The following is a 144,179-nucleotide window of genomic DNA, read 5'->3' as shown; positions in this document are numbered from 1 at the left end:
ACAGGACAAAAGCGCGACGGACAAAGCTGTGCCAATAATAGAGAGCAGACAAATGTACGCAAGATTCCAGCACACCGCCGTAAAAGTTTATTTTAAAGGGCTCCGACGGAGGGTGTGGGGGGAACCCCATTTTACTTAATTGTGTTTGCGCTGCCATTTGCGCTGCCGTTGGGAGGGTGTGGGGGTGTAACCCCCCACATTATACAGAAAACATACATCATGCAAACATAGACAATTACAATGCAATAACATCTCACACAACCAATAATTCTAAAATCAGTTTCAAACATAAAACCGAGCAATACCTCATATTCATCATTCCCATTTGCATGAGTAATGTCATTCAAGCAATACTGTTTTGATCAATTTCCAAAAATTTAATAAAGGTGATGCCTCTTTGACTTCAAGCGGCATGGCGTTTCACCACTGAGTGCACTGGTTTTTATGTGGTTTTCTTTGTATCTGTGTATGATTGCTGGATAAGTCATTTCTATCATGATATTGGAGTCCCTTGTTTTTTATGGTTACCATTTTTGATTGTAAACCACCTTGTTCCTTCTTTGGTTTAGGCCAGTGTCTCACAAACTTTGTCAAACCACGGCACACTAAACGTAATAGCTGCGACTCAAGGCATTCTAAAAGTTCGTGGACATCGAATGATGATGGCACGCACATGCATGACATCATGACGTCGACGTCCGCACGTGTGCAAAGGCCCTCCGGGTGGGTGAGCTGCCAGTGGGAGGGGGAGGTGCTGGAAGGGAAAACGTGCAGAGAGGCACTGGCACCGGCTGATTGCCTCCAGGATGTGCCTCTCGCAGCAAGAGGCACGTCCTGGAGGCAGTCAGCCAGCGCCAGTAATGTATCTTGGAAGTGGATCGATCGCTCGGCCAGAATCGGTCAGAGAATCAGCCAACAGTGATCCAGTCAGTATTACCGACTGACTTTAGTGCATCTAGCCTTAACAGAATAGGGCATAGGGTTGATCCACCTATAACTGCTCATTACTGCCAAGTAAGTGCTCGTTAACGCCAATGAATGTTTGTTAGCTCCTAATTGACCATTTAGCTTACATGCGGATCTGAGCTCCGTACCCAAATTTGGGGTAAGTGCTGCAGAATATCCCCTCTTTAGGTGCTCGTTGCAGTATAATGTGGAAGAGCATGTCTTGCCCCCTTAAATCATTTTGAATATTGAGCCCGTTCTCTTTAAACCCTCGCTTCCTTCTGTCCCTGGCTGCTCAGGGGAATATCTTTGAAAGTTTGTTAAAAATAGGAGATGGAGGAACCGTTTGGCTAGATATATGATTAGCTGCTGGAATTCAAAAGCATTATACTGTAAATATTCAGAGATCTTGAGGCATTTCTTATGACAGTTTTCCTTGTTATTGCAAATTACTTTCCATTTAAAACAAGAATGTGTGTTTTGAGCAGAATGCCTGTCACAGATCATCATCCTGCCATATGATGCGTTAAAATACATGATCTGCCAGAGAAAACAAGAAAACAGTTGTGACACCAAAACATTTCAACCAAGGTACATTAGGTTTGGATACGTTGCTTTTTTTCCGTGAGGCAAACCTTGCTAAAAGATATCATATGCTTGAAATATTCTTTTTCACTGAACTAAGTTAAAGTATATCTTACAAACAAACTTAGGAAGCAAAGATGACTTCAGAGTTGCTTTCTGAATGACCTTTTTAAATTATTTTCTGAAAGAATAGTTGGTGAGAGACCGAGTCAGGGCAAGAACGGTGGATATCCTAGGCAAGCCTTACACCCCCCCCTTCAATTAAATTTCAGGTCCCCAGCTTCAGACCCCTTCTCCCCCACCCCACCCCAGATTTTAAGAAATAAACCAAGCAGTCATGACTTTCACACAAAAATGTTATGTTATCCTAATAAAATGTAGGTTAAAGTATTTGCTGATGATTCTTTAAATTTATGTGATTTTCAAGACATATTGTTTACCATCCCCAAGAGCAGACCTGCCAAATCTCCTGCTTTCAGAGGGAGATTCCTGCTTTTGCAGCTCATCTCTCGCTAAGAAGTCTCTCCTTCCAGTGGCAACAGGAGAGGTCTTCCTAAGATATCTCCTGCTGTCATTGGTCATTTGAGGAAGGTCTCTATTGCTGTTGTGATGGGTGGAGCTGGAAGAAGTTGCGAGCGGGCTGAGAAGTGTTGTGAGCGGAGTTAGGCAGAATTGTGGGCGGGACTAGGTAGAGTTATAAGTGGGACTGGGCACGATGGTGGCAGGCCCTAAAATTCCTGCCTAGGGGTCAGCCCACTTGCAACTCTGCAAGAAGCTACTGCCCTATGTGACTGCCTAGTCTTACCTAATGGATGGGCTGGACTGGAGAGACCCTAGATAAGAAACCATCTTCGTGTCAATGATGTAATGATTGAGCAGTACAAAGACTGGTTTTAGGGGGAGAAAGGAAATTCTCTACTGCCTGAGGTACAAAGACTGTACGTCCTCCAAGGACAAGCAATACCTCCTGCACCGGAATATAACATGCCTTGAGCTACAACTGAAATTGGAGTGAGTTAAAATCCAAAATTCCTTTCCTTTCTATGATGTCTGACAAATATTCAGCCAGAAGAAGACAACAGAAGATATTTCCCTCAGCCCTGAGTGATGAGCCTGCAGCACGGATGCAGAGAAGACAGGGCTTCTTGTAACAGTATCGACCTATTGCTTCAGTGATGTATCATCCATTGGCCTTGCTTGTAGGGTACTGCTGTGCCATTTATCACGCATGTGAGCATCTCTGTAACACTGGATATATAGTTTGGGTAGAAAGCAATCTGTTGTTCTACTAGGAAACGTAATGGCTCACGTAGATGTTAGAAAATGCTATGGTATTAAAAGGGTCTTTTACTCATACTAAAGATTAGTGCATGCTGTCTGCCCTAGGATTATTCCCATCATCCCTGATGCAGATAATATGCACTAGTCTTCAGTAAAATGAACTCTTCTATGGTCTGTGTCCAAAACTGGCAGGCAGAGCCAGAGATTAATACCAGCATTTAATCATGAAGAAGAGGAACCTATGCAGAGTGCCAGCTTCTGGCAACCTTGTTGGGCAGACTGGATGGACCATGCAGCTTTTTAGCTGCCGACATTTACTATAGTACTATGTAACTACCTAAAAGACTTCTTCAGTTACAAAATACATATTAAATAGGTCAAAGTACAACACTACAGTACACTACGAGTTCCTTTTTTATGAGAAATTCTATTCCATGTCAGATTTCCCTTGTGGCAAAGTAAGTGCCTGCCTAAAGGTTCTTGTGTCCAGAGGGTGCACTTAAGGAGGGAGGGGGGTGTCTAATTATAAGGAGAATGAAGGCTTCCATTGATTGTAAAACAAAAAAAGAAACAAAACAAGAAGATGACTATTTGGTGCTCAATCTCCTTTATTAGATAATATACCACTGACTCGACACAATCGTGTTTTGGCCCCAAAGGCCTGCCTCAAGAGTCTGATTTTGTGATTTGAGGAGAAAGATATCTATGGGTTCACAAATGTGTGACATCCCTTTTAGTCTTGAAAAAGACTGTTTATTCATCTGTCATCGAAAATGAACAATATAATTATGTGAAATAAAACAAGGTATTCGTGTCTAACTTGTGACCCACATACAGTGGCTGCAATCCCTTTTGGAACCTTCTTGTTGGTCTTTTTGCCTTCCACGTCCCAGGACAGGGAGAATATCCTGTTTCTTCTGAACTGTTCCATTGATTGTGTCACATCTTTGGAAGGGGCTCAGATTATTGATCTGATGCTGCAGCGGGACTTCATCGCTCCACTCTTGAAATTTCAAAGGGGACATCCCCTTCCAATTCCAGTACATGCCAAAAAGTAATTCTGCCCCCACTTCTTTTGCAATGCATGAGTACAGTGATGGGAAGAATCAATAAGGCATGTCATAATATTTGGAAACCATGATCTTGCAAGAAAGTCCTAATGCTTCCAAAATTACATGACCAATTAAAAGGGAACTAGAGGACTGTCAAGGCCAGCCTTTTTGTAACTTTCTAACGAGGTAAGTATGTACAATAATAGAATGTAAAAGTTCAAATTGGCCATGATCAGAATTATGAGAACAAGACAGAACTGATAAATTGAGGTAAGAGGGATGCAAAGACTGAACTATATAAAGCGCCTGCCAGGATCAGCTTATTAGGGAGGGGGTGTATGATGATAACTTTCTTATGCACACCAAATTTTCAGGGCATATCAAGGAATATGCAAGGGTATTTGGAAGAGATCCACATATTCCATGAGAAGATTTTTGCAACTGTGCCACTTAAAAACTTCTAAGCTTTATATAGAATCTAGGGATGTGCCCAACGGACTTTGTTTTTTCCATTCTAGGGTTTTTCTGGGCTTTTTATTTTTGGTATCACGTTCAGTTTTAGCACTTGCTATATTCAAAGAGTGCAGTACACTAAAAAGAGTACACTAAAATAAATAAATAAATAATCAAAATAAAATACAGAAAAAAACTAGTTGCATTTTTTTTTTTGTTTCAAAACCTGCTTCATGTATTTTTCATTTTATTTTAAAAAAAAATGTACATTCCCTATAAAATCCACAATGAATTTTCCAGAAATGTGGAGATCAGGGAGGGCCAAGAGGAGTCAGAAATGGGACCTTGCTAACTAGAATTTATGGTATCCATTCATTCTTTATAAAAGTCATCCATTTAGATTTCAAAAACCTAAGCAATTTCTTTTATTTTCAAGTTCAAATGTATTTGATATACCACCAATCGATTAAGAATCTAAGCTGTTTACAAATTCCCTTTAGATCTGAGTGGAGCCTGATCAAATAGAGACTCAGAAAGAAAACTGGTTTTGTAGAAGATTTATGTGTATGGCAGTCCCAGAAATGTATTTAATTTCCTTTATTAAAACTGACCTATGCTCTAATTCTGCCTTTGTCAGTTCTAGTCCAGTGCTTCTCAACTCGGTCCCGGAGTACCCCCTTGCCAGTCAGGTTTTCAGGATATCCACATTGAATTTGCATAAACATGATTTGCATACACTGCTTCCATTATATGCAAATGTCTTTCATGCATATTCATTGTGGATATCTTGAAAACCTGATTGGCAAGGGGGTACTCCGGGACCGAGTTGAGAAACACTGTTCTAGTCAAAGTAATCTATTTCCAGGCTGGAGATTTTGGGGCTTTCCAGGATTTCTGACCACCACATCCTGGTACATGATGGAATGTGCTGCACTGATTTCAATGGGCAGAAGCAGGCACGCCAATATAAGTTCAAAACCAGAACTGACCCTTTCCTCTGCAATTCTCAGCTGCTGGATACTTTGGAAGTGACTGATATCCGTATTGACAAACGACCGCTGCTATTGGTTGACTGTTTGCCATGCCCGTCTGCTGGTAGACAGCTTTCCAGAGCCATCTGCCACTTTGCATACTCTGCCCTTGCTCTACCTCCAAAGCCTCTTCTGCACATTCACAGATGGCACGGCAGGTTTTGCTTGTTTTGTGAGACATACAGGAGATTGAGGCAGATTGAGCACTCCATTCTGTTATTGAACAGGGCTATATTAGCTTTTCCCTCGAGGCCCAAGTACTACTACTATTTATCATTTCTATCGTGTGATAAGCATAGCAAGATTCTCATGTGGTTTGTTTTTTTAATTCTTTATTGATTTTTCAGACTACAAATGCGCAATAAATGATTCACATATTTGCACCTTACATAATAAGTGCAACAAAACTTAGAAATATTGCTGCACAATGAAATTTCCCCCACCCTCCCAACTAATAAACAAATATAATAAAACCTTCATGAAACTATTCATAAAATCTTTGAATCAATTCCACCCCCCCAGGATTTGTATGTTTACTTGTCTATAAAATTAAATTAATTATTCCTCTTTACAGTATTTAACAAATGGCTCCCAAACACCCATAAAATTCTTAAAGCGTCCCTGTTGTATGGCCATGCAATGCTCGATTTTATAAGTATAACACAGGGATTCCCACCAGAATGTGTAGTTCAACCTATCCCAGTTTTTCCAATTTCTCAAAATAAGCTGCATGGCAACTCCTGTCATTACAAAAAGTAGTTTGTTATTTCTCACAGATAATTGACTTTGTGTTGATTTTTAGAGGAGATGGTGTATATATTTCCACTTGGAAAATTAGACACCTACAATACACATTTGTACTCGTATAAGCGATATTGCTGAAGGGCTGTCAGGTAAGATTTGCCTCTTTGCGGATGATACCAAAATCTGCAATAGAGTAGGCACCCCTAAAGGTGTGAAAAGCACGAAGGAAGACCTGGCGAAGCTTGAAGAATTGTCTGAAACCTGGCAGCTAAAATTTAATGCTAAGAAATGTAAGGTCATGCATTTGGGCTGAAAAATTCCCAAGGAATGGTACAGTTTAAGGGGCGAAGAATTTATGTGCATGGCAGAGGGCTTACTAAATAGGGAGGGAGGGCCTGTTTCCCTAAGTCAGTGTATTGCAAACTGTGTGCCAAGGTGAGATTCCGGGTGTGTCATGAGATGCCAGTGAGGAGGAGAAGTACCAGCGCTGGCTGACTGCCTACAGGACCTGCCTCTCTTGGCGAGAGGCAAGTCCTGTAGGCAGTCAGCCAGCACCGAACCTCTTCTCTTCTCGGTGTCTCTCCTGCTCCAGCACCCCCCACTGGCAGCTCAGGGCCCCATCTGGAGGGCCTTTGCACATGCATTGACGTGATGATGTCACGCATGTACATGATGTCATCACATCGACGCCCACACATTTCCTGGTGCCCTCCAGCCACAGCCTGGAGTTTACTGTGCCAAGTAAAAAAGCTTGCGGGACACTGCCCTAAGTAATGGCTTTGAGAAGTTTGTCCTTGCTAAATTTTTCAGCTTCTATTTCAACAAGTAGAATAGCTGTTTAGTGGTGGCCCGACTTTCACCTCATACGTTGTGGCAATTGGTTTAAGTCTGCCCCTGGAAGCACGAGTTTTGTTTAAATTTTTTTGCCTTTGTTATAAATCAATATTTGGCCTGGCCCCTATGTACCTGGTTTCTCAATTTAATCTGGGCTGTGCCATTAGGCCCACACGCAGAATTCACATGTTCACCTATCCATCATTAAAGGACTGTCGCTACAAAAGATTCCTGGACAGAACTCTTGCCTCCCAGGCAGGTAAATGGAACGACTGACTGGGTAACATTATCATGCATTCCTCATCCTACTTCAATTTTAGAAAATCAATTAAAACAAATTTGTTTAATCAACTGTAACCCAAGAATTTTATAGTGTTTCACTACTCCCATCCTGTACCTTATATTCGATGACTTTGTAATGTAACCAATTCGCTGATTGTCCAGCATCTCTTATTGTAAACCGCCTGAAACTATTATGGCTTTGGCGGTATATAAAAAAATTAATTATTATTATTTAAACATGTTGGGTTCATTAAACTGCACAATCCATTCAGCTTGGGTAGAAAACTCTCCTGCAGGGGGGAAGCTGGCTGACAGGCAATCTCATGCAAAACCCGTTAACCTCATCAAACTACATACTTCACTCCAGCTTTCTTTTGGTGCCAGATTATTTCCACTCATCGGTGAATTATTGGACTCATCCCATGCAACAGTAAGGTTATCCATAGGCTCAGGAAGCAAAGACAAGGATTTTGTAAGGAGATCGGTTGTTCTTAAGGACATAAAACAAAGACCTGGATCTGGGTACGGAGTGATAAATGGAAAGTATTACTCCTTAAATTGAGTGTTCAAAGAAGATAAGACCAGACAGTTCATCAGCTGTTCATGGCATGCACCACATTATCCCCCCAAAAGCATAAAAGTATAAAACTTAACAAAATTTATTTTGAAAAAATCTTACGTCCATTATGCAAAGTGATTTGAATGACCCAGAGAGGCTCCTGGCTGTTTAAGTTGTTTGTCTAGGGCAGGGGTGTCCAATGTCGGTCCTTGAGAGCCGCAATCCAGTCGGGTTTTCAGGATTTCCCCAATGAATATGGATTGAAAGCAGTGCATGCAAATAGATCTCATGCATATTCATTGGGGAAATCCTGAAAACCCGACTGGATTGCGGCCCTCGAGGACCGACATTGGACACCCCTGGTCTAGGGCTACCCACAAATATTCAATGCCATGTAACTGGTTAGTTTCACTGAATATTCACAGTTATGCCTATATTCTATATATGGCGACTAAGGTTGCCATATATAGAAGGTTTGGCCATCTCGCCAAATTGCATGTGCAACTTAATTGTTTGATGAGCCAATCAGTGCTAATAATAGGCCACTAGTTAAGTGCCAATATTCTATTCTATTCAAGTTCTTTATATGCCGCCTTAAACATAAAGTTTAAGAGTGGTTTACAGTCTAATATAGGGGTGTCAAAGTCCCTCCTCGAGGGCCGCAATCCAGTCAGGTTTTCAGGATTTCCCTAATGAATATGCATGAGATCTATTAGCATACAATGAAAGCAGTGCATGCAAATAGATCTCATGCATATTCATTGGGGAAATCCTGAAAACCCGACTGGATTGCGGCCCTCAGGGAGGGACTTTGACACCTCTGCCGTAATACAAAACAATGTAAAAATTCAATAACAATATAAATTCAAGAAAGCATGTAAAAAAAAAAAACAATATTAACTGCATAGCTATATAAATGGGGTCACATGAAAAGCAGTCCTGGGGTTCATGGTTTAGGGCCGGATATAGCTCTTAACCAAATCATAAGTTTTAGCCAGCAACATACAACTGGATATTCAATGCCAGCACCTGGATGTGGTCCAGCGTTGAATATCCAGGAACACGGGCAACAACGGACATACAAATGCTGGCTGCTGCTGCCTGAATACCAGTCAGATCATGATCCGACATTAATTCATGTTCTGCTGCTTTTTTTTTTGCTTTTTTTTGTTAACATGACACTTTTGATACACACTACAGTTATTAGTTGAAAGGGAAAACCCCCCATGGTTGAGTGGACTGATGATATCCATATAGGTAAGCACAAAGTTTGTGTTGGCCTGTTTTCTTTTATGGTTCTGTGGTTTGTTTCATTGTTAAACATGCGTAGCATATAACCACTCGATTATATGCACTCGGTAGCATAAAGCAACAAAGAACTGTGATTATTAGGTTTCTACATCACCCCAATCAACCTAAAACCAGGCCTGGTTTTACACTATTGCATGCATAAGGAAATCTAAAATTCATGCATGGAAAGGAGACAAAATCAGGAAAGAATACAATTAAGTGTCTTCAAGTTGATCTGGGTGAAGTGGCAATCGTACAAAACATTTCTCTAGTGCTACTATGCACTCATAGCCTTATCAGTAGGATTTGTATTGAAGTATATACCACTCTTGTTTAGCACTTGCTCGATATAAAGGGGTTTATCAGATCAATGTGTGTGTTAGTGCTCTTTCTGATAATTCCTTAACAAGGATGACTGTATGAGTTTTGACAAGTCTGATTCCAAATGCCTGTGTGGTTAATAACATAAGCGCCTAGGGACAGACAGGCATAATAGCAAAAATGCATCTCTCTCTCTCTCAGTACCTCTGTGCAGTCTACTGGCTTGCAGATTGAGAAGGAATGGACTAGTTACAAGGTCAGTTCTAGATGCCATGATCTAAGTGCTTACATGTCAACGAGGAATCTTCGTTCCTCTTCTCAGCATTTGTTAACTGTACCATCATTTCAACAAATGTTCCTTGATGCCAACAGCGAGTCAAGTTTCTCAGTGATGGCTCCAAGCCTTTGGAACTCATTACCACTTAATCTGAGATTGGAAAAATCTCTTAAAAGTCGTCAAGTTACAGTTGAAGGCTTGTATCTTCTTCAGAAAATCTTTGAAGCGGTAGCCCTTTTTCAATAGTTTCCCCATATACAGCGGTAACACAAAACAGGGCCTTGTTGGGAAATCTATTTTGAGATATCTATTGTCCTTCCAAGAGTTGGGCAATTTACTGCCGGGATTACTACCAAAGCCAGAGAAGAGAACGCTCTTACAAGATAAGGTCCAGTTTCCTATTTTTGCAAGAGAAAGTATTTGAATTTGCACGATAAGCTTTTAGCTTCGAAAAATTTAAATACAATATGGAGTTTTTCTAGACCGGGGATGGTTTTCCTATGGCAGCTGTGTAGTTGTCATAGAGTTTTCCAGATGACAATTATCCCTGGAAATACTGCGGTCTTGTCTCCATTATCATTTTTAATTTTTCATTTGGAGACTATCTGTCGATTAATCTCTGGTATTGACCACCTTATGAATATATTTTTGGTGGCTATGTATCCTCTATAATAAATCCCTTACCCACACATGGACTGTTGAAACAGCGTGATCCCTGCTGCCGTGATTTCTGCTTCCGTGCTGTGTTCCATTTGCGACGTGCGGCGGCTTGCAGCGCATGTGGCAGTGAGAGCAACGGCAGGAGGGTGTCTTTCGAGGTGCTGCAAGGCGTCCAGCTGCTACTGCTTCACAGGGAAGTGGAGGGGGAGAGGGAAAAGGGGCTGCTTTGGAGGAGTAGGCAGAAATATTGGTTTGCTCGGGAAGGCCAGAAAGAGAGAGAGACAGACAGAAAGAAAGACAAACAGACAGGGGGCCAGAGAGACAGACAGACAGCGGCCAAGGAGCGAGAAAGAAAGAAGGAAAGACAGACATGGGAGACACAGATAGAAAGAATTACAGACAGATAGACAGACAGCGGCCAAAGAGAGAAAGAGACAGACAGACAGACAGACAGAAAGCGGCCAAGGAGAGAGAGAGACAGAAAGAAAGAAAGACAGACAGCGGCCAAAGAGAGAAAGAGAGAGACAGAAAGACAGACAGAAAGCGGCCACGGAGAGAGAGAGACAGAAAGAAAGAAAGACAGGCAGCGGCTAAAGAGACAGAAAGACAGACAGACATATACATCTATTCTAGCACGGGCTTAAAGACTAGTATATATATCGATATAGATATATAGAGTGAGATATTCAGCTTGCGTATATTTGTATTTGTACTGTATATGTAAACCACTTTGAATGTGTAACCACAAAAAGACAGTATACAAGTCCCATCCTTTTCCCCTCTGACTGCAAAAGATAGCGGTGTCAGGTCAAAAGCGCGCCGGGACAAAGGCATGCCCAATTGAGCGCAGCGCGGAGGCGTGCGTCACTCAAAATTACTGTTTTTAGGGCTCCGACGGGGGTGTGTGGGGGGGAACCCCCCCACTTTACTTAATAGACATCGCGCCGCGTTGTGGGGGGTTTGGGGGGTTGTAACCCCCCACATTTTACTGAAAACTTTACTTTTTCCCTGTTTTTAGGGAAAAAGTTAAGTTTACAGTAAAATGTGGAGGGTTACAACCCCCCAAACCCCCCACAACGCCGGCGCAATGTCTATTAAGTAAAGTGGGGGGGTTCCCCAACAAAACCCCCCATCGGAGCCCCTAAAAACAGTAATTTTGAGCAGTGTGCGCCTCCACGCTGCGCTCAATTGTCTGGGCGCGCCTTTGTCTTTCGCGCCGTTGTCTATGAACCAAAGATAGCATTGTTTAGTCTGCATAGCTATACCCAGTACTAGTCAATATTTGATACAGAGCTGAAGGAGTGAAACATTCCCTAACCAATTTTGAAGTAGTAGGTGGTAAAAGTTGAGTATCCAAGACCTTGTAACTGTCAGAAATGTGTTCTGTTCTGATCAAATCCCTATTAGCAACCTGTCTTTTCCTTCCTGCCTTCCCTGTTATTTCAGGGGTAATGCCTAAGGGAAAAGGTAAAGAAGAACCCTGAAGGTCTTAAAAAACAAAAACAAAAAAAACAATCCCACACACATATTGCAATGTATTTCATTCAATCATTGCTGTTCTGTGTTGATATGTACAGTATATGTGGACCTCAATGGAACCACTTAACAAAAGAGATTTCTCATCTACATCTTGGAGCTAGCTGCTAATTTAAGAATGGACAGAAGAGGTTAACATTTTCTTTGCGGAGAAGCGTTCTATAGATCTATATTACTATACATCAATTCTCAAGCAAAGTTTTGGGCATCATTATTGACTCTACACTTTCCTTTAATGATCATCTCAACTCTCTGGTAAAAAAAAAACATGTTTTTTTAGTCTTCACATGTTGAGGAAAGTGAGATCCTGCTTCCGCCAACAACATTTTGCTGTCCTTGTACAATCAATCATTCTTTCCAGACTGAACTATTGTAATTCCATCTAAGTCCAACCAAGAAAACTCTTCAAAGACTTCAGCGGATCCAGAACACTGCGGCTAGGTTGATCTTTGCAAAAAGCAAATTCGATCATGTTTCCCCTCTTCTGTCAAAACTTCACTGGCTTCCAGTGATTTCTAGGATTCACTTTAAATGTACCTGCCTAACATTCAAGATCCTACATGGCATTCTTCCTCTCCTAATTCCACTATCCTGGAATTCTTCGAGACATGACAATACCAGATCCACCCACAAACTTAAACTATCTTTCCCCTCGTTAAAAGGCGTCGTATATGCAGGTAAATTAGGGCAATCCCTTTTCTTTAAATTCACTGAGCTTTGGAATAACCTTCCTGCCCCGCTGCGGAATCTGGGCTCATTCCAATTATTCCGAAAGCATCTGAAAACCTGGCTTTTCTCCAAAATGTAAAACTACCTATTTAAAATGTAAAGCTATCTATCCTCTTTAAAACCACTAATTTCTTATTGTGTCTTTCCCTCATTTATTGAATTACCTGTAAACCGTGCCGAGCTCTGTCTTTATGGAGAGGATCTGGTATACAAACTTAAAGTTTAGTTTAGTTTAGAATCTTTTAACTCAGACTCCAATTTTCCTATGTTGAAAGTGAATGTGGGATAACTGTCACTTCATGCACTAAAAAGTTGGAAAGGAAGAGGTTCATAAATTAATGGAAAAATAACACACATTTCCATTATCACCGCCTTGAGCTACCTACTGAAAATGTGTGAACCAAATCTCTCCTACAAAATGCCTACTGGGCTCTTTATTGGAGGCCCCAGTATTTTTAGGTCTGTGCTTTGTATCCCAAGCTGCCTTAACTGTGCTCACAAAAGTGGCATCCACACATGTAGCCCACTGAATGAAAAAGTACTAAATGTGGGCTATGTGACTTACTGTCTCTTTTACAAAGCCGTGCTAGCAGCTGCCACGCGGCAAGGGCCCCTTAAATCTCTAAGGGCCATTAGCGCAGAGCAGCTCTGAATAAGAGGCCATTAGTTTAACCATAAGAAATAGGGATATCAACTGCATAATCCTGCAAAATTTCAGCTTCAGGTATGGACTAATTACATCCTTTAAAAAATGAGAAATGCTTCTTAATAAAGAAAAGTAATTAACCGAGGAAATCACATAGCCCACATTAGGTATCTGCAGTTTTTAGGTTGTAAAAACAACAAAAACAAAACCCATCAACATTGTAAAAAGAAATTGCATAGTCCCATTCCACTTACCCTATAGTCAAAACTTTCAAAAATGAAGTTGCCCCTCTAAATTCTTATAGGCTTTAGCTCTGTTTTTTTGTAACCCCAGCTTTGGTAACTTTTTGCTTGGTGGGTCACATATTGTTAAAGAAATTAACACCTGAGGTGGCTAATGTTATGGAGATGTCTACGGTTCAGTCCCTGAATGTAGGTGTTCGGTCATGTGGCTCTGATCAGGGATGCTGTATAACCACAGTGTTCACAGCCTCTGGGAGGAGAAAGAGGGAATCGGTTGCTGTGCAATGGTGACATCCAGTGGTTGGATTTAGAGTCAATGCTTACAGGACTGTCAAACATAAGAACATAAGAATTGCCGCTGCTGGGTCCATCGTGGCTAGCAGTCCGTCACAGAGAGGGTGAACAACCTGTCTTTATCTACTAAGTCTATTCCCTTCATTATCCTGAATGTTTGGATCATGTCCCCTCTCAGTCTCCTGATAGTCAGCCTGTGGCTGTAAGTAGTTTTAAAATGGTTAACAGCCACAGGCTGAATTACACTCAGATATTCCAATGCCAGGCCTAATATTCAAATTCTACTGTCTACTATTTAAGACTTTATATGGAGACAGTCCAAGCTACCTGAACAATCGCCTCATCCACAACACCTCAACCAGACATAGGAAAACTCATACCCCCCCAATTAAGGAAATCAAACGAAAAAAAACTATATGATGGCCTACTAGCCACTCAAGCAGCCAAACTAGACAACCAAATCGCCAATCTATTGACGGCATCCCTCGACTACAAGACTTTTAGAAAAGAAATAAAGACCATACTCTTCAAGAAAGCCCTGAAAAAAGAAATAACACCACAAGTTTCAAACACCACCTCTCGCTAAAGCCAACTACCCCCAAACAAATAACCATACTCATTTCTTAAATTCTTGTTGTAATACTTCCTTGATAATTCTTTTGTAATCCGCCTTGAACTGCAAGGTAATGGCGGAATAGAAATCCCTAATGTAATGTAATATGGGCTCTGGCATTGAATGGCTGGGTTTGTGCAGCTGCCAGCAGCTATCCAAGTGCTGGTTGATGTGGCCTAGTGGTTAAAGCTGCTGCCTCAGTACCCTGATGTTGTATGCTCAATCCCAGCCTGCTCCCTGTGACTCGGGGCAAGTCACTTAAGCCTCTATTACCTCAGGTACCACAATCCGATTGTGAGCCTGCTGGATCGGGGACAGATAGGGAAAATACTTAAAGAGTACCTGACAATAAACTGAATGCATGTGGTATGGACCCTAAAGTGACAAACTGGGTTAAAAGCTGGTTAAGAGGAAGGAGACAAAGGATAGTGGTAAATGGAGGAAAAAGATGTTGTTAGAGGAGTGCCGCAGGGATCTGTCCTTGGGCCGGCTCTTGTTAACATCTTTGTGAGTAATATTGTGGAAGAACTGTCTGGCAAAGCTTGCCTTTTTGAGAATGATACCAAGCTCTGTAATAGGGTAGACACCCCAGAGGGTGTGTATAACATGAGGCGGGATCTGGCGAAGCTCGAAGAATGGTCTGGTAATTGGTAACTAAGATTTAATGCTAAAAAGTGCAGGGTCATGTACTTGGGCTGCAAAACTCCTGAAGAACAGTATAGTGTAGGAGGTGAATAATTTCTGTGCATGGAAAAGCAGGATTTGGGGGTGAATGTGTCTGATTATCTCAGGGTGGCAAAACATGTAGAAAAGATGATGGTCAAAGCCAGGAAGATGCTTGGGTACATAAGGAGAGGAAGGGACAGTAGGTAAAGGGAGATGATAATGCCGTCGTACAAGTCTCTGATGAGGCCCCATTTGGAATACTGTGTGCAGTTTTGGAGACCACATCTTCAAAAAGATATAATTGTTTGAAATTACGGAATGCTTGGGTGAGAGATTTGAATATGGAATTCTCTGAGGAAGTAATTTTGAAGGCTATTAAAAAATTGCCTTTGTATAGTAAATATGCTATTTTTTGGGAACAACACTTCAAATTGACTCTTCGTCTATATTTTTCCCCACGGAGAGCTTTTTTGGCGGGTCTCTGTTTGACTGCAGACTGCCGGCATTGTGGCACTCCAGATGCTGGTCTTGGCCACATGTTTTGGTCCTGTTCATCCATACAAACCTTTTGGGATGCTATTTTTACTTTTGTGGATGACATCTGGAACATTACAATTCAGAGATCAGCCTTGTTGTTATTTGGAGCCTCTTTGCATTTTCATCCTCGTAGACTTGGAGCCTCTGCATTTCTTCGCTGGATGGCTGTGGTTGCTATAAAGTGTATTTTGCTTAAGCGGAGGCTCCTGACTATTTCCTTTGGCGTAGTCATATGATTACGTTGCTTTCTTGGGAACGGAGAGGTGTTCAAGACATTTCTTCATTGCCTGGACGGGCCTTCCAACGAATTTGGGAGCCTTTTTGGTCTACATTATCTCCGGTGGCTCGTAGCCGCCTTTTGAACTGCTAGGGTATTCTTTTATTTACCTCATTTTGTTCAGCATCAGTGAGGGGGGGGGATGGGTAGGGCAGGTTTGATGGTTTTTGTATTAAATTTTGAGCTATTTTGTTGTTCTTTATTTTTGATTGTATTTGCTCAATAAAATATATTTAATGATAAATAGGATGGAGTCAGTCCAAAGGGCTACTATAAAACTATAAAGCACATTAACTTACAGGATTTGATGACAGAAAATTATCCCCCCCCCCCACCCTTCCCTCAGTTAATCAAAGAATAAGTAAATATCTATAAACACTTTAATAATCCCCCCAAAATCATTTTAAATAATACCCCCTCCTCCCTCCCTAGATGTGTATAATTTACCCATCAAAAAAAAAATCAATCTTTACAATATTTAGTTAATGGTTCCCAAACATCCATGAATTTTTTGTAATTTCCCATCTGAATGGCCATAAACCTTTCCATTTTAAAGACATAGCATAGGGACTCCCACCAAAATGAATAATTTAATCTGTCCCAATTTTCCCCATTTTTTAAAATGAGCTGTAGGGCAACCCCTGTCATAATAAAAAGAAGTTTATTTTTCACCAATATTTGACTCTGCTCTCATAAAAATTCCAAGCAAAATGGTATCATATGATAACGCCACTGGATTCTCTAATAACTTATTTATTTGATCCCAAATATATCTCCAAAATTGCTGTATCAAGGGACAATAGTATAATAAATGATCCAACGTCCCAGCTTCATTTGATATTTTAAGTCTTGTTCTCTATGTTTTATGCCAAAGACCATTGATCATTTTACTAACCATCCTCTGGAAAAACTTCATCTGTTATATCTTGTGAATCTGTTTCCTTCTCTGCTGGCTTCAAACTTAACCTTGAAGCAAGCTCAGATTACTAATTTAAGTAACTGCATAATTCTCAATATAACCACAGGAAAACTCTATTTGAACAGTGTATATCTGTAATGTCATAACTTTATGCGGATGGAGTGTAATCATAAATCATGCAACTAGTTCTATAAACTCTCAAATACGTTTTATTCTGATGCAATACTGTTGGGAAAGAGAGAAGTACCCTGCAGATTTGAAAGGGCTATTTTCTTACCTTTTTATATCAAAACCGACATCGAGTATCAGGAATTTGCTCAGGTGGTGTCCATGCAGAACAACCATACTGACTACACATGGCAGTCAAAATATTTAATGTTAACATCTAGTTCTATTCTTAGAGTTAGCAGTGGCATTCTGAAATACACTTTCAACGTGGGTTTATTTTTGGGCAGGAACACCTGTAATTCAGGTAGAATTGTTGCCTTTAAAATGTTCTGGTAAGTTGTGCTCCCTCCTCGATTTATCTTTTTACTTCTTATGTTGTTTTCTGAAGCAGCTGTATAAGATAAATCATTAAGACTGCCTCTCGCCATGAAAGATTTGCCCATCCTATTCTGTGTTTTCATAAGAGTAGGATATAGTACCGAATACTCACTGGAGTTCTTGTCCTCCCTTTGTGTAGAATGTGGCACTTATGCAAAAACATTCCACTCAGCACTGGGTCAGTGGCCGTGGCAGGTCAGGCTGTATTCTAACTCCAGATTTTTGTATGGTGGGTCAAATCGTGGCCAGTCAATGGCTTATCACTGCTGCACACTGTGCACAAGTAAGTGTGACCATTACATGCTACTTACAGTATAACGTATGAGGGGGGGTCATACATAGGTCGATGTTGTCTTAACGTGGCCTATTTCCTTGTAATTCACAGGTCACGCCAGGTGTCTGACTTGCTGGTTGTTGCAGGAATTGGTACACACTCTGCACCGAACCATGTTCTAGTTTTGCTCTTGAGCTAATTACTTACCAGCAGAATTATGATTTAAAAAGCCATGGTTATGATATTGCTCTCGTGAAGCTGAAAAGCCCTTTACGTTTCTCTGGTAAGAAGAATCCAGGGCAAGGGCGAAGCGCCAAAGTTTAAAATGGTCAGATAAGAAGATTTCTGTTTTGAAATGTTTTATATTATCTTTTCCCTAGAAAAGCATGCAAAGCGTGTGCAAAGCATGCAATGTTGGATCACTGGATGGGGATACACAAAAGAAACCAGTACGCCTTCCTTCCTTGTTTCATGTGACAAAGTAGAAAGGGGACAAGTGAAAAATACCAGTTCACTAGAGAATGACATAGTGACTGTTAGCCATGGGTAACCTGCAAAAGGGGGGGAGGGGGGAAATCAACTGGTTGTCACGGGTACAGAGACAAAGCCACTCAGAGTGGTGAATGGTCTTGCCCTCACAGTAAAGAATCTGCCGTAAGTTGTCTCCCTTCCTATCAGCAGTCCCCACTCTCCCTTCCCACCCCTTCCAGTCAGCAGCCCCCTCTCTCCCTATCGCAGGTCCAACAGTCCCCCACCCTCGCACCCTCCAATCGTTGGCGGTAAAAAAACAAACACACCCAAAACAAACCTGTGACGCTCCTGGGTCTGCCCCTTCACACCTCCTAGCGTGGGCCTACCAGCCTCTTAGAAGCTTCCTGTACACAGGGCTGTTCCAACCGGAACCTTCTTGCCGCCGAGTCCCTTCCTTCCGATGTGACTTCCGACTGGTGCTCTAGGAAGTAAGTGGTGGTCCACTTGTGTGCCAAACTGGACACACATGGCACTTGATTGGCCTGGTGAATTGGGATAATGGAGAGCCTAACCATCCTGGAGTATACACAAAGGTGTGAGCATTTCTGGACAGGATTTATCGCACCATAACTGTAAGAGTCCTTCTTCCACAAATCCATGCTTTTAGCTTTTGGATATTATAAGGCAGTAGTGACACCTGCTGTTCTATAAGGGGAAAAAAAAACATCAAGTGTCATTTATTGATAGGATTGCCAATTAAAGTACTTTTTCCCCCTTTTTTAATAGAAATATTAGAAGAAAACTAAGAAGATTTATTTATTTAAAAAATTTACAAACAGCTTACAATCGAAGCGATGTACAAAATAACATATTTAATGACAAACCTTAAGAACTTCAAACAAAAGAACATCTACTTAGCAGGACAGTGAAGTTAAAACTCTTACTTATCTCTCAACATCCCTTCATTAACCCATTGAGACAATATGATGCTAACTTATAGCAACATACAAGTTATATAAATGCATCAACAAAGAATTGAGCTTTCAGTTGTTTCCTGAAACATACCCAATCTTTACACAGTCTCTTGACTGTACAATGTATAATAAGGCATTATATATTTTTATTATTATTATAAAGGACTCTGTGACCCATTTCTGGTCCTACAGCAGTCTACTTTCAATTCCACTTTAAAGGCAATCTAAGTAAGGCAGGACTACAAAGATCACGAGATCCAACAAATATTATTTATACGCATTTAACCTAGTAAATGACATCAGGTAGACCTGCACGGTCCATCGGATCTGCCCCACAAAGCAACCAGAGCCGCACTTGATACTCGATGCAGGTTACGCAGGCATAAATACCTCAGCAGCATGCCAGTAAGCTGAAGAACGGTTTTATTATAGAGATCTTGTGCTTGGCCCACGCTACCTTGAAACCAAGATGGTCTTCATTTCCACCACCTCCACCCTTTCCGTTTAAGAAGTATTTTCTTAAGATTACTCCCGAGTCATAAGAACATAAGAATTGCTGCTGCTGAGTCAGACCCATCGTGCCCAGTAGGCGGCTCCCAGGTTCCAGTTTAGCAGGAACTTGTCCAACTTTGTCTTGAATCCCTGGAGGGTGTTTTCCCCTATAACAGACTCCGGAAGAGCGCTCCAGTTTTCTACCACTCTAGGCGAAGAAGAACTTCCTTCCATTTGTACGGAATCTATCCCCTTTCAACTGTCTCCTTTTGCCTTTATTCTATGTCTATGTTTATTTGTATTAATCTATGGCTCTTCGTTAAAACATCAGTGCGGTTTACAACAATTTAAAAGAAAAGAACGCCAACCCATAGAGAATTTTATAAAGCAGCACATCTTAAAATTTTACTCTAGTCTCACTTATAAGCCATTGAGATTTCAAGTACAAAAGAAATCCTATTCAGTCAGAGAGTATATGAAGCAAATGGCCGTGTTCAAGATTCAAGTTTATTTTTGATTTGATAAATTGCTTATTCAAATTTACTAAGTGAGTTACAATAAAATAATAATAAACATACAACTGGACATAATATTTATAATTGTCTAACTTTATTTAATCTGGAGCAACCCAAACATTACAGTAGACCAGTTTTGACAATACTAAGGACTGAACAGTCAGCTTAAATCTGTCCTCCTGTATAAACTTCCAAGTTTCCACAACATCCAAAAGCATTTTTTCACTCCTGAATCTACCTGAAGATGAAGATGTGAATGATGAATTATACAGTACTACTTCCTTAATGCAGATGATAATGACAGTGATGATAAAGTATTCTTTGCTATACAAAGTGTTTCAAATAGAAATTCCTTTAATTAACACTTGCAGACCCTGTCAGAAGACATCAGCTTTTCAGCCTAATCCGATTTGTAGGAACTTTTTTTTTTTTTTAAATCAGACTGAACACTCTACTTCTTGCTAGTGCAGTGGTTGAACACTTTTCCAGCTGTGCAAGATGAATGACTCACAAATGCACTCACACGAGTGACAGCCACTTTCAAAATGTAGTTTTACTAAAAGCAAAGTGGATTGAATTGTAGAGAAAAATGTTAACTATAGTTGCATTCATTGCCGTTATGGTGCTTTTACTTCATACTCAAAAAGTATTATATTAGGCAATAAAGTTTTTTTATTTTCATTTAAGTAAATTAATGTGTTCTTCACTATACTTTCTACTTAAGTATTAAAATACACATTAATTTTTACTTTTACTTAAATAACTCGGCCTACTTCTTTGAACATCAACCAGGAACATGTGGAAACATATCCTAGCATACTGAAAGAGGTTCTGGAAGGTCCTCTAAAGGCTGTATTTAACAGGTCCTTGGAGACCAGAGAGGATCCCAAGGATTGGAGAAGGGCTGATGTGGTCCATTTTCATAAAAGTGGTTAACGGAGAACTACAGATTTGATGAGGTTACAGGGAATTACTTTTAAAATCAATAGGAGGAAATATTTTTTCACTCAGAGAATAGTTAAGCTCTGGAACACGTTGCCAGAGGATGTGGTAAGAGTGGTTAACGTAGCTGGTTTTAAGAAAGGCTTGGACAAGTTTCTGAAGGAAAAGTCCATAGTCTGTTATTGAGACACAGATGGGGAAAGCCACTGCTTGCCCTGGATTGGTAGAATGGAATGTTGCTACCATTTGGGTTTTTGTCAGGTACTAGTGACCTGGATTGGCCATTGTGAGGACGGGCTATTGGGCTAGATGGGCCATTGGTCTGACCCAGTAAGGCTAGTCTTATGTTCTGATGTTTTGTAGACAAAATCTTGAACTATTTCCTGACGTAAAGGAGTAGCTGTATGGTTACTGCAGTGGACTGTGATCCTAAGGAACTGGGTTCAATCCCCACTGCAGCTCCTTGTGGCCCTGGTCACTTAGCCTCCATTACCCCAAATGCAAAAGTTAATTATGAATCCACTAGGGACAGAGAAAGTTCCTACATATAATGTGTATAGTGTTGCATTCTAGTAGTGCTTTAGAAATGAGTAATCGTAATAGTATATGGCAGGGGTGCCCAATAGGTCGATCGCGATCGACCGGTAGCTCGCCAAGGCAAAGTGAGTCGATCCCAGGACTCACTTTGCCTTTGCGATCTATCGAGCCGATCAATCTTCCTCTCCCCGATGTCAATTCTGCTGTCGGAGAGGAAGTTCCGCCCAGCCAGGCAGCGATTGGCTGGCCCAAACTTCCTCTCCGATGGCAGAATTGACGTCGGGGAGGGGAAGATTGATCGGCCGAAGCAGAGAGAGCATGGTGTGGCGTCGACATCGGGGCCTGTTATCCATTGATGGTGTTTGGGTCCCGTTCCCCGATGGCAGCGGCAGTGGCAGTGGCTTGGGGAAGGGCAGGCAGAAAGAAAGAAAGGGGGCAGGCAGGGAGACAGAAGGAAAGAAGAGAAACAGAAAAAAAGAAAGGGGGCATGAAGAGAGAAAGAAAGAAAGGTCAGGGAGAGAGGAAGAAAAAGTTGGGGGAGGGAATGAGGTGTGGAGGAGAGGAAGCATACAGGCTGAAGGAAAGATTGGATGCACAGTCAGAAGAAGAAAGTGCAACCAGAGACTCATGAAATCACCAGACAAGGTAGGAAAAATGATTTTATTTTAAATTTAGTGATCAAAATGTGTCTGAATTTATATCTGCTGTCTATATTTTACAATATGGTCCCCTTTTACTAAACCGCAATAGTGGTTTTTAGCGCAGGGAGCCTATGTGCGTCCAGAGCAGCGCTGGGCATTCAGCGCAGCTCCCTGTGCTAAAAACTGCTATTGTGGTTTAGTAAAAAGGGAGGGGGTGGGTATTTGTCTACTTTTGTATGGTTGTTACTGAGGTGACAGTGCATAGAGTCATCTGCTTTGACCTCTTTGAAAAACCCCCGGAATAGGAATAATTAACAATTCTATGCGTACAGCGTGCGTTGTGTTTTTTTTTTATTTTATTGTTGGTAGATCATTTTGACTTGGTCATTTTAAAAGTAGCTCGCGAGTCAAAAAAGTGTGGGCACCCCTGGTATATGGTTTATGCTATTCAATTGCACCATGCTTCTTCAGTTCAGCTTTGGGAGATTTTTTTCAGTTCACATGCAAGAGCATAATTTAAAAAATAAATAAATTATATTTTATTTGCTCCTGTACAACTTCAAAAACATAAGAACATAAGAATTGCCATCTCCAGATCAGACCCTAGGTCCATCAAGTCCGGTGATCCGCACACGCGGAGGCCCCGCCAGGTGTGCCCTGGCATGGATTAAGTCCCCCATATCACTGTATGCTTCTCAAGGGAGATGTGCATCTAATTTATCCTTACCCGTATCACTCTGTGCCACTCTTAAGGAGATGTGCATCTAGTTTACCCTTAAATCCTAGAACGGTGGATTCTGCAATTACTTCCTCTGGGAGAGTAGTCCAGGTGTCCACCACTCGCTGCGTGAAACAGAACTTCCTGTTATTCGTCCTGGACCTGTCCCCCCATAGCTTCAGTCTATGTCCTCTTGTCCGTGTCCCTGCTCCATTTTGTCGAATCCTTTCAGTATTTTGAAAGTCTCGATCAGATCCCCTCGCAGTCTCCTCTTCTCAAGGGAGAACAACCCCAGTCTCCTAAGTCATTCCTCGTAGTCCAGGTTCTCCATACCTTTCACTAGCTTCGTTGCTCGTCTCTGCACCCTCTCTAGCAGTTTTATATCCTTCATTAGGTATGGAGACCAATGCTGGATGCAGTATTCCAGGTGCGGTCTGACCATGGCACTGTAGTGTCTTATTGACTGAGAGAATAGCTTTTGGTAAAAGGAGGAAGTGTTATGTGGGAGGAGAAAAAACGAGGCAGTGGAGACACCAGAATTTCCCTATAGTCCATCCCCATCAGTTTGGCTAGCTTCTTATAAACACAAGTCTTCTGAAAATCATTCAGGGTCTACCTTACTTCCAGGCCTATGTGTTTGTTTTCTGCAATCCTACTTCCAATTGTTAAAGCAATTTTTTATTTTATCCTACATAGTCCTTCATCCTCAAGGCTCACAATGCAGCTTTTGCACTCATTGTCACCAAACCATCTAACAAGACTTTCTCTCCCACCCCTATTATCTTTGTCTTTCTGCAGTCTCTTGTAATTTATGTTTCAATCATGTTTATTAGAAATGAGAACAGCAATAATGATCAACAAGAGGGCTTATTACAGCTAGTAACAGAACAAGAAACCTCTTATAATTTATAGACTAACTTTTTTTTCCTTTCCCTTTCTGCTTCTTCTTTTGAGAACCATCGTGTCCGCCTTTTCCTCTATTTCCTAATAATCTCGTCTGTTGCTTTTCTATTTCCCTCAGATGTTCCTCTCCTCCTAAGGACTCTTAAGTACTCGTATTTCCTCCATCTTGGCAAAGTTGAATGAACCCTCTCCGTGCCTGTGTTGGTACCAACCCCTTATCATTGGATGCCAGATGACTACCTGTTCCCTTTGTAAAGAGCAAGTGCAGCATGGCACCTTCCTGCTTATGTTCTATTAGCAGATGCAAAAGCAAATAATAGATATATATATGCAGAATGTTAACCCCCCAGGTACAATATGTGTGGAAGAGAACATGAGTGTCAGGGAACGAGGGGAGGGGGGATTCTAATCAATGCTCAGCCACTAATCAGAATTCCTTATGCTAAACAAAGCAACCAAGTTACTCCTAAGTAAAACCCACAGATATTAAATTAAGGCAGGCAGGATTGTGAGCTCTGTAGATATGTATCCATTTCTCAAATCTCCTTCCTTGTATTCCACCTACTGCTGACGCCCAAACCCAGGATTCCCTCCATGGCCAAATCCCATCTTCCCCATTCTCCTCCCTCAGTGCTTTTAGAGCTAGACCCAGGGGTCTTCATCCTGCAGCACTGCCTCCACCTGAAAAAATTCAGTTAACAGCCAGCCCCTCTCCCCTCCACTCGTGTGCCTCACACACTGACTTTCAACATCCTCCTGCATTGCCTTTTATAATACCCTCTATCCAACTGCCAGTAGGAATTTGCAGTACCTCTTCAGGCCCTGCATCCCGCGTCTTTTTTGATCACCAAACTACAAATCCCAGCAAGCAACAGTGCATAGGCATGGCTAAGGTGGTGAACACCTGCTCCAAGGTCTCTGCCTGGTGAGGGAGGGGGTTGGTGAGAGGCGCTTCCTCCACAAAGAGATGGTTACAGAAATTATTATTATAGGAGTTAAAATGCATGGATAGTATACAATTTATATCAGAACTTGTTAAATCACCAACTCATCCCCATTTTCTCCCCTTCCCCCAACCATTTTTTCTTTGGAACACCTCCTCAGCAGTATGGGAATAATAAAAAGATACCTAGAGAAGAGTGTACGTTTTCCAGAACATACCAACTCAACAGATTAGACACATTCATTCATTCATGTTTAGATACAAATACCAATCATCTTCAGTAAATTCAAGCTGTGTCTGCCCTTGCTCCTATCAGTGAAGCAGAAATGCTATATTAAAACAAATGTGACCGTCTCTGGGAAGACATGGTCTCGTTTAATAAGTTTAGTCATGTTTTCCTAGAGAAGGGCAAAAAACAAAAGAAAAACTGCAGACTAATATGTACAAGGCTATATTTATTGTACCAGATATTAATGCAGTTACTGATATCACCTTATTACAAACCAAGGGACCCAACACGGTCCGTGTTTCGGAGAACACACCTTCTTCAGGGGTCCATGGTTGATAAGGTTTAGAATTAACCGCAATAAAAATGGTATGAAGCAAATGCCTGTGTAGACATAATCACGAGCCAGCGCAATAAATAAAAGTCAAAAAGAGAGAGGGAGGTCACATATGGTGGTAGAAATGTGTCAAAATCCTGAGGCAGAACCCCCATCTGCCAACTAAAAAATACATATTCCTGCATATGTGGTAGATAAGGTTGGCTAAGTCCAGGGCCTGTTCAAATGATTAGGCAGATTAGGGGCATTCACCCAGGGCTAGGGTTACCAGATGTCTGGGAAACCCCAAACATGTCCCCAAAACCCAGCAGATTGTCTGGGTTTTGGAAAGCCCCAATGAGCTTAAGTCCCATCTGGAGGGCCTGTGCACATGACATCACACACATCTGCGCTTGCTCCAGGCCCTCCAGATGCGGTCAGAGCTTATCAGGGAAGAAGAGAGGTGTGTGGGGGCGGGGCTGGAGGATGGACTGGGAGGGACTGGGGCAGAGCTGAAGGCAGAACTGGGCAGGGCCAGGGCAGAACAGGGCGGGTCTGGAGGCAGAACAGGGCAGGGTCATGTGTCCGAGGTTTTGCGGCCTGAAATATAGTAACCCTATCCAGGGTTGTAGGGTGCTGGCAGAAAGGGAAAGGGATTGGGATTTGTATACTGCCTTTAGTAGTTTTACAACCACACTTAAAGTAGTTTACATATACTGTAGGTACTTCAAGCATGTTCCCTATCTGTCCTGGTGGGCTCACAGTCCACCTGGGGCAGTGGATTAGGTAACTCCAGACTCCGCCCTTTCTGCCTTGCTGTGCTACATGCTTGGAACAAGCTGCCCAAATCCCTACGGCGGGCTCCGTCTCTGGCAGTGTTCAAGGCCCAGTTAAAAGCCCACCTCTTTAAGAGTACTTTCGATGCCTCCTCTCACCTTGGGTTCTGCATCCCCAACCCAATACGTCATGTCTGTCTGTCCAAGTTAGGTTGTAAGCTCTTCTGAGCAGGGACCGTCTATAAATGTTAAAATGTATAGCGCTGTGCATGCCTTTCAGTGCTATAAAAGTGATAAGTCGTAGTAATAGTAGTAGTGACTTGCCCAGGGTCACAATGAGCAGTGTGGGGTTTGAACCCACAACCTCAGGGTACTGAGGCTGTTGCTTTAACCACTAGCCACACTCTCCTCCTCCTGTCAGCTATGCTAATGCATCCATCTGCAAGCGCAGCTCTGGCACCTGTCTGGCAGACTTAATGGACTGGGTGGGTCTTTATCTGCTGCCATTTACTGTTACTATGTAATATAAGTTGAACACGTCTCTGTATCCCCCCCTCCCAAATGAGCCATTCTCTCCTAGAAATAACAAACCTGTATCCATGCACAGTCTGGTCCTAAAGGTAGTAGGATCCTTGTGCCTCTACCCTGAGTGGTAGTGTTCTAAATGTGACAGGGCTCATACCACTGCCTCTTTCCCATGAGCTATGCCATCTTAGAGATGACAGGTTTCAAGTTTCAAGTTTATTTATTATTTGATTTGATTAATCGCCTATTCCAAATTCTAAGCGATGTACAAATTGGTAAAATAAATTGTCTAAAATATACATAAAATAGACCATATAATTAACAAGGGGATAAGTCACAAAACAAACTAATTAAGATAAGACAAGAATACAACAGGACAGGTGGGATAGAAATACAATCTTAGATAGGAAAGAAAGGTAAAACACAACAGGAATCGAAGGACAAATAAATAGGTAAAATAAAAGTAGACAAAAGAGCAATTAACGAAAGAGCAAATTAACATTTCAATTAAGTATTGAACGCATCTTTAAAAAGAAAGCTCTTAAGTTGGCTCTTAAATTTTTCCAAATTCTTCTTCTCTCTTAAGTATAGCGGGAGTGTTCCTAGTAACAATTCCCTTTTACCTTTCTCTCTTTCAAGTTACTCTTTACCCCAGATGGCCCAAAGCCAAGGTAGAGTCACTCACAATTTGCAATATGCCAACAGTTAATCTTTTTTTTTGCCACTGCTAAGAACGAAGAGTTAAGCCACTGTAAATAATTTGCGCCAGCTGCTGTGTGTGCCCCACTGGGTAAACTGCTGCCACTTGTAGGAAGAAAAATTGGTCATTAGTGCAATGCTGTATCTTTCACCTAACGCATGCATGAGAAGTCCCCATCAGCAGCTGAAGGGATGCGCTGGCTTCTCCTTTAAGGAAGCAGGGCAAGGAGAGGAGTGTATTAAAACATTTGTATCCAAAATGTCCTACTAGAGTCCTAGGGGCATGATGCATTTTATTTCCTCATATGCCTAAGTAATCTTATGAGCTAAGTTATAGTAAGAACTGGAAAAACTTTGATCGCTTTAATTTTCGTTTTTGGTGGCACTCATTATACCTTTGTTATAGGATGAAAAAAATGATAAATGATCAAAGGGGAAATACTTTCAACTAACATGGGGTCCGTTGACTAACTTTATTAATAATAAATTATTGATTTATTAATACACTTCTGAGTACAATTTACACATCCAAAGGGTGAGCGGAAGGGTTGGGGATATCTTAGATTTTTATAGATGTTAAATTGGGAAAGGTTATTGAAGGAATTTTTACATATAAATTAATGTTATCTTGCCTAGTCATTTGGATGGGGGGGGGGGAGGGGGGAGTGGTTGTTTATGTTTTTCTGAAAGATGAATGTGCTTTTTCTTGATTTATTATATGTACCTTTAACTGTTAATTGCACTGTTGCTGGTTTGGAAAATCAATAAAGATTATATATATTAAAAATAAATAAACAGCAAGAACTACACAAGGTACATCTTTCAAAGTGGAAGCAGGCACACATTTCCACTTGGAAGCTTGGTGCAAAATCTGCAGTTAAAAGTATCCACCGATGTGGCTCCCATGTGGACAGTTTGAAGATTGCTCACAAGTTCTCTGCTCATGCTGGGGAAGAGGATTTGCCAAAGGATACGCGAATAAGACTAAAACCAAGTACTGACAACTGTTATGTTCAGTGTTAGCCATTACAATAATGTAGATGATTATACTGAGTTTTACACGGAGGTGCTAGCACAGGAGTTGGAAACCTTGGTTGGGCTTTCAGGATTTGCCCAATGGATATGCATGAGAGCTAAGAACATAAGAATTGCTGCTGCTGGGTCAGACCAGTGGTCCATCCTGCTCACGCGGCGTCCCCCAGGTCAAAGACCAGTGCTCTAAATGAGTCCAGCCTCACCTGCGTACGTCCCAGTTTAGCAGGAACTTGTCCAGCTTAGTCTTGAAACCCTGGAGGGTGTTTTCCCCTACAACAGACTCTGGAAGAGCGTTGCAGCTCTCCACCACTCTCTGGGTGAAGAAGGACTTCCTTACGTTTGTATGGAATCTATCCCCTTTCAACTTTGCAGCGCCTCCATTGTATGCAAATTGAACTCAAGCATATCCATTGGGGAAACCCTGAAAACCCAATGGGTTGCAGTCCTCAAGGACCAAAACTACTGGCCCATGTGCTATTAGTTGATCATAGCAGGGTCCCTCATAGTAGATATTTGTATTTTAGATTTGTATAGTTGATTAACTGACCCCCTTATCCCCACTTCTCCATTTGTTTTTTTACCCTTTTTTCTCTTTTCTTTACAAATTGCAGTTTTCTTTTTTACACACTCCTCATGTCAAGTTTGCTTAGTCTGTTTATGTCGTTATTTGATGTTAAGTACCCTGTTTTATATTTTAATGTACAACTCTTTGAATTTTATGATTAGCGTTTAATCAAATTTTAATGAACTATGAAACTATGAAGCTGTCATGTTTTTCTGTGCCCTGTAGTTTGGTCTAATGGAGTGGTGTCAAACTCAAACCCTTTGCAGGGCCACATTTTGGATTTGTAGGTACTTGGAGGGCCGCAGAAAGAATAGTTAATTTCTTATTAAAGAAATGACAATTTTGCATGAGGTAAAACTCTTTATAGTTTATAAATCTTTCCTTTTGGCTAAGTCTTAATAATAATATTGCAATTTATAGGTAAAGAGACATATGATCAAAACGGTTTTATTTTACTTTTGTGATTATGATAAATATACCGAGGGCCTCAAAATAGGACCTGGCGGGCTGCATGTGGCCCCCGAGCCGCGAGTTTGAGATCACTGGTCTGTGAAAGGAGTGCACTTCAGAAGTTGTGAGTTTTGTAAGTTGAAGGGTTGCTTTTTTTTTTTTTTAATTGCTCTGAATTATTTGATTTTGAGCTGACTTAATAGTTTTATGTTCTGTTTTTCTAGTTCATCCATTTTCCTGAAGCAACGAAGCAAAATGCTAGCCACGGCAGGACATGGATGTTTTTGAAATTGAAACCAGAGCTACTATTAGAGATTAGTTGAAACTCCATTTTTTTGTTTAAATTAAAAACTGAAGTTTAAAAATATTTCTCTATAAAAACATCATATTAAAAAGCAGAATATGATTTGTACTACACCGATGAAGCAACATTATTGACTACTGACATTTGAATCATTGAGGATTTTAACTACTCGTCTGCTCAGTGTGTTTAAATATCATTAAACTACTAAGTAGATTTATTCCTGGTATGTTGATGTGTCTGTTATTGCCAAGTTATTTTATAAATCTGAACCACCAAATTTTGTGGGACAATGTCAAACATCACAGTTTACAAACAGCAAATGGAATGCAACAATGAAAAAACGATTTTATAACAATGGGGAAGGGGGGGGGGGGGGAAGAGGCATGATGCCTAGGGGAAAAACAAAAGGAATTGACCCCAAAATATCCACAAAGAAGAAAATCCAGAGAAAACAAAAAAAAAACTCTGTGGAGTGACGATGTTCATAAATGGACTTTATTTGAAAGTGCCAAAGTTCCAAAGGTACACTGAAACCATCCACATAAAATAATTTCATCCACATAAAAATAAATCATCCACATAAAAACCTTAAAGGACCTAGTCTGCTAGGGATACAGGACCCAACACGGTCCGCATTTCAACAAAAAGTCTTCTTCAGGGGTCCTATAAAGGTGAGTACGTGGGAAACAAAATTGTGTAGTGAGCCGGACGTGAGACACTACTTACACTTCCGGCTCACCACACAATTATTTCACACGTATTCACCTTTATAGGACCCCCAGGGACCCTTGAAGATGACTTTTTGTCGAAACGCGGACCATGTTGGGTCCTGTATCCCTAGCGGACTAGGTCCTTTAAGGCTTTTATGTGGATGAAATTATTTTATGTGGATGATTTCAGTGCACCTTTGGAACTTTGACACTTTCAAATAAAGTCCATTTAGGAACATCATCACTCCAGATGATGCCTAGGGGAGCATAGTTGTATAGCCTGATCTTCCTGGTGAGAGAACTCTTTGGGGAAAATTCATCAAGAAAGAGGAAGCAAAGCAGCTGCTCTGTGGTTACAGAAGCCAGAGTTCAGATTCTGCTAACATTCCCTCGTGGTCCTAGGAGAGTCACTTCATCTTTGGTTGCTTCAGGAACTGATTCATAAGAACATAAGAACATAAGCAGTGCCTCCGCTGGGTCAGACCAGAGGTCCATCGTGCCCAGCAGTCCGCACACGCGGTGGCCCAACAGGTCCAGGACCTGGACTGTAATCCTCTATCTATACCCCTCTATCCCCTTTTCCAACAGGAAATTGTCCAATCCTTTCTTGAACCCCAGTACCGTACTCTGCCCTATTACGTCCTCTGGAAGCGCATTCCAGGTGTCCACCACACGTTGGGTAAAGAAGAACTTCCTAGCATTCGTTCTGAATCTGTCCCCTTTCAACTTTTCCGAGTGCCCTCTTGTTCTTTTATTTTTTGAAAGTTTGAAGAATCTGTCCCTCTCTACTCTCTCTATGCTCCTCATGATCTTGTAAGTCTCTATCATATCCCCTCTAAGTCTCCTCTTCTCCAGGGAAAAGAGTCCCAGTTTTTCTAATTTCTCAGCGTATGAAAGGTTTTCTATCCCTTTTATTAGACGTGTCGCTCTTCTCTATAAGATTTCTGGGGACAGGGAATAGAAATGTCCTCGAGCGAGCTACTAATAAAGAGATGCTAATAAAGGTCTCCTTTTGCAAAGGTGCGCTAGCGTTTTTAACGCACGCACAGGATTAGTGAGCACTAGCCGAAAATCTACCGCCTGCTCAATAGGAGGCGGTAGCGGCTAGCGTGCGCTATTCCACGCGTTAAGACTCTAGCATGGCTTTGTAAAAGGAGCCCTAAATCTAACATTTTAAAAGTACATATTGTCCTTTCACTATCACTCCAAAGGTACAGTACAGCAAGGAACTTTTTTAGGATATCAGACTATCAACCATCCTATTTACTAATGCTGTACTGAATATTTGTATTTGATTTGGCCCCCACAACGCGGCACGATGTCTATTAAGTAAAGTGGGGGGGTTCCCCCCCACACACACCCCCCGTCGAAGCCCTAAAAACAGTAATTTGCATTCGGCTGAATAGTGATTTTGCTAAATAATTTAGCCAAATAATAATTTTCATTATGAATAGTAAAATGTTATTCACTTCAGCTCTACTATTTGCACATTCTTTGTTCACAAGACTCCTGAAAGTGTCACCTCTTTCTTGATGCCTTCGAGACCTAAATGTCCTATTCAGGGCAACATAGCTTGATTTTATTTTTAGCTACCCTTCCTTTTGTTCCCTATATGTTTTCTTTCTACTTAATTATTATAGTTCTTGCCCTTTTACCTTTTGTTCCCGTTTGTCTTTGTTTTAAATGTTTGTTTGTTTTTTAAATTATCATTATTTTTAATGATGTTTTTGTCATCTTAAATATGTATGTTAGTCAAAGTATGTTTTTATGACTTTGTACACCACCTAGAAGGTTGATTGGGCGGTATAAGAAATTTTAAATAAACTTGAACCTGCATATAGTAAACAGCAATTCAACTAAGTTTTAATAAAAGCCATAAAGAAGGTTTAGAACAGCATCCATGCCCTTGAGTTGGTACTTGTGCTTTCTGTGCAGGTTCGGTAGATACACTGTACACACTTTCACCACTAGATGTCCCTCTACCATCAAACCAGGTAGCCATAAACAAAATATCAGCTCCAGAAAGGGCTATTAAAATATGCTAATATAAACAACTGGGTATGTTTCAAAACAAATGTTCCTGAAGGGTTATAACTATTAACACATAAAGGAACAAAAAACCACTTCAAACGTCTTTTAACTTTCAATGGTGCTCAGATTCCAAGATGGAGGTTTAAAGTACTCAATAAGGGCATACAGCCCGTGAGAAACTTTATATGGTATCAATCATTGCACCTAGTTGTAAAAGATGTTTCAAAGTCCTTGATCAATAACAATTTATAATACTTGAAAGTCCAAAAAGTGAAAGCACTGATAATCCGAATTTTAAACTGTGTATATAGAAAACTTTCAAAGTAAATCACTTAGCTGAAACATAAAGAATGCTGGTGAAATAGCTGGGTCCTGACGCGTTTCGCCACACAGGCTTCCTCAGAGAACCCGCTTGCAATTCCTTACATTCAAACTGTATTTACATAAATACAGTTTGAATGTAAGGAATTGCAAGCGGGTTCTCTGAGGAAGCCTGTGTGGCGAAACGCGTCAGGACCCAGCTATTTCACCAGCATTCTTTATGTTTCAGCTAAGTGATTTACTTTGAAAGTTTTCTATATACACAGTTTAAAATTCGGATTATCAGTGCTTTCACTTTTTGGACTTTCAAGTATTATAAATTGTTATTGATCAAGGACTTTGAAACATCTTTTACAACTAGGTGCAATGATTGATACCATATAAAGTTTCTCACGGGCTGTATGCCCTTATTGAGTACTTTAAACCTCCATCTTGGAATCTGAGCACCATTGAAAGTTAAAAGACGTTTGAAGTGGTTTTTTGTTCCTTTATGTGTTAATAGTATTAAAATATGCTGACATCTTTCCCTGGGTTGCCAACCTATTTAGGGAATAAATGGGGGGAAAAAACACCAAAAAACCAACTTTGCATTTTCTAACTGGTCTAAATTTGAAGAGCAATTTCATTTTTGTTCTTTGTCTTCATCATGATACACATGCAATGGGTATTTAGTAAACAATCGGAGAACCACCGTATAATAAAAAGATCTCCACAGCACGCTGAAATAAATACTTTTATTGTGCATTTAAAAATAACTGCAAAGTAACAAGGAACAATTTGTCATTCATTCCTAAAGTGTTTGGCTTCAGCAGTTCAGCCTCGTTTCTAATTGCTCACACAAAACTCATCTGGCCCTTGAAAATCCCAAAGTGAGCTGTCTCTTCCTTTTTTGCCAAAATATGGTTCTATAAAGGGATACAAAGTGTCATTCCCCCCCCCCCCATTAATTCTGAACAACTGGTTTTGGCAGCAGCACCCTGATATTACAATCCACAATCAGCAAAGGAAGAAACATATCTACTTTCGAAGCAAAACCTTTTGTCAAGTTTCCCCCTCCTAGGCCAGCCAAGCAGGGGAAGTATAATTACAATGTCATAATGCACAGAAGCTTTAAATCCCCGTTGTTCTTTCAAACTTAGCTCTAATTGTTCTGACTTTCTATTTTTTGCTATACATAGCACAGGCTAAACTGTTCTCTCGCTCTTCTCCCCCCCCTCCCCACTCGCAATGCCGATGCCAACAGAAACGGTGGCCAATTCTGCAGCCGACTTTCTGCTGAGGCAGAATCACGCAGCTGCATGCACGACAGTCAAGAAAAACACACCCCCACAGGCTATAAATTCTCTCCATTACCAATTCAATCTTTTGTCAAACCTTTGGCAAGGGCTGCTACAGATAATCCTTTCCACAGCACAATTATGAAGGGCATTTTTTTTTTGTTTGTTTCGGGTGCAGGGGATGTTGCTTTTCAGTGGAGATGAAGAGCCCAGGTGATGCCATCTCTCAGAGTGCTTAAGCGAGTGGATATAACCAGGAGCCTTCAGTCCTAAACTTCAAATTGTGCTTGGAGGTTATACGTATGTGCAATACGCAAGCACCACCACCTCCTGATTCTGGCATGCACCTAACACATTTCATTAGGAGGGTGCAGCTGCATATACACTTAGCTCACTGATTATCACTGACTGACAGATGAGCAAAAATGATGAGAAACTGGAGCATGGTGCCATAAACAGCATGCTTACCATATCTATTCCAAGTCACTTAGGCCCATGTCCAGAGCAGCACTTCCATGCAGTCAAGGCAGAGTTCAAGCCAATGTTTAGAACACAGGGGACTACGATAATATCCAGCCACCACAAACAATTTCCTATAGAAGACCAATACTGGACTTGAGTCCTGCCTCAGGAGAACTGATTAAGCTATTAGGCCTGAGCTAGATGGAAATGGGGTGAGGACCGAAAATGAGGCAAATAGCAGATAACCCTGAATGAAGGCCTCTTGTGCCACAGCTGAAGCAGATCCCGATTAGCTAGAAATTTAAAGGGACAGGACGCTTCAGGGCAAAAAGAAAATGAACAGAATTGTAGCCATATTTCTTGGGTGAAGGGGAAAAAAAAAGGCTATACCTTTTACCTTATCACCAGCTGTAACACAATGGTTTGGGTAAATGAATACAATGATCCATTTCCAACCCAATAATCAAATAAGTTGTTGTAGGTTTGAATCCTTCTTCCCATTGGGAACCAGTTTCTTTTAGACTGGTTTCTTCTCTGAAGCTCCATTTCCCGAATTTCACTCTGACCAGATTCCTGTAAATTTAAGGTCAGACGTTCATTCAGTAACCTACAAGTGCATGTCCAAGGTCAGTGGGTTGCGCTGCTCCAGCTGAAGCAGTTACTCTTCCCTGCACGTTCGCTTACAGTGCGGAAGACAAGCACAACAATGTCCGAACTTTGGAACCTGCTCCAAAGAATGTGTATTTTTATCTTGAAAACACTAGTTAAATGAGAACTACAAGGAAGGCTATTTTCATGGTATGGCTCAAATGGAAAATCAGTAACCAGGAAGCATAATCTCCTCAACTGGAATTTAAGCAGGGTTGCGACCAGGGCAGCAAAATTTAGGGTGGCAAAGTTCAGAGAAGCCAAATGTAGCGACAGATCTGGCTGCTGCACCCTTTCACTTGTCTCATTAGATGGTGTAGTTCTATTCTTTCCTTGAGAGAAAGAGTTTTATTGCAATCCCAGGTTTGTTTGAGGCCAGGTTCATCTTTTGAGTTCGAGACACAAGGGCTGGGCTGCTGAAATGATCTTGGGATCCTGCCCTGAAGTCCTCTCCAACCTTCCTGTGAAGATGGAGGAATGGAAGCAGTAACAATGCATGGGGGGGTGATTTAAAACCATTGCCTGAATATAAGAGCAGTGTTAAGTTCACTGGCTGAATTGCACTTTAATGCCTTTTTGTAATTGCTACTGTTCAGTAGTTCCTATAAATAAAAGCCACCTGTTCATACAAAACACTAAGCAATTTTACTGGCCACTGGTGGTCATCTTTGGCACTTTTGCAAAGCACAGTTAAGTAGCACCTTTGGATAGACTGGCCACAAGGGGGCAGCATCCATTTACTAAATAGCAAACAAATATGCCAGGAATCCAAGAAAACTGTACTGCCCAAAAACATTATAGAATGACTTGTTAACTCTTGTTCATGTTATCATCCTTCCTCCACCTGTTCAACTAGCCCTTAGTTGCTCCTGAGAAGGCTTTATAAAAATGACAGTAATTTTTATACATGACACACTGGAGTTTCAAGTTTTGCCCTTTCAATATGAGTGGTTCTCGCCCTTTGTAGCAAAATGGCTTTCACAATGTTTAAAGTGCAGCACTGCTATTCATCTTCTGTACAGAAATGTGAGTATTTTTGCTTTTTCACAGAGATGAAGGCAGAAAAATCAGGGCAAAGTTTCTCCAGGGCTCATTTTACAGTAACAGCAGAAGCTCCATGAATTGACTCCATAATGGCTGCAAAACGACTGCAAAGGTCATAGGGAGAGTTGGGCCGGATCCTGGGAGGTTCCTTCAGAACGATGATCTCTGCCGAGCAATCCAAAAGTCGTGGCAGGAACTGCCCCAGCTTAAGCCGCAGATTTTCTAAGAAGGGAAAAAGTGTAATAAAATTACACACATCAATCTATGAATAACAAACCAAACCAAATCAACCAACCAGCAAGCAGGAATAAACCATGCAAAGGAGTTGCATAATGTTTTAATAGTATTTATAAATTAATAAACATGGTGTGCATCCTTGGCATGCATAATGAGAATAATTATGAAGTGATGTTATTTCTTGCACACAGTGCTAAACAACTCCACACCAACCTATAGGCCCATGACTATAGGAGAAGTGTTGCCACACCTCTTCAAAGCATGGGATTTTGGGTAGAGATGGCCAACTGTGGATGGAGGAAGACTCAAGCTAATCCCAGCAACAATAGCTAGCTCTCTATTTCAGTTGTTGGGCACCAATACTATCAGCATACCTTGCACAGATTCTTTCGCCTGCTACAATAAAATAAAAGAGCTTTGCAGCTCAGTACACAGATGGGTTTTTCTCTCTGCATAAGAACAAAATGTGTGAACTGGCTCTTTCACCCGGTACGTGATCCATTATTACAGATTGAAACTGAGCTGCAAATTATTGCATGAAATCCCCAAACCCCATCTATCCATTCAGTGCTAGAATAGGAACGTCTTCATTGTGTAATGACTATTCCTCATTGCTAATTTGCATCTCATCCAGCGCCAGCAGAAAGCCTTTGTGTGCGTTTCATTGCTCTGTGTACCAGCTTTCCTGACAGCTCATTAATCTGGGGGTTCTCAGGCTCTCTGGGACAACGTGTATTCTAATGTGCCATAAACTGAAATCGTAATGTTTTAATCTTCAGAAGAGGGAAAAAATTGCAGTCTATAAATATGCAGAAATGTTCAAACTGACAAGGCTTATTAATGCATCAATGACCCATGCAGCATAAACTAGAAGGGAAAGGAAAATATGTGAAAGTCAAACAGAAGAAAAAAAAAAAAATTCAGCCTGGGTAAGTTTTCGTTCTAGCAATTTTTACTCATTTGGAATCCAGGACTGTTCATATTTAGAACAGAACCAGGGATAAGATCTTTGCTTCAAGTATAAGGGGAGTCCTTAGTATGGAATATCAACCACTAACTGTATTGCAACAGACAAAAATTATGTCCCTAATGCTTTGTATATTTCGATAACGCCAAGTTATACAGAAAGATGACAATCACTTTTCTTTCTCAGTTTCTAATTCATGTGTGGAACTGAGGAGACATCTAAAAACACATTTGCTCTTGAAATATTTGGGTAATTAGCTTGTATGGATAATGTAAGCTTTGCAATCTATTTAGACCCATATAATCTTATTTCTAATCATTTTATCTCTATTTTTATTCAATTGTATTTTTTAATCTTTTGTAAACCGCACAGAACTTCAAGATACTGCTGTATATAAGTTGTTTATTATTTTTATTATGTTTATTATTCATTCATTCAATTTTTTTAGCCCATTCTTCCAAAGGAGCTCAGAATGGGTTACAAATCAGGTACTCAAGCATTTTCCCTATCTGTCCCATTGGGCTCAGTCTATCTAATGAACCTGGGACAGTGGAGTGACTTGCCCAGGGTCACAAGGAGCAGCGCGGGGTTTGAACCCACAACCTCAGGGTGCTGAGGCTGTAGCACTAACCACCACACTCTCCTCTTGTGATCTAATATGGATTTAACTGGTCATAATTTAAGCTCAATATCGGCAGAACTGTCATTAGACTTTAAATCACCTCAATGTTAAAAGGAACTAGTTGTGTAGTAAAGGGAGAATGCCATCATATTTTTGAGACCTATGAGCAGGAAGCTTGTGACTGATGGTTGCCATATTTATGAGATGACTGTTGTGAACCACCTAGAATTTGGATATATAAACTATGTAATAAAGAAAATAAAAATATTGTTCCCTTTCTGTTTAGCTGATTTGTCACTTCCCTTTTGATGAGCTCATTCAGGTCTAATGGGACTCCACTTTGTCAACCCACAAAGAATAAACTGTGTCCAAATCAAACAATGCTTGCATAGAGCTGCCATGTTTACTGAGCTAAGGGATCATTAGACTTGCCAGATTTTGAGGCAATGTTCAGCTACTGAAAGTAGACTATTTCTTATTCTGAGAAGCATAATCCAGCAGGGGATAACGGTGAGCACAAGGAGACGCCGGGGCCGCACCGAAACCAGTGGCTGGCAGCAGAAGTAGCGGCGGAGACTTAAGAGCACAGCTCCGCCCCTCCCCCGATCCAGAAGGGGCTAATCGGTTGAGCACGAAGAGACACCGGGGCCATACTGAAACCAGTGGCAGGCAGCAGAATCAGCAGTAGGGACTTAAGAGCACAGCTCCGCTCCTCCCCTGATCCAGCAGGGGATAACGATGAGCATAAGGAGACGCCGGGGCTGCACCGAAAAGAGCGGCAGGCAGCAGAAGCAGCGGCGGGGACTTAAGAGCACAGCTCCGCCCCTCCCCCGATCCAGCAGGGGCTAATGGTTAAGCACAAGGAGACGCTGGGGCCGCAACGAAACCAGCGGCAGACAGCAGAATCAGCAGCAGGGACTTAATGAGCACAGCTCCGCCCCTCCCCGATCCAGCACGGGATAACGGTGAGCACATGGAGACGCCGGGGCCACACCGAAACCAGCGGCAGGCAGCAGAAGCAGAGACTTAAGAGCACAGCTCCGCCCCTCCCCCGATCCAGCAGGGTTCTATACCATACTAGATATCAGATCTGAGAATGTGGCAGTTGACCGTTTAATGCAGCTGATGCACCGAGATGATAGTGGCGGTTGTCTGGCTGTTGCAGAGATCATCTGATCCAAATGACATGCCTGCATTTTAGCATTGCATTGACTCTGATCCAAATGAGTAGCCTGCATTTTGGCACTCATTACTACTTCCTAGGAAACCTCATGGCTGAAATATTGTGTTTGGCTAGGATTCATATGTCAGGGCTTAAGGAGCATACCAGCTTTCGCTCCTTGGCATATCGTCTTTATGAACTTCTAGCATCAGATCCTATTGTCTGACTGGAATTTACTTTATTTCATTTATTTTATTTTTATTTATTGTTTTCTCGGGTACTTTAGCTAGAGCCTTCGGGACAGCTAGGGAAATCCAAAGTACCATTTTTATTTATTTTATTTTAATGTATTTTTAATTTATCTTCATTGTAAACCGCTTTGAACCTCACGGTATAGCGGTATATAAGAAATCAAATCAAATCATACAGATGGAAGATGAGAGTCATCTTTTCTTTGTTATACTATTGCCAGATACTTGCCTAATACCTTTCACCAGGCTCACAAAATGCTGTTATTTGCTTTGGTTTCAAGCAGCGTTCGTCACTTCACATATCAGTTTCTCCACGCATTTTATCATCATAGGACTCTCAGGGACCCCTGAAGAAGACATCTTGTCGAAATGCGGACCGTGTTGGGTCCTGCGCTACTAGCAGACTAGGTCCTTATGATTTGTATGTGGATTATTTACTATTTTTTATGTGGAGCAATTTACTGTATAATTGGACCTTTGACCCTATATTAAAGTCCATTTCAGGATCATCGTTATTCCATACTGTTTTTTTTTGCTTTGGTTGGATTCTTCTCTCTGTGGATTCTTTGGGGTCAATTCTCTTTGGTTTGAGTATCATTTCTCTCCCCAGTTATTTTTTTCCCACCCAGTGCATAATTAGGACGTGGAACATGTCACCGGAAGACAAGATCAAAGATGTTTGAGAGGTTTGGGCAAGTTCCTGCAGGAAAAATCCTTAAAAACTTAGCAACTGGATAGATTTAGGAGAGCCACTACTTAGCCCCAGAAATGGGCTATGAAAAATCAATCTATGTTTTTGAATGACAGCTAATTTTTACCAAAACTGGCCACTGCAGGAGATAGGATGCTGGGTTTCATAGACTATGGTCTGACTTAGCATGGCTTTTATGTTCTTAACAAGGAAACCAGTCACCAATTTTGTTCTCCTATCTATGAGATGAAACACAAAAAGAGTGGCAAAGATGGCAGTTTCAAATCAACTTCTACAAGTTTTATCACAAATTTTAAAACCCCCCACCCACATCTTACTTTGCTCTCATCATGCCAAAATGTGTCAAATTCATCCTTCACTTTATAAAAAAAACATCCATTTATTTAATTCTCCTACCACAGAACAAGTGCAGGTGCTCCACTGGATGACTTTTGCCAGGCTGCCTGTCATCTGAGTGATTGGCATTTGCCAAGCCTTCAAAACTGATCCACCAGCACTTGGTGAGCTGGCTGAAGCACCACAAAGCATGTGCCATCAGAGGCTCCAAGTCACTCACCATCAATATCTTGCCCCAGGTAGGAGCACCAGCAGCTACGAATAACCTCAATTGCTTCCAGGTCCTCCTTGGAGATATCATTGTTGATAATGAGGTGCATGCAAGGGATAACCAGTTCATTCATGATGTTGACCCCCTCTGCCACGCTGGTTTCTTGGATGCTTTCAAACAAAGATGCTGCAGTATCATTTAGCTCCTGAGTGCAACCAATAGGAAGAAATGTTAACAAGAAAACATTAATGTAAACCAAAGACCCTCCTGGGCTCTATTCGCTAAGGATTCTTCCCCTGCTGACATAAAACAGGAGAAAACCTTTTAGTGAATGGGCCCACAGGGGGTTCTGTCACATTCTGCATCTATGAAACATCTATAGTGACAAGACCAGAGCTATGGGGGGAGGGAAGGGGCTCTGAAACATACAGATTACTATAATAGCAGCTCTGGAACTGCCCTGGCACTGAATCTGTTTGCCCAAACAACTGCTCTCTATCCAGTGGATTCCTCTAAGGTGCACAATACCAAGGATCTCAGAAAACATTTATCCATGACTGCATATAACCACAATATTTCTAAAATGATATATAACAAACTTCCTAGTGGCAATGCTATTTGAAAGTCTGCTGAGAGTAAGACAGCAGTGGGAGCAGCTATGGTTTTGAAAGACCTATTAAATACAAACCAAAAGGCATTTTCTTCTGTACAATGCAATCAGAGACTCCTCCACACCTCTGCTCACACCTTTCACCAGCAGAGCGGTGTTATTCTGGTAAGCATAAACCAGGTAAGTGAGAGCTTCCTGGCACCTTTAATGAGAACAAAACAAATTTTATCATTCAGAAACGCCACTACACATCTGATAAAGAAAGTACAAGTCTTTCCCTTCCCCCTATGCCCCCCAAAAATTATGTTGAAAGTTACAGACAGCAATGTTAAAAACATTCAGAATTTTTGCTAAGAAATATATTCATAGCCTCTTAAAAAGTTTTGAAGCATAAAAGGAAAGTGAAGTTCTCTTTAAAGAATGTATAAAATCTGGCTCTTGTTGGTGCCTTGATGGATGTGGGGATGTTCTGTTATTTGTGATTAAAAAAAAAAAAAGTCAATATTATTGAACTAGAAAAATAATGGATATTCTACATCACTGGGGGAAAAAAAAAATCTTTCCAAAGTCCCATTAAAAGAGAGTAAATGAAAAGGAATAAAACACAGAACACATTCAAATTTATTGGGAAGTACCACAGAAATCAAAGGGAAACTGTGAGAATATTATAATCATGTTAATCATCTTTCGCATGTCTTCGGATGGTTCTTTTGTTCAGGTTCTTTCTTGATTCTAAAGCACTACTGCATGCTCTGCTGTTAAAACCACTCTGATTACTATAGTTCTTTGTTAGCTGGTATCCCTCTCTCCAGTCAGTGATTACAGCTTCTCCAGAACACTGCCATAAAATTGTTATCAAGGTGAAATGTTTACACTAGGTTTGTCCAAGTTCAGTCCTCAAGAGCTGCAAACAGGCCAGTTTTCAGTATATCCCTAATGAATATGCGTGACAAAGGTTTGCCTGGCCATTATATGCCTTGCATGCAGACCTCTCTCATGCATATTCAGTAGGGATAGCCTGAAAACCTTATCAAGTTCCAGCCATCAAGGACTGAACTTGGACAAGTCTAGTTTAAACTATACTGCAACTTTGCTCCTTATACAAAACGGGTTTCCTGTCTCTTGCAGAGTATAATTTTGGCTCATTGGGTTTTCTGCTTGGTGAAACCACTCTATTTGAACTCTTTGGTTGTCTCTATTGCTCTCACTATATACTAAGATCCTCCCAAGAAAAATCTTCTGGTCATCCCTCTCCGATCAGCCTTTAGTTTTCTTCCCCATTTTCTGATGATCTCCCTTCCCTATTGGAGGTCATAATGGAAAGTTCACTTCATAAAGTCAAAGGAGTTGGCAAAGCATGGTCATTTCATAGAGCATTCCCCAAGTCCTAGCATAACCCAACTGGTCTCTTGATATTGTGGATCTTTCTTATGGTTTTTGAACGGCTGTCTTACTTGCTACTCCTTTTCCCCACACGTCCATCTTTCCATAGCCAGTTTTGTCTCTATTGTATTGTAACACACCCTTATGGCACTGTTCTTACAAATTACAGTATACCAAATGCCTAAATAAAGAGTGTGTGGTGCAGTGGTTAGAGCTACAGCCTCGGCACCCTGAGGTTGCAAGTTCGAATCCCGCATTGCTCCTTGTGACCCTGTGTGTTAAGTGAATGAGTGGGTCTTTGTATGAGTGCAGTGGGTAGACCTGGTAGTGTCTAGGTAGGTCCCTCCTAAGGTTTCCAATAGGGCATAACTTATTAGTTTTAGGAGTTTTGTATGTTCTTCCTGAGATTTTTTGGGCAAGTCACTTAATCCCCATTGCCCCAGGTACATTAGATAGAGTAGGAGCCTGCCGGGACAGTTAGGGAATAATGCTTGAGAACCTGAATAATTTGTAATCTGCATAGAATTGTAGGATATGCAGAATATAAATTATAAAAACAAAACAAAAAACTCTCATCTAATTCATTCCACTCTAAAACACAGAGTGCACAGAGGGCATTCAGAAAAATTGAAAGGAGACAGATTCAGAACAAATGCTAGGAAGTTCTTCTTCACTCAGAGGGTGGAAGACACCTGGAATGCGTTTCCAGAAGAGGTGATAGGACAGAGTACAATATTGGGTTTCAAAAAGGGATTGGATGACTTCCTGAAGGTGAAGGGGATTGAAGGATACAGATAGAGGGTAACTTTACAGGACACTAAATGAATAGGGGATACATGTTTTAGGTAAAGGATCACTTACAGCTCATGGACCTGGGGGGCGCCGCAGGAGCGGACTGCCGGGCACGATGGACCTCCTGGTCTGAACCGGCAGAGGCAATGCTTATGTTCTTATGTTCACACAAACAGTAAACACAGTTTCTGAGAATGATTTGACTAGTTCCTTCTTTAGTAAAGCTTTGATTATAAAATTTAATTAAAGCATAGAATTTTGAAAAAATGCAGTTGCTCCCTTCCATCTTGAGGCATGCAAGTAGGGACCTATTTCTTCAGCAGCATTCTTATTGTTATAATAATGCACTAGCTGAGCTGAACAGTTGCATGAACACATATTATGCCAAATGTTATGATCTGATTCAAACCTATTTGTGAGAGAGCTGATTTTGAAAGCACTGCAGACAGAGCAGAAGTACAGAGACTGCTGTAAGGGAGCTCTTTAAGCTGACACAGAAATATCACTCTAGTCCACTGTGGGCCTTACATTATGGTCTCATGTCATATGAGAAAGCAAGTACCGTATTTTCACGTAGATAACGCGCACCCGTGTATAGTGCGCGGGGAACACAAATCTATGTAAAAAAAATTTAATATAGTGCGCACACGCGTATACCGCGCATGCTAAAACCTCCTCCCGCCTCTCCGAACCGGTATCCTCCCCCCCGCTCGCTTACCCGCGTTTTACAACTTTTTTTTTTCAATCTGATCCGGCAACCCCCTACTAACCGGCATCCTCCCCCCCCGCTCACGTCACCCCCCCCCTCCCCCGCGATCCTACATCCCCCCCAGCACCGCAAAACATGTCTTACCCGATTGGGCACCGGCACCGGCACCAGCACCAATGCACAGGATGTGCCAGTGCCAGTGCCCGAAGATCCTCCCTCGTTGGTTTGGGTTGGTTTGGGCTGGGCTGGGCTGGGCGGTGCAGTGCAGGAGAGATCCTCCTTCTTCCTGCGCCGGGCTGGACTAGGCTTTGAGCATTTGCGCATTATCGGAGAAAGCGAGACCAGAAGGCTTTGAGCATGCGCAAATGCTCAAAGCCTAGTCCAGCCTGGCGCAGGAAGAAGGAGGATCTCTCCTGCACCGCACCGCCCGGCCCAGCCCAGCCCAAACCAACCCAAACCAACGAGGGAGGATCTTCGGGCACTGGCACATCCTGTGCATTGGTGCTGGTGCCGGTGCCCAATCGGGTAAGACATGTTTTGCGGTGCTGGGGGGATGTAGGATCGCGGGGGAGGGGGGGTGACGCGAGCGGGGGGGAGGATGCCGGTTCGCAGGGGGGATGCTGATCGGATTGAAAAAAAAAAGTTGTAAAACGCGCTCACACGTATAACGCGCACGGTTATGCACGGTTTGTAAAATCGTGTATAATGCGCACGTTATATGCGTGAAAATACGGTAGATAGCAGGCAAAAAAAAAAAAAAACTGAACTTATTGCCAGCACCTCCCATCGCTCTCTACGAGACCTTAAGGCAAGAGTGAATTAATGGGATAGATCAAAATTAGGCCAGGATGCAAAACACTCTTGGTAGAATAACAAACAAAAAAAATATAAGAAATTTAGGTTTAACTCTCACATACTTGCCATTCTGGTAGAGTTCAAGTCCAGTGAGAAGATACACAGACACTTTTCGAAACAGGCTGTAGTCTTCATGCCATTTCTGTTTTCAGTAGAAGAAGAAAAAAAAAAAAAAAGCATTCCCAAGCATGCTGGTTACTGAAAATTACAGCACATTGATTAGCCTTGCGACTTGGTGGCATTAAAGGTGGCACTTCTCCACTCCATCACCTCTTTGCTTTTGGCCCTGATCTGTGCATCAGACATCAGCATAGGCCTCCTCTATTGCTAGGGGCCTAGTCTCCTTCTAAATAAGGATCTCTGCTGAGCTTCCAGCTCAAGAAGAAATGTATTTTAAGGACCACTATATTTTACAGAAACTTAGATGGATCCTCATATTCTGTTTAATTACAAAAGTGAATGCTGGAGAGGGGTATACAAAGGCTACATGCAATGTTTAGGCAAAAGATGTAGTTTGGGTTAGCAACTATGTCCTTAGCATACAGTTTTTCCTATATACAGACGACTTGTGAAATATGGTACCACTTGTTCATAGAAAAACTAAAATAAAGGAAGCAATACTGCTCTACCTCTCCTTTCTTCTAGGGAGCTATGTGTGATCAAAACCCCTAACCCAGTGTTTAAACCATCCCTGGCATATCTCCCCTAGCCACTTCCGGTCCCAAAAGAGTACCAATTAGTCAGAATTTCAGGATATTCTTAATGAATATGCAGCTCTTTCATATGCACCCTGATCTATGGCAGCCCTTAAGGACTGGGATTGAATATCACTCCTCTAGCCAGTCTAGATGTCACAATAACCTCAAAGAATACCCATAAAATAGATTTGCATGCAGTGGTGGCGGGGCATACAAATCTCTTGTATTACATATATATATTTTATTTTTTCAAATATAGCAAAGGGTTATGCTAGGAGCAGCTTGAGAAACACTCCCCTAGCTTATGAATTTGTTTTCAACTTAACAGACTATATATGAGAGTTGAAAATGAGGAAGACGATGTAAGTTCAAGCTGAAGATTAACTTAAGAATATTTTTTTATCTGGTCAGAATAACTTAAACATCTCCTTTAGAAATCTCTTATTAGGAACAAAAATAAATGTCCTAAGTCTCATTTTGAGCAGGAGCCTGTTACCCGTCACCTTGTACTCCTCCATGTCCATGTCATCTGGGCCAATCTCTCGTAGCTTTGCCTGAGCCACCTTCATAATGCTGATTGACCTGTTAATGCAAGAACAAGCATAGAGTCAATTGCACCATATTAAGGGGCATGGATACACAATTTCTCATGGATAGCCTTCCTAGCCCCATTGCACTGAAGGCAGCATGCTGAGTAGGACAAGATCTGCCACACTTTGAATGAAATAAGTCTTTGTTCTCATACAGATCTGAGGCTCTGGGTCATGTTTAATTATGTTACAAAGCAGTGGGTCCATTACTAAATATAGCAAGCCTTCAATAAACAGTGTTATTCAACTATCGTAAAGTGGGGGACAAGCCTCAGTCAGCCTTGTGAAGAAATCCTTTGGTTCCCAGCAGCCATGAACATATCCAGTTTACCCTTATAAACCTCTGATGGCAAAATAAGTTCAGGAGCATATCTAATCTAATCTAATCTAATCCTTAGGTTTGTATACCGCATCATCTCCATGTTTGTAGAGCTCGACGCGGTTTACAGTAGGAGAAATAGGAAGGAACTACAACAGAGGGTTAGAGGTAGAAGTGTGAAGAAAATTTAGAGGACTTGGGATGCCAAGATATAAGAGTTTCCTTGATTCCTAAGTTGGAGGGAGACTTACATTTTTTTGAGAAAAGCCAGGTTTTCCGATGTTTGCAGAAAACTTGGAGAGAGCTCAAGTTCCGAAGAGGGGAGGTAAGGTTGTTCCAGAGCTCAGTGATTTTGAAGTGGAGGGAGGTTCCTAGCTTTTCTGTGTGGGAAATGCCTTTTAGCGAGGGGAAGGATAGTTTTAATTTGTGGGAGGATCTGGTGGTATTAGGGTTTGAGGAATTCCAAGAAAGAGGGATAAAGGGAGGGAAGATACCATATAGGATTTTGAAAGTTAAACAGGCGCATTTATAGTGGACCCTGGCGATTATCGGAAGCCAGTGGAGCTTGGCCAGGAGCGGGGAGACATGGTCAAATTTACTTTTAGCGAAGATGAGCTTGGCCGCGGCATTCGGAATCCGTTGGAGTCTGTGGAGGTTTTTCTTAGTTAGGCTTAAGTAGATAGAGTTGCAATAGTCCAATCTGGAGAAGATGATGGATTGGATATAAGAAATAAATTACATTACATTACATTACATTGGACAAGGAGGGTAAAATGTTTTTGATGGAAGCAGGATCTAACTTTCCTCAGCATATCCTCTCTATGATAGGTACTTCCAAAAGAGTTTTACGAGTGTATTTATCCAGAATGAGATTCATGTTATGCCATTCGAATCAGGACTGAAAACTTAATACAGGAACAAAAAGAAGCAAGCCAGCAGGCTGCAGAGAATATAGTTGCGCAGCCCATTTGGTGTAGGCTGAAGCAGAATACAATTGGATCACAAATCGTGGTGCAATCTAAATGAAACTGAGATTGTAAGAACTCACCTTTCATCATAGCTGAGGTTTCTATCTGCAAACTGCTCCAGCAGCGTGCGCTCAATCACTCGCTCGTGAGCCTTGTTTTGAAAGAAATACACCAAGACATGCTGTAGTCGTGGATCACTATGCGGTGTGGGCTCCTCTTGAGACAGTGAACGCAGTCGCGAGTACTCTTCGTGGAACGCCTACCATAGTAGAAATAGACATTTGAATTGCCTGAAACGTACTTATTCAATTAGGCATTTGGTCTATGAGAAACAATTATTTAGTGACCTCCCCACCCCATCCTGGCCTTTTCTTTTTTTTCAAACTCAGATAATGAAAAGGATTTTGTGTGCGATGATGGGGGAGAGTTGTATTGTCTCTCCTGCAAACATTACCCACACACACCAACTGTAAGGATTGGAATCTGGTTAGAACATAAGAACAGTCATACTGGGTCAGATCAATGGTTCATCTAGCCCAGCTTCCTGTTTCCAGGAGTGGCCAACACAGGTCACAGTACCCGGTTTCTTGCCAAAGTGTAGTGAAAAAAAAAAATGAACTTAGCATATGTAAGGTAGTGGAAGTGCAAACTAGTCACATAATACTGATGTCAGTGAGAAACCATGCAAGCACATTATCAGAGATGAACTCATTTTTATGAGCTGAAAAGCAAAATGTTTTCCAATGTGCAGTGGCATGAACAAAGGTGTTAACGCGCCTAGATTCTAAACATTTTGACTTTACAGAGAGACCTGGTACATGGGTACAGAACTTTAGACTAGCACTACTACTTTTAAATCAAAATCTAGCATCCCATTTTCCAAAACAATCAGACCCCCAAGTCCAGTTCCAACAGCCTAGTGTCATATTAAAGTGTTAAGCAAAAACCTCTCTTCTGGCAATATGAATGAATAAAAGCCTCATGGAATTATTTTGTAGAAAACCCTTTCCCCCTTACCTGTATAATAATTTTATAATGTTCATTTTATGTGTATGGACTGTCTCGTTACACCACATCTTCAGAAGCAAGACAGACTGATCCAGGTTAATGCAAAAGCTGCCTATATAGAAACACTCTGGGCAGAAATTGTTACAGTACAGTCTGAATTATCTGATCTTTGCTAATCTGAATATCCATTAGATCCCCCCCCCCCCCAATGATGTCGTCATGTCACTGTTAAGAAGCACAGCTCATCTTTCCATTTTTCAGCGTTGCACAGAGGGAAGTTATTGCACCTCAGACAATTTTGGACACAGGACCCTGCTTTTACTGCAAAACAGCACCATTGTGACCTGGGATCCTGTTTTTACTGCCTTTGCTTATGCATTGCTTGAGGGGGTTACCGTTGTTTTTCCCTATTATCTGACTTTTCACTTATCTGACAACAGGTCAGTCCCTTTTACATCTGATAATTGAGACTGTACTGTACTATGAAGAGTTATAATCCAGTAGTGAGCTGTTAACGAGTCTTTTTAATATTCGGATGTACTGTTTATCTCCATTTATTCAAATTTCAAACTTTATGTCAGAAAATACTTCAGTGGTGACTTTACAGATCGGCCAAAAACAGTTTCTAAATTTCAGTGAAGAATCTGTTACTGGCGGAAGGCAAAAAAAAGTTAATTTTAACAAAAATTTACATATCACAGGCATTTGTACGTGCTACTTTTACAGCAAAAATAGAAATTCAATGAGCTGAAAAATAAATTAGCATATTTTTGCATGCTGAACAATACTGGAGCCTGTCACTGGTATAAACAGTGTTTTAACAGCTCAGCACTGGATTATAACTTCATAGTAACAGCGTCTGTTTGGAGCCCACAGCTGTGCTGACTCAGCAATATTTGGCTCTCTTTCTTGCCAACGTGGGCTTGGCTGTAAAAGGTGTTACAACAGACACTCATCCAGTTTGCCTAGGAGTTTTCACCAAGAAATCTAGCAAGGTCGAATCAAGCAGCTCATACAGATCAATTAAAACTGCCCTTCATCTGCCAAAACAGCAGTAGAGTGAAGCAGAACGGTAGGTTGACTACTGGGTCTCGACTTTGTCAACGTTACTATAGTTAACAAAACACCCATGCATAAGCTAACTTTTTCTTTTTTGTTGCATTTGCTAGCAACTTCTAGTTCGTGACAATATTCAAGTTCTTTAAACAAGATTAGTTCAGACACAAGAGGCGACTCATAGAAAGAGATTCATGATTCGTTTACTTATTTTTGGGTGGCAAAGCATAGAAACATACAAAAATGAAGGCAGATAAAGACCAGATGGCTATATAGTCTGCCTAACCATGCAGTCTTTTATCCCTTCCTCTCTCTTATAAATCCAATAAACTTGTCCCAAGTTTTCTTGAATTCAGATACACACCTTTTGTCTCCACTAGGAGGTCGCTGCATGCATTCACCACCCTTTCAGTAAAAAAGTATTTTCTGAGGTTACTTCTGAGCCTATTTTCCTTTCACCTTCATCCTATGCCCCCTCATTTCAGAGTTTCCTCTCAATTAAGAGAGACTCAACTCATGCACATTTATGCCATGTAGACATTTACCCATTCAGTCATTGTGGGGATAGAAATATTCCCCGATTCATTCTCATACAGGTATTAATCAGTTCGGTCCTGCATTGCTCTGAGAAACTGAATATGTTTTTATTTATTTGATCTTGTGCCATGTTATTGATAAATCACTGTCACTCTATTATTTGGCTATCATATATTATTGCACTATCATTGATCACCTAAAAATATTTTAGAAGTCTCAAAATATATTCAATACATGAATATAACTTATACAAAGTGAACACTCAGACCCACAACTTTATCCCAGTGAACAAAGATCACGGAGTAGCTGTGCAGAGAGACCATCATGGTGGTTCACAGTCTCACCCACCAGAACCACTACAGAGCATACAATAAAACAAATCTGTATAGAAAAAAACTGTAATAACTTATCTTGGTTTATGGTGGGAAACAAACAACAGCTGCTCCGGGCACCTCCTTAAAGTTACAACAACATGCACACAGATTCACCGACCCCCCCCCCCCCCCCCCATAGTGCATATATTACATATCACCTTTGATAATTTGATTACCCTCGTTTTTTTGACTATCATATATTATTAACTTCAGACCACATATAAGATGTAATAGGGTACACAGCTTAAAGCAATAAACGGATCTTCAGGAATCTTCAGAATACCAGCCAGGTAGCTGGGGCAATTGTCATTGATTCTGCTTTATATTTATGAAGTCTTAAACCAAAGCATAGTAAACAATTTCCTTCTTAGTATTTGAAATTACTTTAGCTTTAAAGGCTACTTAGCTTTGTAACTGCACCCACTCCATAGATATTTAAACATCTCTATCATATCTCCCCTCTCCCACATTTCCTCTTTATGACTAAAATCACTGACCATTTTAGTAGCTATTTTCTGGACCAACTCCATCCTGTTTATATCTTTTTGAAGGTGCGGTCTCCAGAACTGTACAATATTCTAAATGGGGTCTCCTTATACAGGGGTATCATTACCTCCTTTTTTTCTACTGGCCATTCCTCTCCCTAGGCACCCAGTTTTTGCTGTCACCTTTTCAACCTATTTAGCCATATTAAAATCATCACATACTATCACACCCAAATCCTGCTCCTCTTTCATGCACAAAAATTCTTTCACCCGCTACACCAGTGTTTCTCAACTTCTTCAAACCAATTATCCTCTATCAAACATCAACCAAGTACCCCGGTTCAAGCTCCGCCCCAAGACCCAACCAAGGTCTTCCCGAAGATCCCATCCCTATAATAGCAGTACTAATTGTAATGCAATTTCTTCCATTCATTTTTCACATACACACAATATAATCTTATTAACAATACATAATGGGAACCACATAATTAAACTACAAAAAGCACACTACACAGAGAAAAAACTTTAATCATCATTTATATTTTGCCTTTACCTTTTTCAAAAAAACAGATAACTTTAAAATATGCAATGTCACCTCAGTACCTGCTACAGAAAAATAGACAAATATACTGGAAAATATAGACAGCAGATATAAATTTTCAAAACTGACATTTTGATCACTAAATTGAAAATAAAATCATTTTCCCTACCTTTGTTGTCTGGTGACTTTTTTTTCCTAATCATCCTTTCACAGTCCCTGGTTGCATTTCCTTCTGTCTGTGCTCTTAACTGCGTTTCCAGGGCCTTCTTATCCATTGGCTATTTTCCCCTTCTTCACTTTCTGCCCTACTTCCATCTTTGGCATTAACTTTTTAACATTCAACTTTTTTCAGTTTTTCTGCTTTCTTCTCAAAATCTACTTTTCCACGTCTTCCCTTCCTATCTCTCTCCTCTTTCATGGTCTGGCATATCCCTCTCCTTCCCTCCCCCTTTCTGTGACAGACATCTCTCTCCTTCCCTCCTTCCAATAGCCCAACATCTATCTCCTTCCCACAATATGACATCTCTGTCTCCCCTATGACATCGGAGGGAAGGCTCCCGGATTGGCTTTGGCAGTGTACTGGGAGCGTGCATGCAGTTTTGTGGAGGAGGGCATGCGGCTGGAGGGCAGGAAGGAGGCCTGCAGAGTTAAGCACATGGGATCCCCAGTGGTGGTGACGACTGATAATAGTGGTTCCACCTTGAGGAGAAGGGGGCGGGAGGATCCACACACGGTACCACGGGGTACACTTACCATGTATTGAGAACCTCTGCCCTAAACTGTACTGTTCCCTTGGGATTTTGCAGCCCAAATGCATGACTTTGAATTCCTTAGCATTAATCTTAGCTGCCAAATTCCAAACCATTCTTCAAACTTCACTAGGTCCTTCTTCACATTCTCCACACCATGGAGCAATGAGAAAGAAGTGGGAGTTTTCTTCCTCATCAATAATTACAGTGTGGGCAAAACTCTTGCTGAAGTTTTAGAGGTAATATGGATAGGAAACTGGCTGAAAACCAGGAAGTAGTATGACTACCGTATTTTCGCGGATATAACGCGCACCCGTGTAAAACGCGCACACGGGTATAGCGCGCAGAAACCACACTTGTATGTACGGAAACTTTTGTATACAGCGCTCATGGGTATACCGCGCATGCTGCCCGACTCTCCTCTGGCCACCCCGACTCTCCTTTCGCCCTCCCCGACTCTCCTCTGGTTGCCCCGACTCACCGTTCACCCGCCCTGACTTTCGGTGCACTGCCCCGCCTCTCCGTGCGCTGTCCCGACTCTCCGTTCACCTGCCCTGACTTTCCGTGCACTGCCCCGCCTCTCCGTGCGCTGTCCCGACTCTCCGTTCACCTGCCCTGACTTTCCGTGCACTGCCCCGCCTCTCCGTGCGCTGTCCCGACTCTCCGTTCACCTGCCCTGACTTTCCGCGCACTGCCCCGCCTGTCCCCCTTGAAGGTCTGCCTGTCCCCCTTGAAGTCCTGTCCCCCCTTGAAGGTCTGTCCCCATCCTGAAAGCCTGATGCCCCCCCTCGACGTCCGATTCTTCTCCACCCTCGGCAGGACCACTCGCACCCCCACCCCGAAGGACCGCCGACTCCCCGACAATATCGGGCCAGGAGGGAGCCCAAATCCTCCTGGCCACGGCGACCCCCTAACCCCACCCCGCACTACATTACGGGCAGGAGGGATCCCAGGCCCTCCTGCCCTCGACGCAAACCCCCCTCCCCCCCAACGACCGCCCCCCCCAAGAACCACCGACCGCCCCCCCAGCCGACCCGCGATCCCCCTGGCGACCCCCACGACCCCCCCACCCCCCTTCCCCGTACCTTTGGTAGTTGGCCGGACAGACGGGAGCCAAACCCACCTGTCCGGCAGGCAGCCAACGAAGGAATGAGGCCGGATTGGCCCATCCATCCTAAAGCTCCGCCTACTGGTGGGGCCTAAGGCGCGTGGGCCAATCAGAATAGGCCCTGGAGCCTTAGGTCCCACCTGGGGGCGTGGCCTGAGGCACATGGTCGGGTTGGGCTCTAGAAAAAGATATTTCAATTTGCTTATGAGGGTTCTAGCACTTTCACTGAGTGGACTCCCTGGCCCTCTGGGACTTGTCAACTCTTGCTGGTGTGGTCTAAAGTGATCATCTCCTTGACTCCTCCAGAAATCGATATATTGATAGACCAACCACATCTCAGAAATTCTGCAAACATCTCAAAGATGACCTACATCACCCAATTTCCTTAGTGTTAGAAGAAAGCCTGATTTTGGCAGATGTGCAACTATAGCTTCAAAACACAGAATACTGGGTGCAGAGATACTCTTTTCTTTAAAATAATCAAGGGCCAGAAAAAAGAGATAACCTCTGCCACAAGAATTTTATATAAGGCTTTCCTATGAGGCTCAAGAGAAAGAAGGCAGAACCTAACCGGCCTGTTGATCTACAATGAGAAGAGCACCCCTCCCCCCAATCCAACTCCACCAGTGGATAAGAAGCTGCTCCTTTTTGGGGGGAAGGAAATGAGTAGTTGCTGTCACTCCAGGCCCTCCCCATAGATGTTGGTAACATATATATCCCTGTCGCATACCTTGGAAAACAAGTCCAACATAATATATATATGTATCACCTCAAAAACAACAACGCAATGATGGGTGGCCAGCATTGCATAGGTGCAGTCTTCCTCCACCCCCAGAGATGAAGAAATGGTCATCTAGGTGAATAGCCTAAATTGACCTGCCACAGGTAGGCATGGCTAGGTAGGTTTGCCTTATCTCAGCCTCACACTTGTTCACAGAAGCCATTACAGAAGTAGGCTTTTCTTTTTTTAAAAAAAGATAGAGATCTCAAACAGGGACCAACAATCTCTACCCTCTTTTTTTCTTAAAGGAAGAAAGGGTGGAGGAATAGACAAAAAGGGAGAGAAGGGACTACTTATCTGTATTAATGGACCCCTGAGCCCTAAAGAAGCTCAACCCCAAGAATATGAATATATATATATATATGTGTGTGTGTGTGTGTGTGTGTGTGTGTATATATATATATATATATTTTTTTTTTTTTATTTTTTTTTTTCATATTTTTGGGGTTGAGCTTCTTTAGGGCTCAGTGGTCCATTAATACAGATATATATATATATATATATATATATATATATATATATATATATACACACACACATATACCAGTACATTGCTAGTATTTTAGAACAGGATCTACTGACTTATAGCCTGTTCTAAAATGCATGAGAAATGGATGTCCATGTGCTGGTGCCATGTAGCATGAGAATCCATTTTACAAACTGGAATGTCCAAAGTATGACAAAGGACATGGATGCACAATCTACTGGAGGCAGAGAAATACTAGAAGGTTCTGGTTGCACCACTCCTTATAGTGATGGTATTCTTGGAAGTTTGCTGCCTGTATCTGTTGGTGAGGGAATATAACTCAAGGTCTGGACTGATCTAACAGGATGTAAAGGAATGGATATTTTTTAACTACACATAACTTCATACAATCTATCTCAGTATATAAATTGTTCTGCTTCAGTGTGCAGCATTAAGACAAAAAAGAATACCTTAACAAGCCCTGCTTCGGGCCCATCTCGATCAAAGGCTTGGCGAGCCTTAACCACAGCCAGAATTACACCCTGCATGGCCGGGCTGAGCATCACCTACCATAGAATAAACAAACAAAAAAGACACAAAAAGCAGGAGAAAAGAAAGTGAGGAAAGACAGAAAAGTCACAGTGAAAATTAAAGGTAGATAATATGAGCCAGAGTTGCCTCCCTAAATCCTTCACTAAAATTATGTGCATTTTTGTACAGCTAAACCTTTTCTAAGGCTGTAGCAGGCCTGTTAGGTGAAGGATTGATCAAGTGTCAACCACATTCAACCACCTTCAGTTGCCCTGGTGGCAGGACCTTAGTGGCAATGCAGAGAAAGTAAAAAGTAACAGCATCACAGCCAGTTTTGACTTTCAGTGACTGTTCAAAGAGAAAAAAGGGTGGAGAATAAAGTTAACAAACCAATCATATTCAGGCAAAGTTTATACAGCATCACTATAGAAAGGGGATGGAAATGCAAAGCCTTGAGTAACATAAATGGGTCATGAGGTCAAGATATTCAAATAGAACCCACTTGCATATAGGAGTGTGAAATGGGCTTAATCTGAATAAGCCTCAGCAAGCTCACAATTTATAATGAATGTCTCACAAATCTTGAATCAAGAGGTCAGGTTCTTCCTATCTCCACAAGTTGTTATTTTTCTAATAATAAGCTTTCTAGAGAGGGCCAAGCAAAATTAAATCACCTTCAAGACTCAACCAAGAGTTCTACTACTACCTACCATTACATTTCAACAATGCTTAGCAGTAAAATGTAGGTATCTTTTTACTCAAATTTCCCAAAATGTTGCAGAGAAAATCTTGTAGGCACTGATGCAGTGGCTGTGCAGCAGAGCTTTGGGGAACATTGACTTGACCCAAAAAACCTTCAAAACCAGTATTCCTTTAATCATAAATCTTGAAAGTTAAGGAGAGAGGTATGCATTTCCAGTACCTCTGAATACCCTACCTTTGATGAACACTTAGCTAGATACAGTACTTAACCGCTACATGCATGGTTCTTTCTGTGAAGGTACCATTATCTGCATATAGTACATGCATCATAAGTTCCAATAAAAACAAACCTAAAAACAAGCCTGCAAGCAAATCTGAGATAACTAGCACCTGTATTCAGGGCTGTACCTCCTCATTATATCCGTCTGCATCCGATCTAACCAGAATTTTTCCCACACTGGGAATCTCCACTTCAGAGATCTGGGAACTGGCTTGGTACTCAGATTCTCTATTGCTTGCTCCCTGCTGATGCTCAGCTTCTACTGGCAGCTCAGACTTAGGCTGCTGGGCTTTCTCTGCATTTGGTTCTGTTGGCTGCAGCAGCAAAAAAGAAGGGAAAAATGAAACTAAGAGCATAAAGAAGGGAAAAAAAAGATTTGTAAAAAGGCAGCACAGAATTATAGACAAGCAATGACACAGGAAGCAATGGCAAGATAAGAAGATGTTCCAAAGTATGGACTGTTAATTTTTACCACCAGAGTCATAGTTCCCAAAAGTGATGATACACTGTAATGCAATTTCTCTTTCCTGGACACCTTTCACATATTAAAAGAATAAATTATGTCTCTGCACTCATTCAGACTTCAGCTCAAGCACAGGCTACATCAGGGGTACCAAACTGCAATCCTGGAGGACTACATACCTTGCTTTTCAGATATTCCTAACAAATGTACAAGAGACATTTGTATAGTGCACGCAAACCCCTCTCATACATATTAATTACACCCCTGGGCTAGATACAACCATTGAATGATTTCAGAGAATATATGGGACCAATATCAATAGGTATCAGAAACAGAGAACAACTGCTGTTAATTACACAAATGCACACAATACACATGCAACATCTCATTTGGAGATTCACCATATTATAGCATTCAGCCTCTCCGAAAAGATACACCAGCCGATATTCAAAGTGAGTTAACTAGCTAGGAACATCCACCAACCAGTTAACTCGCTTGTATGTGGCTTGTTGGTCATTTTCAGTGCTACTTTAACTGAAGAGGAAGCCGACAACACCAGGGGTATTCCAGGGCATGAGCCCAGTTAGCTCCTAATATTCAGAGCTAACTGGCCATGTTTAGTGCATAAATAGCTGTTCTATCTTTATGCAGTAGTCCTTGGCAAGTTAAGTCTGAATAGCGACTTAACCGAGCAAATGCTAGTCAGTTTTTAAAAACCAGAAATTCAAAGTGGAAGCCTGCACAAGGCCCCGCACTGAATTTCTGGTTTTAGCACCGACAGCGGACAAAAACATGCTGTCCGCCACTGGCTGAATTTTGTCGGCCAGTCAAAAATCAAGGGTAGTTCAAGAAAATGAGATGGATAAAAATATGCAAAGTTTTTAGATAAAAGGACTTCACCTCCTTCAGAGCTGCCTCCACCCCGTTCTTTTCAAAGGAATCAGCAGTATTTGCAATAGCCTGGGCAGTCTGCTCCTTTGCAATTAAGGCATGCTCAGACGATAAGGATCGCTCATTATGTGCACTGCCAGGAGACAAATCTAGGAAGCAAAATCTCAGAATCATCAACAGCATTGTAGCTAAAGATTCCCCCATATAACTGGAAACCTTCAGAACAATTCTACAACTTAGCGCCTCAATTTTGGCATCATAATGGGGCAAGCTGAATGTCAATTCTACAATGGTACCTGGGTGCCCCAAGCTCCTTTGGAACACTGACTTTTAGGCATGACCACTTATGCCAACTCAATGGCTAATATACATGCAATATAAAGGTTCTTACCTAGGAGTGGAGCAGTGGCCTAGTGGTTAGGGTTGCAGATTCAAGCCCAGAGCTGCTCCTTGTGACCCTAGGTAAGTCATTTAATACTCCATTGCCCCAGGTACATTAGTCAGATTGTGAGCCCACCGGGACAGATAGGGAGAAATACTTGAGTACCTGAATGGAAACCACTTAGGCTATTAAGTGGTCTATAAATACTAAAAACAAACAATATATTTTCCACTAGATAGGAATGGTATGCTGTACTATAGAGTTGTCTATTTGTGCTTGCGAGCATACTGTAGAAGATATCAATCACAGCTTTTCAACTACTCCTACTCCACAATTTCTGCTGCCCCCTTCAGTTTGTACCAAAGATGGCAACCACCTTATAGAAGACGACAGGAGGAGGAGAATACGGGGAAATACCCAAAACTAGATGTCTGATCTGCTCAGATGAATTTAAAACAAATCACTTAATGAACAGTAATAGAAACATAGAAACATGATGGCAGATAAAGACAAATAGTCCATCCAGTCTGCCCATCCACAGCATCCACTATCTCCTCCTCTCCATAAGAGATCTAGCGTGCCTGACCCACACTTTCTTGAATTCAGACACAGTCTTTGTCTCAACCACTTCTACCAGGAGACAATTTCAAGCATCTACCACCTTTTCTGTGAAAAAGTATCACCTCTTAACTTCATCATATACCCTCTCATTCCAGAGCTTCCTTTCACATGAAAGACTCACCTCATGTGCATTTATGCCATATAGGTATTTAAAAGTCTTTATCATATCTTCCCTCTCCCGCCTTTCCTGCGTCTTTAAAGTGCTCATTGCGAACCACTAAAAAGAGAAAGTAAAACTGTCGGTTAACAATTAAATGCAATAAAAGCTAATTTAAGTTTCCTTTCAGACCAGAACTGCTTCAGGATGTAGTTTTTTGGGGGGGATTTTAGTATAAACTTTAGCTAACAAATGAGCAGACCCTATTTGCTCTCAAGGCTATATGCCTTGAATGAACTGTGGCAAGGCTTTCAGCTGAGGCACCTCTAAACCCAAAAATTTGGGGAGGTGGGGGAAATGAATAGAGGGACTCAACCAATCAAGTGTGGTACCTCTGAGGTCAGACGGATCCCCGAAAGGGTCCCCAAAGCTCAATCCGGCACCTACAAACAAGGACAAAAAGGTCACTAATCATATCCAACAGGTCCTAACTAACCAAAGAAAAGACTGCACAGGCTTACCACCTCCACCTGCTGGAGTCTGAGAACAGACTGATTGTAGATGGGACTGCACAGCCCACTTGTACAACAGCCAAAAGTCAATGTCTCAGTCACCACCTGCTGGCAGAGGAGCATTCTGTGCCAGTCTGGAGGGATGCTAAAGAAAATAGTTTTCAAGACACCCCCCCTTTCCCCATAGGCTGTCACAGTCTATACTCACAGACCTTGTGCTGGGGAAATGGTGCTAAAGCCTGCTTCAGCTCCTTCAAAGTGTAGCTAAATCTAAAGGGGTTCTCTGCCTCAAGCTGCTAGTCAGCTACCATGCCAAGATCTTTGAGCTGAAAGTCAGACCTTAGTTGGACTGATCCTCTACCCCCCCCTGGCCCCGATGGACACAGAAATGAGGGGGGGGGGGGGCCGAAGCTGCCACCAAAACCCTGAGTGCCCCGAAATATACCATTGATGCCTAACAGTTTGCACTCAAGCTCTTGACCAAGTCAAGGAAGCAAGTGGCAAGTGCTGAGGGCCTGGAACCCTGAGCGCCACAAATCTTCAGCAGGCTGGCTGTACAGTTCCCTAAAGCATAGTTCTTCAACCGCCGGTCCGCAGGAAATTTTTGCCGGTCCGCGCAGGACCGGCAAGATTGACTCATTTCAACTTCCTGCCGGTCCGCGCAGGACCGGCAAGATCAGCATCGGAAGCGTGCGCTGGGCCGGAGAGATCTTGGGGAGCCTCCGACAGTGGCTTTCTCCCCTCTCTTCAGCTCTCCTTTACCTCCCAGCACAGCGATTCACGAAGGCAGCCTCGGGGCTTTTGCTGAGTCGCGGCTGCCTCTGATGATGCAACTTCCTCTTTCCTCAGAGGCGGCACGACCCAACAAAGGACCCGAGGCTGCCTTCGTGAATCGCTGCACTGGGAAGTAAGAAGAGCTGCTGGGAGGGGAGAAAACCACTATCAGAGTCTGGGAAGCTGCTGGGCAGGGGAAAAAAGGGACAGTTGTTACTGGAAAGGGAGAAGGAGAGATGCTTCTGGGAGGGGAGGAGGGAAAGGAATCTGGGAAGCTGCTGGGCCAGGAAAAAAAAAGGGACAGCTGCTACTGGAGAGGGAGAAGGAGAAGGAGAGATGCTTCTGGGAGGGGAGGAGGGAAAGGAATCTGGGAAGCTGCTGGGCCAGGAAAAAAAAGGACAGCTGCTACTGGAGAGGGAGAAGGAGAGATGCTTCTGGGAGGGGAGGAGGGAAAGGAATCTGGGAAGCTGCTGGGCAAGGAAAAAAAAGGGACAGCTGCTACTGGAGAGGGAGAAGGAGAAGGAGAGATGCTTCTGGGAGGGGAGGAGGGAAAGGAATCTGGGAAGCTGCTGGGCAAGGAAAAAAAAGGGACAGCAGCTACTGGAGAGGGAGAAGAAGGAGAGATACTTCTGGGAGGGGAGGAGGGAAAGGAATCTGGGAAGCTGCTGGGCTAGGAAAAAAAGGGACAGCTGCTACTGGAGAGGGAGACGGAGAGATGCTGCTGGGAGGGGAGGAAGGGAAGAGAGTTACTGCTGGACAGGAGGAGGAGGGAAGGGAGAATGAAAAAAGGAAGGAAACAGCTGGCAGAGAGATTAGAGGAGGGGAAGGGGAGACACAGGCATGAGAAAGTAGAGAGATTGATGATAGGAAGGGGTCAGCAGAAAAATAAGCAGAGGGACAATGATGATAGATCTGGTGTAGGAGAGATAAAAATGAAGAGAGCAGTGAAGATGGAATGAATCATGTAAAAAGGAGAGAGGGACATAGAAAGAAGACAGATACCATATGGAAGGGGCAGATGCTGGATTGAAGAGACAGAGAGAGCATACGCTGGAAGGAAGAGAGTGAAAAAAAGATTGAAAGCAGAAACCAGAGACGACAAAAGGTAGAAAAAAATAATTTTATTTCTATTTTGTGATTAGAATATATCAGATTTGAAATATATATCCTGCTAGAGCTGGTGTTAGACATAACTGGGGACTGCAAAACCCAGGCAGTGCTTCTTTAGCTTCCAGCTGGCTTAGGGCGCTCTCTAACCAGGGGGCAGTTGCCCTAGTTGCACTCCCCTAAAACTATTCCTGTCATGTGTTACTTCAGTATTCTGTTAGCATGATATTTCTGTGTAGCATTCTGTAATAATTTGGCTTGTTCAGTTTTCTTGATAGTAGAGGGGATATATGTTAAGGGGAGGGGAGACAGGAGTTTTGTTGATCCTTGCTCTGAATTATTTGTATTTATAAAATGACAATTCTACAGAATATTGTTTCTTTTTATACTTTAATAAAATACATTCAATATAAAATCATAACTGAGGCTTGTGTGGATGGGATCAGATGATTTGTGGGGACCGAGCTTGCGGAGATGGGGCGGAAACGGGGTTTTTAAATTTTAGTCCTAGTAGTTTGCCGGTCCACAAAATAATTCTTTTTTTTCTGCCGATCCACGGGTGTAAAAAGGTTGAAGAACACTGCCCTAAAGGATACACCTGCCAGCTGCAGACCAAATGTCTGCTCCTCTCCAAGAAGGTAAAGCAGTCTCTTTAAGCAACATTAAAAAAAAAAGGCAAACAAATCAAAAAAGATACCGCAAAACAATAAAGAAATAAACGGAGCAGATCATAAAGACACCTTCGTGCTTGCCTGCAGAAGGAAGAACTTAAGCGGGCAACAGAGACCGTGGAGAAGGAGGAGTTCAAAAGCTGTGATTAACATCGTCTGCAGTATGCTCGCGAACACAGATGGACAACTCTGGTTCAGCATACCATCCCTATTGCACTGGAAATGTAATTGACAGTATTCTAAAAGTTGAACACATCACAGAGCAACACGCCCATGGTCTACCCGTGTTCCACCCACATGAACACCCCTAAATATAGAATCGCCCCGTTTGTTTCCTATGAACATCGGAAGCAAAACATTAGCGCTCTGCATGGTAATTGAACATTTCAAGTTCTGACTTGGAGAAAAATTATCCAGAATGTGTTTGACAGACTGCACTTACCTGCACCATCACTTTCAGCGGAGAAGTCAGCAGATTGAAGAGATACCGCAGGTTCCAATGGAGGGATCTTGCATGAATGTTGCTCTTCCCATTCATCTACCTCCTGATCAAAGTGCTGATTTTCCTCCCTTACATAACGTTTCAGCCCCGGAGGCATAGCTTCCACCTCATTCCACCCTTGACCGGCTTCCATATTAACCTTTCCTAAAGGAAGGGAATTGTTGTGACTCAAAGTACTGTGAAAGATGGCAGTAGCCCTGGCCTCACTGAAACACACAAACATGCGTCCTTTAGCAGAATCTTTCCTCTTGTTAGAAATAATTAGGGCTCTTCCAGATCTTCGTAATCAATTTGATTCGGCCCTAAATACATTATTCATATTTGGATGAATAACGGTTTAAATTCAAATACAAATAATCCAGGGCTACTGTGCTAAATTCTACTGGAAAATAAACACTTGATCTATAATTTCAAGTTGCTTCTTTTATTATTTGTTATGTTAAAATTCAATGCCCATTATTCGTATTCAGGTGAATATTATTTTTAATTATTTATATTTGGTCAAACACTAAAATATACTATTCGATATAGCCCTAGTTAGAATGCTTTCAATTTTGAAAATCACCGTCTTCATGCCTATTTTAAACTAGAAAAAAATATCCATCTGCATTGTTGTCATGTACGAGAAAGTAAGAGAAAGCAGGACTGTGAACTGCAATGGAAAAAAGCAGCCTAATCCTACAGTGTTCCAAAGTGGGAGACGAGAGAAGTGACAGTGGCATTACAGGAGCAGTGAGGCAGTGGAAATTACAATCCTAATTTGACTTTTTTGCTTAATTACAAAATTGTTAAACTGATTAACAGCCCTTATGAGCTGTGTCACAGTTGAGAGTAGCAAGACTGTTGATGACAAGTCAGTGGGCATTTACTACTACTAATCATTTCTATTTCACTACTAGACATATGCAGCATTGTATATCAAAACACCAATTTTGCACATCAAAAAAAGGAATTTGATGCTGTGTACATCTCTTTGGAATAGTATTCCATCTGAGATTCATCACTACAAAAATACTTAGTATGTTAGAAAAAAATAAATAAACCTTCTAAGCAGATAAGTGTTCAAATATTTTTTGGAATTTTGGTGTAGAACTGTGATCATTTTAACATTTAAGGGCAAGTGAAATTTTTTTTTTTTTTTAAATGCTGTTTGGATGGTGAGTTTTCCCCTGTCGTGGTCCTCCAGGTCTCCGAGTATATTATTTTCCTATTGAATTTCTTTTTGAAACAGTAAATATCTGCCAAGTGTGAGGAAGAATAAATAGGGGAGTTTTTTTTATGTATATATCGAGAAAAAAAAAATAAAGGCTTAGGTGCCAAAGTATATTTGTAAAAAAATGAAGAGATTTTATAGATTAGTCATATGCTGCTTTCATTTTGTTTATACCACTGGTATATAAAGCACAGTTACTTACCTGTAACAAGTGCTATCCAGGGACAGCGTGTAGATATTCTCACAGATGGGCGACATCATCCACGGAGCCTGGTACGGACAGTGAAAAGTGTACTGTCACTTTAAGCTTCAACAAAGCTTCGCGACTGCCCGAACTGCACATGCCCAAGTGCCTTCCCACCTGATGCTGGCTTGTGAGATTGTCAGTTCTATGCCCATGTGAAGAAGCCAACTAGGGGAGGTGGGCAGGCTGTGAGACTATCTGCCTGCTGTCCTTGGATAACACCTGTTAACAGGTAAGTAACTGTGCTTTATCCAAGGACAAGTAGGTAACATATTCTCACAGATGGAAAGGGATGGAGGGAGAGTTGGCCCCTAAATAAAGAATAAATGGTGCAGTCCAATAAATAAACTCAGACATACTATCTGACATAAGTATGCAAAAGTAATGGAAGGAGGGCCTGGAGGGGCGTGGCTTGGAAGCGCAGCTGGATGGTTGAGTGCTGAGTGAGCTCTGATATCACAAGCTTTCTGAAGGAAATAATAAGTCACTAATTTAGTTTTATTTTAGTGATTTTGAGTGATTTCAAGTCTGGTTATGGCTACAAATAAACAGATGAAGAATGAAGGAGCTAGCACAAGTGGAGGAGGTGCTAAAAGATCAAAGCTGGATCCTGCGAAAGTACCGTTGCCAAAAGAGGATAATGGTGACATTTCTGCTCAACTGAAACTAATAACTGAGATTGTTTCTGACAATGCTAAAATTCTGAAGGAGGTGAAAGAAGAAATGAAAAGTCTCACAGCAAGAATGGAAAGATTTGAACTAAAAATGGACCAGATGGAAAAAAGGATGTCAGCAAATGAAGCTGAGTTAAAGAAATGTAAAATGTATAAAGAAAAAGTGGAATTTCTCTCTAAAGAAATGGAAGATATTATTAACAGGGAAAAACGGAATAATTTGAGAATTATTGATCTCCCTGAAGGTGTTGAAAATAATGATGCCATTACCTTTCTTGAACAGTTTCTTCCTAAGATTTTACCACTCAAATTAAAATTTCCTTTAGAGTTTGAAAGAGCTCACAGGATTCCTGTTAGAAGAGTTGGCAAGGATTTAAGACCACGTCCTTTGATTTTTAAGCTGTTAAGGCACCAACAGGTGATGGAAATCATAAAGCTTGCAAAGGAAAATAAGAACTTAAAATGTCAGGATGCAAAAATTCACATCTGTGCGAATAAATTCATTTCTATCTTTAAAAAAAAAAAAAAATCAAATTTTTACTGACATTGAAGCAAGAGAGAAAGATACGTTATCAATGGAATAAAAATGGAATTAAATAACAATCTAATAACTTTTAACCATTTTCTTGGAAATTACAAAATAAAAAAATATTTTATTGGCCGAGCTTTCTTGGATTGCACAGAGTAAAATGCCTTCCAAGTTTAGGACAGCACAAAGAAAAATCACAGGATCAAGGGCCTCCTCTAGCAACATATATTTTAATCTTAATGTTCTATATATGGAACAATGTTAGCACACTTTAGAAGAATGTAATAACCTTCCAGTTTTAAACTAAACTAAACTAATTATACCGCACCATCTCCATAGTCGTGGAGCTCGGCACGGTCTACAGGAATTGTAATGAGAAAGGAACTCCAAGGAAAGGGCTAGATGAAGATCGGAGGAAAGAAGAATGTTAGAGGGCTAGGATGTCAGATGAGGAGGGAGTGTTAGATTTTTGAGAAAAGCCAGGTTTTCAGATGTTTACGGAAGGGTTGGAGAGCACTCAGGTTCCGAAGAGGGGAGGTAAGGTTGTTCCAGAGCTCGGTGAATCTGAAGGGGAAGGAAGTCCCCAGTTTTCCTGGGTGGGAAATGCCTTTTAATGAGGGGAAGGATAATTTTGATTTTTGGGTAGGTCTGGTGGTATTAAGATTTGAGGAGCTCCAAGAAAGTGGAATTAATGGAGGAAGGATGCCGTGGAGGATCTTGAAAGTTAGGCAGATGCATTTGAAGTGGACTCTCGAAATCTTGAGTTTTAATCTTGAGTCTCTGCATTCCATTCCCAGCCTCAATATATTACATTACATTACTGGCTTATATTCCGCCTGTACCTTGCAGTTCTAAGCGGATTACATCAGAAAGATAGCTGGACATTTCCAGGAAGAGAATTACAATATATTTTGCATATGCCCAACCATTCCCATCAGCATGCCTTTTTTTAGCAGGAGAGGCAACTCATATTTTACCTGCCGTGAAGTGTGGGAGTTTGTCATCGATGTACATCAAGCAGTAGGCACTGGCATTTCTCAGTCCACCATAAGAGTCTCTCTCCAGCTCTTCCCAACTGGACTCAGTGACAGAGATATCATTGTACTTCAGCCACAGTTTTCTACTGTGGCTATAGATATAGGCCCAATAGTGTCCCGAGTTGGCCTGCCCTTCATGAACTAGGACAGCATGTAAGCAGTAGGGAACCTATGCGCAAGACAAACAGAGCTTAAACTTCAAGATTTAATTTTAAAAATATAGACATCACCTGGTATGTAAAAGTGACAAAGAATCAAAGTACCATCCACATTCTCAGTTGACTGAACAAGACAAGCATAACTCATTCATACTTTTTGGTGCTTACTAATATTTTCTGCTTATTAAGTTCCACTGAACCAATTATCTATTTGCATGATTTTAACATGGCAACCTTGGTCTCACTAAGCAAAAAACTAAAATGGTCAATTATACCAGCAGAGTGTTTCATATTTACAAATAAAACTCCAGGGCTGCTATCACAGTGAAAGCTAGTGATAGCACTACATTAAAGCTACATTAAAGCACTGAAACTATCCCTTGCAATGATAGATTAGGTTTCTATCTACGATAACCTTCTTTCTGTTAGTCCCTGGAGGATTCCATACACTAGGTGTTCAATCACAACCCACAGTCCGGGTATTGCAGGAATTCACATTTTTTCAGAATACATGGTGCACTTCCCCTAGTGGTAAAATCAGTTCAGTCCCAAAGCCAAAAACATATCTGTAAATCCAGGACAAAGGGGGTATAGGGGAGAACCCCCATCAACAAAAGTAAGTCACGAACTGGTATGCTCTGCAAAATATCCACAAGTAATAAACAGGCAAAAAAGGCAACTTAGAAAAAAAACCCACTGATGAACAATGTAGAATAACCTGCTATGTGCAATGAGCACCCGAAGAAAAAGCCTTCAGCAATGTGCATACTCACTGAAAATTCCCCACAGGATCCGGCAACTGGGTGAAAAATCCAAATGGAGCTCTTACAGAACACCAGCCGTAAAGAAGCGGACAGAAGCACGCTGAAAATACAAAAAAGGATCAGAACCTCCAAATCCGGACGCTCAAGGAGGCCAAGAAGACTAGTCTCAGCAAAGGCAGCAGCTGGATCCAAATTAAATGCAGTGGCAGGAGACAGAAGAAACAGAAAAACAGCATGGCAACTACTGCAATCGAAATCTGACACAGCCAGCAAGAGAGCTCCCAAAAGAAAGATTTGCTACAGATGTCATAGACCACAAGAGCCCCGATGCGCCCGCCAATTACGTCAAACGAGCAGGGTCTAAGGAAACGCTGTTCAGAGGAGCTGAATAAAATCCAGTGAAAAGGCCCACTCTGCAACCATGGGAGGGCACTGTTGAGGTACATGCTGTGCACCAAGAGTCTCCAGACTTGGAACGCAGGTGAACTGCGCCTGGGCGAGATTTTTTTCAGAAGGCATGGACCCAGGCCAGCTCCCCAGCCTAAGAGGACACGGAGGAGGTAAAGTCTGAAGCTCCTGCCCCTCCCCCATTGCGCTACGGCATGCGTTTCAAATTCGCTGATCCAGTACCCATCCGGTACAATCAATGTCTAAATCCAATAGATTAGGGGCTAGGGAATCCATCCTAATTGATTTTCAGTGAAATTGAGGGGGTTTTGAAGCAGAATTTATAGTTAGAAAAAAAGGATCAATTTTAACATCCAAGATGGCCGCCATCATGAATTCACGCCAAAAATGGCAAAATAACAAACATTCAAAAATTTAAAAAAATAGTGATTTGGGGTCTGAGGAGATAGGGGACCTGAACTCTACCCACAGAAACTGAAAAAGTGGTTTTAAATTTTTTTCAAAACCACTCCCAAATTTCCCATAGGAAACAATGGAGTTCCTCATAGACTCTATGGTGCATTCTGCCTGTCAGTGCTTTTCAGCAGCTGAATGGAGAAAAGGACTTTTCTGCCATAGAACAGCCCCAAATGCCTAGAAATGGAGATCTTCGGACTGCCAGCTGGCCAAAGACTGACTCCAACCTCCGCCCCCACGGATCCTCTGTCACGCGGTCGGGGTGGGAAAGGCAGCCTGTGCCCTGAAACCCTGGTGAGTTTCTGTCCAGACGCACTCAGCCTGCGCTAGAAACCTGTGACTGTGGGGCCCCCAGCCAGCAAACTCCACAGAAAGGACCCCGGGTACTTCCAGAAGGTGGCACACAGCAGGCTGGTTTCACAGATCCACCAGTTTCTCTGTGAAGCTGCAGTCTGGCTCCACAGGACTGCATTCTTTTCTCCGACAGAGGACCACCAGGAAGGGATCTTAAGGCAACAAAGCCATCGAGAAATGAAGTTTAAGTGAACTTTAATTGAAAAAAATAAGAAATAGAAGCAGAGCAACAGCAAAATACTTCTGCCCAGACTGCTTGCAGAAACTGAAAACTGGTTTTATCACTAGGGGGAGCGTACCATGTGTTCCGAGAAGATGTGAATCCCTGCAATACCTGGACTGTGGGTTGGGATTGAACCCCTAGCATATGGAATCTGAAAGGGACGCAACAGAAAGTTGTATTCTGCTATATGCTACAGGACAGCACTACAGTATTCTGCCTACTTCCTCAGGCAGAAACCATGAGAAATATGCTGTAGACTGCATCTGATAGGTATTTATGGAAACTGGATAAAAGGAAACCGATTATGTACTGTACACACATAACTATGTCTGAGAGCCACAAAAGACATTTCAGGTAGAGCTATATTTAAATTTCAACAAATTTTATTGATGATTTCACAACAATACAACAGGAAAGAAAGTAACACAATACAATTTTGTGTAAAGTAAAATACATCTCACCCTCCTCCCTCAGAGTGATATAGATCAGTGATTCCCAACCCTGTCCTGGAGGAACACCAGGCCAATCGGGTTTTCAGGCTAGCCCTAATGAATATGCATGAGAGAGATTTGCATATGATGGAAGTGATAGGCATGCAAATTTGCTTCATGCCTGAAAACCCAATTGGCCTGGTGTTCCTCCAGGACAGGGTTGGGAACCACTGATATAGATAATTGATTTGTAAAAATAAACAAAGAAAAATTAGCAAGTAATAACACAGAGGCTCATTTATATAGAATTACAATAAGGAACGGAAAAACACCCCCCCCCCCAATGCAACAATCAATATCACACATCCCTGAAAGTGAAAGGGGCATTGTAACCAAGAAACCAGCGCTAACATAGCAGACCCAAACTAAACGAAGCTTCAAAATATTCAGCTGTAACACCAATAACCCACCCACCTACCAAATTGAAGATTCAGGAAATACAACTGAGAAAAATTTGGTGAAACTAAAATATCTAAGTGGGATCTCAATGCAGAAGGGAGAAAGAAAAATACTAAGAGGATCATAAAGGGAGAGGAAAGAAACCATAACATTTGCCCTCTAATGTGAGGGATCCCCCTTCTATTCATTATCTGACCCTGGGCCCTATGGGAAAGTGATTGCAAATAAGGCTCCCAGGTGAATAAAAAGGACTTCTTTCGCTTATAAGTTGTTTGAGCATCTCGTACTTCCCAGAGGATCAGTTGTGAAACATGGGCTCTCCAAGCCCAATAGTAGGGTGGCTGTGAAGAGGTCCAGACCTGTAAGATGGTTTTATATCCAAGTAAGCTAAGTTTCCAAATCCATTGCAGGGTCCTCCCTCTCTTTGAGGCCACAAGGTTTGAATAAGCCCAATAGAAGCACCCCAATAGCAGTACTACTTAGCCCAATATCCTGCACAAACATGCACACAACCTTTTCCAGAAAAGATGCACACTCAGGTCCAGAAAGCATGAATAAAAGCACTTTCCAAAGAGCATTTTAAACACAAGGTTCTAGGTACAGCTATATTTAAAAATGCCATGCTTGTCAACTTTCCCTAGCCCTTATTACATACACTGTTATCAAGGTTAGGATTATTTTGAATGAAAAATTGGAATTATTTTTATAATCATACTCTGGTCATACTCTGGTCAGCAGAAACATATAAAGTCCAAAAAGCAGCTTAATGTGCACAGCTCCTACCTTACTAAGTGAAGAATCCATATATATTTCATCAATGGACTGGGAAGATCTGGCAATGCAATTCTTTAGGTCTGTGGGAAAGAATACATAACATACTATATCAGCATCAGAAACCGCATAGCTAGCCCTATGTTCCTTTAAAGCAGTGTTTCTCAACTCAGTCCTGGAGTACCCCCTCTTGCCAGTCAGGTTTTCAGGATATCCACAATGAATATACATGAGATAGATCTGCATACATACATCTCATTGTGGGTATCCTGAAAATCTGAACTGCTGCTCTGTATTCCCTGTGTCCTAGTTCAAAACACTGCTGGTCTTAATTTGATTTTCCTGGTCAACAAAGGAAACTTTTAATTAAAAATACAGTAATTTAATAATTGCGTGAACTGAGAATTGGGGGGATGGAAAGGAGTGTTCTATGTTATCTCTCGTATTGGATGATTCAGGGAATGAAGACAGAGATGCAAAGCCCATCATTTCTAGGACTGGAAGTAGAGTTCAGGGGCTTTTGCTTTTATTATGATGAAATAGCTGGCAATTTCATGAACACAATAATATAATAATCTACATCACTGTTCTTCAACCACCGGTCTGCGGACCAGTGCCGGTCCGCAGGAAATGTCTGCCTGTCCGCACAAGGCTGGCAAGATTAGGGTGACCATAGGTCCCGTTTTCAGACCTCCTGTCCCGTTGTCCCCAAACACAGCTTCGGGACAGCGTACCGAAGCTGTGCTCGGGGACAACGGGACAGGCGATCATTTCCTGTCCCTACCTGACGCACAAAAAAAAAAAAAAAAAGCCTCCCTCCTTCCTTTCCCCACGGTCCCCTGCTCTTACCGCCCTGCTGCTGCTGCTAAAGCCGACAAGAAGTCTTCTTTCCGACATCAATTCTGACGTCGGAGAGGACGTTCTGGGCCAGCCAATCGCTGCCTGGCTGGCCCAGAACGTCCTCTCCGACGTCAGAATTGACGTCGGAAAGACGACTTCCTGTCGGCTTTAGCAGCAGCAGCAGGGCGGTAAGAGCAGGGGACCAGGGGGAAAGGAAGGAGGGGGGGGGCTTTTTTTTTTTTTTTTTTTGCACGGCAGGCAGGGAAGGAGGTAGGCAGGCAAGCAGGCTGGCTTTGGCCAGGGAGGGAGGGAGAGAGGTAGACAGGCAGGCAGGCTGGCTTCGGGGAGGGGGGGGACAAAGTGTGGAAGGCAGTGAGAGGGACATAGGAAGGAGGCACTAAAGAGATAGGAAGGAGGCACTGGGGGCACTAAAGGCATGGGAAGGAGGCACTGGGGGCACTAAAGACAGGAAGGGGCACTAAGGACATGGGAAGGAGGCACTGGGGGCACTAAAGACATAGGAAGGAAAGAGGGAGGGAACAGAAAGGGACAATTCTTGGGCCTGAGTGCAGAAAGAAAGAAATGAAAGAAAGGATACATAGACAGAAGGAAACGCAACCAGAGACTCATGAAATTACCAGACAGCAAAGGTAGGAAAAATGATTTTATTTTCAATTTAGTGATCAAAACGTGTCAGTTTTGAGAATTTATATCTGCTGTCTATATTTTGCACTATATTTTCTATTTTTCTATAGTTACTGAGGTGACCGAGCTCGTGGAGATGGGGCAGAAACGGGGTTTTTAAATTTTAGTCCTAGTAGTTTGCCGGTCCACAAAATAATTCTTTTATTTCTGCCGGTCCACGGGTGTAAAAAACGCTGATCTACATTACATAACTCAGCAGAAGCTGCTAAGGCAGCAATAAGGCTGAAACAATCACCATGGCTATTTTTAATCTGAAAATTAAATGGTGATATATTAAAAGGATGAATGGCAGGGTAGAAATAGAAAATATATATATATAGAAATGCACAAATAGGTTTGGCTGTAAATACACACATAAGAGCCAGTTGAAAAAAAAAATGCACCATCTAGCAAATATTATTTTTTTTTAAAAAAAAAAAGCTTTCCCTTAGCATGCAGCTAGGTTTCACTGGATATGTAAATGAGTTTTCGGTGTTGTTGGTCTTGTGTAGAACTTTTGACCACAATAATTTTTACCACAGCCAAAATTATTGCTCTCATATTCTGCTGGCACTAAAAGAACAATTCACCCCACAGACTGCATGTGCCGGTTCTCAGCAGGGCCAGTGCCTGATCGCACCTGTGCAGCTGGTGTAGTTCTCAAGAGCAGCCAGGGTCCTTGAACAGAAGGGAGATGTGAGCTGCTCCAGGCAATGCCTATGAGGGAAGATGGTTTTCAGGAAGTCTGTTCTGCCCTCCCTCCCCCCATTCTATCCACTGAGGATAGTTGCTGTTCTGACACCAACAGAATTTATGGGAGCAATAATTTTGGTCATATCCGAAACTCCAGCATGGCCAGAATTCAATCAACCTTGTATATCTTGCTCCACTTCCATTCTCCACCGCTGTAGGCAGGTCACAACATAATGCAGCTCCTCCTTGCTCACTGTGCGTGGTGCAGGACGCTCAGCTGTTTCTAGAAGAGGTTCCTGTACCACAACATAGGCTGCTGCTGCTGCAGAAAGACTTGTGGGAGAAATCACTCCTTCAATATTCTCATTGCTGTCTTCTTCCTCTAGGCTGGTAAAGAGAAAGCAAGAGGCAGAAAAGGAAAAAGAAAATACATGCTAGTGAGAAAGAGTCAAGAGTAGCTAGGTTAAAACAAAAAGGCTACAGTTCTATACATAAATTACCAGCCTCATGGGGTGATTACATGGCTGGTGTAACCAACAAACAAGTACTGCTGGAAGTATCAAATAAATTCACTAGATACAAAATTACTTCCTACTGGTTATGCAACAACTTAGCCGTGCCTCAGTGACCGTGTCATCCAGTACAATTCCACTGTGAATTTATTGCAAGTCAACGGTCTGCTATCACATTCTATATGGAAAAAAAAATCAATTTTGTTAATTTTACCCATTTTGCTCTGGTGTTATCTCAGAAGCACCAGGTTCCAACGCAGGTGATGACTGAGTTGATGCAAGACTAGTTATACCATGAACTGTAACCTTTGTGCTGGCAAACTCTAGCACACACTGTAGCAAGTCAGGCAGTGGCACATGATTAGGACCAGAACCATACTTCATGTACCTAGAATTAAAAAGCACAAAAGTCATCAATTTGTCACAGCCTTGGGAGCACACTATAGCACCCAGCTGTTCTGTTCACTCCCTCCAGTACAGAATTTTGTTTTGTAAATGGAACAGCTAACCTGGCTGCACCTTTGAGGCGCTTCCATATCATGCCTAAAATGTTCATATGATGGAATGGCCTTTTTTTAGCAACTGGACCACTGCAGCTATTTTTATAATTAAAAATGTTATCTTATGAAGCTGTAGGTTGTTGTTGTTTTTTAACTGTTCTTTAAAGTTACCACTATTCTTTACAGTTTAACTTGTATTTCTATGAGTCAGTCTCTGAATTACTGAGTTTTTTCATTCATCACCCATATCAAAGGCACAACAGTTTGGTTTCATGTCACATTTTTATTGTCCAAGAGATAGATATTAGAAGGCACAAAAAAATTCCCATAAGTTGTTTCTCAAGCTCTTTCTGAAGTACCTTCCAGTTAGGTCCGGTTTTCAGAATATCAACAATGAATGTGAATGAGAGATTTGCATGCAGTACCTCCACTGCATGCAAATGTCATTCTTATTTATTTTTAAAATGTATAAACTACCTATACCTAGGTAGGTTACAGAAAAAAACATACATAAATTATTAATACATAAAACAATCTAAAAATTCAAATCCACATTCATCTATATTAAATCACAATAATATGAACGATGAAACCTTCGTCTTAAACATTCACTGCTTGGCAACTTATTCTGCATTCTTATAATATTTCTGCTTTGATCAGTTAATTTAGCATAAAAAAGCCTGTACAAATAAATGAGTTTTAAGAAATGTACGAATTTTCTTACACAATCGTATTTTGTGGATATCCTGAAAAGCCGACTGGCAAGAAGGTTGTGCAAGAAATGACTTGAGAAATATTTGTGGAGCATGGTAGTGTTATCAAGATCACCTTCACAATATTGTGTAGAAGACTCAGCATTCTAGCAGCTGGCCTCAAAAAATGATTTGGAATTGGGAAGGAGGAATTAAAACTTGGCTATATGGGCCACATGCTGTGGAAATTTTGCAGTTCCACTTGCTTATCCCGAACAGTGGCTGCCATACCTTTCCAGTTTCTGTTGCAGGGCTGCTACATGTGCCTTCAGCTTTTGGATTTTCACTCTCTTTCTCCGGACAAGTTCTCTGTTTCTGTACAGGTACCTAGGCATTAACATCCAACTATTTCAGTCATTATTTTACATTTACAACTATGTAAATACATGTGCAAAGGGCAATTTTCACAAGTAAAAAAGAAAGTTCCCTTGCTGCAAACTGAATACATACTTTTTTCCCTGTGGGATAAATGGGCAGTACTGGGGGCAAGCCAGCAGAAGTATATCTAAGGATTTTGCTTTAACGCTTGTATTGGGAAAGCACCCACCCAAGGCACTGAGACAACAGCAAATTTTAAAAGGAAAACTCCTCGGAAGGTTTCCTCTTTCAAAGTCTGCTTGGAAGCCCATAGGTATGAGCTAAACATAGGCTTACAAATTTAGAGGAAGAACCAGGGCTGTGGAGTCAGTACACAAAACCTTCCACTCTGACTCCTTAATTTATACCTCAGACTCTGACTCCAACTCCTCTATGTGTAATTAGACGAATTAAAGATTTCCAGTACTAATTGAAAGCACACAACCTACAAGGCATTTCATCACTGCCAACATAAATCATCAGGTGACTTTGTAGCACCCTAACAGATTAAAAGTTTGGGTTTAAAGGCTATAGCTTTGTCATCATGGCTTTTTTATATTATTTTAAATTATTTCCTGGAAAAAAAATAGATTAATTGAATTAGTATCTGTGAAATTGGAATTAATGCATTACCATTTCCATTTAGTCAGAGTTGGAGTGGTACATTTTTTTATTTTTTTTCGAATCCTGCTCCAATAATCCTACAATTGCTTCCAACTCCACGACTTAAGACTCCACAGTGCTGGGGAGAACAGGAGTTTAAAAGTGGCAAAGAGGGAAATGTATCTGAGCAGAGCATATAAAAATTTACCTAAGGGGCTGTTCAAGATGCAAGCAGGGGACATGCATTTCTGCCGGTTCCACATAATCTTTACAAATGGAAGGATGATATTTTAGAACATAGCAGTTCTAGGGAAGTTATCAGAGCTGGCTCACCTGTCCATGTAAATAACCTGAGGGAATTCCAGTTTACTGTGGATCTTCTCTGGCTGCCCTAAGGATTGATTGAACTCAAACCTGGAAAGCTCGAATGTCAATACTGGAGGTAATTTTGTAAACCAACGCTGTAATGCAAGTAGAAGGTATTGTGGATATTATTACAAGATCCAACAGAAGAACTACAAATCACAGACATAATTTAAAAGTAAAATAACTGAATGACTTCAGCAGTACTATTAAGCATGAAGCTTCAAGGTATTGCCTAGCACACTGGTCTCCAACACACAGACCTCAAAGTCCTCCATTGTGGACCTCAAACAGTTGGCTGAAATGTTCTTCAAATCCTGTAAATGTGTTAATTTCAATCTTACCCCCTTGATATAGTAACTGCAAACAATCTCATAAGTGTGTTACTCAGGTGTCTTATTTATGGAATTTACTATTGTTCACAATGCAAAATAAAGTGAGTTCTTAAAAATATATTTTTTAAGTGTTGTAGAATCAATAATAGTATTAATTTTTAATGTTTAATACCCAGTCTAAGCAAGAAGTCAAGACGGTTTACAAATCTATTAATATGTATTGAAATATTTTGATGGTCCTCAGACTCTCTCGAATTCACACTGAGGCCCTTTATTTGAAAAAAGTTGGAGACCACTGGCCTAGCATAGTTTGTCATTTCTACTCTATACTACTTGGTACCAACCTCTTGTCCATACTGAACTGACTGGTGACTCTGCTGTGCTTCAATCTCTCCCTCTATCATGGCACCTTCAAGGCACTCATTCAGGTTCTGAAACCCATTGACCTGAAGAGGATACTGGCCAAAGGTTTCAATATTGGAAAAAGTCTTTCCTGATAGATGGAAGATGAAATGTAAACACAGGGCTTAATGGCAAACTTCTCTCTCCAAACACTTTAAAATGAAGCGTTCTAGCAAGACAAAAAGTGTAGATAAAATACAATTACTTACCTGTAAACAAGAGTTATCCATGGACAGCAGGAAGATATTCTCACAGATGGGTGACATCATCCACAGAGCCCTGGTATGGATAGTGCAAAAGTGTACTGTCACGAGACTGCCTGTACCCCACATGCGCCAGTGCCTTCCCACCCATCAGCTCGCGGGACCATCAGTTCAGTAAAAAAGCTAAGAAACCAAATCTGGGAGAGTTGTGAAAATATCTGCCTGCTGTCTTTGGATAACATCTGTTTACAGGTAAGTAACTGTGCTTTATCCTAGGACAAGCAGGCAATATATTTTCACAGACTAATATGGAAAGGATGGAGGGAAGCTGGCATCTAAACAGAGAATACATTTTGTAGAACTGCTTGGCCGAACTGACTATCCCTTCTGAAATGATTATCCAGGCAGTAGTGGGATGTGAATTGAGGACCAGGTTGCTGCTTTATAAATATTCTCAATGGGAGTGGAACTTAGATAAGCTACTGAAGTTCCCATTACTCTAACTTTATGTGCTGTGACACGACCTTCCATCGGCAGCCCAACCTGAGCATAGCATAAAGAGATGCAGTCCTCTAACAACATAGAGACTGTTCTCTTGATTACCAGAGTTTCCAGCCTATTAGAATCGAAGAACAGGAATAGTTGAGTGGAAGTTCTATGAGGCTTGGGCCAATCCAGGTAGTAAAGCACATTTACAGTTCAATGTGTGTAATGCAGCTTCACTAGGATGAGAATGTGGTCTTGAGAAGACAGGGAGAATTATAGACTGACCGAGATGAAATTCTGAGACTACTTTTGGTAGGAATTTGGGATGAATGTGAAGGACAACTATCAAAATAGAATGTTGTTTAGGGCAGATCTGAGATAAGTGCTTGAAATTCACTAACTCGGCATGCAGAAGTGTTGGGTTCCTATCCAAAAGTGAAGATAAGTACTGTGGGCTGGAAGGATTAGAATGTGCGTATGCATATCTGATAATAAATTAAAATTACTAAGAATTTTGATCAATTTGGCTATTAAAATCATACTGCAACACTGGAAGGATACTTCTAGAATGGAATACATAACTTGGTAGAATACTGTGTATATAACTGTCAAGAGAGATTTAATGCTCTAAAAAAATTTACTAAAATATGGAAGCCATTGGAGTCTTATAGACATGCACCTATTAAACCATAAAGATTTGTTTGTTTGATTAAGGTGTACATCCATACTGTCCTTTTTTATATATCTATGAAAGCATCAATGACCATTAATAACTTTAAATGTTAGTCTACTGTTATTTTGTTATGTCTGTTTTGGTCATTGTTATCTTTTGTGCATATGTATGATCTATATTATATTGTATGGTATTGTATTTGCAATATGTATGATTTCTTAAAATACCAATAAAAATTATTGAAATTTCAAAAAAGAATTACATTACATTACGGATTTCTATTCCGCCTATACCTTGCAGTTCAAGGCAGATTACAAAAGATTTGACTGGACATTTTCCAGTGAAGATACAATTTTTTTTTTTTTTTTTTTGACAGAGGAGAGATAGCTGGATAGATTCCTAAGGGGATTTAGGGGTTGGATAGTAAAATGACAGTGCCGAACTGTGTGATATGGACAAAGAGAATATAGTTAGAGTAGGTAAGATTACCATCTAATTTTTGGGGTCTGTTTGCTTGGAAGGTGTTTAGGTGGGTTATTTGGGGAAGTAATATCTTGAGGTAGGTGAAGAATGGTTAAGATATTTGGATGAATTTTTTGAAAAGCAGGGTTTTGATTTCTTTTCGGAATGTTTTGAAGTCGTCCGATGTTGTCAGCAGATTGGAGATGGAATGTGCGTATGCTTCTTCAAGATCTAGAGAGCAAAGCCAGTCATTCTTCTCCAACAGTGGAAAAAGGGTTCCCAGAGAGACTGATATTTTTCTTTGACCGAATATTTGTTGAGGGCACAAAGATCCAGAATTGGACATAGACCTCCAGTCTTTTTTAGTATGAGGAAATATTTAGAGTCGAACCCCTGGCCTTTCTGCAGAAGAGGTACTGGTTCAATGGCACTGATCTGCAGAAGAGCCAAGAGTTCTTGATGAACAGAAAGACGACTATTTTGGAGGAATGTTTGGGGGTATACTTCACAGGTGAAGAGTGTAGCCCTGTCTCACAATTTGTAGGACCCAACTGTCTGATATAATGAGCGTCCAACATTGGTGGAAATGGGTGAGATGTCCCCCAATGGGACGAGTGTGAGGTAGAGAAAGTAAGATACTGGCTAAGTTCTCTAGAAGCAGGTCAAAAAGCTTGCTGAGATTTTTTGTTGTGGTTGAGACTGGGTCTTTTGAGACTTCTGCTGTCTTAGATACTTCTGTTTAGGTGTTCTGGATGTTGTGGAAGATGGTATGTATCTCCTTCTAGTTTACAAGGAAGAAGTGTGTCTGGGAGGCTGAGCTTTGGTGTATGTGGAAGCAGAGTGTGTTGACATGGACTGCTCATGCCTAGTGATTTTTTGCGTGGCCTCAATATTTTTCCAAAAAGCTCATCTCCCATACATGGAATGTTGGCCAACTTATTCTGTACATTTTAGTCCAGATCTGAAACCCACAACCAAGCCTGTCTCCTCATGACTACAGAGAGGGTGGATGATCTAGAAGTCATATCAAAGGCATCAATAACTGACCTAGCCATAAACTTCCTAGTCTACAATAGATTAGTTGTAATGTGTTGGAAATTGGAGAATTGTGCATCAGGGATATATTTCTTATATTGGGACAATTGCTGGACCAAGGACTTGAAATAGGTCATGTAAAAATTGTAACTTAGTATGCAGCTGGTAAGCATCGAATTTTGGAATAAATGGCGTCCAAACTTGTCCAAAGTTCTTCCCTTTCATCCTGAAGTTCTAGAGCTGCTAGCCTTTTTTAGAGCAGACTCCACCAAAACAGACTGGTGTTGTAAGTGAGGCTTGTCAAACCCTGGACATGATTGTACTCTGTATAGGACATCCAATTTCCAAGGAGCCACAGGAACCAGAAATGGGGTTTCCAAATTTATGAACATGGCATCATTCATTAAGTTATGAAATGAAAGCTTTAGGCACTCCTTGGTGTCTATTCATAGTTCAAGGCATCGAATAGTTCTCTCTAGGTTCAGACTGATTCCATTTTTATTGGAAGATCTTGACCCATTTGTCGTATGAATTTTGAGAATGAAAAACTCTCTGGAGGTGATTTCCTGTATGATGGTGGTGGAGATGGGTCAGAAGAAAGGCCATATGATTCTTCTGCAGAGGTCTGGGCCCTCAGAATAGGTGTGGTGGGATAAATCTGATTCAAAGTCCTCAGTACTTTGTGGAGCGTTAAAGATCCTCTAGATGATCAGTGCTGGAATGAGCGTTGATGTGAAGAGGAACATCAGCTGTGTCGATGGTGTGAGCATCTAGAAGCACTCCTAAAGCGTCGATGGTGCCAGTCCAACGTCGAATGGAAAGATAAGCTTAGATGCCTCAATGCTACGGTTGTTGATCAGCGTTGGTGGGGAGTGCATGACCTGGTCCTTGAGACCCTTGAGGAGCAATGATCAGGCTGGGTGAGAACCAGTGGTATTACAGTAGTGGCATGAGCTGCCTCTGTCTGTAGCATAAAAGCCAACTCCCTCTGCACTGGTACCATGGTATCGACGGCACTGGTACCATGGTAGTCATCAGAACAGTAGGTGCTGGAGAGTGTCTAGGCATTGGTGACCTTGAAGAGGCACACCTTTGCAGGGACATCACTTGAAGGAAAGGAGAGCGAGGCCAGTCAAAAAAGTACTTCTTCGCTCCGCAGAAAATGAAGAACTGAGGTGCCGCGAATGGGCGTTGGGCAGGAAGGCATTCATGCATACACGATGCAGGCAGTCACAAAGTTTCTCTAAACTTAAAGTGACAGTATACTTTTATACTCTCCGTAATGGGCTCCATGGATGACGTCACCCCACATGTGAAAATATGCTGCCTGCTTGTCCTAGGTTATCAAATTTAGACTAGTACAAGCACAAAAAGAAAACCATTGAAAGGAAAAAGTACAATTCTGAAATAGGAAAGCAAAGAGAAGAAAAGAGGGTGAGGAGAAAGGCCCACCTTCTAGTAAAAAGGAGTCTTTCCTGAAATGCCAATAAAGGATCAGACACATGGGATAAATGGTGAGAAGGAGCAGGAAAGGCAAGGGAAAAAATAAGCAGCTTCAAGTTGCGATTTAAAAAGAGTTTTTAACTCTTAAGTAAAAATACCATCACTTTAAACAAAGATATTTCTCTTCTCTAACACTGTTTATATTTTAAGATAGTTAAAGATTCTTAAAAGCTGTTCTTATGTTTTCTATTTTTTTTAAGTTAAGTCTGGGATTTGAGAACTCCTTATGTGCAACCATAGAAGTGTTCTAGGTGGTCACCTTAGGCAAATGTTTTGGTTTTGATTTTTTTAAATCAATTTTCTAATTTCACACCTGAAGTTCTACTAGTAATTGATTGTTCCTATAGCATATGGCTCTGTATTATTTTATTCTCATAATATTTATTTTTCTACAAATTCCTTAAGACATTGATGTCCACATTTCTGTTGCATTTTATAGGTAACACTAGTCTTTAAGCCCGTTACATTAACGGGTGCTAGAACATATGTGTGTGTGTCTGTCTTTTTTTCTCTCTCTCTCCTTAGCCGCTTTCTTTCTTTCTGCCTTTCTTTTTCCTTGGCTGTCCATCACCACCCCTTGCCTGCTCCCCCTGTCCATTTTCCCTTCCTTTTACCTCCACTGTGTCCACCACCACCCCTTTACTGCTCTCCTTATGCAGCAGCAGCCCTTCTCCCTTTGTTTTACCTCCCCCCTGTCCAGCAGCACCTCTTTCCTTCTCCCCCTGTCCAACATTAGTCCTCCGTTGTTTTTTCTTCACCTCCCCTGTCCATCAGCATCTCTTTCCTTCTCCCCCTGTCCAGCAGTAGGCATCCCTTCCTTTTTTATCCTCCCTCCTCCTTCTTATCCCTATGATACTCTTACCTTGCTCTGCCCCTGATCAGAGGTTCCCGACAGCTGCCCAGTTGCACCCATTGGAAAAGTTCCCACTGCCGCATCCCGCACCCCTCCTGACGCGGCTCCCGCTGTCCTTTCTGTCTGTCTCTGTCCCTGGCCCCCTTTGCCTGTCTGTCTTTCTGTGTATCTCCCTGACCCTGTGTCTTTCTTCTTTCCTTTCTGTCTCCCTTCCTCCCTCTGTCTGTCTGTCCAAAGCAGCATTCCATCCCCCTCCCCCCACACCAGTTCCCTGTGCACCTGCCCCTGTGTCTTTCTTATTTTCTTTGTGTTTCCCTTCCTCTCTCTGTCTGTCCAAAGCAGCATTCCATCCCCCTCCATTTCCCTCCCCCCACACCAGTTCCCTGAGCACCTGCCCCTGTGTATTTCTTATTTTCTTTGTGTTTCCCTTCCTCTCTCTGTCTGTCCAAAGCAGCATTCCATCCCCCTCCATTTCCCTCCCCCCACACCAGTTCCCTGAGCACCTGCCCCTGTGTATTTCTTATTTTCTTTGTGTTTCCCTTCCTCTCTCTGTCTGTCCAAAGCAGCATTCCATCCCCCTCCATTTCCCTCCCCCCACACCAGTTCCCTGAGCACCTGCCCCTGTGTATTTCTTATTTTCTTTGTGTTTCCCTTCCTCTCTCTGTCTGTCTGTCCGTCCAAAGCAGCATTCCCTTCCCCTCCATTTCCCTCCCCCCCCCCACCATCATCAGAGACGCGGCAGAGCAAATCAGGGCAGAAGGGCCCGAAGCAGCGTGTGGAGACTGATGTACACGCTGCTGGAATCGCCATTCGGGCCCGCGTGAAGAGAAGGGGGTGGGCGGCAAAGGCGAAACGGAGATCGGCGGCGGCGACAGGAGAAACGGAGAACGTCGTCTGGCTGCGGTCCGGCTTGTGGAGGCGATCGGGTGGTGACGTATTCGCGCGCATGCGCACTCCTTCGGCCACAGACCTACAGCGCACGGAACACGCAAATAGAACTGCGCATGCGCGAGTTTGCCTTTTATTATATAGGATTACTGTCTACTACTATTAAAAAAAAACCAAAAACACCTGCCCCTGAAGTAGGCACTGAGATGTTAAAACATGTTGGACATAATCTAATTAGATTTATAGATTCTACTTGTATCTATGGTTGATTTTATTAGAGCTTAAGTCAATCATGACTAGTAGTCTGTGTAGCAGCTCTGTATTATATCCATATTCTGTGTGCAGATATTTCCAACCTCTGTTATTTTGGTTTCTTACAAGTCCCAGGCTCTTCCCTCATGTGCTTAAGGAACATGATCAGAAAATTTAGGGAGGAAAAGCATAAAGTAATTTCTTCATATCTATCTCAGATTGGTTCAGAAACGCATCACCACTCATGTCTAGAATTTTCAGTGTTCAATCAAAATGTACTTTACTTTAAAAAAAGGCACCTCAAAATAGTCACAATTATCACATTTAATAAATATTGTTTTAATACTTACCTTCATGAATGCCTTCTGTTAAGAAAGTTCCATAAAAAAGTTGCACCATTGGGTTTTCAGATTTGTCCATTGGATTGCTGATTTCAGGGAAAACAGTTTATTATACCACACTGTAATATACCAATTATTTCATCTCTCCCTTCTCCACTATTGCTGCCAGTTTAAATATTTACAAGCTGTAGAGGCTGCAAAATATTGTTAGAGTAGGGACTAGTAAGCCTTGTAATGCAAGGGCAAGTATAATGCTCCTTCAACTACACTGGCTTCTGGTTCTGGTAGGGGTTAAATTAAGCTCTAGACATTAACCAGAATTATCTATGCCTTGCAGAAGGTAAAAACAAGACAATTTTTTTCTGTTGATATATCCAGTGGCAAACCATTATAAAGCTGGCATTAGTACTGAGGAAACTCAAGCTCTATATTGAGCCAAATTTCACAGAGAACGAAATTTTAGGAGAGCATCTTGACAAGAGCTACATTATCCATCAGGCATGCACCATTCTAGTTTCTTTGCTAAGAGAGTCAAGGTCTTAAACCAGTGGTTCCCAAACCTGTCCTGGAGGACCCCCAGGCCAGTCGGGTTTTCAGGATAACCCTAATGAATATGCATGGAGCAGATTTGCATGCCTGGCACCTCCATTATATGCAGATCGCTCTCATGCATATTCATTAGGGTTATCCTGAAAACCCGACTGGCCTGGGGGTCCTCCAGGACAGGTTTGGGAACCACTGCCTTAAACCATAGTTCTTTGAATTTAATCAAGGTACAGTCAAGGCTGCAATGTGGAAGAATAAAAGGCTTTGGTGTTGATAGGTTATAGAGTTTTGTAACCTGCTTCGTTTTAGTGAACTGAAATTTGTAATGGAAGGGTCTATATCAGGGATCTCAAAGTCCCTCCTTGAGGGCCGCAATCCAGTCGGGTTTTCAGGATTTCCCCAATGAATATGCATGAGAAAATTACATATACAAAACCACACTTGCCATCCTAATACTTTCACTACTCATTTCCAACTGGCAAACCACAGGATATCACCTATCACCCATCCCAATTCTGACAACAACCTACAGACAACCACAACCACCCAGAAAAATCCACACCACGAGAACCCTAACATCCTGCCCACTGACCAGCCAAGACCACATTCCCACCACCTGGGGAAAAAGACCTCCACCAAAGCACAAGACTACTACTCAAAAACAACTCACACCACCAAAAAATATCCTCTACCTTAATTGCAATCCTAATTCCAACACAAAATATACCTCGTTAACCTGTGCCTACATGAATATAAGATCAATTAGCCCAAAAGCAAACCTAATTAAAGACTGGCTGACTGAAGAACAACTAAGCTGTCTCTTCCTAGCCGAAACCTGGCTAACATCCAATTCGGACCCATGCATAACCGAATTCTGCCCCAAAGGGTACAAATTAGAGCTGGTTTGTCGAGAAAACAAACGAGGGGGAGGACTAGCTATTCTAGTACAAAACAACCTCAACCTAAAAGTTCTACACAAACACTCAACCCCTCACTTAGACCTTCTTGCATGCCAACTCTCCGATAATACACTCACAGACACCTTGAACTGTCTATTATGCTACATCACTCCAGGAAAATGGAACACTTCAAAACTTGAACTCGAAGAATTCATATTCCAGAACTCTCTAACCTCCACATACAATTTGCTCCTAGGAGACATCAATCTCCACCTCGAGGACCACACATCCAAACAAGTAGACGATATACTCTCATACCTCGACGCCCTATCCTACCAGATCCTCAATCCTGAACCCACGCACGAAAAAGGCCACCAACTTGATATAGCAGCATTCACGTCTCATAACCTCCACACCCCAAAAATTCATATCACCAATGGTACCTGGCATCCCTCTCTTTGGTCAGACCACCACAAATACACTTTCACCATCAACTGGCCTCAAAATAACACAAAACCCAAGCCACAAAAAACAACCTTCAAATCTAGACAGAAAATTGAGCCTGCCACATTCTGGGATAAAGTTGATCCTATAATCGCCCCCATCGACCCAACTGACTTCGTAAATCACTGGCGCATCCTAAGTGAAACAACCTTGAACGAGCTAGCCCCTGAAAAAACCAAACATAGAACCTGCAGATCCTCAGACAAGTGGTTCGACTCCGAACTCCTCCTACAAAAAAGGCATTGCAGACAACTTGAAAGATCTTGGAGAAAAAAGAAAAATGATCAAACCAAATCCGCTTGGAGAACCCAAATCAAACTATACAACATCAAACTTAAAGAAAAGCGCAAAACATACTACTCTAAACTAATTGGCACAAACACCTCTGACACAAAAACACTCTTCAACTTAGTAAAAAAACTTACGGACACAAACCCATTCCTTGCCACTCAAGGCAATAAACCACCAACAGCTTCTCAACTAGCAGACCACTTCAAACACAAGATCACTACAATCTGAAATACCTTCAACAACTCAACCACCAAACTCTACGAGATAATAACCCCCACAACGGAAGAAGCCATATCTGCAGACAGAACATGGACCACATTCCCAACCCTACAATGGTCTGATTTGAACCGACTATACAAAAAATACAGCCACTCCTCATGCGACTTGAACTACTGCCCATCGTATCTGCTTACAAATGCCTCCCTTAAATTCAAAACCAACCTCATGCAATGGATTCAAAGCACTCTCATAGAAGGTCAATTCCCACAAGATCTTGGAGAGATCATAATCACACCCCTACTGAAAGATCAAAAAGGCCCTATAGACGCTCCTACCAACTACAGACCTATCGCTTCGATCCCATTATATGTCAAACTGATTGAAGGACTTGTGGCTCAATACCTCACCAACTACCTATTTGACCATAATATACTTCACTCCTCTCAATCAGGATTTAGATCTCACCACAGCACGGAAACACTACTAGCAACACTACTAGACATAGCCTGACAACACCTCAGTAAAGGACACAGGATCCTAATTATCCAACTAGATCTTTCCGCCGCCTTCGATCTAGTCGATCACACCATATTACTCCAGATACTTGATGCAATCGGGATCTCAGGGGTGGTTTACAATTGGTTCCAAGGATTCCTTAAAACAAGAACGTACAGAGTTAAGACAAACAACACGAAATCTAACCCATGGTCAAATCCATGCGGAGTCCCGCAGGGGTCACCACTATCGCCCATTCTATTCAATCTCTTCATCTCCTCCCTCGGCACCACTTTAGACAACCTAAATGTAACATCATTCAGCTACGCAGATGACATAACTATTCTCCTCCCCTTTGAAATCCAAGACCACACCTCAACAGGACACCTGGAAATAATTCTGGAAGAAGTAGAAAAATGGATGACAAACCACAAACTGAAACTAAACTCGGACAAAACCAAATTCCTAATGCTTGAAACGGACAAAAACCCATCCATAACAGACCTAGAAATTAAAGCAACCAAATACCCAATCCAGACCTCACTCAGAATCTTGGGAGTGCTGATAGACAGATGCTGCACTATGCAGACCCAAATCAACAAAACTACCCAAAAAGCATTCTTCACAATGCGCAACTTAAGAAAAATAAGGAAATTCTTTGACAAAGAACACTACAGGATAATTGTACAATCCCTGGTACTAGGTCTCGTGGACTACTGCAATATCCTTTATCTACCATGCCCCACAAACATGATCAAAAAACTTCAAACTGTTCAGAACACAGCCCTTAGACTAATTTACTCACTCGGAAAATTTGACCACATCACCAATGCCTACCTAGACTCACACTGGCTACCGATTCGAGCCAGAATTCAATTCAAACTATACTGTCTACTCTTCAAAGTAATTAACGGTACTGCACCCACCTACCTAAATGACCGCCTAAACCGTAACCTTCCAACCAGAACAAGAAGAACACTGACATCATTCACATACCCACCACTCAAGGGTACTCACCGCAAAAAGCTTTATGATAGCCTCCTGGCAACACATGCTGCAAAACTCGAACCTTCCATCACCAGATTGTTAACCACAACATCAGACCTCAAGACATTCCGTAAAGAAATCAAAACACTGCTGTTCAAAAAGCATATACAATCTACCTAACCTCCCTCACCCCATCCCCTAAGAAACCAAAACACTCCTCATCTCCTGTAAGCCAGAAATCCCCCCCCACATTGTATGCTGTTACGGGGGGGGGAGGGTAGGGGGGGTGGTTTCCGGGGGGGGGGGTTGCTACTCTGTTGATTGACTGATTGTTCTGTTTTGGCACAGTACTGCTGTGATGTTGTGCATTTCTTTGTTATAAATAAACAATTACAAAAAAAAAAAAAAAAAGAAACCAAAACACTGCCGTCCAAAACATCTTCCGATGTTATTAAGTCTTTACTATCATTCTGTTATTAAGTCTCTATCCTCAAACTGTATTCTCTATTGTCATGTACCATCCTGGAAATGTCCAGTTCTCTTCTTATGTAATCCGCTTTGAACCGCAAGGTACAAGCGGAATAAAAATCACTAATGTAAGTAAGTAATGTAAGCTCTATGTGCATGCACTGCTTTCAATGCATATTCATTGGGGAAATCCTGAAAACCCGACTGGATTGCGGCCCTCAAGGAGGGACTTTGAGATCCCTGGTCTAGATGGACAGTAAGATGGAATTCCAACAGTGGAGGGAAAGTAGCTTGCCATCTCTAGCTTTGATACAAGGACAGAAAATTTTATTGATAATTTTTGTTGGTGTTATTACAGTTTTCTTATTGTATAAGTTTGGGGCCCATTATTTGTCAAATTATTAGATTAATTGCCAATAGCATTAATTATTTGACAACAATGCCACTCTATGTGGAACATTTCAATGTAGCACACATTAAATAGATGCAAAGCATGCAAATGCATGTAAAGCAGCTCATTATTATTCAAATTAAACAATAGCTTGCATTACGAGGTGCTACCCAAAAGTTTGGGGAATGTGATCTGGATATAGTATGCCCTTCCACCGCTAGAGGTGTCTAGCAGTATGCTTTGTTCTGTACAATTTTATAAGGTTGTGTTTTAGTGACTCAGCGGATTTCGATATGACTGATTTTACTGAGTAAAAAATCTGCATAAAATTTTGTTTTAAACTTAAAAATCCGCTGTAGAAACCCATAGTATGCTCCAGGAAACCTTTGGAGATAATGCCATGTGCCAAAGCAAAACCTTTCTTTGGTACAAATGCTTCAAAGATGGATGAACATCTCTCCACGACGATGACCGTTCCGGACGATCGTCAACAAGCACAACACCGTCAACAAGCATGAAACCATACCAAATGATCATGAGATTATCCTTGCAGATCGTAGGCAAACTATCCACGATGTTTGTGAGATAGTTGGACAGTCACACTGTGAGGTTTTGAAGCGGTTGAGCGAGAGCATTCGGCACAAATGCCCAGACCCACTCACATATCACTCATTGTTTGACAATTCCTGACTTTCAGAAACATTGCAGTGATTACGCACCCTCCCTATGCACCTGACCTTGCCCCCTGTGATTTTTTTCCTATTCCCCAAAATGAAATTACGACTAAAAGGTGGCTGTTTTAACACGATTGAAGAGATCCAGGCAGAATCGCAGGAGGTCCTCAAGGCACTTGCCCAAGATGACTTCCATAGATGCATGAACTCATGGGAAAAATGCTGGGATCGCTGTATACATTCTCAAAGGGACTACTTCAAAGGAGACAGTGGAAATAGGAGTTTCGGTAAGCAATTTTTTTTTTTTACAATTGAATTCTCTGAACTTTTGGGTAGCACCTCGTATACCTCAAAAAAGTGCTCTCTTTTTTTCATGAGGTGCTCTTTTTCTTCCCTGAAGCATTAGGTTGCTAAAACATGGCCTAATGCTCCAACAAGCAACATATAGAGTCCAGTGCTTTCAAAAAGTAATTTCTTTCCCCAAACACACACAACACTTACTCTACATTTACAGCCAGTTGAAAAGCATCTTCCAGCCAATCAAGGAGTTTGTGTGTAAACTCGCTCACATCTTGCTAAAAATAAAATGGGTGGAGAAGTGTGATTTTAACAGAATTTTATTGAGAATATGACTCAAGCAACACTACTTTATGCTTTCAAAAAATTATGGAGTAACTTGCATGAGATGTGATTAAAACCCTAAGTAGCAGTAATTCAACAGGCTCAGTCATCCAAGAAAACAACAGGATATTCTAGATAGTGGCAGTTATATAACCATAAATTGGACTCCTACGAAGCCTAAAGCCTACTCAAGTATCTGGGAGTACTTTTAGATAATTGTTTATCTTTTGATGACCATGTTTCATCTATGGTTAAATGCTGTTTTTTGCCCACTATCAATTTAGATCAGTATGTAGTTTGTTACATTATTTCAGCTCAATGTACAATCCTTTGTGCATTTGTACTTTCCAGACTTGGACTATTGTAATTCAGTGATGGTGGGTTTATGTTCAAGCTAGCATTAAACAGTTGCAAGCTGCTCAGAATACATAAATCAGGCTGCTTTGTCAAGTACAAAAATTTGATCATGTGATCATTTCACTCATTCAGCACCATTGATTACTTGTACAGTAACACTATCATTTTAAAATTCTTGTATTGGTTCACAGTGCCTCTCTCCATATATATCCTCCTAAATTGTGCACAGGTTAACTTATAATTTTTAAGTTCTGGACATCTGAGGTCTTTTCCTCATCTGACAAACGGGTGTATATTATTAAAGAAGAGAGATTGTTAGCAAACCATTTCTGCACTTTGCACTGTAAAAAAAGATTAGGTTCTTACCTTGCTAATATCTTTTCTAGTAGCTAGATGTTTCATTCTGGACTGACTGGTAATATCCCAGTGCTCACGAGCCGTGGAGAAGGAATCCACTCCAGCTTTTGAATCTCTTCTCTTTCACTAGAGGGGGCTCTGCTGCCCCCTTCAGTTTGTACCAAAGCAGGTGATAGTCCCATACAGAAAATGCATGAAAGGAGGGGTACGGGGAAACTCCCCAACTACAACTCTGTTCTGCTCTGAATCCTTTCAATATAATGACATTACGTTTATAGGACTTTTTATACATGTGTTTCTGTATTTATTTTGAGTTTATAGAAATAAAATATTGTTTGACTCAAGGTTGATGTGTTCTATCCCACTCCCCACTTGTTCTTTCTTTGCTGAAAATATAACAAACATGTTAAATAGTGCCATTGAACAATCAAAACAGCGAAACAATCATGCCAAACAGAAACATTTATGGAGCTCAAATAATACCCCAATGTGTTATATCAATAACTGATTCTTCATACCCTTAAATTTCAGTCCAAACTGACATTCAAATTTGCGGACATCTCTCCTGCTACAAGGGCTGGTTGCGGTGGGGATTTTAGGGCAGCAGGAGAGAGGGGGTATCACCGCCTGGAGTGGAGAGGGGATATTGTGTTCGCTCTCACTGCAAGGAAGGAATGCTGTTATATAACAAAGTGAATGGGCCTCTCTCCTGCTGCATCACAACACAGGGGCTTTCTAGCAGTCTCTGACACTAACTGGCACCCCTGGACCAGTCATTTATTTTTGTCACCAAAAGCCGATATCGCTTTTTGAAAATGGCTCTGCATTTTTAAAGAATCCACTGGAGGGCTCATTTCAATGCTGAAGAGCCCATTTGCATGGTAGTGTCTGAGACTGCTAGAAACCTTGCTAAAGACAGAGATAATCCCTTTTGATAATCTGCATACAGGCTAAACCGCCGGAAAACAGTTTAGCGACGGCATTAAAGTTTTGAAAACCTAGGCCTCAGTAGCAATTGTGTTCCTTGTTTGAACAAGTATTATGGTAATATAGCGCAGTTCCTCTAAGTCTAGGGTGTATATTAATTATTTTAACTTCTAAATTTACACACAAAAGCCACAATAAAATAAGAATGTAAGAGTTGCCATACTGGGACAGACCGAAGGTCCAACAAGCCCAGTATCCTGTTGGTCTCAAGTACCTTGCAAGATCCCAAACAGTTACAAGTACCTTGCAAGATCCCAAACAGTAAAACAGATTTTACTTGAATACTTAAAGTCCATAACCACTTTTACCTGTTGGGCTTCGGCTGACCGGAATGCATCTTTTAAAAGCTCCAGTGCTGCAGATGGGTCCACAAATTTACGATTTGACCCAACCAGCAATGCAAAAAGGTACTGAAGTTCTTGCATAAATGCAACATTCCTCTTCTCCTATATAACCCAAAATCAACAAAAGAGCTATTCAGTACACTGGCCCAAAAAACAAAACTCAAACACATCAACCAACCCAGGTACTAGGAAAGGGGTTTCTTACTCTATATGAACATCTTTATTTATTTGGATTTACCTAACACAAAATTTACATTCATGTACATGCTACTGTGAAGTACAGACAGTAGTAGGGGTGGAGAGTTCCTTCAGATCATCTGATGCAAATTTGCTGCATTTCACCTTTTTTTACAGCTGGTCCTAGTCTATGGAATACATTGCCTCAGGCTTTGAGATCTATCTTTTGCCTGACTAAAGGGTGGGTACTTGACAAAACAATAAAAACTCTTCTGTATGTATAATGCTGTTTTTTTCCAGTGTAAATAGCTTTGAAAATTTCTCTTAAAGTGTAGAAACGTATCCCCCCTTCTACGAAACTGCGATAGCAGTTTCTAGCGCAGAGAGCCGCTAAATGGCCCTGAGTTCCTATGAGCGTCGGGAGCAGCGCGGGCAATTCAGTGCAGCTCCCCGTGCTAGGAACTGCTATCGCAGTTTTGTAGAAGAGGGGGTTAGTGTTTTTTACACTTTATCTGTATCATATTTTAATTGCATTTCTTAGATCCCCCTGTTTTTAAATTATTATGTAAACTGCTGAGGATGGTTAAGCGGTATATCAAGCTTAAATAAACTTGAAACTATTATGCCTGTTACATAATTCAAGCAGGATCTAAAAATTCAGCTTTTTTTTAAGCATATGGGGCCTCTTTTACAAAGCTGAGGTAGCGAGTCCCACGTGACAAATGTGACACAGCCCAATCAATTCCTATAGGGTGCATTGCATTTGCTGTGCCAGGACTTGCTATCGCGGCCTTATAAAAGGGGCTAGTGATGAGCAAATGTTACTCCACTGAAGGGATTATATTCTGAATAGGTACGTTTGTTTGTTTGTAATGCAATGGATATGTAATGAGTAAGAGCTGGAGTATTACTCAATTTCTTTTGTACTAAGATTTTATTATGAATATTATTGTTTGGAAGATGTGGGTAACAAGTACAATACAATATAATATAGTGTCTTATATACTGCAATTCTCTACAAGGAATCTATGAAGTTTACAATAAGAATTAAATCAAGTTCTTGACGTTACATTTTTAAGCCCGATTTTATGGTTGTTTGAGGGAAACAGTGAAGGATAGGAGGTTGGCTATTGAGAAAGGAGATATGTCTTAAGTTTCTATCAGAATTCAAGATAAGTGGTGGGTTGTCCTAGGTGTGTTGACAGTTTTTCCAGAAAAGAGGTCCTTGGTATTCAAAGGTAGCCCCAAATATCTTCTTCCGTCACACTTGTTGAGGTGATGGGAAGGATAGTTTGAAGTGTTTCGATACTTATGACTTGAAAAAAGTGTGGGACTTAATATCATAGGTTAGTCCATCCGAGTTTTCTCCACAGATTGCTTTGTAAACCATGCAGGCCATCTTGAATTGGATTCACTTTTTTCAATCACCAGCCAGTGTAACTGTACTTACTGTATAGCAAACTTACTCTCTCATACCGATTCATTTTGAAAATTAGTCTGGCAGCAGTGTTTTGTATTTTTAAATAAATAAATGTACGTGGAAGTGGGAGAAGAACATGGAGATACTAGGCAACCACAAAAGTCAGATGAACTTAAACACTAAATTGTTTTGTTCTTTATGACAAAAATTGTTCTTATTTTAAGAGAACCTGATTGGTTACCTGTTTTTGAGTTTTGAAAGGATCAAGTAGGCCTCATTGTATAAAGGTTATGTATTTCTAGGCAAAATATTTTTGTATTGTAATTCATGGAAGGAAATAGCAAGAAAACATAGGTTTGAGTTGTCTTTAGCAATTCAGTGGGCTCTTGAAAAATATAAAAAAGTCTCCAAAGCAATGGTCCATCTAAGCTGTGCATCTTTGAGCAGGGGGGCCACACAGCCATTCATCAGTCCCACCACACAGTCGGTGAAGTCAGGACCAGCACCCCTCCAGTATCAATCTTCCATCTTGTGCCACTGTTGCTGCTTTCCTGAAGCAGCAGCTGCAAACTTAACCAAACCGGCTGTGGGACCTTCCCATACATACCCAAGGCTGCCGGTTTGCTTTCTCAGACGTCACTTCTTCTTCCGGGGCAAAGCCGGCAGCTGCAGATATGTATGGGACGCCAGTTTGTTTCAGTTTGTCGTCGCTTCTGCTTCTTCAGGAAAGCAACAACAGCAGATGGGATGTTAGGAAGCAGATGCTAGTGGAAGAGGGGAGAGAGAGGGGGTAGACACTGGTAGAAGCAGGGTGGGAGGAGAGAGGGAGCAGAAGCTGCTAGAAATGGTTTCGGGTGGGGGAAAGAGGAGATAGATTTTGTACAGAAGTAGGTAGATTCTAGATAGAACAGGGGAGACGGCAAATGTTGGGGGTGAGATACAGAGAGGAGGGAGATGATGAAACAGAGGAAGTGAAAGAGGAAAGGTACAAAGAGGATGGAAATAATTGATGGAAGGGGAAAGAGAGGAGATGCTGGATGGAAAAGGGGGGGAGGATAAGCTATATAGAAGGAGGAAATCAGAAGCCTTGATGGAAGAGGGGAAAGAAAGGAGGGAGATGATGGAAGGGGAGAGAGGGGGCAGACTGTATGGAAGGAAAAAAAGACAGAGAAGGGAGATACTGATGGAAGGGAAAAGAGAGTGTGGGGATGCAGGATGGAAAAGGAAGAGAGAAGGCAGATGCTGGATAGAAGAGTGAAGATAAATAAGCAGATATTTGTGTGTGGGGGGAGATAATGATGGAATGGGAAAGAAAGGGCAGATATAGGGGGCACACACTGTATAGAAGGGGGAGAGAAAGATGGCAGATTTAGTGAAATACTGGGAATAAGGAGAACCAGGGCGAGAGAAAGAAATAGAAAGATGCCGGTAGACTGTAAAAAAAAAAGAAAAAAAAAAAGAGGGAACTTGAAGATTAGATAGAAAGAATGAGTTAAATCTTGACATATAGGTAGAAAAATAAACTGAAGAAAGCCAAAAGGAAAAGGAGGAATGAAAAGTCCTGATATGAGTCTTAAGATGGAGGAAAGCAGAAAACAGAGAAGTGAATGGCCAGAAAACAAAAATAGAAGAAATAATTTTATTTTTAATTCAGGATAAAGTAGCATGGTGCCCATGTTTATAAAGTTTAATAAATAGAAATAGAAAATAGAATTAAGATGATATCTTTTCATTGAACTAATTTTAATACAATTTTGACCAGCTGTTTAAGAGACCAAAACCTCCTTTCTCAAGTCAAGACAGCTTACTGTCTTGACCTGAGAAAGGAGGTGTTGGCCTCCAAGAACTAACTAAAAAATGTTTTATGTCTTTTCAATAAAACATCATCTTATTTTTCATTTTTAAAAAATTTATATTTCTTAATTTGTAATGTACAGTGTGTAATAGCATCAGGGTAACATTGGAAAATTTTTGCTCACATCAACTCAGTCATTACAGCCCCATTTTAGAAACAACGAAGAAATCAAAGTTGAGATGTCCCAGTAAGGACATCTCAAGTTTCACTAATATTTTAGAACAGAATTTGACAATGTAGAGGTTGTTCTGTAATATAGGAAAAATAGACACTAATGAAATGAGTACTTTCATATTTTTAAAAATGTTGAAAATCAACACATAAACATGTATGTGTAGACACATGCACATTTGCTGGCAAGTACACATTTATTTTAGCCAGTTTGGAAATATAAATAAGCATTTTTTTTATGCTATCAGAGTCTGGTATCCCTTGCTAGTTTAGTTTGTTTGTTTTTTTGGGGGGCACAAATTCCACTGGAAAAATAAGAGGACAACCTCCCCTAACCCCTCTATCAGGGCAGTTTGCCAAAACCTAAAGGTGCTTGGTAACAGGTGTAAATCCTGACATCAAATCTGTTAGTGAGGAGTGGCCTAGTGGTAGAGCTGCTGCCTCACACCCTGGGGTTGTGGGACTGAATACCAGCACTGCTCCTTGTGACCTTGGCCAAGTCACCTAATCCTCCATTGCCCCAGGTACAAAATAAGTACCTGTATTTATGTAAATTGTTTTGAATGTGTAACCACAAAAAGGCGGTGTACAAGTCCCATTCCCTTTCCTTTCCCTTCTGAAATGGAGAAAAAAGGTATATCTTCTAGACATGTCCTGCCCAAAATACGTCCAAACCTCGTCCCCTTCAGATTTTGATGTGCATATCTCGGCTTTGTAAAATAGTTTGTAAAATAGAAATAGACATTTACATCAGTTAAATATTTAAGTACTGGTTTATACACATCTGAAACATGAATAACACTTCTAAAAATGACTGTTCTAACTCTTATAAATGATGCACAACTTTGTATGTGCTAAATCACCTAATTTTTCAGAACAAATTTTAAAATAGACATAGAAAAATGAAGGCAGATAAATACCTTATGGCCTATCTAGTCTGCCTATCCATGCTATGTACTATCTCTTCCTCTCCCTTAGAAATCCACTGTACTTATCCCACGCTTTCTTGAATTCAAATACATTATGTTTCCATCACCTCCACCAGGAAGCCATTTCACACATTCACAACCCTTTCCATGAAAAAGTATTTTCTGAGGTTACTTCTGAGTCTGTTCCCTTTCACCTTCATCCTATGTCCCCTCATTCCATAGCTTCCTTTCAACTGAAAGACACTTCCCTCATGTACGTTTCTTCATATCTCCTCTATCCTGCCTTTCCTCTAAATTATATATACGAGTTGAAATATTTAAGCTTGTGCTCATATGCTTTATGACAAAGACCACTGACCATTAGGGTTGTCCAGAAAAAAAAACCTAAAAGTTGGAAAAACTGCAATTTGAAGTTTTTCTATGAATTAGGTTGTGCTTGATCAGAAAATAATTAAAAACAAATTTTTAAAGCTCATCCTGGGGGGGGTCTCTCAAAGCCACTGATTACATAAAGTTTCATTTGACTTAAAATTTGCTATTATTTTTGCTTAATGGAGCAAATTTCTTTGCATTATAACTATAGCTTTTATGTTTTCACACTCAGCAATGATACATTGATAAGACTTTTCATGTCATGTCTACTTTATTGAAAAACAATAAATCAGTACAAAAAACACTAGAGTCTCCATTATGCTTATTACAAACAAATGGGGTTGGATTCCTTAGAACCCTACTAATACAGTGTTACTACCACAAAAGAATAGGAAAACATTCTCCTGTCATCAAATAATGATAAAAAGACATTTTATACAAAAAATCTAGCAGTTTATTAAATAAACCTTCAATATCTGCACTTTATTGTGGACAATAACAGAAATTTATCATACTTCGCTAATAGCTAAACACTTACACTTTGGTGTAGTCATCTACCAATGGCATTCCAAACACTCAAGCATTCAACGTCTTCTTGAGATAGTCAGGATAAATCCTGCAATGCTGTTCAACTCCTTGCAACAAGGCCTCATGCTGCTCGCCCTCTATCCAACATTAAAAAGGTAATACAGAGATCTTCTAATGGAGGGGGTTCTTATTAGAAAGAAAAAAATGCAGGGAGTTCCAAAAGGAAGATGGCTTCTTTATTTGCCACTTATGATAACAAAGAAATGCATACTTGCCAAACTGACACATTATGACCTCCCCTTTCTCTTAAATTAACACGTGGCAAATGCAGATGACACTTTATGCAAATAGAGAAAACCTCAGCATAGGGGTGCCCAAGAAAAGAGGAATGAAGATTATACTAAAAAAAATTGTAGGATGCGATAGTGAGTTTATTATCTTAAATGAGAAGTTCAAGGAGAAGTTAGGTTCTTATCTGCTAATTTTCTTTCTTTTAGTCCCTCCAGACCAGCACAGAATGGGTGGATTTATGCTCCTTTGCCAGCAGGTGGAAACATTGACTTTTGGCTGTAGTACAAATGGGCTGTGCAGTCCCATCTACATTCAGTCTGATGAATAGCCAAGCAGGAACTAATTAATAACTTAAGAACTGTGAACTATGAAACACCAACTGCACTCCCAGAAGGAGAATATCAAGTAAATGTCCAGACTGGACAGGGAAAATACTGTTGGATACTAATTAGACTAAGAACCTTCAAAAATGTCCCCACAGCTCACCAACTAAGCCAGATGAATCAAACTCTGCTGCTCTTATTGAACTCCCTAATAACCCAGACAAAAAGATACCGCAGAAAAAAAATAGTATTTTTTGTGAAAAGACACCGAATAAAAATGATAGGGTGGGTTGAGGGGAGTCAATATTATTGTCATCTCCATTTTGAACAGGCCTTTTTAACTCCTTATCATTATGCCTCCATCCTACAGGCTCCAGTGAGCCTCCATCCTCCTATCTTAAATCTAGTTGGGTAGTGCAGTCTTGTACATGGTTAAAACAAAATCAGGGACAAACACCCCCGGCGGCAAAGAAGAACTCACTGCAGAAGCAGGAGAAACACTTAGGACCTATTCCTGTCTCTCTAAGACAGGAGTGAGGTCACCTGAGGCCACAGGCAAAATGGTGGAGCTTCCTGCCAAAACTGAGGAAAAGCCTGCCAAAAAAATCTCCCCCCGAGGCCTGTAGCGGCAAAGAGGCCTGCACAGACCCAGCCGCTAATGTAGGACTGCAGACAGCAGCTGATGTAGCGAAAAGGGAGTCCCCAGCACTATCAGCAGTAAGGAAAACCTTATTTCCCTGACCATCGGCGGCTGGGTAAATCCCTGTATGGGCAGTAGGGAAGCCCGGGCTTCCCTACTGCCTGCAGCCGACGAGTGGTACACACGCAAAGGGGAACCCTGCTCGCCAGCACCCAAAGCTGACGAGGATTCCCCCTCGCAGCAGCTGGAGCACTTCGTGTACACGCTGGCCGCATTCACAGCTCGTCGGGTGCATAATGAGCACTTTTTTCCCTTCAAAGTGCTCATCGAAAATCACTACAAAAGAAAAACGAAACCGCTGGTTGGCAATTAACTTCAATTAAAGTTAATTAAAAATTTCCGTTCAGACCAGCACTGCGTCGGGATTTTTTTTTTCAAGCACAACTTTAACAAAATGAGCAGACCCCACAGGCTCTCAAAGATATATGTCTTGCCTGAACTTTGGCAAGGTTTATAGCTGAGACACCTCTAAGCCAAAGGGAGGTGGGGGAAAATGGGGGGAGGGACATGATCAATCAAGTGTGACACCCCCAGGGTCGGACGGACCCCCGAAAGGGTCCCCCAAGCTCTATCCGGCACCCACAAACACAAAAACGGCCACTAATCACATCCAACAGGCCCTAACTAACCAAAGGAAAGACTGCACAAGCTTACCACCCCTCCATCTGCTGGAGACTCAGAACAGACTGATTGTAGATGGGACTGCACAGCCCACTTGTACTACAGCCAAAAGTCAATGTCTCAGTCTCCATCTGCTGGCAGAGGAGCGTAAACCCATCCATTTTGTGCCAGTCTGGAGAGACACTAAAGAATTCGGAAGTTTCTTTGTGATACCTTCTGAATTAAGACAATGGCAATAAGATACAGGGAAATGTTGAACACAGATTACATAGAAAATCTGTTTTCCTTATAAATGAGAAAGTTCATTGATAAAGCACTGTAGAAAGACTATTGGATGGGGGGGGGTTAATATAGTAAAAGCAGCAACCAATCCAGTAACTTACATGCCGACTTTGACAATTTTCAAGGACACTTTGTGGTGAACTGTAGTTCAGGACCAACCTTCGAAATTCCGGCAATTGAAAGAGGGACTGGAAGGGAACATATAAGAGGTATGACTTGAAAACCTAGCTGACTTTAACTTTTCCTGTCCTTGAAACAAATAGCCCTCACAACAAATTCTCATTTAGATCTGCTGAGCATTTTCTACACTTTGTCATTTCTGCTGATTATCTGAACATTCTTCACAAAGGATTCAAGGGAAGATGGAGAAAACATTTAGCAATTTAGACTCTAAGCTACTATTTGTTCACAGCTGAAACCACTAACAGTAACATCAGTCCATGACTTGATTCTAGTATCTGGTATGCCCATCGTTATGCTTGCAGCCTGTGTTAGAAATATTCTGACATCCACATCCTAACTCACTGCATGTAACTGTAGAGAAAGCAAAGATACTTACCTATATCAGGTGTTCTCCAAGGACATGTGGGTGATGTCATCCACAGAACCCGGTATGAACACTGCCAAGTGCCCTATCATTTTAAATCTTTAGGCAGTGCCCATACCATGTACCGTATTTTCACGCATATAACGCACGCGTTATACACAATTTTACAAACCATGTATAACCATGCGCGTTATATTCGTGAGCGCGTTATCCCCTTTTTTTTTACATAGTTCCCCCCCCCAACGTCCGATTCACCCCCCCCCCCCGCAGGACCGCTCGCACCCGCACCCCGAAGGACCGCTCGCGCTCGAACACGCACCCGCACCCCCACCCCGAAGGACCGCTCGCACCCCCACAGCCTCCCCACCCCCCACCCCCATCATGTAGAAGTTTCCTATCGTCGTCCTGCTGCTTCCTCTGCCGGCGGTCCTGCCCCTTCTCTTAGCCCTGCGTCTACGTCAGAGAAAGGGCGGGACCGCCAGAAGAGGAAGCAGCGTAGACTCAGGGGTAAGAGAAGGGGCAAGACCGCCGGCAGAGGAAGCAGCAGGACGACGGTAGGAAATTTCTACATGATGGGGGGGGTGGGGAGGCTGTGGGGGTGCGAGCGGTCCTTCGGGGTGGGGGTACGGGTGCTGGTGCGTGTTCGAGCGCGAGCGGTCCTTCGGGGTGGGGGTGCGAGCGGTCCTGCGGGGGGGTGAATGAGACATCGGGGGGGGGGCATCAGGCTTTCAGGGTGGGGACAGGACTTCAAGGGGGAGTGGAGAGTCGGGGCGGGCTAAAGGAGAGTGGGCTGGCCAGAGGAGAGTCGGGGCGGGCTAAAGGAGAGTCGGGCTGGCCAGAGGAGAGTCGGGGCGGGCTAAAGGAGAGTCGGGCTGGCCAGAGGAGAGTCGGGGCAGGCGAAAGGAGAGTCGGGGCGGGCGAAAGGAGAGTCAGGCAGCAACGGGAGAGTCGGGGCAGCATGCGCGGTATACAGGTGTGCGCGGTATATAAAAATTTATTTACATAAATTACAGTTCCCCGCACGCTATACCCGTGTGCGCGTTTTACACGGGTGCGCGGTATACGAGTGAAAATACGGTACTTAACGGTGCCTTCATAGTAACAGAGCTAAGAAGCCAACTAGAGAAAGTGTATGAGTTGGTGGGCAATTCTGTATAGGTTACCAAACTTGGAGACCAAAATGCAGGTGAAATACTAGGTGCTAAGCTATATTCTAAATGGCATCAATGTGGCCACATTCCATTATAGAATACTAATGTTAAGTACTCATTTATATGATAATATTAAGGTGCGCCAATTGATTGAATGAGAAAGACTTGGCAGTTCAAAAAGCAATTCTGAACTTACAGGGGTGATGTGTTCATCATCGGTCTTGATTTCACATGCACACTGATTGTGTCAATTATTTAATTTACAGGCTCAAAATTGGTAGGATGCTTATTGTTTAATAAAGGAAAAGCAGTTATCTTTTTGCCCGACGGCTGCCCAACCGTTTCACTCTACAGTTTCTTCAGGGGTTGTGCTTCTTCAAATATTCACATAATAGCCAAATTTTATACTCTTTATTTTGGCTCATTTCCTCGATTGAAATAACATGCACAAAAACCATCACTGATGATGTCATCAGCGATGCGGCAAAGGGAAGGCCCTGGCAGAAGAAGGCTGCAAAACAGCCTGTTTAGAATGCTGCAGTTTGGCGGAAGGTATGTCAGTCTCGCAGCGATGCGGCAGAGGGCAGGACCCAGCGGGAGAAGACGGCGAAGCAGACTATTTAAACTTCTGGCAACACTGCTGTTTGGAGGGAGGTACGTCGGTCTCGCGGTGGGAGGGTCAGCGTGGTTCTGTTGCGCGGGGGGAATGGGAGGGAGGGATGGAAAGATGCTGCACATATGGAGAAGAGAAAGGAAAGAGGATTGGGGTGGAAGAGAGGAAGGGAGAGATGATCACTGTACATGAAAAAATAAGACATCCCCCGAAAATAGGTCCTAGTACATTTTTTGGACCCAAAATTAATATAAGACACTGTCTTATTTTCAGGGAAACACGGTATTTATTGTTAGAATCCAACTAACGTACAAAACAAACATGACATTATTATATAAAGACCTCATAGCAAGTACGGGGCTTCAAAGCTGATCACCAGATGCTCCAACTAGTTGGCTATATGGCCAGCCCTTCTTTAACCTTTAACAATAAAGTGAACAGCAGATTTGCTTTACTGCAACACACCTGTATAACAGCACTAAACCAGCATGTATTGCCTATGTTCTTCAGTCCAACTGGCCAATCGTCCACTCTCCTCCACTCGCTGGGATTAGGATGGTCCAACCATACCTCGCATCGTTTTCTTTTGGAACGATTTTTGTTTTCTAAAATAGTCATCTCGGGAACCCTGCTAAGACCAGATAAGATCAGTTCATTAAATCATTGTCAGTTATTTCCTCCATTTGTTGAGAACAAGATGGGGCATAAGAAGTCCTATCTCAGTGACGAAACAGGGAGGGAAACGGTGCCAGGGACAAGTGTACCTTGCTACCATATAAAAAGCAGCCCAGACTTTTGTTGTAACTACTGTTGCACACCTTTTGCAATTCAGGGAGCTCTATTTATTATTTTAGTATCCATACTAAACACTACTTTACCTACTTTACTGTTTATACTAAATAGTTCACTTTACCTGTTTGAATCCTGTGCTTCTGCTGTTTTTGGAGACTCCTGTAAGCTGAGAGAGATGGCTGCTTTCAGGTCATCGTTGCCCTTGAATGTTAAGTCAATCATGTCTAGAAAGAGGTGAGACCTGGTATGAGCAATCTGCCTTTTGCATTCTGAACAAAACCGAAATATAGTAAGATTATTTCAGTTTCAGATTTTCATTTTCAGTCCTTTTCCATTTCAGTTCTTTTACAAGTATTACCGTGTTTTCCCAAAAATAAGCCCTAGCACGATTTTCGGGGTAGGTTTTAATCTAAGCCCTATCCCAAAAATAAGCCCTAGTCCCTGGATTCGCTGGTAGCAGCGCTTCCCCCCCGCCAAAATCCTGCTAACCCTCCATCCTTCCCTTCCATCTGAACCTTATCGACCACGAGCCCAACATACCCCCTTCCAGAGCAACGTTGGGCCGGCAGCACTCTAAACAGGCTGCTTCTCGGCCATCTCCTGTGGCCTTACGTGTGCCGCGTTACTGATCACATCATCAGTGATGCAACAGAGGGAATTCCCCAACGACTGGGAGAAGGCCGCGAAGCAGCCTGTTTAGAGTGCTGTCAGCCCGGAGGGAGGTATGTAGGGCTCGCGGTTGGCGGGGTTTGGATGGGAGGGAAGGATGGAGGGTAAACGGTAGTTCAGCTGCACGGCGGGGGCAGCGAGGGTTGCTCAAGGGTTCTGCTGCACAAGGGATGGGAGGGAAGGATAGAAGCTAGGCAAGGGTTCTGCTGCACAGGGGGATGGGAGGGAGGGAAAGATTCTGCATATGTGGGGAAGAGAAAGGAAAGAGGAAGAATTGGAGTGAAGGAAAGGAAGGGAGAGATGATCATGTACATGAAAAAAAATAAGCCCTACCCCAAAAATAAGACCTAGTGCGTTTTTTGCGCCTAAAATTAATATAAGACACTGTCTTATTTTCGGGGAAACAAGGTAGTTGTAAAAAAAAAAATTTCACTTTTTAAGCCATAACTACACAACACCAGAAATAAGACGAACTGGTCCACCCCATGCTGACAAGACACAACAAATTAAGGGGTCCTTTTACTAAGGCGTGCTAGCTGTTTTAGCGTGCACTAAACACTAATGCATCCATTATATCCTATGGACGTATTAGCGTTTCGCACGCGTTAAAACGGCTAGTGTGCCTTAGTAAAAGGACCCCTAAATCAGCAAAACTTCAGTTCAACAGAACAATTTTGTGTCTCTGCATCTAATCCTAAAGTGATACGTTCTAGGAAAATGTTTTGAACAATAGTTTTCTGTAAGCAAACTTTTTTTAAAGTGTTTTTGGGGTTTTTTTTTTAAATGAAAAATTGGTTTACTCTAGCAACAGTCAACTGCTTTATCAATTAATTCTAACTTCACCAATATTACCACATTTGATAATGCTATTTATTCACATGCAGATGAAAAATTAGTCCAAATTAGAGTCTGTTAAAGGTTTGCTATTATATCTTTGCTCTGCTAACGGGTATGGCCTTGCTGAATCATCCTGATTGTTTACTGTTACCATTCCTGGACTGTTTGCAATGTTTTAGTATAACTTTGTATTACAACTCTTTTGTTTCTTGCTGTGATTTTAGCTGCTTTATCAATAAAAATCATTTACAAAAAAACAACTACCTATGATAGTTGATTATATTTTATTATTTGTAGCCCACCCTTATCCAGAGCAGAGAACAATCATACATACATAATTAAAATGACATAAAACAAAACTTATTGAGTAGACAACTAATGCTTCATCGTGCTTTCTTATAATGATCCAACATAGTTTCCATAAATCAAACATCAGTTATTAACTGAGCAAAGGCCTCATGCAGCAAGAACTGCCATAATTGTTTCTTAAACATAAAAAAAGACAGACAAAATTATCAAAGGCCACAGGAAGTTTGTTCCACTCATAAGGACCAGCTATTGAGAAGGTGCCAGTCCATTTAATCTCCAGTGATGGTATTAAGCAATCATTACCGTATTTTCACACATATAACGCGTGCATTATACACGATTTTTACAAACCTTGCATAACCTTGCGCGTTTTACGTTTTTTTACATAGTTCCCCCCCCCGACGTCCGATTCACCCTGCAGGACCGCTCACCCCCCCCCCCCGCAGGACTGCTCGCACCCCCACCCCGAAGGACCGCTCGCACCCCCACCCCACCCCATCATGGAGAAGCTCCTACCGTTCTCCTGCTGCTTCCTCTGCCGGCGGTCCCGGGCCTTCTGTGAGCCCTGCTCTGAAATGCTTCCTCTTCCGGCGGTCCCGGCCCTTCTATGAGCCCTGCGTCTGCGCTGCTTCCTCTTCCGGTGGTTCCGCCCTTTCTCTGACGTCAGAGAAAGGGCGGGACCGCCAGAAGAGGAAGCAGCACAGACGCAGGGCTCACAGAAAGGCCGGGACCGCCGGAAGAGGAAGGGGGTGGGGGGGCGGGGAGGCTGTGGGGGTGCGAGCGGTCCTGCGGGGGGGGGGGGTGAATCAGACGTCGGGGGTGTGTGAGCGGTCCTGCGGGGTGAATCGGACGTCGGGGGGGCATCAGGCTTTCAGGGTGGGGACATGACTTCAAGGGGGAGAGGAGAGTCGGGGCGGGCGAAAGGAGAGTCGGGCGGCGACGGGAGAGTCGGGGCGGCATTCGAGGTATACGGGTGTGCGCGGTATATAAAAATTTCTTTACATCAATTACAGTTTCCCGCGCGCTATACCCGTATGCGCGTTTTACACGGGTGTGCGGTATATGAGTGAAAATACGGTAAGTCCACAGCTGCTTCTGAGCACAATGTATGTACGCCCTGGAAGGTAATGTTTCAGATTTCATTTCAAATAATTTTCAGTGTCCTGATATAGTCCACAATGTACCAACATCAATAATTTAAAATGGATGCAGAAAACAACGGGCAACCATTTCAATTGTGGAGTCTCGTGTTCTATTTTCTTCAAACCAAATTCTGCACAACTTGCAAAGAGTGGCCAAACCTAAGTACATCATGTTACAGCAGCATTTGCTACCATTCTGTGGCAATCTCATTTTTTGTACAGTTTTAGTTTCGTCTCATTTCCTGTTACATTGCTATGAAGCGAATCGCTAATATATTTTGTTTTCATTGCTAGCTATCCTTACTATCATTATGTCCTTTCTTTTGCTGGGGATGGTCTGCAAGTGATCTACTTAGGCCATCTCTACCTTCTAGTTTAAATGCCTAGAAACATATTGCCTGTTGGAAATTGATCAGGGGACAAATAAATTGTATGTTAGAGAATCATGTGGCCCTGTCATATGACACAGTTTTGTTTGGGATGTCTATGAGGGCCAAAAGTCAAATCTCCTCGAATAAATAATAAGCTGTTAATGATTTTAACAGGAGTTGCCATCCAACAAATAACATACAATTGGAAAGACTACAGGGGGTTGAATTACTGTTTCTGGTGGAGTTCGGTGTGTCATGTGTATGAAATGGAAAAAACATTGGCGATTAAGAGAGGATATTATAAGAAATTTAAAGATGTGTGGGGACCATTAATTGATTACTATAATAAATAATTGAATTTATCCCCATTTAGTATGTATAGGGTGGGAGGGTGGATGGGTGGGTTTTATGACATTAGGATGAGTAGTTACAAAAATATTTGGAAAGGGAGGGAGGGGAGGTAATTTATGGTATAAGATGATTGTAAAGTTTCAAGTGAAGAATGTATAGTATGACTTGATTTATTGTACACTTGTTTGTATAATGTAAAAAGGAATAAAGATATTAAAAAAAAAAAAGAAACATATTGCCTGAATTTCTCAACTAGGATTCTTTTTCCTTCCATACATAGTAAGGTGCAGCCTACCATTTGGGTGGAGGAAAGGAAAGAATCCTCAGTAGTTTGTTTGGTAAGCGATAGTTGGCAGGCCTATTCCAATTTTCTCTCCCTTTCCTATTTTAAATGGAATTCTGTTGATTTTCTATTTTATCATTAAGTCTGTGAAGAGATTTGATGTTTGTTGGCAAAAAGTGGTATATCAAGAAACAAACAAATATAAAACAAACATCACCATTCACCTACTTGTTGATGCTTCTTTACCCACGGCACTTCCCTCCACATCAGATGGTTCGGCTGCTGCAACCTCCTGCCCAGGTTTGATTGCTTGCTCATCAGTGAGCAGGCTTACCGCCTGTGTTATATCACCATGACTGGCCTAGTGAGAAGAACACAAAATAAATAAATCTAGGGCAATTACATAGTTCCAAAAAAAAAAAAAAAAAAAACAGAAAAGTGTGAAATACTAGACAACTAACTCTTTAGCATCTTCAATTCATATCCATGACAAAAGTCCAAGGTCACCCTACAGTTTAGTTGTTTCAAAGTTATAAGGGAGGAAAGGCACAGCCAGGTTTGCACTATGTACATGCTGGAGATCTACTGTGCAGTCACATACTTCAAGAGAATATTTGGCCTAGAGTCCAGTAAATGAAATGGTCCAGGAACTAGGATATGGGAACCTGCTGGACCAATCCTAAAGCAGGAGACAGACTAGAAACAAAGCATGGAACCTAAGTGAAAAGCTGTACAATCACAAGTAGACGACAGAGTATATTAGTTCTGTTGCCAAAACTATTTTTAGAATAATTTCTAAGGAAATTAGTTAGATTTCCCAGTCAGACGGAACTCTTAAAAATAGGATGGAAGTTCTCTTCTTTTTCTGTTTTCTTGGAGCCATTTAGAAATTCATTAACTGCCTTTCCAAACTCAAGTTTAAGATGCATTTTAATCAGGTACAGTAGATATTTCCCTTCTCAGGGGGGATTATGACCTTCAGTTAAACTCTGGAATTCGTTGACGGAGAATGTGGTGAAATCAGTTAGCTTATCAGGGTTTAAAAAAAGGTTTGGATAATTTCAAAAACAAAAGTCCATAAGCCATTATTAAGTTGGCTTGGGGAAATTCACTGCTTATTTCTAGGATAAGCAGCATAAAATCTGCTTTTTTCCTTAGGATCTTGTCAGGTACTGGTGACCCTGGTTAGCCACTGTTAGAAACAGGCTACTGGGTTTGATGGAGTAAGGACAACTCTTATATAGGTTATTTTTCTGGTCAAAAATTGCGACCCACTGAGCAAAAAGGTACCAAAGTGAGGTATGTAACATCCCTCTATCATGTAGTATAAATATCAACCTATATCCACATAGCACAACCTCAAGAGTATAGGATAACAAGTCCAAGTGTTACTCTTAACCCTTTCAGGACCAAGGGACATATTTGTCCCATAACTTTAAAATCCTATCAATTTTGATTGGGATAGTCTACAGTTCTAAATTTGATATGTACGGATTCCATATGATACTGCCTTTATGTAAACAAACTGGTTCCGACATTCATTCATTAGCGTCGTTGCCAGATTGACGAGAAGATTCACTTGCCACACTGTCCATAAGCCAGAAGTGTGATTTTTTTAAATAAAAATAATGATATTTCACAAAAAAAATCAATTTTTTGGCATCTGCAAGCCCTTTTTACCATAAAAATGTCGTCAAAACCACAAAAATTGGCCTACGATCCTTATGGTCCTGAAAGGGTTAAGGGAGAAAAGACCTCAGTGTCTAATAGGGAAAATCAAAGCAACCCATATAGACAGGCTAGTTGCAAATATCACTTGCAGCCAGCAGACACATCCTCGGTCAAAAACTCCCAAAAAGTTGAGGACACAATTTCACAGTGAATTTCAACAGTCTTAATTCTAAGTCTCAAAAAGTTTTCAAAAAAGCACTTATCTGAAAATTGTTGTCTTCTCAATCAAATTGCAAACACAAGAACTTGATCCTGGAGCTTGGAAGCAGGAGAAAATCACTAAGTGATCACCAAGCTCCAGGATCAAGTTCTTGTGTTTGCAATTTGATTGAGAAGACAACAGTTTTCAGATAAGTGTTTTTTTGAAAACTTTTTGAGACTTAGAATTAAGACTGTTGAAATTCACTGTGAAATTGTGTCCTCAACTTTTTGGGAGTTTTTGACCGAGGATGTGTCTGCTGGCTGCAAGTGATATTTGCAACTAGCCTGTCTATATGGGTTGCTTTGATTTTCCCTATTAGACACTGAGGTCTTTTCTCCCTTAAGAGTAACACTTGGACTTGTTATCCTATACTCTTGAGGTTGTGCTATGTGGATATAGATTTATTTAACAGCCTCTCTTGGTTCTATTTATTTTTTGTATAAATATCAACTGCATAATCCCACAAAATTTCAGTCTCAGACATGGATTAATTTATCAATGAAAAAAGAATCATTATCAAAAATTTAATGTGAAAACAGTAAAGATATTATAGCAGTACCTTTCCTGCCGCAGAAAGACCACATAGATAAGAAATTGCTCAAAACAGCCTCAAAGGTGCAACAAGCATAAAAACAGCCATAGCTGTCTAGAGAAACTATGCTATTCTAGAGCTCAGAATCATATCATTGGCTATTACCAGAAAAAAGAGCACTGAAACAAACAAACAAAAAATATCTTAAAGTGCTCCAATATGGAGACGGAAAGCAGTGGTTCTTCTTTGGGCCGTTTTTGCCATCAGACACTGGAAAGGACACCCACCTGACATTGGGGTCCTCCCCACAGGAGTGAAAAATGTAGACACTCCTGTGGCGTGTAGCCACAGGGCATGACCAAAGGGGTATGCCCCTAAGGGACACGCTAGGCCCCTGGGAGCCACGAGGAGCTGAGAGGAGCCATGACACATCATAAGTACTCTTAATAATTTTGAGAAGTTTTCCTTATTATGTTTCTATAAGCTTGGTTTTGGGGAAAACGCAAGGGTAAGATGCGCATATCCACCCCAGTTACTTCAGGATCAATGGATTGCCATTGGCACCATTTGAGTTGCCTTTACCTCAAGTGAATAGAGTGAAGTCAATACCAGGAGTTTCGTTTAGCTCTACTGATCGTACTCCTCCTCTCTCTCCTGAGCTTCCTGAAAAGTTAGGATCTGAAGTAGGTACTAAATTAGCTTCCTCAGAATCTCAGGCTACTTCTCTTATATCATATTTGAAAATGCCGCATGTATTTACTAATGGGTTAAGTGGTACAGAGATCATAGAAAAAGCACCCGAGGAAGTTTGGGGATGGAGAGAATGCTGAAATCAGTTGTTAACCAGATACACATTTTCCTCTAAGGAAATGGTTGAGAAACTTGAGAATGTAGATTTTAATGTACAAAATCTTGATAATCATTTGGTTTCAGTGGAAAAAAAAAAAGATTCCTAATTTGTAGCAATTTTCAACATCCACACTTAAAAATTCTCATTCTATCCTTCTGAGATTGGAGATGATGGAAAATTGCAAAGCTAGAAATCTGCATTTGATAATCTCTGAGATTCTTTTTAGAAAGTATCTCAGAGAGATATTGGGAATACAAAATGCTGAAGCTTTATTGATTTCTGCTCGATATTATATTCATCAAAAAAAATTGATGGTGGAACAGGGAGAAGACCAGCTTGAAACAACACAGGTTTCTTGAAGATTCACAAGATGTCATACAGGCTAGGTCTACCCTTTTAATTACATGTGTAAATGAATCTGATAGAGCATTATTTAAAAAATAAACAGGCAAAATTTTGTGGGGATAAAATTTTGATATTTCCCAATGTGGCCCACTGCACACAGCTCAGGAGAAAAGCCTTTTTGGGATAGGAGCCACTTTTTTCTTAAAATTCCCATGCACGTGTTTGATTTTTTTCGCTGGAGAAGTGGAGACTTAGAGGGCATATGATAGAGATTTACAAGATCACAAAGAGCATAGAGAAAGTGGAGAGGGACAGATTCTTTAAACTTTCAACAACTACAAGAACGAGAGGGCATTTGGAAAAATTAAAAGGGAACAGATTCAGAACCAATGCTAGGAAGTTCTTCTTCACCCAACGGGTGGTGGACACCTGGAACGCGCTTCCAGAGGGCGTGATAGGGCAGAGTACGGTATTGGAGTTCAAGAAGGAATTGGACAAGAAGGAAAAGGGGATAGAAGGGTATAGATAGAGGGCTACTATACAGGTCCTGGACCTGATGGGCCGCCGCATGAGCAGACTGCTGGGCATGATGGACCTTTGGTCTGACCCAGCAGAGGCAAGGCTTATGTTCTTATGATTCAATTCAGCTTGAACAGTTTCTAAAAGCCCATGAGAAATAGGGTTTGTGTTATTTTTCTGATTAGGTAAAAGGAGTTAACAATAGAATTTAATTATACCCATATAGCTAGGAATTTGATCCTATATTTTTTTCTTATATTTTGTTTGTGAATAAGAATGGGGCACTTTCCTCTCATTAATGTGGGCTAGATGGAATTTAATTTGTAATAATATAGTAACATAAGTAGACCTGTGAAGGTTTGTTTTCTTTACATCGTAAATGGTGAAGTATTTCCATTTTCCTTATTTTGTGTTAATACAAATGTCAATAAAGAAAAAAAGTACTCCAAAAAACTGGTAATATAGAAAATCAAACAAAAAATGTTCTCACAGTAGGAAATGGAACTAATTAACTTTGAAGTGGTTTTTTTTTTTACCGCATAGCCACAAGTTCAATGCGGTTAACAAAAGATTATGCTATGAATAAATACAAGAAATGATATGAAGTACAGAGGGATCTAACTGGTCAGAAATTTACCCCCTGTTTTACTAAGGTGCGCTAAGTGTTTTAGTATGCATTTAGCGCGTGCTAAATCTACACGCACACTAAACACAGCCATAGACTAACATGCAAGCGATAGCGTTTAGTGCTTGCTAATATTTAGTGTGCGCTAAAACGTTTAGCACACCTTAGTAAAAAAGAGCCCTTAGAGAAGAGAGGTTTTCAGCAATTTACTAAAATGTTCATAAGACGTAGATCTAAATCAGTGGTCTCAAACTCAAACCCTTTACAGGACCAGGTTTTGAATTTGTAGGTACTTGGAGGGCCTCAGAAAAAAATAGTTAATGTCTTATTAAAGAAATGACAATTTTGCATGAGGTAAAACTCTTTATAGTTTATAAATCTTTCCTTTTGGCTAAGTCTTAATAATAATATTGTAATTTATAGCTAAAGAGACATATAATAAAGAAACTGTTTTATTTCACTTTTGAGATTATGATAAACATACCGAGGGCCTCAAAATAGTACCCGGCGGGCCGCATATGGCCCCCGGGTTGCGAGTTTGAGACCACTGATCTAAATAGTAATAATCGGAAATCTTTACCACAGTAAGCAGCTTAATAGGAAAGACAATGCCCATGATATTTTGTTTTTTTAAGTGCTCTTTTTTCTGGTAATGTCAGCCAATAATATGATCCTGAGCTTAAGTATAGCATAGTTTTTCTAGACAGCTATGGCTGTTTTGTATGCTCTTTTGAGCCACATTTTCTTATCTATGTGGTGTTTCTGTGGCAGGAAATGTACCACTATATCTTTACTATTATCATACTAAATTTTTGAGAATTTATTTGTGATCCCCTTTCTAAAAGCATTGTTCAATCTTGCTCTAAGGCCCTTTTTATATTCATTGCATATTATGTGCCACAAGGCCCACAAAATAGACAAAGTAGACTAATACTGCCATTATCAAGTATCAAGAATTAGTATATAGGGGTTTAAGTCCTCTATATCCTTACTTCACCCCATTTTCCTCTTACCCCTCCTGTAAAATCTGACAAAACATCAGTTATATGATACAACACGGTGGACAGTGAGGCTTCCACTACCTTGAATTAAGGACATTTACTAACCTTTAGTGCTTCATGAAGGAAGGAAGCATCCTGGATACCAGTTATTTCTCTTAACTGATTCAGCACTATTTGACAATTCTGTTGAACAAGAAAGCACAGTTACTTACCGTAACAGGTGTTATCCAGGGACAGCAGGCATATATTCTCACATGTGGGTGACGTCATCTACGGAGCCCCAGCGCGGACAGCTTTTCAAGCAAACTTGATTGAAGTTTCAAGTTTGCACACTGCACCACGCATGTGCTAGCCTTCTTGCCCACTAGAGGGCGCATCCCCACCTCATGGTCCTCAGTTCCATATCATAGCAAAGAAGCCATCCCCGGGGAGGTGGGCGGGTTGTGAGAATATATGCCTGCTGTCCCTGGATAACACCTGTTACGGTAAGTAACTGTGCTTTATCCCAGGACAAGCAGGCATGATATTCTCACATGTGGGTGACCTCCAAGCCAACCAAAAAAGGGTAGGTGGGAGGATGGCAATTTATGAAAACAGGTTACGTAACACCGACTGGCCAAACCGGCCGTCGCTTCTGGACAAAGTGTCCAGACAGTAGTGGGAGGTGAACGTATGAACCGAAGACCAAGTGGCAGCTTTACAAATGTCCTCCATAGGTGTAGATCGGAGGAAAGCTACAGAAGCTGCCATCGCTCGGACTTTATGACCCGTAACACGACCCGCAAGCGGGAGACCAGCCTGAGCGTAGCAAAAAGAAATACAAGCAGCTAACCAGTTTGACAAGGTGCGCTTTGAAACCGGGTGTCCCAAACGATTAGGATCAAAGGACAAAAATAATTGAGGAACCTTCCGATAAGACTTGGAGCGTTGGAGATAAAAGGCCAACGCCCTCTTACAGTCAAGGGTATGAAGCGCCGCCTCACCAGGATGAGAATGGGGCTTCGGAAAAAACACCGGAAGGACAATAGACTGATTGAGGTGGAAATCAGACACAACTTTAGGTAAAAATTTTGGATGGGTGCGAAGAACCACCTTATCATGATGAAACACCGTGAAAGGAGGATCCGCCACCAAGGACTGTAGTTCACTGATCCGACGAGCAGACGTGAGTGCAATCAAAAAGACTACTTTCCAAGTAAGAAACTTAAGATGCGACTTGTCGATGGGCTCAAAGGGAGGCTTCATCAGTTGAGCCAAGACCACATTAAGATCCCACACCACCGGAGGAGGTTTCAGAGGAGGATGGATATTCACTAACCCCTTCATGAAACGAGTCACCAGAGGATGAAGAGAGAGAGAACGACCCTCAAGATGCCGATGGAATGCTGCAATGGCACTGAGATGCATCCGAATGGAAGTCGTTTTCAGGCCAGACTCAGACAAATGCAAAAGATACTCCAGAACCGAAGCCACAGGCACCGAATCCGGTTCCAGACGATTCAAAGAACACCAGGATGTAAACCTGGTCCATTTCTGAGCATAGCAAAGCCGAGTCGAGACCTTACGAGAGGCCTCTAAGATGTCCCTCACGGCCCGAGACACCGGAATCGAAGTCAGGGGGAGAGGAACCAAGCAGTCAGATGTAAAGACTGAAGATTGGGATGCAACAGCGAACCCCGACTCTGAGACAGCAGAGAGGGAAACACCGGCAGAAGCAGAGGTTCCCTGGTACTGAGTTGAAGAAGTAGGGAGAACCAGGGCTGCCTGGCCCAACGAGGCGCAATGAGGATCATGGAGGCTCCAGTCGATCTGAGATGAACCAACGTTCTCAAAATCAGCGGAAACGGCGGAAACGCATAAAGGAACTTCCCCTCCCAATCGAGAAGGAAGGCATCCGCCTCGAGACGATCCGGAGAGTAAATCCGAGAACAATAGAGGGGCAGTTTGTGGGTCTCCGGTGAGGCAAACAGATCCACCTGAGGAGTTCCCCAGCCGTCGAAGACCATGCGAAGGACCCGGGAATTCAGAGACCACTCGTGCGGCTGGAGGAGACGACTGAGCTTGTCCGCCAGCCGGTTTTGCTCTCCTTGAATGTAAACTGCCCGCAGGAATATGTTCTGCGACATCGCCCAGTCCCAAAGGCGGAGAGCCTCGTGACACAGAGGCCAAGAGCCCGTACCCCCCTGTTTGTTGACATAGTACATCGCTACCTGATTGTCCGTCCGCACGAGCACCACCTGGTCGTGCAGTAGGTGGACAAAAGCTCGCGCAGCTAGAAAAATGGCGCGAAGCTCCAGCACATTGATGTGACAACGACGGTCCTCGGCCGACCACAGAGCCTGCGTCCGTAGACCGTCCAGGTGAGCTCCCCACGCGTACTCGGAGGAGTCCGTCGTCAAGACCTTGGTGTGAGGAGGCACGAGAAACAGCAAACCCCTTGACAAATTGGAAGAGTCGGTCCACCAACGGAGCGATCGACGTAAAGAAGGGGTCACCGATATCCGTGAAGACACCGGATCGCGATCCTGTCGCCATTGCGACGCCAGAGTCCACTGCGCGAGCCTCAGGTGCAAGCGAGCGAAAGGCGTGACGTGAACCGTCGACGCCATGTGACCCAGCAAAACCATCATGTGCTGGGCCGACACCTCCCGCTGCCCCTGACAGTGGCGGCACCACCGAAGCAGGGTATCCCGCCGAAGAGGGGGGAGAAAAGCGCGGAGGCGAACCGTGTCCAGCACGGCTCCGATAAACTGGAGAGACTGTGCCGGGCACAATTGAGACTTGGGAAAGTTCACTTCGAACCCCAGGTCTTGTAGAAGATTGATAGTCTGTCGGGTCGCTAAGATAACCCCCTCCCTGGACGGGGCCTTGATTAGCCAATCGTCCAGGTAGGGAAAGACCTGCAGACCCCGCGTGCGCAGGGCCGCCGCCACCACTACCATACACTTGGTGAACACCCGAGGGGACGACGCCAGACCGAAAGAAAGAACCCGATACTGCAGGTGCAAATCCCACACTTGAAAGCGCAAGAACCTGCGGTAAGCGGGATGCACCGGAACATGGGTGTATGCTTCCTTCAAGTCCAGGGAGCACATCCAATCCCCCTCCTCCAACAGCGGATAGAGAACCGGAAGCGATAACATACGGAACTTCTCCAGGACCAGGAACTTGTTGAGCTTCCGCAGGTCCAAAATGGGGCGCAAGTCCCCGGTCTTTTTTGGGACCAAAAAGTAGCGGGAGTAAAACCCCCGCCCCCTCTGATCGGGAGGAACCACTTCTACCGCCCGGAGGGTCAACAAGGCCCTGGCTTCTTCCTGGAGAAGGACCAACTGGTTCCGATTGGGGGGGCAAGCCCCGGGTGGCAAGTCCGGAGGCTGACTGGAGAAGTTGAGCGAATAGCCCTCTGAGATCGTCCGGAGCACCCATGCGTCCGATGTGATCGCCGACCAGGCCCCGGCAAAGGACGTCAGCCGACCCCCGATGGGAAGGGGATGTTGTGATATCGCGGTGAGGGCCCGCCCCCAACCGCCTATCCCGTCAAAAGGACGGCGCGGCCTTGGCGGCCCCCTGCGCGGCAGGTTTAGAGGGGCCACCCCTACTCTGTTGGGGCTGTCGCCGTGGCGGCGGTCTGGAGAAGGCCGGCGTCGACTTTTGAGGGTACCTCCTCGGGGGCTGCCGGAAAGGACGCTGGGCAGGAGCCTTAGGCTTCGGCCGTACCAGAGAGGCCAGGGAGCGTTCCTGTTTGGACAGTCGCTCCGTCGCCGCATCCAAAGAATCATCAAATAACTCCACCCCAACGCAAGGCAAGTTTGCCAGGCGTTCCTGCAAATTTGACTCCATCTCGAGGGTGCGAAGCCACGCCAGCCGGCGCATGGCCACCGCACAGGCTGACACCCTCGAGGCGAGTTCAAACGCATCATAAACTGCGTGGAATAAATATAGGCGCAGCTGGGCCAGATTCGAACTAAAGGTGGCGAACCGGTCCCTATGCGACTCAGGCATCACCTCACGAAAAGAGGGGAGGTCCTTCACCATCGTACGGAGGAAGGAAGAGTACGAAAAAGCGTAGTTTAGGACCCTAGTAGCCATCAGAGAGTTCGCATAGAGACGGCGCCCAAATTTGTCTAAGGTCCGGCCCTCCCTACTCGGCGGGACCGTCGCCGAGACCCTGGAGGGCTGCGATTTCTTGACCGCCGATTCCACTAGGAGCGAAGTATGAGAAAGTTGGCCCTTCTCGAACCCCTTGATGGGGAGGGTGCGATACTTAGACTCCATTTTGGAGGGGACCACAGCGACCGTCAATGGAGCCTCAAGATTCCTCAGGAAGGTCTGACAGAGGACCTTGTTAATCGGAAGGCGCGGGGACTCCCTAGGGGGGGCAGGAAGATCCTGCTCCTCCAAAAACTCCTTGGTGTAAGTGGACCCCTCAGACAAGTCAACACCCAAAGCCGTCGCCATATCCTGCACAAATCTCGTAAAGGATGAGGGTTTTGCAGGAGGAGAAGGAGACCGAGACTTCCCGGCGGAGCCGAAGGGAGAAGCCTCGTGGGAGTATCTGGGCTCCCTACCTGACCCCGACCCCAACGAGGCACATTCCTGCGACCTCGACGGAGTCGGAGACCGTGTGCGCCTGAAGGAACCCTTCGGGGATCCCCCCGGGGTCCGAGGCACCGAAGCCCGACCCTTCGGCCCCGGCGAGGAAGCCCGGGAGCTCTCCCTGGCCGGAGACCGGAACAAAATGGGGTTATCGACCCGCAGGTCCCGCACCTGCAAGGCATCGGTCCCGGCCGGCGACGAGCGACCACGCCGCCGAGGCGAGGTCCGAGACCGCTTGGCCTTCCTCGGACGGCGCCTCGCCCGAGGCCTGCCCGAGGGCGATGAACCTCGCGAGGACCTCGAGGACGAAGACGAGATTCTTCGCACCCGGCGCACCTTGTCCTTTGGGCGCACGCTACGCTCCGGCGGATCCCGCGAAGCCGGGTCCGAGGGCACCACCGAGGTCGAGGCCGTGGGCGCCTCGGGAGCCGAAGCCCCGGTACCCGAGGCCGAGGTCGCCAACTGGGGGGCCACCGAGGCCGAAGCAGCCGAGGCCGAAGCATTCGCGGCCGAAGCCTGCTGCAGATGTTCAATGGCACCGGTGAGCTCCGAGGCGATTAACGCCCGGAGCAAGTCTTGAAACACGGGGATTGACATTCCCTGTGGCAAGACCTGCCGCTGCTCCTCAGAGGGCGACCTCGGTCTCGAGTATTCCCTCGGGGCGGCGGACGCAGGCATCTTGGGCTTAACAGAGGCGGACCCACCCGCCGACGAGCCCGAGGATGGCTTCTTGGACGATCCTGGAGCTGAGGAGGGAAGCGGAGACTTACCCGAGGCCTTGGTAGAGGCCAGCTGCTTCGAAGGCATCGAGGCCCGAGGCGAAGCCGAGGGTCCCGAGGCTGAGGTCGAGGCCGATGTCGAGGCCGAGGTCAAGGCCGGGGCCGAAGCCGAGGCCGAACTCGAGGCCTTCCCCGGAGGGGACTCGACCGAGAAAAGTTCTGCCATGCGGGCTTTGCGGCGTTTAAGTGCCCGCTTCTGGAAAGTGGCACACTTCTCGCAGGACGCTGTCGGGTGTTGGGGCCCCAAACACCGCAAGCAGCACCCGTGCGGATCAGTAATAGAGAGAAGCCGTTCACAGCGCCCGCACTTTTTAAAGCCCGTTACGGGCCGGGACATGGGCCCAAAAGAGAGCCGGGAACAAGCGAGGTTCCTTGGCCACGGCTACCGGGAGCCCCCGGAAGCTACGAACGAAAAATTTTTTTTTTTTTTTTTTTTTTAAAAAGAAAGAAAATAAAGGAAGAAGAAGACAAAAAAACGCAGCGACCGCGCAAAATCCCTACACAGCCGCGGCGACAGAAGGCACAATTTAGCACAAATTCTCCACAGGGCTTCTGGCTCCGCGGATGAAAATGAACTGAGGACCACGAGGTGGGGATGCGCCCTCTAGTGGGCAAGAAGGCTAGCACATGCGTGGTGCAGTGTGCAAACTTGAAACTTCAATCAAGTTTGCTTGAAAAGCTGTCCGCGCTGGGGCTCCGTAGATGACGTCACCCACATGTGAGAATATCATGCCTGCTTGTCCTGGGATAAAATGCAAAATCAGAAATGATGGACAAGGAAGAAAGCACGTGGCATTCCCAGACACAAAAAGCTAATGAATACCACCAAGGCCATCTCTTCTGTCCATTTTCTCTACTTCTAGGAATAATGGCAGCTCTATTCTCACTTTTTCCTTGGCAAAGGACCACCAATGGTTTTTCAGTTTTGAGGCTGGATTTGCCACTCTAATGGAAGGCTATTCCATGCAGTCACCACCCTTTCTGCAAATAAACTCTTCCTTGGGTTATTCCCAAGGTCCACACTAGCCCTGTCTCATGAATGTGTTCTAATCCAGAACCTGTTATTTGCTGCCGTGTTAGAGACAGCCTCTATGTACTGGGATTCTGTTTTATATTGTCTTAACTCCATCAATAATTCTCCCAATTCATGTTGAGCAAAAAGGGCTAAAACCAACATCATTGATTGAAAAATGTGTGGTCATTGCTCCAATAATTCTAACCATTCAGGCCTTTCAGGGACTGTAAACCGTAAGGTTATCAGACAGCTTCGATTTTTAGGGATTGTCCTCAATTCCTTCCTCTTTGTCAAGCTTCTCTCTGATTTTGAAATTGTGGACACAAGTGCCATATTGAAGTTTGACATGTCTAGTATTTCTCCTGTCTGCCCCCCCCCCCTTTTGATTCTTCCTTCATGTCTCCTTCCTTTTGTCTCTGTGGCTCTGGTATCAGTATTAAAGAACAGCAATGCTCTAGAGCTTCCACTCAAGCGCACTGTGTATCTCTATGCGGTTGCCAAGGTGGGGAGATGTACCATACAGGTGCATCAGAGGGGGTGGGACTTGGCAGAAACTTTTAGTGTGTTTGAGCAGAAGCTGATGTTGAGTCACTGTTCTTTTTAAAGCTGGCACCGGAGCATATAGTAATGAGCTATGAAGAGAAGGATGGAAAGAGACAAAGATGCTAGACCAAAAGAAAAGGGTAGAGATGCTGGTCTGTAAAGGGGGAGGGAAAAGTAGAAGAGAGAGATCAAGTATGTCAGGAGGAAGACACTGAAAAGGATTAAGAGGTACCAATAAGAAGAATGGAAGAAATATAGTAACATAACAAATGATGACAGATAAAGGGACCTGTGTGGTCCATCCAGTCTGCCCAATAGTCACACTCATTCTTGAGGCAATGTTGAAGCAACAAACCAGTAATTTATTTATTTAATTAATTTTCTATCCCATTCTCTCCAAAGAGGTCAGAACGGTTTACAAGTTAAACATATATAATATACAGTTTACTGATTGCAATTTGTCATAATTACAGTACAAGGTTTTCAATACAAGTTTCTATCCTAACTTGACACATACCAGGGATCCAATACTAATATACATAATATACAGTTTACAAGTTAAATTTGTCATAGTTACAGGGCTCCTTTTACAAAGTTGTGTTAGGGCCTTAACGTGTGGAATAGCACGCGCTAAATTGCCGCGTGCACTAGCCGCTATTGCCTCCTTTTAAGCAGGCAGTAATTTTTAGGCTAGCGCACACTAATCTTGTGCGTGCACTAAAAACGATAGCGTACCTTAGTAAAAGGAGCCCTTAGAGCAAGATTTTTCAATACAAGTTTTTATCCTAAAGTGATACATACCGTTAGTCTAGTACCAATATACATTTAATTGTAATCTATTGGTTGTGGGAATTATTAATTTTACTTGCTAAGTTTCAGTATGTCTTTCCCTCTCCAACCTCCCAAGATAGGTAAAGCCTATACTCAGAGGATATGAATGTGGTATAAAATACACATAATTGCTCCTGAGCCTGCCACATATGGGATGAAGACCATAGATGTCTGTCTGGCATCAGCTACACAGCCCCACATTGCCCCACTGCTGGAGTCACCATCAAAGCTAACTCTGATCCCTCCTGATCCATCTTGCCATATATGGGACACAGACCGCAGAAGTCTGTCCAGAACAGTCTTCACTTCCCCCCTGCTGGGCTTCCATCTAAGCACCACTCCTGTTCATCATAAATGAAGCTACAGTTTTTGATCTGTCGAGTTTTGTGTCGATACCATCCTCTTTTTATTTAGAGATCCTTTGTGTCTATCCCACACATTTTTTTGCCTATAAAACTTCTACAGGGAAGGCATTCCAGGCATCTACCACCCTCTCTGTGAAGAAGTATTTCCTGATGTTACTCCTGTCCACCATCCCACAACCTCATATTATGCACTAATAAAATATGATGAAGGAAGAAAAGTGGGGGGGGGAGGTGGGGGGAGGAAGAGAGAGAGAGGAGGCATGGGAAGAAGAATAGGAAGGAAGGAAGGAAAGGGGAAGGGTTAGAAAGCATTCATATAGAAAAAGAAAAGTATTCAAATATCCACCGGTGAAACAAAAAGACAAAGAAGAAACTGAAATGAAAGCAAAAAAACCCTAGAAAGAAAAGACACCACCAGAGAGAGAGAGAGAAGAGACAGAGGAATGCTGTGCAATAAAACCAAATCAGAACACCAAATGGCTGGATAGTTTTCTTGCTTGACAGATTAACTCATTTGCCCACCATCCATTCAATATGGTAGTACAGTATGGAGTCTAAAAAGAAAAAATGTCACTTAACCACAATGTGACTGGTCATTTAAAAAGTGCTTCTCTTTATCAAGAATTTACAAAAACTCAAAAAGTCACGAATAATAATAATTTATTTTGTCATTTTTTCTTGGGCAAATATACACAAATACTTTAAAACTCAGGGTAAATAATGCATAAATTTTTCTTATGAATATGAAGAAATTCTGAGGGAGTAGAGCAATTCACAGACTTAAAACAGACTTGCAACATGTCCCTGTGCTGCCCTACTCCAAGAAAATTCCTTTTTCTCTACTATTAGTTTCTGTGGCCTCTTTGTCTTAGCTTCGTAGAAGTCAATGAAAATGTCTGCAAATACTCAAAGATGACAGGTCCCATCATTAATTACCATGTTGTTATCACAGTACGGAAGTTTACCCTGTCTCTAGCCAGGTTACACTGTCTTAAATTCTCTTCAAAGCTGGTACTGTATTTTAGTGAGGTAGAAGGGTCCTCATTCCTCAAATCTTACAAATACTTTGCTATAATAAAAACCTCTAGGCCATAAAACTGATCTCTCCTGGCCCTTTTTGGATCTCAGGTCCACAGTACCATTTTTTTTTAATCACTCACACTATACCCAACAACAGGATGAGGCCTCTAAAAAGTCTATAAGGAGTTAAAGAGCTAAAGTGGGATTTGAACCTGGGTCCGTTGGTTTACAGGGCACTGTATTATTAAGCGGCTACTCAGATTTTCTGTCCATGCACAGCATAATGGACGATGCCAGAATGAAACCTAAAAGATGACTGAACTTATGCAGCTAAAAGAAAGCTGATATGTAGAAGTTGAATAATACAGCAAGACTTTGGGCTAGATTCACTAAGCCCACTGATCAGGTCCTGACCACTTAGCGACCCCGTCCTGATTTACTAACCTTCCTCCAGAGTATCTCCGCACCCGATCCGCGCATGCAAATGAAGGGAAACGGCATGCAAAGTAGGAAGGGCCTTGATTCACTTAACAACTGACTGGGCTGGTCGATCAAAAATAGAAGCAACTGCTGAGGACCAGTTGCTCACATCCTTTCCTGCTCTCTGCCGCCCTGCCTGCCTCTCTGTTCAAGCAGCACACGTCTCACACGTCTCCAAACATATGGCAGGACAGTTTGTACAGATGCTCTTGAAGCAAAAACAGAGGGAAGTGAGCGCAACACCACGTGTAATGATACCTGGGGACTCCTGCAGTAGAGGGCAGCGTTAACCTTTGTGTGAGCCCATGGTTTTTTTTAACCCGCGGGTTTAAAGCAGAGCTGCACTACGGTCTGTTCCAGAACATGCCGCAGTGCAGTCCTGCTTTAAACCCGCGGGTTCGCGAGTCACCGGAGAGTTTTTGAATGACGGAATGACTAGAGACAGGGGAGCGGCAGTGGTTTGCTGCGCTAGCCTCGAGGAGGGAGTGCGCGGACGTCCTGAAGCCATGTCTGTTTTCTCCAGCTCATCCTTGCACAGAGAGCATGCGCAGACCATCAACAGGCAAAGAAGATGGTCTGCGCATGTGTCGGGATCGTTCTGCAATGATCCATGTTGTCGGTTTGGGGCGTGCCTCTGATCGCCCCCCATTTGCATGATGACGCATTGTGGATCACTCGGCCAGAAAGACTCGGCCACGGATCGGACAAGCAAAAGGAGGTTAGTGAATCTGGCCCTATGTAAGTAAATGCCATAGGAAATAGACACCATAGGCAGCCCATGCAGATGATACTCACACGGATCTCTGTGATGTGAGCTATAAGCCTACAGCAGGACAACACAGTCCTGTAGCAATTAGCCAAAGGCAGTGAAACAAACAAAACATCGAAACCCCAACCTAGGAGTTCAACTGAAAGCCCTAAGAATGAAGGTTGAACCAGGTCGTGGATGTGCAAGACCGGAGGGTTAGGACTTCGATGGGAAGATAGGACTCAATGGGAAACTAAGGTGGCAAGGGGGCCCCTTCTGGTGACTCAGACAGGCCGTGACCTGTTCGGGCCGCCGCGGGAGCGGACTGCTGGGCGGGATGGACCTATGGTCTGACCCGGCGGAGGCACTGCTTATGTTCTTATGTTCTTATGTTAAGTTAGAACTAAATCAAAACAGTACAAAACTGGACCAAAGACTCCAGGAGAAAGGAACAGCTGCATTTGCACAACACGAAAGGGCATAGCATTAACTGTCACATTAAGGAGAGAATTAGTAAATGTAGTTGAGCACCAGGCAGAGAGAGAAAACATATATTGTAAAGCCAAAGAGTGTGAAAGTGGGGGGAACCATCAGATGAGACATTTCACTGAACTGTCAGCTACAAAGCTGGAATGAACTGGTTCAGAAAGAACATGTGCTCAAGAAAACACTTTTTTTAAATGTTAGAAATAAGCAGTTACCAAAAAAAAAAAAAAATTTTTTAATCAAAATCATGCTCACCACAGACTGAGAGGTGACTGACCCCTCAGCCAAAAAGAAAATAGCCAACACTCTGAAGGAGGGAAAAATAAAACCAGCACTCCTAAGGAGAAAAGAAACTAAAATATTGGAAAGGCAGCAGCAGCATAATTCTTTTGGTTACCAGCGATTAAAAAACAACACACTCACTTAAATTACAGACACGGAAGCTTCTTGGCCACCAGCCAAACAAGAAAAAATTTGGGACTTACACTCAGTGAAGTAAAACTAATTGCAGGAAAAGTAAATACATATTTGTTCTTCAGAAGACTACCATACACAGAAGTTCCAATAGACTTTTGCCTCATTTCACACTCCAAAGTTACCTCAGTGGTCAGGAGTGGTGGGGGTAGGGAGGGAAATGGCATCACCAGATGTTACCCAAGCTGGGGGATGAGGGACCCAGAAGCTCTGGGTGTCATTCAAGCTGAATGAGAAAATTCACATTATAACCTGAGCAAAGATGACCAGCATAACCCCTGCTCAACAGCTCCTGGCCTCCAATTCCAGACAAGCACCAAGTAGAGACAAGAGTAAAATACCTTTAAAAGGCAAAGCTCTTGGAACTGTTTTTTCTCTGTCTCCATCTGCTGGTAGATGGACATAACCCATTCATTTGCCATCTTGGACTGGGGATGGCAAATCTGATTGGCTGTGTGTGTCCTGAGGATGAAAGCTGCACAGGAATGGGGATTACCATGGGGAAGGAGTCCCACAGAAGTGTAGTCAAAATCTCTGGTGACTCAAGAATGAGGCTTGGAATGTACTGAGAAGGGCAACTGGCGCACTAGAATGAAGCTTGGAATATTTAGAAAGAGGCCACTGGAGTGCCAGAATGAAGTTTAGAATGCCCAGAGGGGCAGCTGAAACATCAGACTGAGGTTTGGAACACTCATTGGTTGAATACCAACCCCCCAAAACTGTAAGTGGGCTTTTGGGATTGGGAGAAAATAGAGGGCTGCAAGCAAGTAAAAACAGCATCAACTCCTGCAGGTACAGGTTGGGGGGGGGGGATAGCGGAAATTAATTGTGGGATGAGTGGGGATGGAATGGATCTTAGTGGGTACAGATTAGATTCTATTGAGGATGGACAGGGATAGGTGAATTTTCTGTCCCCATACGACTCTCTACTGAGGACTGGGTTGAAAAGTTAGAATCTGTGCTGAAATTATCGACTGCCTTAAAAACCACCTTACCCATATCCTATATTTCTTCCCTCTCCTCTCTTCCCATGTGCAGTATACATAGAAGTCTGCTTTAAAAATATTAAATAAAATCCCTTTCTTTTAACATGGAATAAGCGATGCAATATCGGATGCCTAAGCTGCGTTCAGGTTTTGTCTTCCAGAATTAAGGTTGGTATGGGCAATGGGTCACCCATTCAACAAGCATAACTTTGCAGACAAAAGAAATTTAGCATACAGCCATCAGCTTCCACTTCACAAGAAGGCACCATGCCCCAAATCTTTTTATATAAAGGTACAAGACCACCATATATGACCATTCTGTGCTTCAGCTCACCAAGGAAAAAATTAATTGCTTACATTATATACAGTATATGTATGAGCACTGTAAAGACTTAGGGCTCCGTTTACGAAGCCATGTTAGCGACTTTATCGCACGCACATTTTTAGCATGTGCTAACCCCCGCACTAGCCAAAAAACTACCGCCTGCTCAAGAGGAGGCGGTAGCGGCTAGCACGGCCAGCAAATTAGCGCAAGCTATTACGCATGTTAAACCACTAACGCGGCTTCGTAAAAGGAGCCCTTAGTGGCTTATTCAATTATTTCTCCAACTTGGCCTTGAGATTTCAAAGCTCCTAGTCCTAATCCGAACTACCAGATAGATTTAAACTCTGGTTGTGCAAATACTAGTACATATATTTACAATGGTAATCAAAATAGCAACACTAATTATATGGCGGTGGAAATATTTAAAGAAGGAGAAACTTGCAAAAAAAAAAAAGGACGACAACGAAAAAAGCTAATTAAAAAGCCAGCCGAATGAATGTTTGATTTAAGTCTAACTGCCAACAGAATTACTGTTTTTAAGTGTTACGTAAATAAAAGTTCTTTCTGTTTAAAAGCTCTTTAATGGCTATCCTGCGTCTGTGAATTTTGAATTTTCATCCTGAAAACAATAAAACTGCAACACAAAATCCCTAGTTCTAAACGAAAGACCAAATTGTGATGCAGGTGACATTTATTTTCTATGACAGGAATACCCCTGTCATAAACAGTGCAGATTTAGTAATAACACGATTTCTCAAATTGATTTTTTAAAATTTTAGACTCATCAGGAGTTTAATACAAAGGTAAAGGGTTGCACTGATAAAGTTTAGTATATCTGGCCTTTATTAGTAGTTTCTGAACACTTTTCCCATTTTGCTTAGGATATCTAACTTGTATTTTTCAAGGAAATCTTGCTAACACAGTGGCACAGAAACAAATGAAGGCTTGCATGCAGCTAGTATAAGTCTTTTGGATTAACAAAGAAAACCAAGGCTATATTAAGTTTACAAAGATAAAGAACACAGTTATGTGTGTGGCTGGAAACATCCAATCCACACTCTGTTTTTCTCAAACCATGAGTGATAGGACATATAAGGCAAACAGGGAATTCATAAAGGTTTCACAGTGGACTATTTTAAGCTTGGATGAACATACCACTTGTGTTTGTCATTCTCTGCACACAGTAAGATGCCAGAAATATACAACATGCAATCATCTTGACAAGAGGATATGGATAGGGGGGGTGGAAGTAGTTTAACATTTATGTTTTTATTAAAAATAAATAACTAGGCAGACACAAAAATCAACTGAGATGAAATGTCCCCGGCTTCCCAAAAAACATACACATTCAAAAGCACTGTCAAGATAGCGCTGTAATCATCTAAATAGGTTACGTTCTTCCTGGTCTGGGTCTTTTGGGTGGCAAGGTGCTGATCTCTACTGAGCCTACTAAAGAGTCCTAGTGAGAGCACACAGCTCTCTGACAGGATAAATTGGGTGCTGGAGGTTTGCCAGCAAAATAACAAGCTTTCCCTTGGCATGAAGCAAACCCTAAAGTACAGAAGCAATAACTGTTTAATGAAAAATTAGGATCCCCATTTGGAAAGGTATACTGTACTACTGGGGGAACGTGGCTTGGCTGAATGAGCTGTGCTCCTTTGAAAGATTTGCAAAGCAGAGTCATAAAATACGAAGACCACGTTAAATCCTGCTGCCACTTATACACACTTTCTGTAGATGTTAAGGTTAAGAGCAAAAAGGTGGAGTTTTTTTTCAGGAAAAGCCGTCCAAGAGGAAAGGATAAAATTAACATGGGCTGGGCAGAAAGAAAGAGGACATATACTAGAACCAACGCAGTAATGTCTAAGCGTTAATAATTAGTCATCATTTGCAGAGTACCTTTGTGAGATCTTTCCCATCATCATGTCAGAGTCCACACTTCTGGGGAGATAGTAAAGCAAGCAAACAAAATGCAATAAAGAAACAAACCAAGGACAGAATTAAGCGAGGGGTCCTTTTACTAAGGCGTCCTAGCCATTTTAGCTAAACGCTAACGTGTCCATTATAGTCTATGGATGCATTAGCGTTTAGCGCACACTAAGACGGCTAGCGCGCCTTATTAAAAGGACCCCCCCTTATGAAAATTATATCCATAACAATCAGTACAGTACCTGGTTCTGTAGACTGAACTTACTATCAAGCCGCCCCAGAGGCTTTTCTATCTCAAAGTTGTTCTATTTTATTTTTCATTTTTTATCTTCTCTCATTATTTCTATTTCTTTGATTTTTGATCTTCGAAATGCATTACATATTTTTAGTTTAATCGGGTACTTTAGCTAGATTGTGAGCCTTCGGGACAGATAGGGGAGTTTTTCTCAAGTACCTAATTTCATTTTAGTTTGATACACTGTAAACCGCTTAGGTCAGTAAAATGCAGGAAGCGGTAGATCAAATCTTAAATCAACATAACCATACAGTGGTACTGAGCATCTTGGTCTGTGTAAATTTAATGGAATACATTTCAGAGTCAGATTCATTATGGGGTTGATATTCAAAGCAATGTAGGTGGCCAGAAAAAATTCCTCGCCAGTTAAAACATCTATTCAGAGTTAACTGGTAATTTTCAGCACTACTTATCCGGTTAAGTGATGCTGAAAATGACTAGTTAGTGCTTAAAGCAAAACTGGCTATTTTGGGGGTATTCTGAGGGCGGAGCTGGCACTTGGCTGGTTAAATATTGATATTCAGCACTTGGCCAAAGTCACCACATAAATAGGGCTGAATAAAAGTCAGTTCTACTTTTATGTAAAGGGGTGTAAACAGTAAAAGGGGTTGGGATTTGATATACCACTTTTTCTGTGTGGTTTACACAATCAAAGCAGTTTATATAGGGCAATGAAGTGTTAAGTGACTTGCCCAGAGTCACAGGGTGCCTCATAAGTGCTGAATATCACACTTAACCAGCTTTAAAATCTAAAACTACTCCAGAATATGGACAGCCAGATTGATCTTTCGACTATCTCACTTTGAGAGAGCCATCCCTCTGTTACGAAAGCTACAGTTACAGACGCCGGTTACAGAATCGGGTTAGAGTAGACACGGCCGCTACACTTATCGCAGCAAGGGATCTCCCTGCTGCAATAAGTATAGCAGCCGCCTGTCCGACTGCCGGCAGGTTGCCCAACCCCTCCTACCGGAATATGCTCCCCCCCCAACACTACCAATTGCTGGCAGGAGGGTGCCCAAACCCACCTGCCGGAACGCCGCCCCCCTCCCCCCCCCGACACAACTAATCGCCGGCAGGAGGGTGCCCAATCCCTCCTGCCGGAAGATGCCCCCCGCCCCGACACTACCAATTGCCGGCAGGAGGGTGCCCAATCCCTCCTGCCGGAGGACGCCCCTCCTCCGGACCCCCCATGCTAACACCCCTCCCCCACGTTAACACCCACCGATGACCACCCAACTAACCTCTAATTGTTGGACGGACGGACGGGTATTGCTACCGTCCAGCCGGCAGGCCCGCCTCATCGAAATGAGGCGGGCCCACCCCTTACCGGTCCATCCCGCGAAGCTAAGGCCTGATTGGACCAGACTCTAGAAGCCTAGACCAATCAGTGGGGATGGGCGGACCCACTATGCCTTAGGCCTGAGAGGGCATTCGGAAAAATTAAAAGGGGACAGATTGAGAACCAATGCTAGGAAATTCTTCTTCACCCAAAGGGTGGTGGACACCTGGAATGCGCTTCTAGAGGGTGTGATAGGACAGAGCACGATATTGGGGTTCAAGAAAGGATTAGACAATTTCCTGAAGGAAAAAGGGATAGAAGGGTATAGATAGAGGAATACTACACAGGTCCTGGACCTGATGGGCCGCCGCGAGAGCAGACTGCTGGGCATGATGGACCTCTGGTCTGACCCAGCAGGGGCAATGCTTATGTTCTTATGGGACAGTACTTTCCCCCTATGACTGGAATCATATCTAATTCTTGCAGCTGACAAGATCAAATCTAATATAAGGATATCCTTGCATTTTGTACTGTTTAGTAGATTCAGCAAAGTTGAGGGAGTTTGGTTCTCTCTCCCAACCTTCTTTACAGATATCATCATTTCTATGTAAGCATTAAAAAAATGTAATCTGGCAAGAGGTTTAGTCAACCATTGTGAAGCAAACCTCGCAGGTTAGGGTTTTTGTTTTTTTTAATATGGTCTTGTTTTAAAAAATAATTTAATACCAAATGAAAATGTAGAGAAAAGTTTTAATGTTACATTTTATTCTTTATACAGTTCAAATTCAAATCAGCTCTTGAAACACTTGGCACTGAACACAGCAATAAAAAATATTTTACGCTCGTTCAGAGACCCAGTCACACCTTCCAACATACAGCAACATAGCTCTCTCCAACTTCCAAAGTGCTACTGAAAATAATTGGCGCACATTAATTCTTTTTTTCCCCTAGAAAGCATACTTTACTGCCAAATCTAAAGAAAGTTAATTTACTGCCACATGAGACAGAGATCTGTGAAGTGGATAAAGTCCAAGAAAGGAACACCTGCCAAAACAGAGAACATAAAACTGCCCAGAGGATGGATCTAAAAAACACATCTAAACTTGAAGAAGTTTGTTTTTCATCGAGCAGATTGATATGCAGAAATACAGCAGTACACAGGAAGCAAAATGCACTATCAGTTATTTTTGGAGGGTGGAATGGCAGGGACTTGTCACTTTGCCAAACCACAGAGGCAAAAACACTGTTCAAGAACAAGCAAAGGCAGCAGGGTCAGAGGACATTTTTTTCCTAGCTTATTGTTTCCCGAGGTTCCTTCAGACCTGAAAGTCACCACTGCCTGGTGTTTTGGCTCACACCATCACTTGGACTCTGCTCAGGGCAACAAAAAAGACAGCAAACAATGTATCTTAAACACCTGTGTATTCCTAGATACAGTATGACTCCCACTTTGAAAATTAAAAAAGCAGGAGGTTTGCATGATCAACTGAGTCCTAAGTTTGTGCAGCACACACTATGCATAGCGCCTCTTTCTCCTCTTGAATCACTTCCTTTCAGTCTTTCCAGCCCTCCAGGAGGACTTTCACTGCTTCCCTAGTTTTTGTTTTAGCTATATCAGTCTTCTCCAATTCCACATTGCCTGTTATGTGGAAGTAAATGTGTTGCTCAATATATTTATTTCAATTAATGAGTTGCACTATGCAACATATCCAGGCAGTATGCATCCTGGGTTTAGAAAGATGGGAAAATAATAGTGAGCACTGCAATGTGAGAGAACTGTGTTCAATTTCCCTGTTCACCTGAGGGTCACCACATATGTAACATTTGCTGTATGAGCACATGCAAATTATAGAGCATATGATAGAAAATCAACGGTATGTACCTGTGTAAAACTATTGTTAGCAACCAGCACTTTACTTGACTGTTCTCCAAAGTCATAAATTAAGAAGATCAAGTCACTAAAACGGTAATATCGATATGCATCTGTTCTGCAAGCATTCTTCAGTGCACCATTTGATCCATTTTATCCACTCTGGACTACTGATAAATGCTTTGGACAATCTACAATGGTGTGATGGAATATAAGATTGTATCCCAATCATTCTCTAAGATATACCTTAACTGCCTGAAAAGAGATGAAACTTACCGTATTTTCACGCGTATAACGCATACCCGTGTAAAACGCGCACACGGGTATAGCACACGGGAAAAAGAAATTTATGTAAATAAATTAATATATAGCGTGCACACGCATATACCGCGCATGCTGCTCATTGAATTAAAACCTCCTTCTGCCCCCCTTGAAGTCCTGTCCCCCCTTAAAGGTCTGCCTGTCCCCCCTTCTGTCTGCCTGTCCCCCCTTGAAGTCTTGTCCCCCCTTAAAGGTCTGCCTGTCCCCCCTTGAAGTCCTGTCCCCACCCTGAAAGCCTGATGCCCCACCCCGAAGGACCGCTGGCCCCCCACCCTGAAGGACCGCTCGCACCCCCACTCCCGATTCATCCCCCAGCCCCCCCCCCGCACCATTTGCGGTGGAGAAGCAGCCTACCGTGGGTTCGCGATGCCAGTGAGCACTGCTGCTTCCTCTGCCGGCGGTCCCGCCCCTTCTCTGAGCCCTGCGCTGCTTCCTCTGCCGCAGTCCCACCCTTTCTCTGATGTCAGAGAAGGGGCGGGACCGCGGCAGAGGAAGCAGTGCAGGGCTCAGAGAAGGGGTGGGACCGCCGGCAGAGGAAGCAGCAAGGCTCACTGGCATCGCAAACCCATGGTAGGCTGCTTCTCTACCGCAAATGGTGCGGGGGGGGGGGGCTGGGGGATGAATCGGATGTCGGGGGGAGGTGCGAGCGGTCCTTCGGGGTGGGGCATCAGGCTTTCAGGGCTGAATCGGATGTCGGGGGGGGGGGAGGGGGGAACCAGCAATGTAAAAAAAAAATTGTAAAATGCGCTTCACGCATATAACTCGCATGGTTATGCTCGTTTTGTAAAATCGTGTATAACGCGCGCGTTATATGCGTGAAAATATGGTACCTGAAGCAAGTGTTCTCCAAGATCAGCAGGCATTTATTCTCATGTGTGGACGATGTCATCCATGGAACCTGGTACGGACACTGCCAAGTGCACTGTCACTTTAAAACTTAAGGCAGTGCTCACACCGTGCAAGTGTCTTCCCATCCGACATCAGCATGCGAGACCAATAGTACAGTTAAAAAAAAACAGGGGAGGTGGGCAGGTTGTGAGAATATATGCCTGCTGTCCACAAAGACCACCTGCTGCAGGTAAGTATCTTTGCTTTCTCCGAGAATAAGCAGGCATAATATTCTCACATATGGGACTCCCAAGCTACCAGGATCATCTCTCTGGAAGAAGTTAAACACTGAATAAACAGGAGCCTGGTGAAATACAACAGGGCCAGAGGGAAAGTTGGTTTTAGGTAAAGAACAGATTCTGTAGAACTTTTGCCCAGACCAACTTTCTTTTGGAGTTGGGTTCTAAAAAAGTAATGAGAGGTAAAGATATGTATTGAGGACCAGGTAGATGCTTTGCAGATGTCTTCAATAGACACTGTAAGACTCAACAGTGAGGCAAAAAAGGTCTAGGGGTTCCCACAGTGGTAGCGTCCAGCTGACTCGGATCATGTGTTTGACTATTTAAATCACAAGTTCCTGAAGAAGGGACTTGCTCCTGAAACCAGGCTGGTTGAACCTGGCTTCTCGTGGCGTTCGTTGCCTTACTTTGGACGCCTGGATTACAACTTTCACTGAGCTAAGTACTCTTTTTCCCTAAAATTCCTTTCAGCTTTGGAAGTTGGCTGGGGGGGGGGGGGGTTCCAGAGTAGTAGCCGTGTTTGAATGCACTTTTTTCACTGTTTATTATATTATTGCACCATTTGATTTAAAGCATACTTAGGTGCCCGGTGATGGTGTGTAGGTGGGGGCTTGGTTGTCTCCGCCTTGATTTGAGTAGCGTTGGAGAAATTCTCCCGTCGCTGTCACTTCACACTGAGGGCACCTAACTTCACTCCATTCTAGTTAGCCATTCATTTTGTTAGTTGAGTTGTTTTTCTTCACCGCTACCACTGTGGGAACCCCTAGACCTTTTTTGCCTCACTGTTGAGTCTTTTAAAGTTCCTCTGGCATATATTTTTTGGGAGTTTTGTAGCGTTGTTCAATAGACGCTGAGCAGAAATGAGCTACTGAGGCAGCCATAGCCCATACATTGTGGGCTGTTACATGGCCTTTCAGCAACAGCCCAGCCTTAGTATATGTGAAGGAGATAAAGTCCGCTAGCTAAGCAGAGATGGTTCTTTTGAAACAGCTACATCAAGTCTATTAGAGTCAAAAGCCACAAAGAGCTGAGAGTACTTTAAGGTTCTGTCCAGTCCAGGTAGTGTGCTAGACCACATTTACAGTCCAAAGTGTGAAGAGTTGCTGCTCCAGGATGGGAATATGGCTTTGGAAAGAAAACAGGCAAAATTATGGATTGGTTAAGGTGAAACTCAGACCACTTTAGGGAGGAATTTGGGATGTGTTCAGAGTACTACCCTGTCATGATAAAATCTTGTGTAGGGAGCATCTGAAACAAAAGCGTGAAATTCACTTGCAAATATGACAGCGATAACAAACGACCTTCCAAGTGAGAGTTTGAAAGAACAAGATGTAAGCAGCTCAAAGGGAGGATTCATTAGAACAGAAAGAACCACGTTGAGTCCCCAAGCGACAGGCGGAGGTTTGAAAGGTGATTTTATGTGCAATAAGCCCTTCATAAAACAAATTAACAAGGGACAAAACATGACATGTATATGCATAGTAGATCTTTCCAGAAATGTTTAAGATATGATGAATATAGTAAATGGAACTAAAATTAATTAGGATAAGTATAACTAGAATTATCTAGGATGAGAGTAAATAGGACGAATATAGTATACACTGCTAGAGCTATTCAAGATGCATGTAAATATAGATTACTTAGTTAACACTTAACCTATTTAGGAGGGTGTAAATATAGCATACTTAGTTAGAATGGTTAACTGTAATCTTGTGTAAACATACATACATATTTAATAGTGCAATAATGCAAATGCAAACATGATATCCTAGCCAAGCAGCTAGGAGGCCGACAACAATCACTGTGGAATTCATCTGAATGTATTTAAAATCCATTACGGATGTCTTTGAAAACTGCTCCCCAGTCCCCCTGTCATTAGTAGTGGTATAGAAGCTTCCAATAAAAGATAAAGGTTTCTTGTTGAGAAGTGAGTGGAATGCACTGATGAACTACCCTCGAACATCAGGAAGAGAATCATGTCCACTTAAAGTGATAATGCTGAGTGAAATATTTTCTAGTCGCTTCTATAAACAGCAGAAAGGCAGAAATAATCTATTTGTTTGGAGAAAGAAACCACACTGTTAATGCAAACGAACAAAGGTTCTGAGTTAGAAGTGTTGGACAAGGTTCTTGGGATGAGAGCTGTAGGAGTGGAACCCAAACATGGCATGGACAGAGGTGTTATTAGATCATGGTGCCCCAATCCCAGTAAAGTTTGAGTAGTTTATTTTTCCCCCTATAAGAGGGATTGAAGGAAATGTATACAGGAAATTGTTTCCCCAGTGAAGCAGAAGTCAAAAAAATGGCTGACACGAAGTCAAAAAGCTTGATGGCCCGGGGAGTACAAGTGAAAAGTATACCAAAAAACGTCAACATTCCCTGGGTCAAAAAAGGGCCTTGAAGTGGCCCAAAGGCCAAAAATGGAAAATTTGATAGAATTTAATAAACTCAAATAATGAAAAATAATATGGATTATTAAAAAAATAACAATAAAATAATATTGGGAAGGCATCAAAAAAGAGACTTCAAAGTTTGATGCACCGAGGAGAGACCAAAGACACAGCTTCTCTGCTCCATGGAAAAACCTAGACCTGTTAGTCCGACGTCAGGTGGGAAAGCACCTGTATGTGCACAGTGTGAGCACTGCCTAAAGATTTAAAGTGACAGTGCACTTGGCGATGTCCATATAGGGTTCCATGGATGACTTCACCAACATGTGAGAATACTATGCCTGCTTGTGCTCAGAGAAAAATCAAGGAACAAATCTGAAACTCAGTTCTCTGCTCCGCAGGCAACCAATGCAGGAGAAACATGATCAAACTGTCTTATAATCAGTCAGCAGGTATGTGACAGCAAGACTCACTATTTCAGGAAATCAAGGTATAAAAAGCATTGCAGTAATCCAGATCATGCGATATCTTGGGCTGCAAGTCCACAAACTGACAAAAGTGCAAAATAAAATTTTAATTGTGCAAGACTTGCAATCTGCAACAGGCAGCTGCAACACCAGCCTTCATATGAGCTACAAAAAATAAATACATCTAACTGAATTCCAAGGTTTCTGAGCTCTGCCACTACAAATTTTCAAAGACATAAATCGTACAGGATGAGGACAATGGCAAGCCCACAATACCTCTGTCTTGCCAAAATCTACTCCCAGACCACTACACATGTAGTCCTGAACCACCTTGACAAAGCTAAAAGTGATCTGTACTGGTTGCCTTTTGAGGCTAGAGTACTGTTTAAGTTCGGTTGTATTTGTTTTAAGGTCTTGTTAAGTGTGGCTCCTACTTACCTGTCCTCATGCTTCAAACGATATAAACCTAATAGGATCACTCGAGGACATTATCTATTTGTTTACCCAACCATTAAATCTTGCCGATATAAGAGATTCTTTGACAAACTATTTGGATTCCAGGCAGGTAAAATGAATTCATGGTTATGTACCATCATTCCTCAGGCTCATTCATACATGTCCTTCAGGAAGCTGCTGAAACTGATTTGTTTGATAAATTTGTAAATTATGTCCTGAATCTTGACTGGCAAATTGTACATTGATTTTAAATTGTTTATTTTAGTTTGATTTTAATGAATTTTAAGTCAATTGTATTTTATTTATTGATGGTATAATTTTTCTCTATATGTGAACCGCCTAGAACTAAGTGGTGTGGCGGTATACAAAAAAAAAAAAATAATAATAATTAATTAATTAATTATTAATAATATCAACTAGACTAAAATGCTGATCTCATCCAGGTACAAAGAAAATAAAGTGCTACTTTATATATCCTCTATACTAACATATTGCGGCATCATTTATCATCTTGCAAAGATTAACAATCATACCATTAAGTTATTTGAAAATATTATCTCAACTCAATAAAACAAATTGGAGCCAACAATGCCTTATTTCTTTATAGTACTCAATGCCATGTTAAAAATATCTTCAAAAATCCAATAGACTCAGCTGTAACTAAAGATCAATGCATAACTACTAAATTATATTTCTTGTATTGACAAGAAAGGAATGTCTGTGAGATATTCTAAATTATATTTCTTGTATTGATACTAAATAATATTGAGAGAGACTTCCAAGTTAGTGGCAGGCAGTGTGCAGGAATTGCTGCTGATATCGCAATCTGATAGTCAGCAATGAGGGAATTCTGCCTACATTTCCAGGTAAAGTTGAATGAGATTTGAGTGCATAATTGAGTTCTCCAGCAGCTTTGGTTACAATTCATCCGTCCCAAAATGTGCAAAAGGGAAACCCCCCTCTTCAAAGTAATTCCTATTTTAACCTGCTCCTTTGTAGCCACATCACTGTCACCCAAACATGTGTACAAGTGATTTGCTGAATGTGGCTGATGTTCTCCCATCTATTATATCTTACTTGCAAAGAAACATATCTAGATGAAGGCTCCAGAGTTAAAAAAAACTAACTTTGTTCATCTGGATAGGAATGGCTGAAAGGAACGGAAATGCAGTGGGCAAAACTGAAAGGAGTTATTGTAAAGGCAACATGCCTTTTTATGAGGCAAGTAAAAGCAAGAGGAAAAGAAAGCCGCTTTTGTAGTAGCTGGGAAGGTAAGGCATAAGAGGTTAGCTTTCAAAAGCTAAAAAAGATTGCAGAAAGAGGAAGACAGGTTAAAATATCTAGAAAAGAGAGGCTGATCAAGTACCGTATTTTCACGCATATAGCGTGCGCGTTATACACGATTTTATAAACCGTGCGCGTTATACGTGTGAGCGCGTTTTACAACTTTTTTTTTCAATTCGATCGGCATCTCCCCTGCGAACCGGCATCCTCCTCCCCTCCCCCCCGCTCGCGTCACCCTCCTCCCCCGCGATCCTACATCCCCCCCAACACCGCAAAACATCTCTTACCCGATTGGGCACCGGCACCAGCACCAATGCACAGGACGTGCCAGTGCCAGTGCCCGAAGATCCTCCCTCGTTGGTTTGGGCTGGGCTGGGCTGGGCGGTGCGGGAGAGATCCTCCTTCTTCCTGCGCTGGGCTGGACTAGGCTTTGAGCATTTGCGCATGCTCAAAGCCTTCTGGTCTCGTTCTCTCCGAGATCGGAGAGAGCGAGACCAGAAGGCTTTGAGCATGCGCAAATGCTCAAAGCCTAGTCCAGCCCGGCGCAGGAAGGAGGATCTCTCCCGCACCGCCCAGCCCAGCCCAAACCAACGAGGGAGGATCTTCGGGCACTTGCGCATCCTTTGCATTGGTGCCGGTGCCCAATCGGGTAAGAGATGTTTTGCGGTGCTGGGAGGGATGTAGGATCACGGGGGAGGAGGGGGTGACGCGAGCAGGGGGGGGAGGATGCCGGTTCATAGGGGGGATGCCGGATCGGATTGAAAAAAAAAAGTTGTAAAATGTGGGTAAGCGAGCGGGGGGGAGGATGCCGGTTCGGAGTAGGCGGGAGGAGGTTTTAGCATGCGCGGTATACGCGTGTGCGCACTATATTAAATTTTTTTTACATAAATTTGTGTTCCCCGCGCGCTATATCCGTGTGCACGTTTTACACGGGTACGCAGTATCAGGAAAGCAAAGATGCAAATAGAAGAAAAAAATAGATGACACAATAAAAGGGGAGATTATATTTTTTAGATACATCAGTGACAGGAAAAAGTGCAAAGGTGGCATTGTAAAACTCACAGATGAAGGAGAGAAACATCTAGAAGCTGATAAAGAAAAGGCTGAATTGCTTAACAAATATTTCTATTCTGTGTTCACGGCTGAAGCGCCAGACTGCAGAAGACAAATGCAAATAGGTATGGAGGAGTGGTTCAGTTCTGGTGGATCTGCTGACCTTTTCAATGCTTCTCTAGAGTAGGGAGTGGTACCGGAGGACTGGAGAAGGGTAGATGTGGTCCCTCTCCACATGGTTACTGCGGATGGACAGACTGGATGGGCCTTTTGACCTTTTTCTGCCATCATGTTGCTTTGTTTCTAATTTATTATAGAAATAGAACTTGACTGTAGCTGTCAAATTATTCTCAATTATAAATGATATAGAGTAATGTAGTTCCCACTTGGAGTACTATATTTAGTTTTGGAGGCCATATCTGGGTAAGGATGTAAAAAGACTTGAAGCAGTCTAGGGAAAGGCAACAAAACAGGTATGGGGCTTGCAGTAGAAGGTGTACGAGAAGAGACCGAAGACCTGAATATGTATACTCTAGAGGAGAGGAAGGACAAAGGAGATATGATACAGACATTTAAGTTTCAAGTTTATTATTAAATTTGTTATGTATCAAATGCTTCAATGCGTATAACATTTTTTAAAAATGGGGGGCAAAACAAAATTCTTTAATACAATTACATACAAATTCTATACATTCTGATACATGACTGGCACGGAAGGCGAGGGGGATGAATTACAATTTTTAAAGAGAGAAAGAAAACTTTTAAGGGAGAACACATATGGTAGGTAACACACACACACAAAAAAAAGTTTATAAATTGTGTTGTCTAATTTTATAAATTATGTTGTCTATTTTTCAAATGCGTCCTTAAACAAGAAACTTTTTAAGGAACGCTTGAATTTTTCTAAAAAGGATTCAGTACGAATATATATTGGTAGATTGTTCCAAAGCTGGGGCGCTATGAAAGGTATTAATCTAGAAACAAATCTTTTGCAGAGAAGGGAAAATGGTAAAACTAGAGGGCAAAATACTGAAAGGAATCGACAAAATAGAGCAGGAAAAAAAATTATTTACAATGTCTAATGTGACACGGACAAGAGGACATGGACAGAAGTTAAGGGGAGACAAGTTCAGGACAAATATCAGGAAGTTCTGCTTCACGCAACGAGTGGTGGACACCTGGAATGCTCTCCCAGAAGAGGTAATTGCGGAATCCACCGTTCTAGGATTTAAGGGTAAGTTAGATGTGCATCTCCTTATGAGTGGCATAAAGTGACATGGGTAAGGGTAAGCTAGACACACAACTCCTTACGAGAAGCTTAGAGTCATATGGGGTCTAAAACTATGCCAGGGTACACCTGGCGGGGCCTCCACGTGTGCGGATCGCCGGACTTGATAGACCTAGGGTCTGTTCCGGAGATGGCACTTCTTATGTTCTTATGCATGAATTGAGGTTGCAGGGTGGTAGACATAGGAGAAATGTTAGGAAATTCTTTTTCAAAGAGAGGGTGGTGCCTGGAATGCTCCCTGAAGGATGTGGTGAAAATGAAGACAAATTCAAAAAAGCAAGGGATGAACAGAGGATCTCTAATTACAAAATTAATGGCGTAAAATGAACTAAGGCTGGTACTGGGCAGACATGTATGGTCTGTGTCCTGTATATGGCAATTCAGTTTAGGACGGGCTGGGGTGTGGGCTTCAATGGAAAATCCAATAATTAGGAACATGAGGATAGTGCTGGCAGACTTTTACAGTTTATATCACACAAATGACAGAATGGTTTGGATAGAGTGAGCTTCGGCAGCAACTTTAGTAGTTGGAACCCAAGGACAGTACCGGGTGGACTTCTACAGTTCATGGCCCAGAAATATCAAAGAAAAGAAATTTAAATCATGAATTTATAAGACTATAGAGCAGACTGGATGGATCATTCTGTCTTTGTCTACTATCATTTACTATATCAAGTTTATTTAAAATATTTCATATAATCGCAATATCCAAATCCAATGCAATTTATATTTAGTTAAAAATTAGGTCAAAATAAAAATCAATCAAAAAACATGACAATTAATACTAATTATAATAAAATAATACTTTTGAGAAAGGCAGGTGAAAAAAAGTAGCTTAAATACAATTCAAAAACAAATAGAAAGGGATAGGTAATGAAACAAGAGGTTGGGGAGCATTACCCGCTTAATTTTCACTTGACAGTGTTCCTAGTCCAATGTAAAATTTAAATGAATCAATTAAAAGCATCCTTAAAAGGCCTACTTTTTAGGAGGCTTTTAAACTTGTTGAGTAATTTTTCTTCTCTTATGTTGATTGGGAGCGAATTCCAAATTTGAGGGGCTGTAACAGAAAAAAAATCACATCCCCTCCTTAAATAAATAACTTAACGAGGGAACTACTAGCAAAGATTTTTCTTCAGATCTTAAGGATTTTGTGGGAATGTATGGTATTAGAAATCTTTCTAAGAATGCAGGAGCTTTGTTCACTAATATTTTATGTGAGTAATGCTATTTTATATGTGATTTGTGATTTACAGGTAACCAATGATTTTCCTGGATCCATGTCTCAGAAGCAAAGGGTGTAGCACAAATTACACAGAGGAAGGTGTTTATATAGAACCGTAGTCTAGGAGTTAGAGCACCAGACTGACAACTAGGGAAGCCCTATTCTAAATCTGCTGCTGCTCCTTCTGATCTTAGGGCAAGTCACTTAACCCACTATTGCCTCAAGTATAAAAAGCAGATTGTAAGCCCTTAAAGAAAAGAGAAATACCTAGTGTACTTGAACATAACTCATATTATAGAAACAAAGTAGCCCCTGAATCATACTGGAATGAAATAGATAACTAATTATGCATCCCTCCCCCTCCCTGACCAAGACTTCCTCGATCACTGGAAAACAATCAATGAACCCTAAACAAACTAGCGCCACTCAAATGCAGAAAAATAATCTAAAGATCATCAGAGAAGTGGTTCAACTCAGCACTTATGTCCCTAAAAAGAGCTTGCCAACAGAAAACAAGACTAAGTGGCACCAGAAAATCCTATAATATAAATCACTACTGACACAAATAAGAAAGAGCACTCCTCTAAACATTCAAAGACCACACCAATGCATACTGCAGCCTTGACACCTGCCCACCTTACCTGATCAAAGCAGTCACCCCAACTACCATAGGAAAAATTACCCAATGGCTCAACTATCACCTAAAAACTGGCCTTTTTTCCAAATCAGGAGGAGGAATTATCTTAACACCCATTCCTACAAACCCAGAACCTAGTACCTCTGATGTGATCAATTATCGGGCAGTAGCTTCCATCCCCCTATTTATCAAAATGATGGAAGGATATGTCACTGAACAACTCGAATGCTACTTACAATGCTTCAATATCCTCCACCCTTCACAATCGGGATCCAGAAAAAAATTGCAGCAGCGATATGGTGGTTGCAGCACTTGTAACACATGGCAAAGAACTACTAAGCAATGATTACAGTGAAATCATAATCCAATTTGACCTAAGCAGTGCATTTGACCTAGCAGACTTCAATCAAATGTCCAAGATCTTCTATGATTTTGGATTTAGCGGCCCAGTCCTCTCTTGGTTTCAAGGCTTCCTAACTATAAGGCACTACGCTGTATGTAAGGATGCTGGCACCCTCCCAGAGGGGTCCCCCAAGGATCCCCACTTTCACCATCAGTATTCAACTTTCCAATGCAATCCTTGGGAGCCAACATTTCACCTATGCAGAGTAGACAACATAACGATCATGCTACCTGTTACAGCTGCATTAGTCAACACACTCACCAGAGTCAAAAAGTGTGCCAATATCATAGAAAACTGGACCTCAACTCACTGTCTCAAACTAAATAAGAGCAATCCAAATTCCTTTGGCTAGGACCTTCAACTAACTACATTCCAACAATTACAGTAGACAACATAGATTTGCAATTGCATTAGAAATGCAATCTCGAATCTTAGGAATAGAAATTGATAACGACCTATTCATGAAAAGCCAAGTACAATAAATAATAAAGCAATCTTTCTTTGTGATGAGAAAGCTAAGATCCATCAGAAAATATTTCAATATAGAGGCTTTCCAAATTTTTGGGCAATGCCTAATGCTATCTCAACTAGAACTGTGTAACGTAACGCTAGTTTTTTGCTCTAAAACATTGCTATCGAGTCTACAACTAGTTCAAAATGTAGCGGTAAGACTCATATAAGGACTAGGGAAATCAGAACATCTAAAGCCCTACTATATGAAATTACATTGGCTGCCCATATCAAGTTTAAATTAGGCATCACTGCCTTTAAGATTCAGAGAAGGAATGTCCCTGACTACCTAACAGAGTTGACCATCCTACTCCAGGTGCCTCCAACAGAAATATTTTCCAGCATGCAACAATATAAAGTCTACCAGGCAAATTATCTTATCCATCCAATATCAATTAGCAAAATGCTGGAACCAACAACCATTTACAATACGATCTTGTGACCACCATCTCAGGTTCAGAAAACTTTTAAAAGCATTTCTGTATCAAGACAGAGCGCTAACCCTGAAGTAACTGAAATAGTAATTTTAAAAGCCTATTTCTAAACTGTCTAATGCAACTCATGGGACATAACAAAGAGCCAACAATGACCTACTTGTAACTATGCATTTGTAACTATGACCTAACTGTATTCATTGTACTGATCTACCTGTACTAGCAACACTATTCAATGTCTGTGTCAAACTGTCCATTGTAATTTCCTGGGTAACTGACCCAACCCTTTCTAATGTAATCTGACCTTGAACTGAATAGAAAACCTGATCAACATGCGTGGAATGTGCTCCTGAGGGAGGAGGTGAAGAAGAAAACGGTGACAGAGTTCAAACAAGCTTGGGATGAACACAAGAGGATCTCTAATCAGAAAATAATGGGTATACATTGAAGGAACTAAGGCCAATATTGGGCAGGCTTGCAAGGTCTGTGTTCCGTATATGAATATTCAGTAGAGGATAGAATCTAAGCACACTAAAGGCCAGGACTATGGGTTTCTGGCCCAGAAATATCTAAGAAAAAGGACCATTTAAATTAAATTAATTTATGGACATGTATGGTTGGGCAGACTGGATGGACCATTCAGGTCTTTATCTGCCATCATTTACTATGTTACTACGTTACATAACATATTGAGCTACAACTGAAAAATGTGTTGGCTAAATCCAAAAGAAAAAATAATAAAAGGGTTATGTAAAAGCTACGTTTTTTAATCATACAGCATTAAGCTTTTAAACATACAGCTTTTATCAAAGTATTTTACAGGGAAACTGCTACTGATTGCAAGATTTGGAAGGGAACAAGCCTGATGAAAATGTCCCTCTGAACATGTGTGTGTGTGTGTATATATATATATATATATATATATATATATATATGTGCGGGAGTGTGTTTGAGTATACCCTGTCTCAAATCCATAGAAGAAACCCATCTACATTAACCGCTGTTACCACATCCCCTGGCAATGAGTTCCACTATTCTTAGTTTTAAAAATATTTCCTTGTAACTTCATTGAGTGTCCCCCTATTTTTCATAATTTTTGAAAAAGTAGAATTAAAGTGAATCAACTGTTTATATCGCTCACGATGGTAATCCTAAAACCAAAAACTGGTGCCGTTGGGGCTTAAGGTAAATTAATAAACAGGATGGAAGAAAGGATGAAGCCCTAAGAGACCCTAGAAATAACCAGCAGACAGGGAGATTTACGATTGCCAATAATTACCTTCTGCACACTCCCTATCAAGAAAGGGTCAACACATAGCTTGTGGAAAGCCCAATAACATCTCATAAATTACAACGTCAAATGAAGAGCCTACAACCAAAAGAACACCAGCTTTTGTCAAGAAAGGGTCGACATATAGCTTGTGGACAACCCAATAGCATCTCATAAATTACAACGTCAAATTAAGAGCCTACATCCAAAAGAACACCAACTTTTGTCAAGAAAGGGTCGACACATAGCTTATGGACAGCCCAATAACATCTCATAAATTACAACGTCAAATGAAGAGCCTACTTCCAAAAGAATACCAACTTTTTCTCCCATCAATATGGATTGGAAATGAATGTTTTGAAGAGATGACCAACTATCTGGACCACATTCCCTTGCTGCAGTAATGTTCTCTTTTCCTCCTCTTTCCTCTGATTTTTTCTTTTTTAACCAAAATACAATTGTCTACAGCAGCAACAATAGACAGCATCTCTTAAGAACTGAGTTCTCATAGAATGGTGCATATAGCCTGGAGGTGGAGTCTTAAAGTGACAGTCCTGTAGGCCCTGACTAGATTAAGGGGCCCTTTTACAAAAGTTTAGTGCGCTGAGCACCATGTGACCCCAAAGTATAAAGTAGGACACACAATATTTAGTGAACTTTAAGCCTTAGTAAAAAAGGCCCCTAAGTTAGCAGAGAAGGTACAATGTTATTAGTAGCAAATAAGGATGTGCATTCTGTTTGTTCACATGCTTTAAACTTAAATGTATGCAAAACTGAATTAAGGCAGGTCAACATGCCAAAAGGAAAATCAATTTTCTCTGCAGATTTCCCCCCCCCCCCCCCCCAGTTTAGTTCAGAGCAAATTAAGCAGATGACAGTAACCGTGGGCAGCGTCAAAAGTAGAAATCAGCTGTCCTAAACCTAAAAGTAAATAACTTTTTTCAACACTTGACCTTTCGAAAGAGCAGTAAGTAAGCGAGGAAAAACTTTCACCCTTCCTAATTAACGTTAGGCACAATGGGCTCCAGAAGTACTGGGAACATCGGAGGAATGTTGCCTCTAACAGAGCAACCCAGGAGAAAGGAGGCGGCAGCATCCGGAAGACCACAGCAAGAAGTGCGAAGAAAAGGACAGAAACGAACTTAACAAAGGGATAAAGAAAATGCAAAGGTGGAAACGACGAAATTCAGACAAGGGAAGGCCGACAAGAAACGTAATGGGGAGCAGGCTACCCCCACACCCTCGGAGAGGTAGGGGGGGACCTTGGCTTCCCACCCTCCCTCGGCCCGCCTTTCGCCCTTTACCGTGCCATGGCTCTCGGTGCCGCTGTCCGCCCCATCCCGCTGCTGCAGCTCGGCGGTCATGGTGGCGGCTCTCGCTTAGCTCAGTCCCTCCGAAGTCCCGAGGCCACGCCCCCCCTCCCCTCTCTCACCGTCCACACGTTCCGTCATCCCACGCGAGGCACGCCGATAGCCAGCGCCCCGCCCTCGAGCAGTCGCTCTCGGACGCACGCGCCTGGCGCATGCGCGTTCGTCGATCGCGCTCCTTTTTACAGAGCTGCAAGGGAACGGGGTTGACGGGACTTGATCGTTTTCTGTGCGATTTTACACATTTTAGACAGGTACTTATTTTGTATCTGGGGCAATGAAACTAGAGCATGACACGGGGACAACTTTTCCCTGTCCCCGCAAGCTTTGTCCTCATCTGCACAAGCCTCAAACACTTTAAAATCATAAGTGTTCGAGGCTTGTGCGATTAAGGCAGAGCTTACAGGAATTGACAGGGACAGGACGGGGAACTTTTGTTCCTGCAGGGACGAGGACAACTTTGTGTCATTCTCTAAATGAAACGTTATGTGAGATGCCCAGAGTCACAAAGAGCTGCAGTAGGAATTGAACTCAAAACCTAAGGATGCTGAAGTAGCTGCTTTAACCACTAGGCCACTCCTGCAAAATTATACAAGCCTCTCAGTGAC

The 144,179-nt window shown here is 42.2% G+C and overlaps 1 protein-coding gene across 9 annotated transcripts; it reads right to left on the bottom strand.

Moving 5' to 3' along the window:
• Positions 1-33,402: 33,402 nt before the first annotated feature.
• On the bottom strand, positions 33,403-143,699 carry USP28 (ubiquitin specific peptidase 28). 9 transcript variants are annotated; one of them, XM_033917530.1, is made up of 26 exons: positions 143,637-143,699; positions 111,421-111,498; positions 105,739-105,871; positions 101,670-101,772; positions 101,222-101,387; positions 98,547-98,633; positions 90,741-90,878; positions 88,612-88,685; positions 82,646-82,722; positions 75,883-76,031; positions 75,174-75,301; positions 74,112-74,207; positions 72,843-73,016; positions 72,295-72,503; positions 69,912-69,982; positions 65,816-66,044; positions 62,119-62,322; positions 57,522-57,661; positions 56,287-56,472; positions 55,116-55,211; positions 47,621-47,799; positions 46,167-46,245; positions 45,028-45,107; positions 41,305-41,428; positions 40,626-40,821; positions 33,403-36,340 (listed from the first exon to the last, which is right to left on the bottom strand). In XM_033917530.1, exons 4-26 carry the CDS (start codon positions 101,768-101,770, stop codon positions 36,165-36,167), a joined length of 3,159 nt encoding a protein of 1,052 aa, XP_033773421.1. In that variant the 5' UTR covers positions 101,771-101,772; positions 105,739-105,871; positions 111,421-111,498; positions 143,637-143,699; the 3' UTR covers positions 33,403-36,164. The 9 variants fall into 9 exon arrangements, 7 of the variants coding, with proteins under 7 accessions (XP_033773421.1, XP_033773416.1, XP_033773417.1 ...); XM_033917525.1 differs by lacking the exon at positions 143,637-143,699 and adding an exon at positions 143,509-143,621 and having other exon boundaries at positions 101,670-101,817; XM_033917526.1 differs by lacking the exon at positions 143,637-143,699 and adding an exon at positions 143,509-143,621 and having other exon boundaries at positions 101,222-101,384; positions 101,670-101,817.
• Between the last annotated feature and the right edge of the window lie 480 nt (positions 143,700-144,179).

The sequence above is a fragment of the Geotrypetes seraphini genome, chromosome 13 (genome assembly GCF_902459505.1).
Source record: "Geotrypetes seraphini chromosome 13, aGeoSer1.1, whole genome shotgun sequence".
NCBI lineage: Eukaryota > Metazoa > Chordata > Amphibia > Gymnophiona > Dermophiidae > Geotrypetes > Geotrypetes seraphini.
This window is presented reverse-complemented; position numbering and strand designations above follow the sequence as displayed.

Excerpts from the sequence above, each read along its gene's own strand:
- USP28 (XM_033917525.1), bottom strand. The coding sequence starts at position 143,568 with ATGACCGCCGAGCTGCAGCAGCGGGATGGGGCGGACAGCGGCACCGAG. Across the intron at positions 74,208-75,173 it reads CAGGTTATTTACATGGACAG|GTACCTGTACAGAAACAGAG; the intron begins GTGAGCCAGCTC and ends GTTAATGCCTAG. Across the intron at positions 40,822-41,304 it reads ACAGAAGAAAATGCCTTTTG|GAGCTAAATGATACTGCAGC; the intron begins GTTTGTATTTAA and ends GGTTGCACTCAG.